Here is a 144,179-nt window from a genome sequence, read left to right on the forward strand (position 1 = left end):
CAAACATGACCTGTGGTGCACTTGCGGCATTCTGAAAAGTTGGGAATTTTTCATCACGCTGCGGCATAGATGCACAAAACAGTAGTGTGTCTACATTTAAAATGACAAATTTGAAAGTGCAAAAGATGCGACATGTCGACAGTCCCTTCACTGCAAAACATGCTTTTCTTACTTAGAGTTTTTGTCTTGTCTAGAAAATGCTTTTTAGATGTTTTAGATGTTTGGACTAAAAACAAGTAAAAAAAAAAATCTGAAAACAAGACATTAATAAGTCAAAATTAAGTGAGTTTTTGCGTAAAGCAAAATAATCTGCCAATGGCGTAAGCAAAATAATCTTATTTCAGACCGAAAAACAAGATTATTTTGCTTACCCCATTGACAGATTATTTATCTTGTTTTATGCAAAAACTCACTTCATTTTGACTTATTTTTTAAACAAGACAATTTTTACTTATCTAGAAAATGCTTCTTGATTTAAGATTTTTTAGATATTTGGACTGGAAACAAGACACAAAAAAATCTAAGTAAGAAAAGCATTTTTTGCAGTGTTAGACGGGATTTTTGGATGACACCTACCCAAAAGCATTACCTTACAGAGATCAAAATGAAAGAGAGAGAGTGAGAGAGAGTGACTGCAGTTTTGAAACAATGACATGTTTTTGTATGTGGCTTAACTGCCGGAAGAGATGTGGTAGTCTAAATCTAAAGCATTAAAAAAAGAAAGTCAGAAAGACAAAGCAATGAGCAAATGAGTAAATGGTAGCCTACAAGATACGTTGATATCCTGTTTCTACATAAAACACTTTGAGGTCAGAGGTTCACAAGGCATGACTGACACAAAGGTGTCAACAGAGTCCACAATTAACTGCAAACTGCACAGTTCATACAGTATAAAAAAGTGATTTGGATTCAAAACTAGAGATAACGACTGCATGGAAATGCAAGCAAAAAAGGGAGGGCCCAATGAAATCCAAATTTTAATTTTTTTTGCATTTTGTTTTCCAAAATCTGTTTCCATTGGAGATGTAGTTCACGTGTCCTCATATAGTGAGAGAGGCTTTTAGTTTATTCATCCAAAATTTCCCAAATTCCATGACATTCCACATTATACAGTAAATTTCATTTTATGACTGGCTTTCACGATTCCATCCATGTTTTCTGTATTGCAGAAATCATAGGGCCCTACCAGCATCTTATCGACTCATCGCAACAGCACCTGAGCAAAGCAAGCAGTCTCTGCCTGGTTTTCTCATCACGCACTCAATGAAAGCAATCAGACAATACACTCCATAATGGCTATTCTGACCACCCACAGTTCAGAGACAGACACACATTCTCTCTCAAGATTTCAGCTGTAAACTATTCACTTAACATCCTACTCAAGGGCTGGAAAGTAACTATCACATCTGCACCCAGGACCAAAATAGATTTACATCCACAAGAATGGCAGATCCTGATCCATAAACTCAGCTGGTCCCACACAGCCAGACTTTTGTCTACTGGTACAAGGTCTGGTCCACACGGCATCTTATTTTGTTCAACAACAACACACTTAAACCATCTGATCAATATATTGAAGGGTTAATTTCTGTCATTAATTACCCACCCTCATGTCATTCCAAACACGTAAGACTTTCATTTATCTTCGGAACACAAATGAAGATGTTTTTGATCAAATCTGAGAGCTTGCTGTCCCTCCATTCACAGCTACGCAACAAACTTTGACGGAAAAGCTCATAAAGAGATCGTAAAACTAATCCATATAAATTGAGTGGTTCAGTCCAAATTTTCTTTAAAGACTTTTTATGAGGAAACGATTTAATTTAGGCTTTTACTCACATATAAACAGTGATCACCGAACATACTTTAAACAGAAGCTCAACTGAACCGGAATGATGCACGAGAACAAACCTCTTGCGGAAGCTCAGATGTGTTGCGTAGCACACGAGAATGAACCTCATTGGTTCTCACACACATCAAGCAAACATTCTTGAGCTTCCACAGCTACCACAACTGAAGTGTGAGTTGATGAATGTTTATTTGTGAAAAAAATGCCTAAATTCAAACTGTTCATAATATAAAGTGGACTAAATTGGATTTGTTTTACAATCTCTTTATGAAAATTCAAAGTTTCAATTGCGTAGCTGTCTATGGAGGGACAGAAATCTCTCAGATTTCATCAAAAAGATCTTCATTTGCATTATGAAGATGAACAAAGATCTTACGGGTGTGGAACGACATGAGGGTGAGTAATTAATGACAGAATTTTCATTTTTGAGTGAACTAACCATTTAAACGTACCAAACACAATTTGCTTCTGTTACGTTTAAATCTGAACAATAACTTGTTTACTTGCCATTAAAGGGATAGTTCATCCAAAAATGAATCTGTCATCATTTATTTACCCTCATGCTGCTCCAAAAAATGTATGACTTCTTATTCTGTGGAACATAAAATTAGATATTATGAGAACACTTTTTTTTTTTGTCCATACAATGGAAGTCAATGGTCACAAAAACTTGGTTACCAACATTCTTCAAAATATTTTCTTTTGTATTCCGCAGAATTTAGTCATGCAGGTTTGGAACAACATGAGGATGAGTAAATTATGACAGAATTTTCATTTTTGGGTGAACTGAAATAAAACAGCCAAATATCATGAAGATTCTCACAAATTTGGCAGATTCAGCAATAAATTTACTTTAGTATGTTGTGGACACTTTTGAAGTAGAGAAAGAGAAAAAAAAAGAGCATTGTGGGACCACTCAATCCAGAGGCCTCATTTATAAAGACTAGAATGATTATAAATGTGAACGAACAACAGTTTCCTTAATAATAATATAAATGCTCTCTCTTTATGAACTGTAGTTCAACATGTGCATGTAGGCATATTATAATTTGTGCATATTGCGACTGCCATTCATTTTTACATTTTCATAGAAGTTTATTAACTGGTATATGAGTGCAAAACGTTTCTACAAATGCTCTTCAGTTGGTGTAGTATATCCTGACTTATTCCCTTTTGAGGTAAGATGAAATCCATTGAATTTAGGTTCAAATTCGATTTTATGTGCGTTTTATAAATAAGGCCTCAGTACTAACCATGGGAAAAATACACAGTCACATGTGAATGGACGGAACGATTCAATCAGTAGCCATGTGATCTAAACATGATGAGAATAAATAAAGAATGAATTCTTCTCACTGAACAAGAGCCCAACAGGGTCCTCACCACACCAGCAATCTCAAAAAAATCTAACTTACATATGATCATGCTGTGTGTTGCTATAAGACAAATTTATTCAAGTACAGAAGACTGAGGCTTCATACAAGATGTTACATTGCTTAGAAGTAAAGGTAAAAACCAGGTAATGTACATGCAACATCTTAAATATGAACTAGACAAGTGCAAGGGAGAATGTTTAGTGAATATGACCAACCTTCAGTACAGTAAACGTGAATCGAGGGTGGTTTGTGCCTGACACTCTACATTAATGGATCTTCTTAAAGTCTGCATGAAATCCAAATTGATTCCCATATTTACTAAGTTAGCACACAGTACTAGTCTTGTGATGAACAATAAATCCATCCAGGGTAATCCACATAAGAAAATGTGTTTGTCTTCATAATCTTTAGTCAACATCTGAAAATGTGCTTCCGCTGTGGAATTGCATTCCTTCTCAGATGACGTCAGTTTGATGGCTTGGGCAGAACGTCTTTAACCAAACATCTCCAACCGTCAGTCTGCTGCCAGCTAGAGATGGTGAGGAGGTGCCCAAAAATCAAGCCCTGCCCTCTGTTTTTACAATATGTCACACTACTGAAGTCAGTTGCAACTTCCGGTTCAAGCAAACTTATATTCATCACCAAACGACAATTTGGATAAATCAAGTTGTTCGAGCAATTGATATTCAAAATGAAACAACAAATAATTTTATGATTATTCAATGTGTATCTGTATAGTGAATTATTTGTATCTGCACATATCTATCTATGCATCCATCCACCCACCCATTTGTCAATCTATCCATCAGTTCATCCTTTTATTCATCTATACTTCCATTCATACAATAGCAAGTGATATATTCTCTACATCAGGGGTGTCAAATCCTGCTCCTGGAGGACCACTTTCAGGTGTTTAGTTCCAACACACCTGCCTGGAAGTTTCTAGTAAATCTGAAGACCTTGATTAGCTGGTTCATGTGTGTTAAACTCTGCTGGAAGGCAGCCTCCAGGAGCAGGAGCAGAAACCCCTGACCTACTGCAACATACTTATTTGAATTTTTTCTTCAAAGCTGAGAGTGACAGAAGCAAGAAGGTGTTTCTCCAGACGGAAACACTAAATGTCTAGCCATAGCACTGCATTCATTGCTTAAACCCATCCTAGCCAGTATTTTCATCGTTTTCTGGACAATATTATGCTAATGTGATGTTTTTTCATCGTGGTATTCTTTGAGGTACCTTAGAAACAATGAAAATACCATGGCAGATGAATATGCTTCTGATTCAGTTCCACTGCATTACAATATGATACTATCATTGTACCACCCACAGTACATATTCGTTAGTGAAACCTTTCAATTAAATGTCTTATTTGAGAAAAGAGACAGTAATTGTCATGATAATGACATAAAGAGTGAAGATTACACTGAAACGGAGAGCTTGAGCAGATCTGTTTGTCTATTAACACGCTCAGGAAAAGCATCTAGCGCGCGCAACAAAGCACGCGCCTTTAAAACACGCGGCACACATAAACATATAAACTTACTTAAAGAAGAGTTTGACAGTTTGAGTTTAATAAAGCGACAGGGACTAAATTCTCACCCATTCTGCTGACGCTCCCGGCCGCCTCTGTAACTGATCTCTCACCGATCGACATTCCCTTTCTCCAACTCACGGTCCAGCCCACAGGCATACGTCACATATCTTGCGTAGTCTCCCTTGACAACTACGGGGGCGAGGGTAGTTGCGTATCTTTGGTGAATAGCGTCCGCATAAATCTCGCGATATTTCATGTAAGCCACAAGGGGAAAAAGATTTTTATGATTCAAATGAGGGTTGGAGATAAGTTTGTCATTGCATTTTAGCGGAAGATGCCTCTTTGCAGACAAGTTTCGGAAGGTTTGATAGCTTTGTTGTTTTTAAGTTTACTGAATAATAATATTTGAGAAAGACAAATATTAAGTAAAATAAATAGCCATAAATTCCATAGTAAAGCAACAAACGTGTCACTGACAAAGCAGAATGTTCCAACGAATATCTAAATATTAGTAAATACAAGTGTATACAAATGTTTTTAAACGAAAAATTATACTGTAGATATCTAGGGGAGGCGGTTCAACAGTCGAAGGCCTCTTTTTCTTTTATGTCTTGTCATGAGAAGATGCGCAGATACACAGTAAATTCCATTTATTATGATGGTCTGGCTGGAGACCTACATCTGACTCTGATTCCGTAGATTTAATTACCTTGATAATTTACTAATTTACTGCTATGGAGAGAGCTGTGAGAAGAGAGAAACAATGCTGCCACATGCTGGCCAAAGAGTATAATAACAGCTATACACTTGAACTGTACGTTCACATAGGTTTTCCCCAATAGCAAAGACACTTTGTTAAAGGTGCAATATGTAAGATTTTTGCAGTAAAATATCCAAAAACCACTAGGCCAATGTTATATATTTTGTTCACTTGAGTACTTACAATATCCCAAATGTTTCCAGCTATTTGTAAATCATGAGAAAATTGCAATTTTCACCAAGGCTCTGGGACGTGTGAGAAGTTGCCTGTCAATTGCGTCATACCCTGCGTTACCATCGGTTTCTGGTTTTATTGTGTAGAAACCATGGAAACACCAAAGACGCTTTAATATATTACGTGTTTTAATAGACAAGGGAACAACTGTTTTGATATATTTATAGACAGAAAACTAATTGTTGTTATATTGCTCAACACTTTTAAGTCTCTTTTTTCGAGTACCATGCTTTGCCATGCCTCAGAGGAAAACACTATTTTGTCAAGTAGCTAACATAGCATAATCAGATGTATGGGGTCAGATTCCCGCCAATTGTATTGCAGTCACGGATCAAAAAATAATAAACGTGAATCACAAATTTAAAAACACATGTAAAAATATATAGCACAAACTTAAAAAAATAATGCAAAATGATCGGAATGGCAAAGAACATGGTCACGGATCAAAATATAATAAGCGTAAATCGAAAAATCAAAAGCATATTTAAAAAAATAACAAGCATGAATCAAAACTTTAAACACATTAAAAATGATATTGCACAAATCTTAAACATGTGTTTATGCGTTCTTAAAAGTTGTTTTCCTTGCTTTTATTACTCTTTTCTTTCTGCTCTCTTTACATTTTCTGCTTATATTTTACTCTTTTGTGCGCTTGTGCAGTTTTTCTCTTTGCTCTTCTTTCTACGTTCTGCTCTTGCTTTTCCAAATGTTGCAGTTCGAGTTTCATGTAAATTAGGCTGGGCTTAAGCGCCACCATTGGTCCACTAATTCTAGATTGACAGCTCCTCCTCTAGCCAATCAATCGAAGGGAGGGAGATGACATCACTTCAATGCGACTCATGGCTACTGATGCTCACACTCATACAGGAGAAGATAACCATCACAGCTGGCAATTTCCGAGCTGGGGTAAACTCTTTCTGTTGCAGGACACTGTTATAATGTATATATATACATTATAACATATGTACATATGTACCTTCATACATATGTACCTGCAACTCGACCTGTCACCGGTATATAGGCTACTTCTACCTGGACAATCTTTTATTGTTAAATTTACCATCCTAACGACAACTTGTCACAGTTGTGCCTGTCTGACGATCTATCATTGTTATATTAATCTTTAATGCACCTATCACTGGACTTGGCACCGTGAAACGCAGCGTCCACCATGCAGCAGCCTCACAACATCACTCTTATGTGTGCCTGGCTCGTCTATACCTGTTATGTTACTGTTAGATATTTTTAGTATTCATACAATAATATTAATAATAATATGCTTGCTTGTTGTCTCTTTTATTCCTGTCTTTTGCACAAGAGAATATAACATATGAAACCTACCTTACTAGGCTAATATATTTGCTCGTGAATTACATTTAAAGTAAGATATGCCATGGCAATTGTTTAGATCAGTAGTTCCCAAACGGGTACGTGAGGTGACAGAGGGGGTAACGTTACGCGAACAAAATGCAGAATTTTGCCATTCATTTAATTCTTCTCTACATTAAAATAACATTAAAACTGATCATGTATTTTCTAACAGGTACAATATGCCATATGACATCCAATCAAAATACCACATCTTTTGCGGTCAAATCTGACAAGAGTCCATTTCCACATGCAGCGCACATATGGGTGCATAGCCAGTATAGGTTGCGTGGGGAGTCTGCAGCCTGAGCAAAACGCGCAACATACTGCCATTCTGTACCTGCAGATTTAGCACTTACTAGCACGAAGAACAATAGCCTGGCACAAAAAGGGCTTAAATATCAATTTAAGATTCGAGCTCTTGATACAAAACATAGCCTACCTTTTGTGAGTTCTTGTTTTTAATGTTGATAATATTATATGAGCAAGAATGCGAATCCAAATATCCACACAACAGTTCAACAAACAAAGGGGTAATATTAAGTGTTATTCTTCACAGTATTGTCAGTATTTGCTCTATTTTGCAACGAAAACAACAGCATAATTACAACACAGCAGTGCTTCGAGAACGAATCTGCAACTTTGAATGAATTGTTCGTGAAAGTCATGATTCATTCATAAATACAGCCACTTGCTTCTTTGAATGAATGACTCGATGACTCAGGCATTAAGACAGTGACTTACCGCCATCTACTGGCGGTTTTAGTATTTAAAATAATCACTTTTCACGTTTTTAGCATTGCATATTTCTCTATTGAACATTTTTTAATTTAAAACATTATTATTGTTGTAAAGGTATTCATAAAGATCAAAAACTGCACTAGAAAGTCAATTTAGGGGGCAAATATTGTCCCTTAATGGAAAATTTACAATCTAAGTGGAAGAGAGGGGGTACGCAGAAGGATGGTAAGTGTCTCAGGGGGTACTCCACTCTGAAAAGTTTGGGAACCACTGGTTTAGATCATTGTATGTTGCTTGTAATAGTAAACTGTGCATATTTTGTCATGTATTGTTTTCCTGTAAACAGATTTATAGATTTTGTCTTCCATGTACAGTATGTCATTGACACGGGTGTTGGTTTATGAATTTGATCACATTTTAACACTGAAATTATAAAATTATAAAGTTAAGCAATAGCCTTCACATCAGTGTTTTCCCCAATATTAGAGCAATTGCAAATGTTGATTGAGCTGTTGTATAAATCAATATAGCTAAAAGTTAATTTTGAATGTGTTTTTGCACTATTTTAATGAAAGGAGTATCAAACAAAGTCACAGCAGAACAGCTTCGCTCGTCTCTGAGCAACACAGCAGTGTTTCATTGATGAATTCCTGATTTGAACGAGAAGTTTGAACTTTTCGCCACCTACATATCTGTATCTGTAATTTTGTTTTTATTTAAAACATTAATCTTATAGTATTGTGCAATTATGTAGTTATGTAATTAAACACAATAAATGTGTGAATAAATCACTGCATATCAAATCCACCTGGTTTATGTAACTATCTTCTCTGTAACACTATCGTAGTCAATGCAGAGATGATACATTCAGTCTTAGAATTAATTTACCTATGATCGTTTAACAACAATTAAGAAATATCTTAGCTACAGTAGCCTTAGCATATTAGCACCATGAGCCAAGTAATATTTTAACACCAAATACCATATATTATGAACATAAAGATTAACAATCATAAGTAGACTGCACAATAAAAAGAGTATCTCAAAAAGAGGAATTATTTGTCCATAGTTCAGATAACTTTACAGATTGAAAGTCCTTGTAAAGTTTCAGATTAAACTGTTATCTTCTCCTGTATGAGTGTGAGCATCAGTAGCCATGAGTCGCATTGAAGAGATGTCATCTCCCTCCCTTCGATTGATTGGCTAGAGGAGGAGCTGTCAATCTAGAATTAGTGGACCAATGGTGGCGCTTAAGCCCAGCCTAATTTACATGAAACTCGAACTGCAACATTTGGAAAAGCAAGAGCAGAACGTAGAAAGAAGAGCAAAGAGAAAAACTGCACAAGCGCACAAAAGAGTAAAATATAAGCAGAAAATGTAAAGAGAGCAGAAAGAAAAGAGTAATAAAAGCAAGGAAAACAACTTTTAAGAACGCATAAACACAACTTTAAGATTTGTGCAATATCATTTTTAATGTGTTTAAAGTTTTGATTCATGCTTGTTATGTTTTTTAAATGTGCTTTTAATTTTTCGATTTACGCTTATTATATTTTGATCCGTGACCATGTTCTTTGCCATTCCGATCATTTTGCATTATTTTTTTTTAAGTTTGTGCTATATATTTTTACATGTGTTATACATGTGGTATTATTTTTTGATCCGTGACCGCAATACTATTGGCGGGAATCTGATCCCATACAGATGCAGCTTTATTTTTAGTAACAGTAACACAGAATTTTCTCCATCATACGTTTTAAAATTAATTCCATGCTATTTATCAACACAAGCCATCCAGCATTTAATATGATATTCTAAAATCGATTTATCTTACTGCAGTGTGTCTCAAACAAGTGTCTCACAGCAGCTGCCGAGCGAACGCACCGAGTAACGTTATAACATAATTTTCAACACACTCAAATGTATCTAATATGATAAACAGAGATGCATACCAAAGCTCATACTCATGACCACAAAAGCGGAAGCGGCGCCGGTGACTGTGGCATAATAAAAGCTCCTCTGCTCGTGAGGCGTGTGTTGCGCAGTCGCTCAGCTCCTCGTTCAGCTCCCACAACACTCGGTCCTGCTCTGCTTCATACTACAATAACGTTAATAATCACATCCATGAACATGATTTCTTCCCGAGTTCTATCCCTATTTTTTTGCACTATCCGTTGATGTGAAGGCCACATGTCCAAAAATTCCGCGCTCAAACTTGGCGTCATCAAGCTACGCCTTTGTTTTGAATAGGGCTGTTTCTCAATATGCGTGCTTCAGCGTTCTTGCGTCCTTGTGTTCTCGCTTTACGTCATCATCAACCGTCGAAGTTCATTCCAATACTCAAGAACGCAAGAATGGAGGACGCATGAAAGTACCCGAATGTGTTCTTGATATCGAGGATGCATCGAATGCAAACTTGAGGGAATCGAACCGTTAAAAATCCCAGAAGACGCTGCGGCGGTCGACTTACAGAAGCCTGTAAGCCTTGAAGTTCTCGAGAGATTCCAGCTACAATCTCGCAAATACGTGACGGCTCGGGCTCGTGAAAGTAAACCGTTTGTTTTGCTTAATTTTAATAAAATGATAACCTGAAGAAAGCCTGCAGTATTTTTATTGACATATATAAAATAATCTTAACATTGACAAAGCATAACAGCCAACTCATTTTCATAAATACACGTGGTGAAATAAAAATAATTATATGAAAACAATGTCTATAATTATATGAAATATTTTTTTTTTAACAGTATGACATTTGTTTGTGATGTTATGTTGTATTTACTGTGCATTAGCCACTTATAATATGCTGGGACGGTCAGTTGAGCAACAAGATCGCAGCACATCTCAATTCTCAAATGATGCGTTCTCTGTCCTCGCGTCCTTCCGATATCGTTCTTTCAAGGTCGCCTGGCAAGACCGGACTCCACGAGAACGCAAGTCCGTTCTCTGCGTTCTTGGAATTGAGAAACAGCCTAGGCCTCTAGCAGAAACTATAGTCCTAGCAAATTAAATAAATAAAATGCTGAATTATAATCTAATGACAACAATGTACTTTTAATTGCCAGCCAATATAAGTTAATGTTGCACCATGGTGTAGTGTTGCATAATGGTTAATTCTGAACAAAACCTTTCTGAGTAATAAACACTATACAAAATATAAGCAAAATGAAACTAAAAATCAGTAAGTATTCCCTTAAGTTCAATTATATGTTGATATAATGTCCTTTGCAACTACTTCACATCATAAAGGGACCAGTTGTCTTTTTGGCCTAATGTCTCGCTAATGTTGAGAGGTCCTTTATATGAATATAACATGTTTCCATTTTTGTTTATATTGTACCCTGGAAAAGATTTTACACAAGAAGCTAAACAAGTTAGTTTATTGATAGGTACAAGATCCACATTACATGTATATAAACTTAATAAAAAATAAGGCACATGTGAACAATACATGCATAGTTAATACAAAAAAAAATCCTGTTGATCTCAAGCTTCTGCAACATTTCTGCTCAGTGCTTTGGCCAGCTTGTTCTCTTTTCAAAGTCACTGTGCAGAAAAACAGAAATATTAAGTTATATATATATTTTTAAATGCCTAGTTATTGAGCAAACTTTAATTTGGAGATGAAATAAATCCAAAGCACTTGCTTTGATTTATGATGATCTTCCATTCCTGCTTGTGTCATGAGATCAGCGACATTCTTCTCCAGGTCATCTATACGTGTTCCCATCTCATCCAGTTCAGGCATTAAGGAAAAAACCTCAGTTCTTTGTGTAGCATATCTAAGTCAAAACCAGCTAATGGTTTTACACATAATGGAGTGTGTACAATCAGAGAATCAAAAAAATCAGAAGAATGTAAAAATCACTTCCTGTTTTATAGATGTCCTGTATGAGACCTCAAATAGATGTTACATTCATCATTGAGGACATTTGTAACATTTTATCATTTCATGCATTTATAAAGAATAAACATGACACTCTAATGATAGATATGTTTTTAAAAGTATTATGTACACTACCATTTAAAAGTTTGGGGTTGGTAAGTTTTTTTGATCAAAAAGGAGAAATACTGTGAAATATTATTACAATTTTTGTAAAGACTTTTCTCATTTGAATACATTTTAAAACATAATTTATTCCTATGGTGGCAAAGCTGAATTTTCAGAAATCATTCTCTAATACGCTGATTTGCTGTTCAAGAAACATTTCTTCATATTATCAATGTTGAAAGTTGTGCTGCTTGATATTTTTGTGAAACCATTATAATGTGTTTGAATAGAAAGTTCAAAAAGAACAGCATTTATTTGAAATAAAAATCTTCTGTAACATTATAAATGTCTTTACTGTCACTTTTGATCAATTTAACGCATCCTTGGTTAATAAAAGTATTGATTTATTGTAAGTTTTATGGCAATACTATGGTATAAGTTATACTAAGTACAGAATTAGGCTATTTCCATATTTACATATTTAAGGTATAGGCCTACTTCATTGTCCAAAAATCTGTGATATTGTCATTGTATTGTGTCCAGAACATGATATTACTATGGGAACGATTCAAATACAAATACATATATAGTGCTATATAAGATTCATGCTAGTGCTATGACAGCAAAAAAAAAGCTAATCTAAACTACAAAGTGAGATTATATATCTAAAAAGATATTTTTGGAGATGATCTGGTCAGATACGTTCTGAAACCTGTTCTGAAGTTGTTGCATTGTCGTCTCCATCTGTTTGAAGAAATGAATTGAGCAGATTTGTGAAACTTTAAAACATACCCCCCGCAACTGCAATTTCCTCGTCTTGCATATAATTGTCAAATTAAAATGTATTAAAATGAACACTTGCCATTGCAGTCAAATCTTTGGCGGCTTTTGACTCGGATCCTGCCATGAGTTTGGTTGAATTTGTTGTGTTAGTTGTTGGTTTCAGCTCTAGGCAGCGTTATCTGGACTAAAACAGTACCACGGTGAAAATAATAGTTATGTTCTTTAATCTCAGAGATTTTTGATCATATATCAGTCAGAATAAACGCATTCTATAACTTTTCAACTTCTCACTCTCATTCATTGTTTGCATATAAAGACTTCCTCGTTCGTATGTGGGCATCCATTCACAACATTTAACCCTTTTAGTAGCAGAGAAGTATTTTTGTCATTTTCAGTCCACTGATGATCAATTATTTTGAATTACAGAGTGCTGATAATATTTCATTTTGTTTTCATGAATTATATAACGTCATTTTGGCACATGGCAACTTTTGAGGGGATTAATTAAAGAGATAAATCTTGTGTCTTAAGTAGCCAAGGCTATAAAGCAGATTGAGATCAGCCCATTTCAAGTGTGCGTCTAATATGTGATGGTAAATGTATTGCTTACATTTAGAATTGCTTAAATACCGACGTTAATCGTGTATTAATAATTTGCCGTATCATTGTTTTTGTCAAACGCATGTCAAAAAAACAAAAAAACAAAATCAACTGGCATTAGGACCCTGCATCTCATGAATATGTAATGAGCGTATCGTGACGTAGTGCAACACGGAAGTACTGTTATGAGCATTAGCCAGCTGTAGCAGAGAGGATCACTGCGGCATTAAAATGTTATACAGCACTCTATTCATCTTTGCACAGATCATAAAACAGATGATACCGATCGTCTGATATGGACCCATGCTGAGGAACCGTTCCCATCGATTTAGCAAGTATTTATTTCCTGGAAAAGGGAAGCACTTGAATGAATTAGATCTAATGAGTTAGTGAACGGTAACTGGGACAATGAAAGTACATTTACTGTCGTTGTTTAGAATATATATTCAGTAATTATCAAGAAATTACATTTTAATATGTGAACAAAATAGCAAAATAGTAATGATTTATGTATCATTAAATTAGCAGGCTACTAATTGCATTTAGTTGATTTAACCATAAAGGACAGATAGATACATCTCTCAAAGATGGATGAAGTGATTATGGATCAGATCATGTATGTTGTTCATCAAATGGTGTCTTGGATCGCATCTTTTGCCATCATATTTGGAGGAGTTGTGCCATACATCCCTCAGTACAGGGATATCCGCAGGACTCAGAATGCTGAAGGATTCTCCACATATGTTTGCCTGGTTCTGCTGATAGCCAACATATTAAGAATACTATTTAGGTGAGTTATACCTCAATCATCCTGTCTGGAGCCACAAAATCCATCTGCATGACCGATATATGAGGAAACAATGTAAATACATGACACATAATCCACTCATCTGCCATAATTCCTTTTATTGCGTATTTATCTGACATCATATCTTTATTTAATGTTTTTGAAAGAAGTCTCTCTTTTTTAAAACTTTTTATTCATCAAATAATTCTGAAGAAGTATCACAGATTATAAACATCAAATATTAAGCAGCACAACTGTTTCCAACATTGATTATTAATCAGCATATTAGAATGATTACTGAAGGATCATGTAGACTGAACACTGAAGACTGGAGTAACTGCTGATGAAAATTCAGCTTTTAATCACAGAAATAAATTATATTTGAAAGTATATTAAAACAGAAAACCATTATTTTAAATGGTAAATAATAATATTTCACAATATTACCATTTTTTTTTTGGTATTTTTGATCAAATAAATGCAGGCTTGATGAGCATAAGAGACTTCTTTCAAAAACATTAAAAATAGTAATGTGTCAACTTTTGACCGCTACTGTATAAAAATGATAATAATTATTATTATTGCTTTCCATTTTCCTGGCTTGGATATTTAAAAAATTATTAGGTTTTCTGTTATTGTGGAGATCTAAACATTTGTGATTGAAGAAAAAATAAAATAAAATACAAACAAAAATTGAAAAATAAAATGCAATATGACATTTTAATGTCCAAACTTTTGACCAGTACTATGTGTATATAAAAAATGGAAAAAATTAAGAGACCACTTAACATTGATTTCTGAACTTGGAGTGGTCTCTTAAATTTTTCCATAGCTGTATATATATATATATATATATATATATATATATATATATATATATATATATATATATAGATAGATATATATATATATCTAAATATAAAATCTGCCTTACCAAAATCTGTCAAATGATTTTTAAAAATCCTCATCCATTTATCAGTAACAACTTGAAAAAGCATGGAAAAAGCTCTGACCAATACAATGTATATATATGTGTGTGTGTTGTTTATTTTTTTTTTTCCAGGTTTGGACGTTACTTTGAGACTCCACTGCTTTGGCAGAGTATAATCATGATCATCACAATGTTAATCATGCTTAGCCTGTGCACCAACGTCCGCATGGCCACTGAACTCAACACCAAACGCCGCTCGTTCACAGGTGGGAATCTTTATGACTCTTTACAGCTTCCGATTGAGTTTGTGTGGAGCAACAGACCAAAGTTTTTTTTTTTCAGCATTATATTGGAGAGAATGTTTGTGTAACACTTTTTTTATTCCCAGGTAAATGAATCATTTACATCTTTTTTTTCCTGGTTTCTTTCTTTAATATTTTTTATATATGAAATTGAATTCTCTAATTCTTGGTTTTCCAGTCAGTCTGATTAGTTGAGATTGGTACTTGAGTTTACAGCCTATTGAATTACAGTAGATACAGTCACATGGTCAGGGTCTGTCTTTGAACATGTTTTACGAGATTATCATACAAGGAGGGCCTTTGAAAGGGTTAAACTTTGACCAGTTGGCTGTTTTGTGAACATCAGTCTCAGGTTTATTTATACATGAGGTGTGTTACAAAGTTAATAAAGATGAATTTGCTCACTCAAACTGAGCCTGAAAGCTGAACTTTGTTCAGAATGGAATATGCCTGTACTGTTTTAAAGAATAGTATGTAATACAGTATACAGCATGTAATGCTTTAAATGTTTCAAACTGGTGGTATGATGCTACATTGTTGTCACATGACATGACTTCATATATGTTTCATTGAGTGATTCCTGGTATTCCATGCATACAGAAAATGCATTATACATACTGTTGAAGTAATTTGAGTAGTATGATGGTATGCTGTTCTGAACATAACCAACAACTAAGAGAGAACAAAACACACAGTGCATAAAGGTACAGATATATTCTGACTTTAGAAACGCTCCTTGGACAAATTAGATGAAGCCTTAAACTAATAGTCTCTCACTCGTCTGTTTACATAAGACATCCTGTTTAAACAAGTTTTTATCTTTTGTTGTGAAGTTCTACTGCTGCCTTCTGTCTTTATGGGTTGACTATTGTCTTAAAACTGACACAACATCCAAGAGAGTTAAACAAACTTTTTTCAGAGTTAACTTCACAGCGGTGACACTTGCAAACTCTCCAACAGCTTCTCAACAGATGGAGAATGTTCAAAATAACTAGATGAATGACTGGAAACAGCTCCCATTGTTACTTCTGTATAATTAACCCAACATTGAAATTCAAGTCTTAAGGTTCTCACAATCGGATTTTGAACAAACCCATTTGGTACACATAAAAATTAATGATCGCATATGTAGTTAACAGTGGTTTTGAAATAAGTTTCTTATGCTCCCCAAGGCTGCATTTATTTGATCAAAAGTAAAGTAATATTGTGAAATATCATTACAATATAAATAACATGTTTCCATGTTAATATATTGTTAAAATGCAATTTATCCCTGTGATGGCAATGCTGAATATTCAGCAGTAATTATTCCAGTCACATGATCCTTCAGAAATCATTCTAATATGCTGATTTGCAGCTCAAGAAACATTTCTTATTATTATGTTAATCACATTATGTTACCCCAATGATACCCTAAACTTTTGAATGGTAGTGTAAGTAGCAGCAAAACTGTTTTCAACTATCATAATAATACAAAATGTTTCTTGAGCACCAAATCAGCATATTAAAGTATCGTGTGACAGTGAAGACTGGAGTAATGGTTGCTGAAAAAATAAGCATTTCCATCGCAAGAATAAATTCCATACACAATATATTAAAATAGAAAATTGTTATTTTAAATTGTAATAATATTTCACAATATTACAGTTTTTACTGTGTTTTTAATCAAATAAATGCAGCCTTCATGGGCATAAGACTTGACATAATTTTTTAATGATTCCAAACTTTATGACTCAAATACAAAATCAGGTGAAAAGTGACATCATATTTATTTTGCTAAAATTAATAGTAAAAAAGTATTGTTTTTGGCCATTATATTATTCTCACTTACTGTAATGTGAAAAAGTGCTATGATTTAAATCATGTTTGTTTATTTATTTAGTTGAGAATGTGTCAGGAAATTATAATAGTATAATAGTGATTCAAAAAATGTGCTTTGTTTTCTTAATGCAAAATATAGTATTTTATCATTTGATTTTAGGAAGGAATATAACTTGGTCATGTTTTCATGAGTTCAATCACTTCAGGGCTTTTGTGTCCCCAAGAAGATGGAGCGATGCAATCTATTTTTTCCTCTCGCTCTCCCTGTTCTTATTTTTTGTTTATTTGTCTTATTTGTCTGAAGCAACAGACAGTAAGGACGAAGAAATCAAAGTTCCTAAGAGGCTGTTTCTGGGTATGTACTGATGTATTTCCCCTCAAAACACCAATTTTTATTATATATAGTTTTTTTTTTTTCATCCACCCCACTCATTTTCTCCCAGTATGACCTGGACTGACCCATATACTCCTCTAATCCGTCATTAATTCACAGCTTTCTATTAACCCTAATATTTCACTTGCATGTACCTGAAACAGACATGTTACGTGTATAACAAAGAATCACAAATGCATGTTTAGTGGTAGAGGCAGTTTTGCATGTTTTTTTTTGTTGTTTTTAATGCGGAAATTGCAGCATTGCATGCAAATAGATGATCATGAATTGCTTTTTAATTGACATCAGATTTTGTATGGCTCGCATGAACTTCAGTCAAAGAAATCTTATAATAATTTAGTTGTATATGATTCTAACAGCTCATTGATCTGGTTGCCGAATCAGAAATTCAATAATATTGTATACACTATTGTATAATACTGCTGTATTCTACTTGGTGGAATTTTGACTTAACCCTGTACCACTCAGAGGAGTGTCGCATGGCTTTGGGTAACAACTGCAATCTCACATGACAGTTAACCAACAGGCATGTTTTCACTGAAAGCATCTTGGTGCATTCACAGCCCTACAGCACCCTTGGTTCCTGTTGCTCTACATGAACAGCAGGTGGCGTTAGTGGTTTACACCTGAGATCTGCTGTTGTACAGTCTGATTAATGGACTCTTGCATTAACTCCCACACCTGCTGACTTTTTGCACATATTTTTTTTCTACTTTAAGTATGGCCTTCATTTAAGAGTATTTGATGGTTTTGGAGAGAATTCAAAAAGATTGTAGAAGAAAGAATCTTCTTATTGACTGTAGAAGGTGCCAGATGTCAGGTGTTAGAAGCACAGATGCTTATTATTAAAGATGTGTTTGTCTCTAGTTCAGCTCCTGTGGTGGTCAGGCAGCTGTTGTCTCCTCTCTCTGAGCATCTGTGAGGGTCTTCAGTCCAGTTTTAGGTTCAGTCGTTTAACGTAGAGCTTCCATGCTTGAATAGAGTCTGAGCATCTCTGTTAGATTCGCAAATGCAGCACACATGAAATTTTAATATTTTTTCTGTTTACTCTGTTCTTTGCCATTCAAACTTGCTGTAGCCTGTAGTCTCAATTATGAGACATGTCATTAGGCACCACACTTTTACGAGAAAAGGTTCTATATAGAACCTTAAAGGGATCTTTCAGTTGCTTCGTATAGAACCTTTTAGGAGTTCTCATCATTTTATGGATTTAGTTTTAATTAATTTTGTTTAATTCACTATTAATTATAATTAAATATTATGAATTAAACAGTTGTAAACATACAAACAAACAAAAATTTAAAAAATAAACTGTTAAATATTTTGCAGTTATTAAAGACATTTCACCTTACATAGAACCTTTTTGGCACAAAGTGTTCTTTTAAAATGATTCAGTAACACTAGGGTTCTATATAAAACTCCATTGAACTTTTTTTTTTTCTAAAAGTTTAAAGGTACAGTAGAACATCTTTTCAAAAGATGTAATATAAGTCTAAGGTGTCCCCTGAATGTGTCTGTGAAGTTTCAGCTCAAAATACCCCTTTTTTTTTTTTTTTTACCTGCCTATTTTGCCCTTTAAATCTCTCGCTCCCTGCCTTCCCGAGATCTCGATTATAAGTGCAGTTATATAGTGCATAAACAAAGTTCACACAGCTAATATAACCCTCAAATGGATCTTTACAAGATGTTCGTCATGCATACTGCGTGTATGCGTCGGATCATGTGAGTATAGTATTTATTTGGATGTTTACATTTGATTCTGAATGAGTTTGATAGTACTCCGTGGCTAAAGCTAACATTACACACTGTTGGAGAGATTTATAAAGAATGAAGTTGTGTTTATGAATTATACAGACTGCAAGTGTTTAAAAATGAAAATAGTATACAAATACAGTAATAAACGATGGTAACTTTAACCACATTTAACAGTACATTAGCAACATGCTAACGAAACATTTAGAAAGACAGTTTACAAATATCACTAAAAATATCATGATATCATGGATCATGTCAGTTATTATCACTCCATCTGCCATTTTTCGCTATTCTTGCTTGCTTACCTAGTCTGATTCAGCTGTGCAGCTGTTTTTCGGAGGTCTTTTACACAAATTAGATTTATATAAGGAGGAAGCAATGGATTTTGAGACTCACTGTATGTCTTTTCCATGTACTGAACTCTTGTTATTCAACTATGCCAAGGAAAATTCAATTTTTGATTCTAGGGCACCTTTAACTATGCGTGAGCGCCGGGAACTTTTATCAGTTATATATAAAGTCAGTTTTGTATTATGACCCAGTGAAATAAATTACATTTTTGAAATATGACAGTATTTGTATGTTCAAAATTACTTTGGGATTTAAATCTGTTTTACAGCTGTTTAGACCAGTGCACAGTGGTTCTTTTATTTTTTTGGACTAATTAGCTATTCATTTTGTGATTCCAGAAATTTCAAGAACTGTATGTTCTTCAGTAAAAACAATAGTTATTGATGATTATATATGATTTCAGTTTATATCTTGATTTTATTTTATAATTTTTATAATTTAATCTAGATTACATTTGTAGAATCTAGATTTGAGAATCAATACCATTAAGACATTAGTCACTGCATTTTTTATTATTTCATAGTGCTTCCTGAGGTGAACTTTTTTTCATAAAAAATTGCCATAATTTACAAATAAAAGGCTATTTTTCTACCCCGATTTTAGCCCTCTGGTCCGAGCACTCTGTTTGAAGGGGCGTGTCTGCTGTGAGACTTCAGTGTACACACCCACTGCTGTGATTGGCTGACATGTTTGCATATGACACAAGTCTTATATGTGGAACTGGTGTTGCCAGGCAGTTACAGATTGAACCACCACTGCAAACACTTTTTTATTCTTGGGGCCTACAGCTGTCAAGATTAACTAATTGTGAAAAGTGTTGATTATAGCATTATATTTAGGTCTACTCCTGTCGCATGAAAGCTTGCAGCGATGAGCACTGTAGCCGTTGACAGACAGCCTGTTGATCGTGTGATGGCAGTGATCATGTCATTGAAACTTGGTTTCTGCACTCACACAAATGCTTCTATCATTACTAACAGTGCAAACGTGGTGTAAATACAGTTAGAGATTCATAATGGGAGTTTTGGCGAAAGTCCAGATAAACTCATGCTGTGTGATTGACAGCTTCAGCCATTATGAAGAGAGAGTTCTTTGATCGCTTTCTATATGTAATTTAATCACAATTTAAAAATGCATAAATACACAGTACATAGCAAGCGATCTGTAATAACAGACAAAGCATTTGTGACCATGTGATTAAAAAAGGTACTCATACTTGTGTGGTGCGACAATACTGTCGGATCCAATGTAGTCAGCAGAGCATTGTCTTTTAGTTTTAGTCTTGCTTAAAATCCTGTGTTTTTCCACAACTTGGGATTGCACAGTGTCATCATGTCTTCAAAGCCATCTTTATCGTTTGGTTTCTAAGTAGACCTGCGGTTGCCTCGCTCATTATTTACCTACTATGCATGAATCGGGGGGCGGGGCTAAACAGGCAGTGATGTAGAAATAGGCGTTGATCTTCTGCGGAGGCGGTCATAGCCACACTATTACGTTATAAAGTGGCACATTCCAGAACCTGACATTTTGGAAGACTGGCTTCAATATAAGCTGTTTTTAGAATAATGAGCAAGTCTTGAGTTCTGTAACTTACAGGATGTTTTTATAGTATAATGACCTATTGTATGTCAAAAGATTTTGATTTCTCAGTTCATGACCTCTTTAAGATTAGGTGGTGTGCTGGTTAAAGATCTGGGCTAGAATCCTGCAAGGGATGACCTCAGGTTACTCCAGGAGGGATTTTCCCTGTAATAATATACTTCAAATCAATACTAAATCTAATTACTAAATAAATTAGATTGTATACTGCATGCCCTGAAAAATAAAGTGTCTTTATATACAGTTATTCAAACCCATTCACCTTTATGATGCAGCTTTATGCTAAAATACTTTATAAAAACCTTTTTTCACATACAATTTATACATAATGACAAAACAAAAAACAAAGTTGTGATAACTAGGCTGCAACATAACAAAATAAAAAGACAATAAAAAGAATACTTTCTGAATGTACTGTACTAAGTATGTACTTCGAAGTATGTAACACTTTTAAGGTTGTTATTTTACTATTATTTATATACTATTATAGTGTTTTGAATTAGCTTTTATTTTTATATTTTCAGGTTTTTATTTTTATATTTTGTTATGTGCTTTTGTCATTTTTATTAGATTTTGTTGTAATTATTTATGCTTAGCTTTGATTTTATTTTAGTTTTAGTCATTTTAAAACAAAAATAGTTATGTTGCCTTGGAAACTAACTGAAATAAAATAAATTAGTTTTTCATCTAATATTTATATTTTATTTTAATTCAATTTACAACATTGTTTTAGCTTTAGGGGCTGTTTACATGACCGTTTTCAACTAAAAGCGGAAAACTTTTCATGTGTTTTGGCCATTCATATACATGACAATAGCGTTTTGAGGGCCTGAAAACGCAAACTTTTGAAAATGGGTTTCAAAGTTCAAATTTTTGAAAAAGAGACAGTTATCGTTTCAGAGTAAACTACAAAAACGTAAATTTGTGAAATGTCATGCGTATGCATATTACATGTTCAGTCTATCCACCTTATTCCCATGCCCCATGACGATTTGCATGAATTATTGGTGTAACTTCCTGTAACGAGGTCAGTAGTCGTGGGAAGAAGGAGGCGGGAACCGGCGAACATTCAACAAAAGTTTAATCTCAAAATAAACAAACAAAACGAAAGTAATGCCGGCAGACCCTCGCGGACGTCTGCCGGCCACACAAACATAATAAACCATAAAATAAAGTCCAGGCCTGGTCCTCTCTCGTCCTTCACGGTAGTCGCTCCTCCTTTTATGCTCCCGGAGCTCCTCCGTGAGGGACTCAAGGCCGGTGCGCCTCCCAGGTGAAGCTCATTAACACTCGCGTCACCGGCCTCGCGCCGTTCCCTCACGGCTCTCGCCCGCCCTGCTGGTCACACTTCCATTAAGCTGTAAACAGTCAATGAAAGGCTTGCTCTATGAACACAATAATACGTTTTATTTTTAAACTGTGTACAATGAGATGACATTATTCTATTCACCCTTCAACCAACGAACATTAGAAGGACATTTAAAAGTGTAAAAGCATCAACAAGGTACTTTCAACGGACCATGAAAAAGCGTGATTCTTTCCACAGCAAAAACGGACGGGTTAAACATAACTAGTGACAGAGGCCTATATCTGTATTATGTAATATAAGTTGCCTTAATAAAAAATGTTAATTAACTTCAACATTGCGTGATACTATTTCAAAGTGATTTCTATCATTTTTACAGATAATAAATTGTATTTACCTGTGAAAACAAACCTGGAAAGAGACGCAAGGCTTTGAGGAGAAAAACGAGAGATTCTTTGTGCATTCCAGTGAATTATTAATGGGATATATCGTAAATAATATCAGGAGAATGGACCAAAAATGTGCAGCATATGTTGTCCTTTTTCATACTATTACAGCGGTATGCAAAGGGACCAAAGAAAATAATCACGAGGATAGAAAGCAGCGACTGAAAAGAGCTCTTGCCATATATTTTTGTTATAACATTACGTTAAAATACCAAGTGTTACGTTATTCTCATGATGTCTGAAAATAAAACATAAAAACAAAATAGACAGCTCATTCAGTCAAACTGATGGATAAGCTTCATTTGTAGGGCAACATTATTATTTGAAATGATTCATTTCATTCTTTTTAAACGGAAGTTCACCAAACCGGAAGTGGAACCCATAATTTACCTGCAATAGAGTGTCCCAGGGATGACGCGTTTTTGTAGGCAAAACCCGGAAGCAAGTTAGCATTTTAGGACTTCCGGTTCCAACGCCGTAAAGTCTATGGGTTTTTTGAATGGGTTTTTGCTAAATCGCCTGAAATAAGGTCTGTGGTTAACAAAGCCTCTAAATACTTTCACGTTTTGATCTATGACATAAAACACACCAGTTATAACCCACTTGTGATTTTTTTTTTTAACTTTTACTGTGTCTTCAAATCGGCGGTTGCTAACAAATTGTTAAAAGGTACTACTTCCTTTGGCGGGGACTTCAGACGTCATCATTAAAAACGGGACATTTGGACAGCATTTCTCATGAAAAAGTGGATAAGTATTCATACACGGCGCAGATCATAATCAGCAAGCATGTTTTTAAATAGAGTTGTTTTCTAAATAAAGTTTGAGGACGCTTGGTGGTGACGACGTTGATCAACGACCATGGTGTGCTGTAGTCCGTTTATAGCCTACTGTTAGCCTTTTATATCTGACGACTTTAAGCTTCAAAATCTACAAATGTTGTGTTAACTCTTAAAGATTATCTTGATAGACAAAACGTGTAAGTGTCATAACACTTTGTTAAACACAGAGCTTATTTTCTGCGATTTTCCAAAAGTCTATGGGAAAAATGAATAGGCTTTCAGTCGAGGGAACCCGTGCGCCGCTAACTTCCAGGTTGGCCTACAAAAACACGTCATCCCTGGGGCACTCTATAGGCTAGTCAGGAATAAGGTGGATAAGCACGTAGTGTTTTTTTTTTTTTTACAAACTGACATCGCCAACTACTGGCCTGGCATGCATATTACAGCGTTTGTAGTAATTTTTTCGCAGATCTGTGTGAACAGGCATCATTTTGACAATGTTGACATTTGTTCGCAAAGGAAAAAATTTCAGTTTACATCGTCATTTAAACGTACCTTTAGTTAACAATAACACAATGCAGCTCACTTCATCTAGACTTACTATTTATACCTAGTCAGTTTAAATCAGCAAGAGGATTTATTCATTGTCTGTTAGAGGACTTTATCTAGCTGTAACTAGCAGTTGATGGAAAAGTAGATTTGCTGTTTTCTCTCTCACATGGCTCGCTCTATTGCTCATGTATGCCCAGCGGCCCCTCACACACCTCATTAGAAGAGTGTTTTCAGCAGAGAGGCTCAGAGGTGTTTGCTAATTGCTGTTTTGCTCCCAAGCTCATTGATCAAATGGATCTGAATAATGGAGGTGTGCTCTAATCCATCCAAAGTTCGGAGGTCAAGCTGGAATGGGCAGTTTGCTTGTTGAGGGCAGAACAAATAGTGCTTCTAAATGATATCCGAGCACTCAATAAGTCAGAGTTGTATGGCAGTGCTGCCCATACGTTCAGATCGCAATTTATCTGTCTTGTCATCCTGGTGATGTCCGTGGTTCAAGCCTGAAGCAGGTGGTAGTTGTTCACTGCTGATGGCTCTATTGCCTGTAATTCAGTCCAGGCGCTGGCAGAGATTTCTAAATGTATTTCATATATGGCAGACTGCTGGGGTCCTTGTGGTTGTGCAGTAATGGATGTAAATGGGCGGCCCTCCCACACAGTCTCGGCTCTGCTACATTATCCCTACAGGCGACCGCAACCGCCTCAATTAGCATCCAATCACTATTATCAGTGAATGGGGTGTTTCAAATAAATCTGTATCTCTTAAACTTCCCCAAAACTGCTCAGTCTGTTACTGACAGTTAATAGAAAATTTGCTGACTGGCTATTTTTTGTTTTTGTTTTTTTATACAATAATCCACTGTAGTCTCCCCTGAAAGCATTTATTATACATTTCTGTCTATCACATTGTACAGTAAAATGGTAAAAACTAATCTACACACATGGTAACAAAAACTGTGATTAATTAAGATTATGCAACAGACACTTAAGCTCCAGCTATTTTCCTATTAATTACACAAAATGTGTTTTCTTAAAGCTACAGTGCACAATTTCTGCATGTCATGTATGCTTATCAAAGCAAAATTATATATATCTAACCTAAATATTAAACAGAATATAGAATAATATATTAAATATAACATAAATTGTTATAGAAACATTAAAGGTGCCCTAGAACCAGTCTTTACAACATGTTATATAAGTGTAAGGTGTCCCCTGAATGTGTCTGTGAAGTTTCAGCTCAAAATACCCCATAGATTTTTTTTTATTAATTTTTTTAACTGCCTATTTTGGGGCATCATTAACTGTGCACCGAATCAGGCTGCGGCCCCTTTAAATCTCTCGCTCCCTGCCCCACAAGCTCTCGACTATAATACAGTGCATTTGCAAAGTTCACACAGCTAATATAACCCTCAAATGGATCTTTACAAGATGTTTGTCATGCATACTGCATGCATGCGTTGGATCATGTGAGTATAGTATTTATTTGGATGTTTACATTTGATTCTGAATGAGTTTGAGGCTGTGCTCTGTGGCTAAAGCCAACATTACACACTGTTGGAGAGATTTATAAAGAATGAAGTTGTGTTTATGAATTATACAGACTGCAAGTGTTTAAAAATGAAAATAGTGAAGGCTCTCTTGTCTCCGTGAATACAGTAAGAAATGGTGGTAACTTTAACCACATTTAACAGTACATTAGCAACATGCTACCGAAACATTAAGAAAGACAATTCACAAATATCACTAAAAATATCATGTAATCATGGATCATGTCAGTTATTATAGCTCCATCTGCCATTTTTCACTATTGTTCTTGCTTGCTTACCTAGTCTGATGATTCAGTTGTGCACAGATCCAGATGTTAATACTGGCTGCCCTTGTGTAATGCATTGAACATGGGCTGGCATATGCAAATATTGGGGGCGTACATATTAATGATCCCGACTGTTACGTAACAGTCTGTGTTATGTTGAGATTCGCCTGTTCTTCTGAGGTCTTTTAAACAAATGAGATTTATATAAGAAGGAGGAAACAATGGAGTTTGAGACTCACTGTATGTCTTTTCCATGTACTGAACTCTTGTTATTCAACTATGCCAAGGTAAATTCAATTTTTGATTCTAGGACACCTTTAAGATATGCGAATGACTTCTCATTTTCAATTCTGAATATTGTTTAATATGTTCTTTTATGTTGACTTAAGAAATATATTAAATACTGTAATAGGGAATTGTGTATATATAGCATAAGTATTAACATATACTAATGTATTATCAAAATGTATTAAGGTTACACTTTATTTTAAGGTGCAGTTACACTGTAATTACACAAGTACTAATAAGTAAGTACTTAATATTAATTACTATATTGTTCGAGTTTGGTTTAGAGTTAGTTGCTAATAATTATGCATAATTTATTTTTATTATTATATTAAGTACATATATGTAACAAGGGCACTGTAAAATAGTGTTACTGTATTAATATAATAATTAAAAAAAACAAAACAATATTAGTCCAAAATGTTAGAAATCAACAAATTAACAATGCAAACTTAAGAATATATGTAGTGTTGTTGTTGTTGGTAATAATAATGCTGAGAAATAAAAAAAAAAATATATAACTCAAACAATTATAAATGCAAAAAAAAAAAAATGTTAAAGAAGTTTAATTTACTTTATTAACATAGATTTTAACTAATATAATAAATCATAGTAAAAAAGCATGAGAGCCCGGACACAATCTTCGGATCTTTAAAATTTACAAAAGTCTTTATTCGTAGGCCTTAAAAATTAAAAATTGCACAGTGCAAAGACAAACATTGGTAATGCACTTTTACGTTGGCGTGGTTGTTTTTGGCGATTAGGACATCCGCAACATTTTGAAGCATCGAAAATACATTTTGGTCCAAAAACAATAAAAACTATGACTTTATTCAGCATTGTTTTCTCTTCTGGGTCTGTTGTCAATCCAGCTTATTGGTGCATTACTGCACGATTGTGGTTCACGATTCCGCAGTGACGCTGCTGATGTAAGACGCTGCTGGCGTGTTATCCGGTGCGCCCGAGCTTCGTTTACAGTCTGAGGGAGACGCACGCTGTATTCAAGCTATTCTACATTGTTTGTATTTTGGTATTGCTATATTTTTTAAAATGGTGCGTAAGTGTGCATGTCGCGGATGTCCTAATCGGCAAAAACAACCACAGCAACGTAAAAGTGCATTACCAATGCCGACAGATGAAAGGATTCAATGGAATCAGTTCAATGGAATCAGTTCAATGGAATCAGTTCAATGGAATCAGTTCAATGGAATCAGTTCAATGGAATCAGTTCAATGGAATCAGTTCAATGGAAAGGTTTCTGGAAGAGAAGACAATGCTTTAACAAATTCTAACTAAACCACTGATGTCACATGGACTACTTTGATGATGTTTTTATTACCTTGGACAGTCTACCGTGCAAACATTTTCAATGGAGGGACAGAAAGCTCTCGGACTAAATCTAAAATATCTTAAACTGTGTTCCGAAGATGAACGGAGGTCTTACGGGTTTGGAACGACATGAAGGTGAGTCATTAATGACATAATTTTCATTTTTGGGTGAACTAACCCTTTAATATACATCATCGTCATCTGTGTATGTATAGCCTATATAAAAACATTGGTAGATGTAAACATCTGTTACAATGGTACATGAAGCTCAGTAGCTCACAATGTCAGAATGCCAGTTTGTCAGTCAAGTCCGAAGCAAGACACAACGTTATGGCGACGTCTCATCAGCCAGTCTGACAGTAGATAAAAATAAACCATAATAACTTTCAAATGATTCATTACAAAAGTGCGCATTAAATATTCTAAACGCGAAAGCTCAAGAGTGCTTGTACGTTTGTGCATACACGGACATTTGAGCGTCTTCTCCTTTTAAGGACACTTGGCAAACCCACTTGAAGGTGCATACCGCCACCTACTTCACGACACCTGTGTGACTTCTGACAAAAAACGGATCGGGCTTATGATAGCCGATACATCCTGGACATCCTAAATTACATGTATTAATGCTGAAAAATCACCAAAACATATTCACAATAAAATCACAGTATCGAACTGCAAACGCTGTAACATCAGTGCTTGGCAAGTGAATTCAATCTGGTGTATACAAGCCTGATAACATCTTAATCCAGCTTTTGATGGTTACTGCCGTTAGCTACAGTCAGTCGACAGTTCTGGAGATTGAGCGGCAGTTCATACTGGATAGAGTGGTGATTGAACAGATTGTGTGGATCTGGATGAAGACCAGCGCACCCTTCAGAACCAGAACTGTCATTCATTTAAGCATCCAAAGGCCTCGTTGACACGTCTTTCCAATTCACTTAATTCGCTGTAATTAGAGCAGGGGACTGACAGATATCTCTTGGCATGTGGGTTGAAGCCGTGCTGAAAGAAGGAACGGACAACTAATAGTGCCACTCTGTTATACGTCAATCATTTTCAGCCCCTGGCCCGAATGTTGTTTTTCTCCATTTATAAATGGACACAGTGAAACTTCACAGAGTAGGCCTAGGGGAGGATGGCATGAAAAGAGGGACAGACCCTGAGGACAATGGAGGTTTTAGAGGAAAAGAGGTTATTTGTTCCATTTGGAAGCTCATGTAGAATGATTTTTGTGTGTGTGTAATGCTTATGAAAGAAAGGTCCTGTGCCATCATTCCTGGTGACCACTGCTGTCCTACATTCCCTTACATTACCATTCAAAAGTTTGTGTTTGGAAAGATTTTTTTATTGTTTTTGATAGAAATTTCTTATGCTCACTAAAGCTGCATTTATTTGATTAAAATGCATTAAAACAGTAATCTTGTGATATATTATTACATTTTAAAGGGTTAGTTCATCCAAAAATGAAAATTCTGTCATTAATTACTCACCCTCATGTTGTTCCACACCTGTAGACCTTCGTTCACAAATTCATACACAAATTAAAATATTTTTGATAAAATCCGATGGCTCAGTGAGGCCTGCATTGACAGCAAGTTACTTTACACTTTCAATGCCCAGAAAGGTACTAAAGTTATATTTAAAATCATTCATGTGACTACTGTCACGATCACCGTCTGTTACTGTCAGTTCCCGGACTACACTTCCCACAATCCTACCTACCAGTCACATGTTCACTCTACACCAATCACCTGTCGCCCCATACAGCCATGCACACACTCCTCACTAATCACCACACCCAGCTGCAGTACGTTAACAGGACTATAAAGGACTCACACTCACACCACCAGTTTGCGAAGTCTTGATTACCCAGTGTATCATTTCCGAGCGTTTCCCTGTGTTTATTGTCTGCCTGTTTACTGTTACTGATCCTGCCTGTTTCCTGTTTATCGACCCGTTGCTGCCTGTCCTGACCCTTGCTTTGCATACCTAACTGTGAGTGATATCTGCCTGTCCTGATCTTTGCTTGTTCCTTGACCACGATTCTGCCTGTCCCTTGCTGTTCCTGTTTGCTCCTGTTTGACCCTGCCTGTACGACCACTCTCACTTTAATAAAAGCTGCACATGGATCTCTGCCTCAGTCCCGCTTCGTTACAACTACAGTGGTTCAACCTTAATTTTATGAAGGGATGAGAATACTTTTTGTGCACCAAAAAAACGAAATAACGACTTTATTCAACAATATCTAGTGATGGCCATTTTCAAAACACTGCTTCATGAAGCTTTACGAATCTTTTGTTTCGGTTCGGAGCATGCATCAAACTGCCAGAGTCACGTGAACCATTGAAATTTCGAAATGCTTATTATGTAACAAAGCCTCATTTACTGAAATCATGTGATTTTTGGCACTCTGAACCACTGATTCGAAACAAGATTCATAAAGCTTCGCGATGCAGTGTTCTGAAGTCGGCCATCACTAGATATTGTTGAATAAAGTCGTTATTTTGTTTTTTTGGCACACAAAAAGTATTCTCGTCGCTTCATAACATTAAAGTTGAGCCACTGTAGTCACATGAACTGTTAACTGTTAAATATGTCTTTAGTATCTTTCTGGGCATTAAAAGTGTAAATGAACTTGCTGTCAATGCAGGCTTCACTGAGCCATTGGATTTTATCAAAAATTTGTGTTCTGAAGATGAATGAATGTCTTACGGGTGTGGAACGACATAAGGGGGAGTAATTAATGACAGAATTTTCATTTTTGGGTGAACTAACCCTTTAAACTTTATTCTAGAGTAATATATTTTATAATGTAATTTATTCTTGTGATGGCAAAGCTGAGTTTTCAGCAGCCAGTACTCCAGCCTTCAGTCTTCAGTCTCACATGATCCTTCATAAATCATTGTAATGTGCTTATTTGCTGATCAAGAAATTGTTTCTTATATTCTTATTGCTGCTTAATATTTTTGTGGAAACCATGATCATTTTTTTAGGATTCTTTGATTTAAAAATAGAAAGTTCTGAAGAACAAAATGTATTATTTTGTAACATTATAATATTACTATCATTTTTGATCAATTTGAATGTGTCCTTGCTGAATAAAATGATTGATTTCTTTAATAAAAAGGTTGAATTCAAACTTTTGAAAGGTACTCTGGTTTGCTTAGGAAAACATTAGTATTGCTCATACCTAAAGTTAGTCATTTGAACAAATATTAAACTTTGCTCACAATTCACCGCATTTGTGCTGTCAGGATGAATAATACTTCAAATCATGCGACTTGTTTGGAAGAGCTGTGCTATTACCATATATTCAATAAACTTGGCAAGAAATCTGTGTATAAACATTTAAAATCCCATAAACTTCTATTTGAAGAAAGAACCTGAGCTATATCTATAGAAATAGAGACTTGTAGGTGGGCAACTGCAGATAACAGCATAGCAACACTCTTATAACCACTCAGAACACCTTAAGCAACTACATTTCAGCATACTAACAACTATATAGCCATGTTTTGGCAACTACCCACAACATTTTTTTTGTTGAATTTTGTTTGTAAAAACACACTAAATTACTTGCGCGTAGTTGCGCTAAATCTTCGTTTATTTGGCCAGCTTGCCCAAGAATACATTAAAATCTACCTTTAACAGTGGCAGAAATTTCACGGCATATTTTCAGCACTCTCCTCTTTTTACCGTGTAGTATCTGTGTTTTGCAGTTGTCGTTGTTCGTGTAGGACTGTGGGTGTGAGCTGAAATAGAGGACAAGCTTGGTGGGGTTGCTGTTTAAAAACCGTGGCAGTCTATTCCCACACACTGCCCCGCTGGCAGAAGCGATACGCACATGCACAGCGGGGTAAAGCAGTGGCATAACGCTCAATAGACACGATGCAGTATGGCACGCACAACTGCCGCTTTGATCCGGCCCTCTCCACACTCGCAGCCTACAGTGTTACAGAGTCCTTTACCTGAGCACTCCGCGCACACACACACATAGAGGCTCTGTGTATATATGTGTGTGCGATTTTCATTGTATTCAGAGAATTTTGTTATATACAGTATTACAGCTACAACTGACAATTACAGATCAAAACAACAAAAATTACTGAAGACTTCAGAAGCAAAAACCTCTAAGTCCATCTGACATTTTTCTTTTAAATTAAAGGTGCCATTGAATTGAAAATTAAATTTACCTCAGCATAGTTGAATAACAAGAGTTCAGTACATGGAAATGACTTACAGTGAGTCTCAAACTCCATTGTTTCCTCCTTCTTATATAAATCTCATTTGTTTCAAAGATCTCCGAAGAACAGGTGAATCTCAACATAACATCGATTGTTACGTAACAGTCGGGATCATTAATATGTATGCCCCCAATATTTGCATATGCCGGCCCATAATCGAGGCATTAGTCAAGGGCAGCCAGTATTAACGTCTGGATGCACAACTGAATCATCAGACTAGGAAAGCAAACAAGAACAATAGCGAAAAATGGCAGATGGAGCGATAATAACTGACATGATCCATGATTACATGATATTTTTAGTGATATTTGTAAATTGTCTTTCTAAATGTTTCGTTAGCATGTTGCTAATGTACTGTTAAATGTGGTTAAAGTTACCATCGTTTATTACTGTATTCACGGAGACAAGAAAGCCGTCGCTATTTTCATTTTTAAACACTTGTAGTCTGTATAATTCATAAACACAACTACATTCTTTATAAATCTCTGTGTGTAACAGTGTGTAATGTTACCTTTAACCCGTTTGCCACGGAGCACTATCAAACTCATTCAGAATCAAATGTAAACATCCAAATAAATACCATACTTACGCGATTAGACATGCTGCATGATGAACACTTTGTAAAGATCCATTTTGAGGGTTATATTAGCTGTGTGAACTTTGTTTATGCAATGATAGAGTCGAGAGCTCGGGAGGGGGCAGAGAGCGCGAGCATTTAAAGGGGCCGCATCCTGAATCGGCGCATTTCTAATTATGCCTCAAAATAGGAAGTTAAAAAAATTAATTAAAAAAAATCTATGGGGTATTTTGAGCTGCAACTTCACAGACACATTCAGGGGACACCTTAGACTTATATTACATCTTGTAAAAAAAAACGTTCGATGGCACCTTTTAACATTTTTTTTATCAGGCTCCTATGTTCAGGTTCAGTAATTTCACTTTAATGGCAACAAAAAGGTTATTAGTTACTGAAATACCTTATTTTTAAAAATGTCACTTTAGTCAATTCATTGGAATTTAACAAATTTGATTGTTTTTTGCTAAAAAAAAAGGCGAAGTCCATGTGTGTTTTTTGCAAAAATCTCTAAGTCCACCTCTTTGGACAAGACATACTGTAGTAGACAGTTGCAAAATCACTTCTGCAAATGAACCAGTATTTCTGAATAGGGTGAGGCTGGGATTTAGCAGGTTTGAAGCAAAAGTATTTGATGAACACTGTATACTGTGTGCGGAGAGCATTCGCTCAATATCGTTATCTCTTTTTTGATGGATGTGGCGTTTAGCGGCTTTTGCGTCTGAAGTCTTCATCTGTTAGTTTACAAAAAAACATAATGCCGTTCATACATCCAGTCACTTGAATACACACTTTCTATGATGAAGAAAAAGAAACATAACACAAGAAATTTATATTGTAGAAAGGACTCCTGCCGACCCTCTTGACTGCGTGTCAATAAGTCTATTAATATATAGATAATTTGACCTTTTTATGACAAGGCAAAGTTAGTTCATGCTGTAAAATGTCATGTGGTTTAACTCCCCAAAAATTAGTAATGCATGATATTTGTAAAAGTAAAAAAAAAATAAATAAATAAATTTCACAGTTTGAAATGTTCAACGTAAAATGTCATGTGGTTCGACTCAAAAACATGATGATTCAGTATTTATAAAATAAATTCATATTTGTAAAAAAAATACTATTAGTTTAGAAATTAGTTCAAAGTTAGTTTGTTATAAAATGTCATGTGGTTCGATGACTCAAAAACATGACAATATTTATAAAATAAAAAATGCATAATGTTTGTAAAAAAAAAAATACTATTAGTTTAGAAAAAAAGATCTAATATTATAAAATGTAATGTTGTTCGGTTATAAAATGTTGTGTGGTTCAACTCCCCAAAAACTTAATGATATTTATAAATATATATGTTATTTGTAAAAAATTCTGAAACTATTTCAGGGAAAATTAGTTAAAATCATAAAATGTCACATGCTTTGGTTGTAAAATGTCATGTGATTCGATGACACATGACACGTCATATTTATGAAATAGTAATTCATGATACTTATAAAAAATCTAAAATTAGTTCCGGCAAAGTTAGTTCTGATTATAAAATGTCATGTGGTTTGACTACCTGAAATTTAATTATAATTATAAAATAGTAATTCAGGATATTTGTAATAATTCTGATGTTAGTTCTTGTTGTAAAATGTCATGTTTGATTTGTAAAATGTCATGTGGTTTGACTCCCTAAAAATGTAATTATAATCATAAAATGGTAATTCATATTTGTAAAAAAATAAATCAATTAAAAAATCTGTTATTCCCGTTGTAAAATGTCAGGTTGTTCTATGGTACGTCATGTGGTTTAACTCCCCAAAAATTTTAGAATATTTATGAAACAATAAGTCAGGATATGTGTTAAAACAGCAACACATCAAAAACTGTTTACAAATATGTTTTACTTTATGCCAATTTGCAGTAACAGACATTTCTGTTACCCACCCTAAAATGTTTAGCCTCTTTTAAAGTCAACATGAATTCAAAATAGTCCCCATTTATAATAATATTGCACCACTTTGATCTGGTCAGAATAGAATAGAATAAAGTTTCTATTCAACATCAACATTCTATTTTCTTGTTAAATCTCCTACTGAATTTCACTTGAAAATGTGTCACATCACAGAAGTTAAATGAGTTCAGCACTGGCCATCTCAGACCTGCTGATTGGCGTCTGGCATGTTGTGGTGTCGGTAGTATCATGGACGTCCTTTTGCGTCTAAGCCCAGCTGTAGGTGTTTTTCTTGGTTGCTCCTGTTATCTGTGTGTTTCAGACGATCCTGTTCCCTACAGTGATGCCCGCCACATGGAAAGTTATTTCCAGGCCCATAATTCCTTACATACACAAGTACTGTATGCCCAATGATGGGTGAGAGACAGTGATGTGTTGCGTGTTCTCTTTATATTAAGGCATGAGACTGAAGAAGGTATACCATGACAGACATGATACAGACACAGAGTGCTTGGCACATTTGAAGGAAGTCTATAAATATCCTGCCAAAGGCTTTTCTTTGAAAAGAGTAGCAGCTTCCTGTGAAAGGACAGTGTGAAATGGTCAGCGTGAGATTGTGTGATTCTTTCATCAGGTTTTTCTCCAGGGTGTCAATATTTCTTACAGAGACGAGATGTAGCACATCAATAAATAATAATGTTGATGCAAAGTATTGCAAAGACTGCAGCAACTAAGAGAGTTTTATTAAGTTATGTTTTGTCAAATGCATGATATATGTTTTCGTACAATCTGCTTACGCCCCAGTGATGGGTATGTTTAGGGGAAGGGTTAGGTTTGGATCTTCATGCTTAATTCTTTTTTTCTAATATTTGTACGTTTTTGTATGATTCACAATATACAGATTCATACAAAATCATAACATACTTAGGTTTTTCCATAAGATCAGGTTTTGCCAGATCTTATTGTGAAAAATTTCTCAATGCATGTTATTCCAAATACAAAATATGTTTGTCATCAAAAAGTTATAACTTGGAGACATAGAAACCTCTTTGTCCTATGCTTCAAGAAAAAAAATAAATAAATAACATTAATTTTTCTTTTATTTATTTATTTTTTTGTATAATACTGGTATTTATTTTATTTTATTGTTTAATTTAGAGTTTAATTGAACTATTTACATTTTATACTTTAATCTCCGCCATATCTTACATTGTTCAACAAACAGGTAGTTTGGCCTCAAACTTACACCGTTGGTTAAAACAGAAGTTGATTATTGATATATGGCTGTTCAAACAGAAAATCTGACAATGTGTTGGTTGGACAGTTATGTTGACACACTAGTTCCTGTTAACTTATGTCATGCACTGCATGAAACGCTGCATTGAAACATTGATTAAAGACTTGATCAGTCATTCAATTAAAATATCACACAAGTCACATTCTCGAGGTCTTTTTTCTGTTGGAAAATGTCTTCTGCTTTTTTATAATATTTCTGTCAAACTAAAAAATGTTCTCTCACACAGAGACACTCCCTGCACCTGTCTTTTCTGTCAAACCGCAGACAAAAGCACAGTAATTGATCTGATTTTAAAATGTCATCTCAAATGTCACTGTCGTTAATTATCAATACTTCAATAAATCTGTTTGAAATGTCATAAACTGGTTATCGTTCTCTTCCGATGGTGTGTTAGATAATGGTCTGCCAGGCCCAAATCAACATCTCTCATGTTGTCAAACTGAGTTTGCCAGTAAGATAACATTTTATGACTCTGATAAAAGCTGGTTTAATTGCAGTTCCATCTCAGACCTTTACAGGTGAATCTCATGAAACCTGTAAAAAAACAAATTTTCAAGACTTTTTTTTTTTTTAGTACAATTAGGACAAAATTCTCATGACAATTAATCACTAAAAAATTTGAAACAATATTTATGAAGATTCTTTACATTGTGGTAGTATTTGTTGTACTGCCATTTATTCTGAATTTAAAAGAAAATAATTGTAGTATAGTAATTAAAGGGTTAGTTCACCAAAAAATTCTGTCATTAATTACTCGCCTTCATTTCATTCCAAACCCTGACTTTCCTTTTGTTTTCGTTTCATTTGTGTTCCGAAGATGACTTTCGTTCATCTTTGAAACACAAATAAAGGTCTTTTTGATGAAATCCCTCCTTAGACAGCTACCACTTTGATGCTTCAAAAAGTTCATAAAGAGATCGTAAAAATAATCCATATGAATTGAGCGGTTTAGTCAATTTTCTGAAGATACTCGATCGCTTTATATGATGAACAAATTTGATTTAAAGGCCCACCGAAGAGTGTTGGAACGCGCAGCATTATTCAATGTTGATGTAATTTCAACTGACACAGGAAGACAGGGCGATTTATCGAACAGCCCCGCCCCTTTTTTTAAATAGCCAATAGCATTTCATTTGTTACAGCTCTGCCAGAGCCGTTAGACTCTGTAAAACCTCAGTTTCCTTCTAATCTCTAACCTTTTCTCCTCATAATTTCCTTTTTATCGCTTATATATAGCATTCCGTGCAGAATTCAAATGGGTCTGATAACTTTTATGGTCTGTGCCGACTCGCACATATGATCCGCTCCGTGCTCTCGTGTCTCTGGACCGGAGCAGACTGCTCACGTTGCGTCGATTCATGTGACACTAATGCGAAAACGGACTTCATTCACGTCAGAGGAAAGCATATTTACACTGTCTGAATCGTTCCCTATTCTCTATGTACTGCACTATGTGCCATTCACCATGTAGAAACTAGTAAATGTTTGAGCAAATGACCGATTTCAGCCGCAGCCTCAGTGTCTGTTGATAGTGTAGGAGGAGGCGGGACTTCAGATTCTAGACAGCATTTGATTGGACCGAAGATTTGACGAGAGACTGTATGTTTTGAATGCTTATAGTATCTCCTAAATGCAAATTTTGTCATTGTTTTGGAACACACCAGTTTATTCAAAACCTTAAGGCTAACATATTCATACTTAAATTTTGATTTCAGGGGGACTTTAAGGTTTTTTCACATATAAACATTGATAAACAAACATAAACAGAAGCTCAACTGAACCTGCTTCGTGCGTGAGAACAACCCTTTTGCGGAAGCTCAAATGTGCTGCGTAAGACACGAGAATAAACCTCACTGGTTCTCGCATGCGTCAAGCAAAAATTCTTGAGCTTCCATTTACCACAACTGATGTGTGAGTTGATGAATGTTTATATGTGAATAAAAGACGAAATTCAATCTGTTCATCATATAAAGCGATTGAGTCTCTTCAGAAAATTTGGAGTAAACCATTCAATTCATACGGATTTGTTTTACAGTCTCTTTATTATAGCATCACATCTTCATTTGCGTTCCGAAGATGAACAAAAGTCGTACGGGTTTGGAATGACATGAGGGTGAGTAATAAATGACAGGATTTTCTTTTTTATGTGAACTAACCCCTTAATGACAATTTAATCATCAATTAGTGTCATCATTGAGAATAATGGAAAATATACAAAAATACTTAAGTTAAATGTTTAGATTCATTATGAGTACTGTAATTCTCATTTAAAAATTCAAAATACAATAAAACTTTGCAATATATCTCTCTTGGGCAGGCGGAAACTTTCTCAGAGAATGAATAAATTCAGAATCATGAGAAGCTTTATAAATCCTTTTCAATAGTGAATGTCATTTCTTTCACTTTTTATGGAGATCAGATTTGATTTTTCTGTTTCCCATAATGCACATTTAGACGGGGAAAGCATTGACCTCACTTTCTCTCTCATTATCCATTTATCGCTGTCTCCACATCAAATATAAAAAATGTTTTCCTGTGTTGCATTATGGGAATTAATGCCGAGTTGATTTTCCAGAATTGGTTGTGAAGAGCGGTTAAGATAATAAGTCATGACAGAGAGTGGTAAAGTTACTCATTTGAAAATCTCTGGCAACACAATGTGCTGTCTGTGCTCGACAGTCACGCTGTTCTCTGTGTGGGTTGTGATGACATGACCGGCTCTCTGAGAGTCCCACATCGGCCACGTTCGTTAGTGTAATATGGTTGATCTCATACTCAGTGCAAAGCATAATTACTCATTCATGCCTTCTCTTATTACTTCCTACAGGTGTGTGCCGCCACCTTGTTCACTATTGCCATGCTGTCCTTTAGCTTGAAGCAACTGATTACAATCTATTCTAATAAAATTAGAATACAGCGTTCAATATTTATATTAAATAGAGTATTAGAATATAAATGTTCAAACTACATTGAGTTAGAGGAACTTAATTTTGTAACAAACATACATTGTCGATTACTCAAAGTTAAAAAAAAAAAAAAGAAAAGTTGTTCCAACTAATTTCAACACAATTGAAACAAATTAATCTGATCAGTTTCAGTTTAAAGGTGCCCTAGATTCAAAAATTGAATTTACCTTGGCATAGTTAAATAATAGGAGTTCAGTACATGGAAATTACATACAGTGAGTCTCAAACTCCATTGTTTCCTCCTCCTTATATAAATCTCATTTGTTTAAAAGACCTCCGAAGAACAGGCGAATCTCAACATAACACCGACTGTTACGTAACAGTCGGGGTGTACGCCCCCAATATTTGCATATGCCAGCCCATGTTCCCAACATTACAAAAGGTATTACACAAGGGCAGCCAGTATTAACGTCTGGATCTGCACAGCTGAATGAACAGACTAGGTAAGCAAGCAAGGACAATAGCAAAAAATGGCAGATGGAGCAATAATAACTGACATGATTCATGATAACATGATATTTTTAGTGATATTTGTGAATTTTCTTTCTAAATGTTTCGTTAGCATGTTGCTAATGTACTGTTAACACTAGCACTACCGGAATTCTATAACTACTAGAACTGCCAATAGCGGTCATTTTGACTGTTCATACCAGACAGCAGTGAATGTCATTTTTGTCATGTTATATTTACTTCAAAGCTTCTATGGTCATGTTTTATGAAAAATGTGGGGTAATTTAAGCATACATAATATAATATGTTCGTGATATTATTGTGTAAGAGCTACTAGACCTCCCACAAAAGTGCATACCGCAATTTGCTTTCCGCAATTTGCATTGGGCAAGCTGGAGATCAAAGTTTTTCACCGCAGTTAAAATGTTGTTTTTGAAAGTCAAAATGTCAACAAATATAAAATGAAGCAGAATATTTCGTTAGATAAAAAACATATTGTGAATTTTGGAAATGATTACATCTGTCTTTATTCAATACATTTTGACTTTTGGAGTTTACAATGCTTTAGCATTATCGGAAATGTTTGGACCACACGAATCGGAAACAATTTTATGCAGCCTCTAATGAAATCTAGAATGAATAAATAGTTCTGTTATATTAGGACAGATAATAAACATCATAACACAAAATTGAAATTTAAATAAGTGTCAGACGAACAAGAGACCAAGAGACATCGCTCTCTGCTCCTCCATCAGACTCTGCATCATCAATGTTCTCAAGCAAGGATAAAACCTCAGTGACAGTCATTTTCTTTATTGTTGCCATTTTGACGGTAAAGCTAAGTTTTAGCTTAGCAAAAGCATACAAAACTGCCAGAGAAAGGTTGCTAGGCAACAGCTACGCACATCTTTAACGGCGGGAAAAAGCGCTGAGGAGATACAACGCCTGTAATATGTGCGGTCAAATTGACCGCTATGGCCATTCAAGGTAGAAATACTCAGAACTCTTTTGTGTTTTGTAATTTTAATAAAATAACAATGTTAAAATAAAATTTACATTAATTTAAGAAAAGTCATGGAACTGTAGTTATATGGGTTTTATTTCAACAAAGTTATTACATTGCAAATCTTTAAAACGGTCAAAATGACTGCCTTGGTAGTTCTAGTGTTAAATGTGGTTAAAGTTACCATTGTGTCTTACTCTATTCACGGAGACAAGAGTCGTCGCTATTTTCATTTTTAAACACTTGCAGTCTGTATAATTCATAAACACAGCTTCATTCTTTATAAATCTCTCCAACAGTGTAGCATTAGCCGTTAGCCACGGAGCATAGCCTCAAACTCATTCAGAATCAATGTAAACATCAAAATAAACACTGTACTTACGCGATTAGACATGTTGCATGACGAACACTTTGTAAAGATCCATTTTGAGGGTCATATTAGCTGTTTGAACTTTTTTTTTTATGTTGTTTAAGGCAAGCGTGAGCTCTTGGGGCGTGGAGCACGAGATTTAAAGGGCCACACACCCTGAATCGGCTCATTTCTAATTATGCCCCAAAATAGGCAGTTAAAAAAATGAATTAAAAAAAAAGTCTATGGTGTATTTTGAGCTGAAACTTCACAGACACATTCAGGGGACACCTTAGACTTATAGTACATCTTTTAAAAAAAGTTCTAGGGCCCCTTTAAATTAACAGATGTTATATGTAACTTAATTATAATATAGATTCAATGAACAAGTTAGATTTGTGCTTGTCACTGGCATTAACGCAGTCCTTGCTCATATGGTCAATGTAATGTTGCCATAAGATTACTAATCATAATCCTTTAGGTGAGTGTACTTTGCATGATGAAATTCTGCGGGGCAGAAGTCATCTCGATAGTATTCTCTTGCTGGAGAATTTCTCCCTATGTGGATTTTCCATTCATCCTAGTTTATTGATCTTTGGCACATGAATTCGCCATGTTGATCAATACAGAAAGCAGCTTGGTTTGGCTGTGTTCCTCTGTGTGGGCGGTGCTTCGTACATCGCTATGCTGTGTGCTTGCGTTTTTAGGTGGTTAGTGGTTAGTTCAAACTTTAATCAAAAAAGTCTTTAGCAAACACCACTAAGTAATGGAGAAAACAAAGACCGCAGATACTGAGGCAGAGTTTTGGATGTAAAATGCTTTACCAAAACAAACAGTTTTCCCAAACACACTTCTATCTAAGCCGTGCCGCCCCCTCTTCATCGTGTTTTGTGAACACAGCTGGCATCAGAAGAGATTTGCACCAAGCAATGAATTGCTGGAATCATGATTTGCTAATCCAGCCCTACAGTTATTCCCTGAATGTGCTTTTTCCCCCCTGTATCAGTCCAGTCTAAACCCAGCAGTGCTTTTCTTTTGTCAATCTCTTCTCTTCTAGCTTTGTCCCACATGCCCTGACATTTTCATGACACCCTTGATGTCACTGTGGTCCTCATGCTTCAGTTTTGGCCTCCGCTTGCACTTTGTTGCTTCGACATTTCCATTGCCGCTTTATGAAAGTAACTGTTGTTGGAGCTCCCAGTGTGCTTTGATTAGATATGCTCTTCTCGTCCACCAGTGGATGGGCGGAGGGATGACTTACAGGCTTATGAGTTCAAGTTCAACCTCCATCGACAAGAGGCCAAAATAATTGCAGAAAGTGGATTATTTTGGTTCAGAATCCAGTCCGACTCATCCCTGCTGAGTTCCCTGTGTGCTGGGAACTGGATCATCATGAAAAAACTCTTCCATTACTTTTCTGAGGGGGTCTTAGAGTCTTAGAACTGGTTTTACTTCAGGACCCAGATTTTACTCTGGATATTACAAGGTCACCCAACACAGTGCCAAAATTGAATTCTTAAGGTTTCATGCTCTCGGGTTAATTCACTGCACAAAACCCATTGTGGGCAGGAAAAACCATATGTGCCCTATGTCTCTTAGCTTGTGTAGTTTTGTTAATGGTTTTTGAGGATGAGTAGATGTTGCTCAAGCTGTTTATGTTGGCATCTACCTACAATTCCATTAAAAAGTTTAAGGTCAGTAAGATTTACTAATAAATAAATTATATATATATATATATATATATATATATATATATATATATATATATATATATATATATATATATATATATATATATATATATATATATATATATATATATATGTGTCAATCCAAAATTTATTTTTCATTCATTATTACAGTTTATTCACTATAGTTTAAAAAATGGTAATAAAATATGACAAGATCTCAGAGTTAAACTGTGTCAGAAAAAAATAATCTTAATTATGTCAGATAACACTTAAGCAAAACATGGTCAGGTCAAAGTGTCTGAATAATTTTTGGTTCCAGATTTTTATCAGTTTTACTGGTAGTCCACTGTATGAAGAATTTTTGGGTATAATATGTCACAGTTTGCTTTATTTTGCTATCCTCACTTACATAAATGAACTATAGTGTCCTGCACCCACTAGTAAAAATATATCAAAAATATCAAAAACATTTGAATAATTTTTGGTTTGACTAATATATATATCTCAGGATGATTTCTGAAGGATCATGTGAGACTGAAGACTGACTTCAGCTTTGCCATTACAGGAATAAATTACATTTTAAAATATATTCAATTATAAAAGATTTCAAATTGTAATATTATTTCACAATATTAATGTTTTTACTGTTTTTTGATCAAATAAATGCATCCTTGGTGAGCATAAGAGACTTTTTTTCAAAAACATTAAAATTTACTGACCCCAAACTTTTGAGGGGAAGTGTATTTGTATATGTATGTATTTGTGTGTTTATTTATTTATTTGAATTGTTTTTTTCCTGCTAACCATGATCCGGTCAGAACACAACTTTAGACCACAGTATGGTCTGAACTTGATGATCTGACATTGATTTAACCCTCCATCCACACTAATATAATAATGCATACTGTATATGTGTCCAGTGTTTTCAATGTTGTATAAAACATATTGCTGAAAGGAGAAACTTGATAAATTTACCATTAGAATGATTTTGTTCATTGGTAAAATTTGAACGAATTCAATTTTTCATTAACTTTTGAAATAGAAGTTTAGAGCATTTTGAAAATGCTAACTTTCAGAACTCAAAATGATTTTCCAGAAATTTCCACTTAACCTCTACTATCGTTGTCAAGCTGACTCCTTTCAACCAAAAGGAATTGAAGTATTTCATGCACATATTACTTTTAATACTTGCTCTCTTTCTTTCTGAATTCTAGACTTTGACTGGAATTACTTCTGGTTTTGGAGTCGTTTTGTGGATTACCTGCAGTGTGTGCTGGCTTTCACAGTGTTGGCTGCCTACGTGACGTACCTGCTACTGGACTCTGTTCTGTTTGTAGAGAGCCTGGGTTTCCTTGCTGTATTCACGGAGGCCATGCTGGGAACACCACAACTTTATTGCAACTACCAGAACAAATCTACTGAAGGAATGAGGTTTGTACTGCTAATGTTTTTGGTCTAAAAAGAAGGGTTCATGAGAAGTTTTTCAGTGATATTAATAGTTTAACCTAGAAGTTTATCTTCCTGGAGATCACATTTATGAATTGGTGTCAGGGTTTAACATTCTTTACACCTTTTATTTATAGAAACTAATAAAGAACTGAATTAAAGAAACAAATAAAATGGTTTTCTGAACGTTATGCCCCAAACTCATGCCATTGGTTTAGTCAATTTTCCTGTGTTGGGCAAGTTGGGATGCTACAACAGAGCAATATTGTGCAACAGTTTTTTTAAACTTTGAGATGGAAATGAACTAGGGCTGTCAAACGATTAATCGCGATTAATCGTATACAAAATAAAAGTTTGGGTTTGCATAATATATGTGGGTGTACTGTGTATAATTATTATGTATATATAAATAAACACAAATTAATGTATATATTTAAGAAAAATGTTATGAACAAAATATTTTTATTTATATATAAAATATATTATATAAAAATATAAATAAATACATATATTTGTAAATATTTCTCAAATATATACATGAATGTGTTTGTATTTATATATACATAATAATTACACACAGTACACTCACATATATTAGGCATTTTATTTTTTAAGTTGCCAAAAGTTGTCAAAGACCTCGTCCAGAGCAAATGATCAAAAGAGTCGCATACTCATTTGTGGGTTTCAACATTTTTTATCTCTACTATAACATTAGGCAGTTTTGATTTATATGATCATGTTAGCTTACATGTGCAAAAGCAGTATTGCACCTTTTGGTTTATGCAGATCTTTTTCTTCACTTGTTTTTGGATCCGGAGATTATTTCAGAAGATCCGTAACAGCGCCCCCTACCATATTACAGTGAAAACATGGATAGCTGGAATAACTTGTCAATAGCGTTTTGTCAAAAATGACATGAAAATCTCGTCAGTGGCAGGTAAAGAGTCAAAGGGTTAGTTCTCCCAAAAACATAAAAATTCTGTCATTAATTACTAACCCTTTTGTTGTTCCAAAACTGTAAGACTTGCGTTCACGAGCACCACGACACATGCGCACAAAATTGGGGATTAATATTTTGTAAATAAAGTGGTAAATTCTGTTTGTTTTTTTTGTTTTTTTTACACAAACAAAGCACTCGTGTCGCTTCATAAAATTGTGGTTAAACCAGTGGAGTTACATGGTTTACTTTTAATGATGCCTTTCTGGGGCTTGAAAGTGGTAGTTGCGTAGGCTCTCAATAGAGGGACAGAAATCTTTGTTTTCCGAAGATGAACAAATGTTTTATGGGTTTGGAATGACATGAGGGTGAGTAAATTGACAGAATTTTCCTTTTTGGGTGAACTAACCCTGTAATGGCTTAATTATAGTGGCTATTGGTACAAACCAGTGTATATACAGCAAAGCATCGTTACTCGTTTCATATACAAATCGAATTTTTACATGCTCAGATTTTTTTTTTTTAAGTTTTTTTGGATAATACTTCACACTTAGATGTATGTCACAATACAAAATAAAATATCTGTCGCTACTTCCATTTTATTGTGATTTTTAAATCTAAGGCTCAAAGAGGGTGGAAATGAAACAAATAATTTAAAAAATAGTGACAACCTTGACTAACACTATTAGTGGACCTCAGAAGGAAAGAAATAAGTCAGTTAAAAAAAATTATGATATGACCACTTTAACATTTTAACTTTCACTCCATCTTTCTCCAGTGATTGAGTACAAAAGCCTCCACTGCTCTAGTGCTTGAACAGAGAAACATGGGAAGTGATATGTGGCGCACAGTCACTCCTTGATGTCTGCTAGTCAGACTTCCTGCTCAACTGGTTTATGAAACACTGTTGCTAAGCTACGGGAATCCGATATACAGTAGATACCTCATACATTAACTGGATTAGTGGATTTTTTATTTTATTTTTTATGTTTTATTTTGCCGTTTAAATTGTATGACCACAAATTAAACCAAGCAAATTAAGTAATAAAACAAGTCACAGTGACAGAAAGTGTACTCAAAATAAATGAATCAGACAAAAATAGTAATCAGGTAATTTTTCATTGTGACTGTTAGATTGTATAAGATGCATTGTATGTGCTTGAGAGGCGTATTATCTTGCATAACCTTTTGCGAGATTCAGTGTGTGTGCTGTAAAGACACGTCCTGTCAGTGTGACTTAGTGTGTTTGGTAGCGTCTCACACTGTGAGATGCCATCCTGTGCTCTGTTTTTCAGTGTGTGTGTGTGTGTGTGTGTGTGTGTGTCCATTCACCAGCACTGATTTGATGGCACAGGCGGGGAGCTGCCGCTGGCATCATGCCAGCCTGACAAGATAAGGGTTGCTGCCTTCTGTGTTGCTGTATATATGTGTGTGTGTGTGTCTATTTAAACATCTGCAAACCTGCCGATAGAGCCTGTATTGCTGTCTATGTATGTATCTGTGTGTATGCAAACAGTTATTTGTATATGCTTATGTTTATGTATTTTTAAATTGAAGTTTGCTGCTTTGTGCGTGAGTGTGTATGTAGGTTTGGCTGTGGGGTGTTTTAGAAAGAGGAATAAAAACATAGAAAGGAAAAGAAAACTGTATATAAATACACAATTGTTCAAAAGTTTGGAAAAGTCTTTGAAAGAAGTCAAAAATACAGTAATATTGTGAAATATTATTCCAATTTAAAATAAGTTTTGTATTTGAATATATATTTAAAATGCAATTTATTCCTTTGATGGCAAAGCTGAATTATCAACATTACTCCAGTCTTTAGTGTCACATGATCCTTTAGAAATCATTCTAAATCTGCTAAATTGCTGCTCAATAAACATTTTTTATTATTATAAAAGTTGAAAATGTTGTGGGGAAAAAATACACAAAAAATTCATGGAAACATGATACATTTTTCCAGGATTCTTTGATAAATAGAAAGTTCAAAAGAACAGCATTTTTAAAAAATAAAAATCTTTATAACATTTATAAATGTCTTTACTTTTGACACTTACTGTTTTGACACTTACTGTCACTTTTTTAAATCCTGTTAGGATTTATTAGGATCTACTTGTTGTATTGTCTTGTCAGTGTTTTTTTTTTTTTTTTGCTTATTATGGGACTACTAACCAAATAAATGTCTCACAGACGCAACAAAATGCGCACAATCAAATGAATAAAAATGAAGCAATTTTAATATTATTCAAAACGCATACTCAGTGACTGATGTCATGGAATAGGCTATTTTTCATATAGAGCTGTACATGTAGTACAGTTAGAACGTTCATGTTTACCTTCAAGTTATTTTCAAGATATTCATTGTCGCTGTCATTATATTAGTCTCACAAAAATGAGATTTAAACTCAAATGAAACAATTTTAATATTGTATAAAAATAAGTAGTACCTGAGATAATCATTGAGCTGTCAGCCACAACGTCCCAGAAACCATTGCAAAAATAGAATCCACTCTCTCAGTCGCTCATCACATATCGCCACTGCGGCTGGTTAGGATACAGAAAGAAAACTCATATCCTATCCACTTTGTGTAAGGATTAGTCTGAAAATTATATTTAAATATACATATTAGATTTATCTAAAGAGTAAAAACATATATTGAGAGATGTACATATATGGCAGTACATTTTAGAATGAAGCATGTATGCACAGTAATATGTGGTAATGAGTTACTGCAATGAACAGTTTTACAGATTTGCCTTTGCATCGTTGAGACCTTCAGAAACTTCCATCTGACTTAAGGACAACTTTTATTGCACTCTTGTGCTGCTTTATCTTGTTTACGTTCCCTGAATGTCACATTGATTGAAACTAGAGTAATTTATGTTACTTGCACTGTATGGGAAACGGTTATATCAGATTCAGATCTGTGCAGCGTTCTGTGCAGGCCCACCACAATCACAGACGATTCATCTCCTGAAGACAGCCCTGTATTACAAGACTAAAAATTTAATTAGTTTTTTTTTTTTTTTTTTTTTTTTTTTGCTGCACTGAACAAAACAAATGGTATAACTTTCCATCTTATTCCCAGTCTTGTTTTTTCCTTTTTTGCTATTCACTAATTGTTCAGCCATTTATTCATTCTTTTATTTATTTATTTATTTATTTATTTTGGTTTTGTTTTGTTTTGCTTTGCTTTGCTTTTGTTCAGTTTTGTATTGTTTTGTTTGAAAGACTGTGGAGGAAAACAATTGTTTTAGGAATTTAAAAAGTTTTATTTATTTGTTTGTTTTTAGCTATTCCACCATTGTTTTTTGTTTTTTGTTTTGTGTTTTGGTGTTTTTTTTGTTTTGTTTGGCTGTTTTTTGTTTTGTTTTTTGTTTTGTTTATCTGCCATTGTTAGTGTTTGTTTCTGTTTAGCTGTTCAGCCACTTTTGCTCGCTTCATAGTGAGTTGTTTGACTGGTAACTGTTGCTGTGAATGAACTTCTGGCCTCATGTGACTCTGTTTTGCTGTCCATCAGGCGAATGTTAATGAATCTCAATGGGAGGGAAATTGGTGACCCCCACAGCCAAGTTCATTGCCAAAGTCCTGTTAGTTGGAGTTTGAGAACCCTCAGTGCCTTATTTAGTCATCTGAACTATCTCGCGGCTGCCCTGCAATTGTACCCAACTCTTATTTTATAAATGTGTTTACTGAGCAGCAAGCTGGTTCGTATCCACGGGCTGCAAACAAACCATTCATTAATTTGCGCGTTCCTATAGATTTGAGCCTTTAGTCAGGTGCTGGGTGAATTGAACACTCCCACAAAAGGAAGTTGCCCTCTGTGCTTCTGTCAGGAGAAGCTGTGCAGGGCAGCAGTATTTCACAGCGGTGTGTTTGTGTTGACTGCTTTATGCCGAACACCCTGTTTTTCAGGCTGCTGGTGGCTTGTTCATTCCGACATCTAAGTCATCCTCTCAGCTAGAGACGCTCAGGCAGGACTTTTGATCACCTTCTGTTGTGTATACACATAACACAAAGTATATTAAAAAATGTATTGTTTTTACCGTTCTTATTTTACATAACTTCACTTTATATATTTATTCAACGTTTTAATAATTTTTTTAGACTGTGAAAACTGTGAAGAGGAAACAACTTTGTTTGCAAACTTTTTGTTGAAATATTGCCCATGAGTAAAACATTAGCAGAAGATGGAAGGCTAGCAGTCAAAACATCAGAAACATGTGATTACATTCATAAAATATGGGGATATTTGTTTTATCGCAGAATTATTTTAGAATTCAGTTACATTTCTTCAGTTTTGATGCAGTTTGAGAAATATAGAATTTGATTTGCTTGTGTGTGTGTGTGTGTGTGTGTGGTGTGTGTGTGTGTGTGTGTGTGTGTGTGTGAGTGAGTGTGTGATGAGTAAAGAGCACTGCAGAAATCCACCTCTGTCCAGTGCCTTTATATAGACATGCACACACATTCTGCTATGAGTGTCATCCACATAAATTGCTAAGCTCAATAATTACACAGGAACTGAATAAAAAAGATCTAATCAAAATTACAATTTAAATATATTTTAATATCCACAAAATCTTAGTTTCTCAAAATGGTTAACAGAAATAAGTAACAAAAACCATCCTATTCAGTTTACAGAATATTAATATTTATCTTTCATGTCCTCATCTCAGCTGTCTCTTGGATGTTAATGTGTGGGTGTTAGTGTGGCATTACCGGCCTCATGTTTCTCTAGAGTCGGTCTGTGAAAATAAGCTACCAATCGTTGTTTGTAGTGGCAACCAACATAATGTTGCAGTGCTGATTTACTTATTTGTTTTTGATTTTGTGTTAGTTCTTGCTCTCTGCTAACTGTTGCTGGAGACTGGCTTTGTGGCTCAAAGTGAAGATGAAAAGAGGAATTTGTTTATAGTCCATCATGGAACCCATGGCAACCGTCAGCCTTGTTGAGTCCTAATGGTTTCCATGGCAGCTGTTAAGATTGATCACTGGTCCCTTTTTTTATTTTACCACATTTATGGGGGTTAGCATGAGGGTTAGCTCACCCTCATGACGTTCCGTAAGACCTTTTTTTATCTTCGGAACACAAATTAAGATATTTTTGATAAAATCTGTGAGCTTTCTAACCTCTGATAGACTGCAATGTTAATACTACTTTCAAGGCCCAGAAAGGTGGTAAAGACATCATTAAAATAGTCCATGTGACTACAGTTGTTCAACCTTAATGTTATGAAGCGATGAAAAAACTTATTGTGTGCCAAAAACAAACAAAAATAACTTTATTCAACAATTTCTTCTCTTCCACGTCAGTCTCCTTACGCTGTTCACATAGAAAGAAGAAATTGTTGAATACAGTTTTTTGTTTGGGTTTTTTGCACAAAAAATGTATTCTCGTCCCTTCATAACATTAAAGTTTAACAACTGTTGTCATATGGACTATTTTAACGATTTGTGTTCCAAAGATGAATGAAGGTCTTACGGGTTTGGAGCAACTTGAGGGTGAGTAATTAATTACATAAATTTAATTTCTGAGTGAACTAACCCTTTAAAGGTAAGATTTTTACTTTAATAAAGCATAAAAATACCCCAATATGTTTGCAGATATTTAAGAAACATGCTAAGTTCACCTACTTGTTTCTCAGAAAAAACAATGTTACAGCCAGATATTCTATTTTGAAAATGTGCGTTCCGTGTCGGAATGTCTGTTTTGTTTTGGTCTGTGCGAAACCTCGTGCTGCAGTTTATCCAATAGTATATCAACATCACAGGTTGCCAGTTGGCGGAAAACACCGCGTATTGCAACCATGGAAACCAGCAAACAAACTGGGTCAGAGAATCAGGCAATAATGTCAGCTGCGCGTTCATGCTCTATTCTCTGTCACGGTGAAGTGACACACACCCGCGCGGGCGCCTCCTCTCTCTCACTCGTCTCATTCGCTCCGGTTAAGTAGTGCTTGTATTGCGCATTACTTTAGTCCGCAGGTTTTGCGGTACACCAAAAGCGCGCGCACTACTGATCTATATTTAGTGAAGCGAACAAGCCATGCTCAGTCTCAGAGACAGAAGTCAAACAGAGTCACAACAAGTACCAAAATAAGCGCCTTCCTGCGCTTAAACTGTCAAATACATAAAAAAATAGGTCGAAAACCAGCGGCACAGGCAATCTTGGCGAGTATTCAGATAAACACAGTCAGTTTTGAATCGTTAAATAGCTAAAGAAAGTGAACTCATGTTGTGTGTAGCAGTATTGGGTCCGTTGAACACCGTTCATAGACTCTTAAAGGGACAGCAGTCCAATATTCCTGCTGCTGTCTGTCATGTTAATCAAAGAACAAAAGACAAAGAAAATCACTTTCTGCTCTTGACTGAATACATTTTATAACTTTAATGGTAAGAATTATTTACAATAAAGACTACAGAAATTAAGGTAACCAATGCAAAATAACACAATGTGTTATTTTACATTTGATTACTTTAATTTCTGTAGTATTTCTTACCTGAATAAAAACCCAGTTAACTCGAAAAACTTAGTTTCATAGCTCTCTTTATTCTATTGCATTTATTTGAGCTGTTTATATTTAATTACTGACTTTTACTTGTTTTGTTGTTGTTGTTGTTGTTTTTTATGAAAATAAAACTGCATTGAAGAAAAGTAGATTTTTGTTTGTATATGTTGTCATTTATAGTTCTTAGAAAGAAAATCGGAATTGGCAAAAAATAGGTATCGGCCGATCACTAACAAAGAATCTGAAATCGGAATCGGCCAAGAAAATTGCAATCGTTGCATCTCTAGAAAAAAGCCTCTGAATCCATCTAAATATCTCTATGAACAACAGCATATCAAAACAGATAAATCAACTCATCAGCTTACAGTGTTTAAGTCTCCTCAGCTTTCATTGTGAATTGTGCTCCCTATTGTTGCTGGCAACCATATGCTGTAAAAGCTGGCAACCCGCGTCTTTGAACGAGGGGGCGGGCCAAACAATATTTTGAATTTAGACTGCAGTACCTATTTTGAACACTGGGTGTCATTATTACATAGAGCCCCTTTAAGTTGTTTTCATTATGATAATGACCAGCTGATTGTACATTTATTACACTTCCTTCCTAAATTAATTAATACATATACAGTGCATGAAATTGCTATTATTTGTAATTGCATTGCAATTAAATATTAAGTTTTTATTGCATAAAGCAATTTTCTTTTAGTATTTCCATCTTGATAGAGACTTTAGCTCTTTCCATGCCAGAGTTTTTGCTAATTTTCACAAAAAAAATCCTGGCCCCCAAAATATGAATATCTGAACATGCAATATATCAAAAGAAAGAACAGAACTTCTGCTTTTAAACAAAAAAATCGAATGCGGTTAAGTTTCATTAAAAAAGCAACATTTTGAGCAAAAAGCTGAAAGTTTTTTTTTTTTTTTTTCCCAAAGTCTACAATGTGCATAAGCAATGCGTTTATCAGTTGTTTCTGCTCCTTTTTTGTCTTTGTTTTGAACTGGAGATTAATAGCGCCCTCTACCGTGTAACAGTAAAAACATGGAAAGCCTGAAAATTCTGTCAGTTCACCCTTTGCCCCGAGTTTGATTGACAGGCGATCTGACCAATCATGGCGCTGAATCTGCCATTTTGTCTGACAAATGAACCAGACAGGAGAGTTAATAAATTAACTAATAAAAGCGCCGTGGCTTGTCGGACAAAGCAACAGTAACTAAGGAGGGGCGGGTCTTTGCGAAGAGTCAATTGTGAGGAAAGAGTTAATGGAAGTGGAAAAGCTTATTGCAGTGCATTATGGGATTGTTTACAGTTGTCTAGACTTTGAGGCCTGCGACTATGGTGCAGCAAAAGCGGTCTGAATAAGCAGCTCACAGGCAGTAGGCTTGTTTGGGAAACATGTTGGGAAACAATCTTTATTTTATGCCAGTGGTTTGTTCTCGCTAGTGGGGAAACTTCTATATTTTACCTTTCAGCTTTAATGTATCCGATCATGACCCTGTCCTCATCATAGCTCACACTCATTAAACTCTGCCGTTATGTGGAGTGTGGAGTGGTTTATTGCTCTGTCACAGGGGCTGATCGGTGTGGCCCTGCGGCACTGAGAGCGCTCTTTCATCTCTTTAGGACGTGCTGCTCTAATAAGCTTTCAGAGTGGCCCTTTTATCAGATGCCATGGATCAGGCCGCCTCTCAGCTTTGCTTTCAGTGTAACACTGAGCAAAACAAAGAACAGAAAACAGTGTTTACCTCAGCTTTCTTCCCGCACCCCCACCTGACTCCGTTTCTTATGGGCAAGAAAAGATTTGTCTGTCTTCGTATTCTATGTTTTCTTTTCTCTAGCTTTGTTTTGTTCTTTACACCCAGTTGTTTAGTCTACTCATGCTTTTGAGACGGTCACTCGAAAGATGCACCAGAATAATCTATATCAATGTGTTCCCATAACAACATGTCCAATGTCTACAACTCACTTTCCACAATCAATTCTCACTGAGTGTTTGCATTCGATTCGATTTCAATGTTAAAATCCACTAGGTTTCAGTGAGTTTAGGTGAAAGGTGAAGTTTTAAAATGTTTTTGAAAGAAGCCTCTTATGCTCACAAAGTAATATTGTGAAATATAATTCCAATTTAAAATAATTTTCTATTTGAATGTATTTTAAAATGTAATTTTTTATTCCTGTGATGGCAACGTGGACTTTTCAGCAGACTTTACTCATTATTCTTCAGTGTCACATGATCCTTCAGAAATCAATAATTGCATTGCAATTAAATATTAAGATTTAATATTAAAAATATTAAAAACCTCTGTCTCTAAACTCAACACCATCCCTAAGCTTGCATCTAATCTTGACCTGCATACTTTGACCCTGTACCTGAAAAAAATCTTATTATTTAATAGGAATATTTTTTCAGTAACACATCCAACTTGGCCAAATCAGTCACTCGTGTTAAAGTCAACACACACTATTATACTGATGCTGTTATGTTACTTTAATTCCTTTAAATCTGTTTTACTGCAGCATAACCTGATCATTTGTTTACGTCTATTTATGATTCACAATGTTAGGGAAAGTTACTTTTAAAAGTAATGCATTACAATATTGCGTTACTTTTTCTCACCTGGGCTTGTTTGTTTTTAATAACAGCAAAAAAGTTCTATGTTTGGCAAATGTACAGGCCCTTTCACACTAAAAGTGAAATGAATAATCTTCCGGCTTTCCACAAATGTGATGTTTTTCTAAAGTCATTTCTGCTTAGTATGGTTGAATTAGATCATTGAAGGTCAGCAGCAAAGACATTGGTTAATAAAGTGAGATTAAATACATAAAGTATATACAAAAACCGTCATGATTACACACTGTGCCTCTGCATTTTCTCTCGATTTCTCGCAGCATGGGAACAAAAGAGCTGTCAGGCAATACATGGGAAAACAAAGTATCTTGTATTACTTATTTGAAAAAGTAACTCAGATATTTTGCTGTAAATTTAAAAGTAATGTTACTTTACTAGTTACTTGAAAAAAGTAATCTGATTACATAACTCGGATTACTTGTAATGTGTTACCCCCAAAACTGATGATTCACAGCAAAAGTTCTTTTAGTACATCAAACAAGCCAAATCTACAATAAATAATTGGTGTAGTGTGGAATGCTGTATTTTGGGAAGTCTAAAGAAAAATGCACGTCTTGAATAATTTATTTGTTTATTATGAAACAGCGATGGTGGAACAGCTTTATGCAGGTGGAATTACAGCTCTGTAATGCACCAAATACGGCTGCACAAAGGAAGTTTGTTTATTCTCCTGCCTAAAATGTGAGCATTCTTTGTGCTAATACAAGGCTTTCTACACTTGAGACATCGTAAAAATCGTTCACCCAACACTGAAAATTATTTACTCTCCCTCATGAATTCCATATGACTTTTTTCTTCAGTGAAACGCAGAAGATGACGTTTTGAAGAATATCCTACTCACTCTTTTTGCTTTAATTAAAGTTTGTGAGGAGGACTGGGGGTGTCAAGCTCCAAAATGACAAATCACCATAAAAGTAAACCGCATAACTAATCTGCTATATACAGTACCAAGTCTTCTGATGCCATATGATAGCATTGATTTACAATATTTACAGTGATTTAGTTTTTCTTTGGTACAATCATGTGAGAAGTAGCAATGTCCAAATTTGGTTGGAGTTTTTCCAATGATTCACTCCTTAATGATTCTTTTCCCAAAACCAAATCAGACTGATCTGAATCTCAACCCACAAACTCAGTGATCAAATTTCAGGGAAGATTCCCTTGTGAAAAAGAAGTATAGTTTAAGGTCCCGTTTACACTAGTGCTAGTACTTTTTGTTTTAAAATGGTGTTTTAAAATGAAAACGAACTTTGTCTACACTGGCGTTTCCACAGCGTTTCAGAAACGATCTCCGTCTACACTACATGGCTGAAAACGCATGGCACATGACTGTTCATGCACACTGGGCATGCGTGTACAAGTGTAAACTGTTGCCTCTGGCGCATGTGGGCAGCTGCAGTATTATAAAAATGCTGAGTTTAACTGCACAATGGCTGCTAAAAATGAAAACAAAGCCGCAAAGATTGCAGTTCAATTTCCATGTTATTGTTTACATGGTCGTCAAGGATATGCAGAGCGAACGTGGGTAGCCATGCCATCATTTTTTAAAAGTCTCCGTTTTGGTCCGTTTCTATTGAAACGCAACCCCGGCGTTTTCAAACTAAAATGGGGTCTGCAGCGTTTTCTAAAGTCTCAGTTTTCGAGGTTCGAAAACACCAGCGTAGTGTAAACAATAGACGTAACCGTAGCGCAACTTTTGCGTTTTAAAGCGAAAACGCACTAGTTCACTAAAAGATCTCATTACGGAAATAATATACTTTAAAATAATATATTTAAGTGTGAACTGAATGTAGTGTTTTCTGACAATTAATTACAATTAAATTAAAAGTGTATAAAAGTTTAACTTTATATTAAATGCAATAAGTTGAACTTAGTGTTTTTTAACCATTGAAATATGGTTAACATGAACTGCCGAATGTACTGACAAGCATCTATGGTAAACTAAAATATACTTTAATGCCATTTCTTTAGAAACTTGTATAGTCATGTATTTAAATATATTTGCAATTACACATTTGTAATGATGTAGTTGCAATTTATTTAAATGTAATATTGAATAACACACTGCAGTTAAAATTACAATCAAGTATTTTACAAAGTGCGCTTTTTTAAAAATGTTTTTTACAGTATTTAATATGGATGCACTTTTATGACTTTTTAGCACACTTAAGTGGCCTTCTATTTCATTAATATTATCTTCAAGTACAATTTCCTAAATGTATACTTTTACAATTAAAATATACTTTACAACTAAGTGCACTTCTTTTTCACAAGTGTTATGAATTAATAATGACCAAAATTTCTGTCTGTTCTTCACGCAAAGCAATCGCATACCTTTAGGAGAATATGAATATAGTATACAAGTCAGTCTCCATTAATGGTAATTCGATGGAAAAGAGCGACCAGTACATTCTTCAAAATTTCTCCTTTTGTGCTCAATGAAAGGAAGGTGGTCCTTTAAATCTGGACATGTGATCTTATGCTTTTTTCCTCTAAAACAAGTGTGAGAAACAAAGCATTGGACCCACAGGTGGAGCAGATGGAGCCAGTCTGTGAGAACACTGTCCAGGCTGTATGTTACCGCTGGCCTTTCCCAACAAATGACATATTATTAAAAGCTTTATTCTCTTTTTAAGCTTTAAGAGAGGTGGTTATAAAGACCAAACCCATATCACTCCAGTGTTGATCTCATGTTCTCTCATTATTGGGACAGATTATGTATTTAGTAGATGAGGCAACCTTCACTATCATTATTGTTCATACTTAACAAACCTCAAACCATTAGCATTAACATTTGAGCGTAACGCATGCCAGTTCTCTCAATTTCAGTGATTTTGATCAATCTGCCTCTCTTTCTCACATCTCCAGACTTTAATAACACCCTCTGACTCTAACTCTCTCTCACTTCCTGTCCCTCCAGTATTAAGATGGTGTTGATGTGGACCAGTGGAGACACTTTCAAGACAGGCTACTTCCTGTTGACTCAGGCTCCCATGCAGTTCTGGATCTGCGGCCTCCTTCAGGTGTGCGTGGACTTCGCTATTCTCTTCCAAGTGTACTATTACAGCCTCTACCCACAAAAACCCATCTCACACACCACACATACCACCAGCGCCAAGGCCCTATGAAACACCCACATTTATAAAGGAATGTGCTCAAAATCTATATTACAATATATACGTATGCATAGATACAAGATCTTTGTACAGTCTCCCCAAAAAGTATTTGCATACTTAAGTCACACTTAAATGTGTTTGAATGTCATTGCATTAGAATACATAACATTAAACTATGATGCTAAAGCTTTTCTCACAATTAACTTCACTTTTTGTGCTTTATTTATTTTTTGTTCAAATCAATGCCCCTTTTTTATATTTTATGCAATGAAATGCATGACATTCATACAGTAAGTGTTGCTTAAGTGTTCAGATTATTTTTGGTCCCACTGTATAACTATACGTAGAACCAACCTTTTACATGCAGTATCATAAAGATAGGCAGTTATATTTACACGTTTACGCTTATGAAAACTTTTGCCTTACAGACTCTGATTAACCAGAAATGTATCTGACATCAGATGGATGAATGTACAAAGCTTTAGTTATAAGAGATTAATACAATTAGTGTAGTTTTATTTGGATATGTTTTTACCTCAGCAGCCTGCTGTAGGGTTTCACGCAGTGAAGGCCAAATGAAGATCACAGGAAGAGCCCTGTTTTGAACCAAAAAAAAAAAATACATTCTCTCCTTTTGGTAGTAGGAGACAATCCTCATACAAATCCATTCACAAATCCACAAGAATTATTTTTGGAGATATGTATAGCAATCCTATATCATTTGCATGCAGTCATTTTACAGTACTTAGCATGCCAAATAAGGAAATACCCAGATACATTTACTAACTTTTGACCCCTTAAAATAACTTTGATAATGTATTTGTGGCATTTTGGGGTCTGTCTTCAAGGCCAAGTGTTTCAAACAATTGGTCAATCTTCAGCCCTGAACATGACATTACACTGCAAAAAAGGGGGTATTTTTGTAATTTTCCAGTAAAAATACCTAAAGATCTTTAAAACAAATACTTTTTTTAAGACAATATATCTTGAATTTTTATTATTTATTTTTTTTAAACTCATTATGTTTTGGCTTATACTTTTATGCTTAAAAAAAAAGAAGAATAGAATTAATAATACATTTCATTTAAATTTTGTCTTACTGGAAAATTTGAAAAAATACTTTTTAAGAAAATGTTATTTTGCAGATTAGTACTGATCAGGGATGTCACATGCCAGTAAACATTTCTTGTGTTATGAGTGAGATGCTGCTTATAAATATGTTATATATGTAAATGGGTTGAATTGTTTAATGAGGAAGAGTTTAACACAATTGATGGCCTTTTGACATGATATTTCCACTCTTGCTTTGTACAAATGTCATGACATTATTTTTTATCAAGATTCCTGGGATCACATAACGATCCCATGAACGACTGTCTATGTTAAAAACTCTCCCAGTTTAGATAAAACTCCCTTTTATTACTATTTATTTCTATTTTCTATCTTATTCTGTCTTTTTTACCTTGTTGATTCTAAGATATCATGTATTTGACTTCAACTTCATTTAAAGTTAGTTCACCCAAAAATGAAAATTCTGTCATTTATCACTTACCCTCATGTCGTTCCACACCTGTAAGACCTTCGTTAATTTTCGGAATACAAATAAAGATATTTTAGTTGAAATCCGATGGCTCCGTGAGGCCTCCATAGGGAGCAATGACACTTCCTCTCTCAAGATCCATAAAGGTACTAAAAACATATTTCAATCAGTTCATGTGAGTACAGTGGTTCAATATTAATATTATAAAGGGGCGAGAATATTTTTGGAGCGCCAAAAAAAACAACAAAATAATGACTTATTTAGTGATTTCAAAACACTGCTTCAGGAAGATTCGGAGCACAAATGAGTCAGTGTATTGAATCTGCTGTTCTGAGCGCCAAAGTCACGTGATTTCAGCCGTTGGCAGTTTGACACGCGATCTGAATCATGATTCAATACACTAATTAATTTGTGCTCCGAATCTTCCTGAAGTAGTGTTTTGAAATCAGCCATTACTATACAAGTCGGTTTTTTTTTTTTTGTTTTTTTTTTATATGTTTTTAGTACCTTTATGGATCTTGAGAGAGGAAATGTCATTGCTCCCTATGGAGGCCTCACGGAGCTATCGGATTTCAACTAAAATATCTTAATTTGTGTTCCGAAGATTAACGAAGGTTTTACGGGTGTGAAACGGCATAAGGGTAAGTAATAAATGACAGAATTTTCATTTTTGGGTGAACTAACCCTTTAAATATATATTGTTTCTCTTTGTGCTGTATTTTGATACTATAGCTGGTTTATATTATTTTGTTTTTATCTATATTGCCATTATTTTAAACTGTCTTCTGTTTAAGGTTCTTGCCATTGAATGAAAGTAACTGATGTACACACCAGTTCCCACAGCGGTATATAGGTTTACTCTATCACTCTATACAGTATTGGTAGAATTATTGATTGCCTTTTGGGGGGGTGAGGTGTGGTGTGTGTGTGTGTGTGTGTGTGTGTTCAGTGTCTGTCTAGCCAAATGTTCTGTTAGTGTTAAGATGGATACTGTTGGTCACTCCACATATTTTCAATGCAATGCAACTTTTTTATAGCAATTTTTGTTAATAAACATTTTTAAAAAGTCTGTTTGGATATTGCTGTCATTTATATACATTTAAATTAAAGCCGCTGAAAAAAAAAACGCTTTGGTGGACACACAGCCTTAGAGTAAATAGCATCTAACGCTAAGAAAATATGCTATTTTCACTTAATAGTAAATAGCATCTACCTTTTTTGTGTTGTGACATTATCGACAGTTTAACACTTTTTTTTTCCCTAAACAAGTGGTTGTTGTAAATGATTTGAGCATTATTGCTCTGTAGTCTAGCTTAAAGTCTTACAGGCTGTGGACATTTGAGCCTGTTTTTTCATGGTGTAAAATACTGGCATTGAACCAGTTTCATTAAAATGGAAACCTGAGAGTGCATTCATTATGGCTGTGGTCATTATAGCAATGTTTGTCCTGGAAGCACATATGGTCAGTCAATGTCTTTATGAGCACAGGGCTCTCAGGGGAATCGATATGGATGTATCTACCACTGATCAATGTTATGAGTGGTTCACAACAATATGATCCTCTGTCACACATATTTAATTGGAATAGATGTGCTGGTCTCTCTGATCAGTTTTGACAGGACTCAATTCTGGACTCCTATATTAAACACACCTTATCTTCGATTCAAGGACACCCAACTTTGATAATCTGATGGTATCAGATGGTAATACCATGCTACTGAAGGATTACTATAACCATATACCATGGTACATGGCAGTCCAAAGTGCTATATATAAAATTCTTGACTTTATGTAATACCATCTGTCTTAATATGGAAAGAGGGAAAAAGTAACATCTTTTGAGTTCGAGACCACTTTTCTTTCTGATTAAAAATATGTATAGGCCTATATTCTACAAACCAGCTATCACTCAAGACAATTTGAAAATAAGAAACCTTTATTCTTTTAAAGGGTATTTAATTGTGTTTATTACAACTGACAGATCCTGAGACTATGGCATCTAAAAGCAGAATTATACAGAAATATGTTTAATTGTGTTTTCATAAACATAGTTATTGCAAATCAGCTATATAGGAGCATAAATTAAAGTTCAATAGCCTGTTTTGAACAGTGTGACACAATATATGCTCTTTCACCAGAGAAAAGCTCATTTTACCTTAAAGGATGATGCAAAATAAAATGTCAGTCTTCACAGTCATACAGTTTTCACAGGTAGGAGCATCCATCTACCAGGTACACGAGCTTAAATAAAATTCAGTCATCACTCTCATGCCATTCCAAACCCATATGATTTTGTTTCTTTGGTGGAACACAAAAGGAGATGTTTAAAATGATTGGGGACAAACGCAGTTGAGCTCTCAAATCTCAGAACTGCTTTATATATAAAAGAGGCCAGCTATTAAGAGCTGTGCAGGTAAACCTCACTTCCCTGACCTCAAGAGACACATTTAGGGGCTGCTGGTTTTAGAGTCCTTGTTAGCGGGCCCTTCTCCCATGCCGGTTAATGCTGGTTTGAATCGCACTCGGAGTGCAAGTAGGACCAGTTACATTGGTGTGCAGGTAAACCTCACTCCCTTGGCCTCAAGAGGCAAGCTATAGGGGCAGCAGCTATTAGCGCCTTGTTAGGACACCCCCCTGCCATGCCAGTTGATGCTGGTTTGAATCCCGCTCTGAAGACCAGTTACATTGGTGCCGTGACCCAAATTAGAGTGAGGTTTATACAGGTGAATGTAATGAATGCCAGCTGGTAGATAGCTGTGCAGGTTTACCTCACTCCATTGTCTTCAAGAGGCAAGCTAGGGGCAGCAGTTTTTAGTGCCTTTTTTTGGGCACCCCCCTCCCTTGCCGGTTGATGCTGGTTCGAATCCCACTCTGAAGCAGTGTAAGAACAGTTACGTTGGTGCCGTGACCCAAATGGGAGTGATATTTATATGGGTGAATGTAACCGAAGCCAGCTAGTAGATAGCTGTGCAGGTTTACCTCACCCTTTGTCCTCAAGAGGCAAGCTAGGGGCAGTAGCTTTTAGCAATTTTTTTGGAGCTCCACCTCCCATGTCAGTTTACGCTGGTTTAAATCATGCTCTGAAGTGGTGACCAATTACATTGGTGCCTTGAACCGAATTAGTGAGGTTTAGGTGGGTGAATGGAACGGAAAGTAAACCTCACTCCTCTGGCCTCAAAAGGCTGCAGTCTTTAGTGTCTTTGTTAGCAGACCTGCCACCTATGGCAATTGACGCTGGTTTGAATACCACTTAGAGTGGTGTGAGTAGGACCAGTTACACCTCTTCAAAGGGCTTGGCATTATGGCTTACTGATGTCAAACCTATGCGCGACACATTTTAATTCTGAGTCAAAAGTGAGATTTAAGAGTTATCAAGTAGGAAAAAAATAACTTAATTTTTGCTGCTTTTTTTCTCACACCACGTTATCATCTGGCTTCAGAAGGCTTTGAATAAGGTTACCATGAGTTGTATGGTGTTTTTTTTTAATTGTTTTTGGAGTTTATAGTCCCAGTCTCCATTCATTTTTTAACAGTTCCATTTGTGTTCTACGGAAGAAAGTCATGCATTTGGAACATGATGGTGAGTAAATGACAGAAAAATCATTTTAGGGTGAACTAACTCCTTAAAGGATTGTGCTTTGGACATACAAACCTGTCCATTTCAATGTTCCTTTCCCAGTGTCTATTATTGTCAAGTCACCTGATCAAACAGGTACTATATATGGCCGCTCACCTGTAAGATGTCTTTGTATGTGGGATTTTTCTTTAGTCTTAGTTAGCTGTCTGCATTATGACTTTAATGATCGTCTGACCTGTGGAACTCCTTGACTTGCCACAGCCACAGATCTGCGGTGGTGCGCACTGACTGCAGTGGTCTCTATGATTCCATGTATTGAACTGTCAGTGTCTTGTGAATCCTCACTGTTTTGGGACTTGGTGCTGTCTTGTGAATCGGGTTTGTGCCGTGAGGCCCGACTCTGCTCCTCTTTTAGTTCCAGGTAGGAGCGTGAAAAAGTGTGAAATATGGATGTGACTGGGAATGCCATGAGCAGGATTCCACTTAGGATGCTGCTGAGTGCTACCACCTGGCCAGGAATGCTGCGTGGAACCATGTCACCGTATCCAACTGTGGTCATGGAAATGACGGCCCACCAGTAGCTCCCAGGGATACTGGTGAACTCCTGCTTGGCGCCCAGCTCGCTCTCAGCCAGGAAGACCAGAGGAGAGAACAGTGCCATGGCAACGCACAGGAACAGCAGGAGCAGTCCGAACTCTCGAGTGCAGCGGCGTACGGTCAACCCTAATGTTTGTAACCCCAAAGAGTGACGTGCTAATCGCATCACGTAGAAGATCCGCAGCGCTCGAAGAACTCGCAGGACCAATCCCACTTTCTCCAGGTAGTTGTTTCCTGAGCCGGTGGGACGGTCGCTTACAGAGAGTGAGTCCACTATTAAAGTGATGTAATAGGGCAGGATGGCCACCACATCGATGATGTTGAGGGGTGTGCGCAAGAACATGCACTTGCTCTGTGTCTGGATGAAACGGAGCAGGAACTCCAGGGAGAACCAGCCCACACACACAGTTTCCAGCACAAAGATGTTGAAGCACCTCTGGGAGCACTCACCCTGATAGAGGAAAGACATGTTAGTTGAGGTTTAGGGTCTGGGTTTCACATTCTGTTGAATCTCTTTAGTCATTTAGAGTCTTTGTGTAAGGGTCATTATGCAGTATATGTCTCAATATTTTGGATAAAATATTATGCCCTATATTCTAAAAAAATAATTCCTATTAGTTTTAATTGGTGAATTAATTTCAATTTAAATTCAATTAATAGTTTTTGTCCCTGTATTCTCATTTTCCATTTCCATCATGTTAGTCTTTTATATCAACACTTTAAAGGGTGAGTTTACCTAAAAATGAAGATTCTCTCAATCAATACTCACCTTGTTATAAACCCACAAGACTATTGTCATTTTCATAACACAGATATTCTAATAAAAACTGAGATATTTATATGCATCCATTCAAAGTGTAAATAATCAAAACTTTCAAGCTCCAAAAGGTTCATAAAGGCATCCTAAAAGTAACCCATTTGACTACAGTGGTTTAATCAAAATTTAATGAAGCAATTTACTTTTTGATAAATTCGATTGTGTTCGGAAGACAAACAAGGTTTGGAACGTCATGAGGGTAAGTAAAAGAATTTTCATTTTTAGGGTGAACTATCCCTTTAACTAACAAAAGCCAATTTCATAATGACATTGTCTTTAACGAAGTGACATTATTTTTGTGAGTCAGCAACAGCACATACATCATTAAAGGGGGGATCACACACAGTTTCTGCCAATCTCATGTTAATACTCCATCATACGTCCAATTTGTGTTTTGAAACTTTGGCCATGTTTAGCTAGAGAATGCAACTCTTTAACAGTATAAATAAGTCAGAATGCATGAAATAGCATTACACCCCCCTTTAAGTATTAGCAATGGATTTGATGAATTATGTGATAAGACATTTGATTTGTCTTTATAAAACATTCACTCATGTTTGATATAATTACAGAAATTGGTTTGTTATTATGAACATTTACCAAATTTATCTTTGTGTAAGCCAACTGTCAATCACTTTCTGAACAAATACTAGCACTTTGTATAACTAATCAAATTAAAAGTAATAAAGTTTAAATGTCTGAGCTTGACCAAAGCATGTTTCTGAAAGTCTGCTCTACACTTTTATAGAGTTTCTTAAATTATAACACAAGCACATTCATTTTAAAAAGTTAGAGAATTTAAAAGCTATTGTATAACTTCAGTGACTTGTAATTACTTGACAAGAGTCCACTTGAAGTCTGCAACTGAGGTACTGCATTTAATTTCATAATAAGTACAATTTTGTCTACTTTTAGGGTTATTTGTAATCATAAAGACCAGAACTGGCCACCCACCAGTGTCAGGACAAAAAGAAATGTAACCCTGTGGTGTTGTTTGGTCATTTTAGATGAAATGAATGGGAACTATGAAAAATACAAAAAAACAAAAAACAGAGCAATTTTGGGGGGGTAAAATCTACAAATCAGCCATAATGCAGGAAAAAAGCACACATCAGTGGAGGGGTGAACCTCTAAAACAGGGGTCTCCAAACTCAGTTTAAAAAAAAAAAATCTCATTTTTGGCGAAAACTAGTCTTTGATAATCTCCAAATATTTAAATGTAAAATCTAATAAAAGTAAGTAATTATGTCTGAAAAACTGTAAAAAACTGTATTTATATATATATATATATATATATATATATATATATATATATATATATATATATATATATATATATATATATATATATATGGCTATACAGGCATCTAGTGGCTACATCATGGTATTACAGATGATTTTCTTTATTTTTTTTCCCCACCAGGTGGCACTAATCTGCCTCCATTCAATGGATTTTAAGTACTTTTGCTCCATTTTTAACTTAAATACTGCATCAATTGGAAAATAGCACGGTGCTTTTTTAATATAATTTTTAAAATATTTTATATAGAAATACATGGTCCATAATGGTTCATAATTTAGATATGAATATTGTTTAGTGACACAAAAAATCTCCTCAAAATAACAAATATTAAAGAAAAAACATTATTGAAATCAAATATATTGCATTCATTTTATAAAATAGAAATTATTATACAATTAATGTTTCAGGTCTATTGCGAACAACACGAGTGTGACTCAAATGGAAAAATACCAGAGGTTTAAGGCAACTCTTAAGGAGTTAAGGTTCTCAAACTGTGCATGAGGCAACACAGAAATTTGGCCTGAATAGAAGGCTGGAGAGAGGAAAGACTTTAAGCCTAAAATTTGCCCAAAGGCATCTTACTCCACATTTAGATTAGTCTGTCTTCAGTGCTACATGCTAAAGCACACAACACAATAGCCTGAGAACACCCCCTCAATGAAGAGCAGTGGTGGCACACATGCTTTTATGCAGCAGGACTGGAGAAAATGGGGAAAAAATTGTAAAGGAATCCTTAAAAGCATGAACGCCAATGATCTGGAATGGCCCAGAAAATGACCAGTTGAGCAACAATGGAATGACATTCTAACATTGTAACTTGCTCAAACCAGCTCAGCTGCAATTACTGCCAAGGGCTTTCAAGTACTAATATAAAGTGACCACAAAAAATGTGGAGACTTTTTAGATATTTAAAAGGTCTATGTCATTGCATCAAATACAAAATATTAACTCAAGTGGCATCTGCAAACAAATGCTCACAACTTGTCACATTCAGAGCAATTATATCATGACTTCTAATCAGCTGGTGTGTGTAGGTGATTTTAAGTGGATGCATTAGATCAGGTTACCTCAAACTGCTTGTAGTATTTTTTGCAAGTGGATTATATAATGTATTTATTTGTTATATAATGCACTTCATACCTTTTAAGGGATTATTCACCCAGAAATTAAAATTCTGTCATCATTTACTGACCCTCATGTCATTCCTGTTTGACTTTCCCTTTTCTGTTGAACACAAAATAAGATATTTTTCTTTTTATCTTTTTTTTTTTCTTTTCTTTTTTTGTCCACACAATGGAAGCCACGCCTGGCCCCTCTCTCTCTTGTTGTTATACAAACACACAAAAGTACATAACTACAGAAAAGTTAGTTCATGTGTCCATGACCTCAAGGCTATTATTGTAATGCTCTACTGGGTGGTTGCCCTGTATGCTTAATAAACAAACTTCAGCTGGACCAACATGCAGCCGCTAGATTTCTTACTAGAACCAGGAAGTATGACCATATTAGCTCAGTTCTATCAACACTGCATTGGCTCCCTATTAAACATCTTATAAATTTTAAATTCTTACTAATTACTTACAAAGCACTAAATGGTTTAGCTTCCTAGTACTTGAGTGAGCTCTTAACGCATTACAGCCCTTCACGTCTATTGCATTCTGGCTAGTTGAGTAGGTCAACCGGAACAGGGAACACGCCTAAAACACCCAATGTACTTGTTACGTCATAACAAGAATAGCATCTAGTAGGGCTGGGCGATATATCAAATGCTTTTGTCACACGCATTTCGTCAGTAAAGCCGGTTCCCTGATTGCCGTTAAATCACCATCACCTGCCTTCAAATGGAGCGGCATTTAATAGACAGAGCCGTAGATCACTTACAATCCACGCAATATCGCGTTCATATCGCAGATGAATCGCCGTCGATATTGAATGCGATATTGCGTGGCTTGTCAGTGAACTACAAGCCATTTGTCAAATGCGCGTGACAAAAGCATTCGATATATCGCCCAGCCCTAGCCTCTAGGTTACCCTAGTCAGCCGAATCCAGTTCATATCCAGATCAGATGGTGGACCTGCAGCTAGACACGACCACAACACAGTCATTTTATTAATTTAGTCATTTTAAAGTATTATATATGTTAAACATTGGTAAATATTTCTAAAACAAAATGTTGAAAATTCCACAAGGTGGAATCATTAAAGCCATCATAGATATAGTATCATCAGTCTAGATGTATATGTCTCAATTTTTTAAAATTCTGACTAAATAATTAATCATTAATAATATCTCAGTTACAAAGTTACAGACTATAATGAACTAATGCCTTTATTTATAATGCTAATTAACAGAGATGCAAATGCCACATGTGTAACAAACTTTGCAATTTAATAATTTATTAATATGTTATTATTACTGAGTCTGACACTGATACTGCAAACTGATTAGTAGATCAAATTGACTTTTCTGCTTAATGGTCATGTCAAGAATTACACAGCGGACCAGTAATATTTGAGCTGTTTGACGCATAATGCTGTTTCTGAGGGAACAGACTTGTACAATCCCGCAGGCCTTGTTTAATTACAAATTACTCTGGGGAAAAAATAATCAGTCTACTCTGAAGCCCTGATTGAAATGTATTAATGAGCTTCATCCAGACAAATATGCAATATCAGACAGGCAGTTAGAAAACTATTTCTAATTTATAAAAGGTTTAATTTTCCTTACGAGCCCTGCATGATCCCCAGCTTCCTCTGAAACAATCAGGTTTTTGCATGCAGTTAATGAACTGCATTAATATTTAAAGGTATAATTAAATGTGATTATTGCCTAATAATGAAAAGAGTTAATGAAGAGAATGTTTTAGTTGTTATTTTAGAGTTTTCTCAAGTTAAAGTGCATGCCTTAAAAGGGATAATTTAAATTTGCCATATTTATATTTATTCTGTGGAACACAAAATGAGATACATAGCAGAATGTCCATGTTACTTGATTCCATACAATGAGAGTGAATAACTGGATCATTCAAGTTCTAAAATGGACAAAGAAGCACAATAAAAGCATCATGAAAGTGGTCCATATGACTCGTGTGCAATATTTCAAGTCTTCTGAAGCCATTTTATGGCTTTGTGTGGTGATCAGACTGAAATTTGAGTCAAAAATCTTGGAAGCTTCAAAAGATGTGGTCACCATTCACTTTCATTGTGTGAAAAAGAGCAACAGAACTAATATTCTGGCTAACTTATTGTTCCATAAAAGAAAGTCATACAAGTTTGGAGAGGTGGTTAAATGATGACTATACTTATTTTGTGGGCAAACTATATCTACTATATAAACAGCCTTGGAAAGGCATGGATTAGATTTACATGTTACTGTACATAATATGTGTATGTATGTGGAGGAATGTTCTCATACAAACTTCAGTGCTTTTACTCTGAGCTTCCTCCAGGCACATTTGCCACGAGGCAATGTGGAAACAGTCATCTGTAATACATTGTGTTTGTGTGTTGTTTCTTATATTTTCCAATTGTATTCACAAATGGAAAATGTTATAGTTGTGAAGTTTAAATACACAGTAAAATCCCCAGAGTTAAATCAACTCTGCTCAGAGTACATATGGTGCCTCTAAATAGTGTTCAAGTAACACTGAAGCAGAGTTAAAGTTAATGAGATAATTAAGCAATTAATAAGGCTGTGACTGAAGTCAGTTGTAGTTCTTGTGTTTCTCTTTTCTTCAATGATTCTGCTTGTTAACAGCAGGTGTTCATCACTAATGCACAATCATTACTTAATTAATTGCTTAATTATCTCATTAACTTTAACTCTGCTTTAGTGTTATTTTAACACCATTTAGAGAGGGACCATATGTACTCTGATCAGAGTTGATTTAACTCTGGAGATTTTGATGTGTATTCTTTTTTAGAATAGAAATTTTAGTTTACAATTTTTGTTTATTTTAGTTTACAACCCAAATTCCGAAAAAGTTGGGACGTTTTTTAAATTGGAATAAAATGAAAACGAAAAGACTTTCAAATTACATGAGTCAATACTTTATTCACAATAGAACATAGATAAAAACAAATGTTTAAACTGAGAAATTTTACAATTTTATGCACAAAATGAGCTCATTTCAAATTTGATGCCTGCTACAGGTCTCAAAATAGTTGGGACGGGGGCATGTTTACCATGGTAAACCATTACCATGTGGTTTTCTTTGACATATTTTTTGTTTAATGTTGCTCTAAAACCTACATACCTTTCAGCATTCATAGTGCCGTCCAAAACATGCAAGCTGCCCATACTGTATGCACTTATGCACCCCCATACCAGCAGAGATGCTGGCTTTTGAACTGAATGCTGATAACACGTTGGAAGGTCTCCCTCGTCTTTAGCCCGGAGGATCCGTGTATTCCAACAAGAATGTCAAATTTGGACTCGTCTGTCCATAGAACACTTTTCCACTTTGAAACAGTCCATTTTAAATGATCCTTGGCCCACAGGACATGACGGCGCTTCTGAACCATGTTCACATATGGTTTGCTTTTTGCATAATACAGCTTTAGTTGGCATCTGCAGATGGCACGGCGGATTGTGTTTACCGACAGTGGTTTCTGGAAGTACTCCTGGGCCCATTTAGTAATGTCATTGACACAATCATGCCGATAGGTTATGCAGCCTTGTCCCTTACGCAGAGATTTCTCCAGTTTCTCTCAATCTTTTGATGATGTTATGAACTGTAGATGATGAGATTTGCAAAGCCTTTAAAGTTTTTAAGTTTTAAAGTTTTTATTGTTTTTAAAGTTTTTACACACTCTTTCACAGCTCTGCCCATATTTACTTCTGAGAGACTCTGCCTCTCTAAGACATCCCTTATAGCTAATCATGTTACAGACCTGACATCAATTAATTTAATTTGTAGCTAGATGTTCTCCCAGCTAAACCTTTACAAAATATCTTGCTTTTTCAACCATTTGTTGCTCCCGTCCCAACTTCTTTGAGACCTGTAGCAGGCATCAAATTTGAAATGAGCTCATTTAGTGGATAAAAGTGTAAAATTTCTCAGTTTAAACATTTGTTATGTTATCTATGTTCTATTGTGAATAAAATATTGGCTCATGTGGTTTGAAAGTTGTTTTCATTTTATTCAAATTTAAAAAACGTCCCAACTTTTCCGGAATTCGGGTTGTAGTTTTAGTTTGTGTATTTTGTTTCTGTATAGTCTGTACAATGTCCCCACAGAGATGGCAATATGCAAAATCCTTGTCCTTGTAGGGACATTTCTGGTCCCCATGAGGAAAACAGCTTATAAATAATAAAAATATGTTTTTTGAAAATCTAAAAATGCAGAAAGTTTTATGTGACAGGTAGGGGTAGGGAATAGAATATACCATTTGTACAGTATAAAAATCATTATGTCTATGGAAAGTCCCCATAAAACATAAAAAAACTCAACGTGTGTGTGTGTGTGTGTGTGACAGAGTAAATGCATTTAAAATCCATTAGGTCAATTCTTTGAAATGCTCTTATGTTATGATTTTATTGTTTTGCTTTGATGGGAAGCTTTTTGGATGAGGGCTAGGGCTTGTTTTTTCTTTTGTGCAGCAACACTGATCAAATTAAAACCAGACAATTACCCATTTGAGCGAACACAGAGCCTTGATCCACTCTGAGCTCAAGACATGGCTTAATCATGCTGCAGGATGAGCTGTGAGTGCACATGAGTGGCCATCATTCAACATGACTGATCGGATATACGCTGATCCAGCATTTTCCCCCAAACAAACAGAGGGAAAGAGGCCTCTAATGCATTTCATCAATATTATTTAGCATATTTTCAGTTAATTCACTTCACTGAGTATGAAATTTACTTCAGCCCACCTCTCTCGCACATACAGTTTAAAACAGTTCGTCAGGTGTGCATTACAATCACAGAAAGTTTGCCACAACAGGTACCAGAATAACTACATTTAATGATCATTTAACTTATTGAGAAATTCACTACAATGCCACTGTCAAGACACTGAATGAGAGTCTTGTGTAGGAAATTGCTATCTATATAAACAATACCGGGGCTAGTTGTCACATGGGGCAACATTTCAGTAAATTACAAAAGTTGGTTTTAATGACCTTGTTCAAAATGGTCTAAATTTATGTGAATTCTGTCCAAAATATAACTAAAAATATATTTTTTGCTATAGCGGTTGTGTAATGACACAACTGACATACACAGGACTTTTTGATATATCAGGTTGGGCTATGTTGTTTTATGTGTTGTATTTTAATATAATTTATTCATATTTTATATTAGATTATCATTTTTTCTGTTTCATAAAAATTAAAAATCTTTTAAAACATGCTAAATATTTTATATAATTAATAATTATGTATTTAATACAATTTAAATACAGATATGTATTGTAATTCTTTTCATATTAAAACAAAAGTATTCTTTTTAAATCTGTCTGTTTATTGTGACAATTTACCATTTAAAACATGCAGGCTTTCTTTGGTTATAGGTTGTTTTTTTTTTTAAAGGTATGTGTCTACAAAAAAAGAGAGAAATATTCACTGGAGTAAAAGCCCCAGTCCCACCTACACGTCAGTTAACGTGTGACATTGTAAAACAGTAACAATGAATGAAATGCAGTATTAGTAAAGGCTGTTATTTTTTAGCAGAAGTAAGAGCAGTGTTTTAATAACTGTTATTTGCCGTGAGATACAGCGGAAACAATCGCACGACCCTCTCACATTCCCCACGCTTTCTGAAGTCTGTCAACTTCAAAATTCAAGAGCTGCCTGCTAACAGCTTCTTTGAATTTCATTTCGAAATTTCAAGTGAATATGCACGCAGCCTTTGCTTTTAATTTGTTATGAATAAAGACTTTTTGCATAAATTGAACTCTGTCAACTAGCTTGTCAGTGTACCCTGAAAGTCTACATTCATGTGGATATGAAGTAGAGCTGCTTCCCTGTGCTGGCAGTCCGTTTGAATATATGTCTTTGCCAGAGAGAGTATGTGTATGATAGTAACCTGTAGGATAATCAGTTAATAAAAATGTAACTAAAGTCATTTTTTGTAATTAATGGGAATAAAATCATATGTTTAGCAGCCCTGCCCCTATTGAAGAACATAAACCTATGTCTTCTTTATCAAAGTTTGCTCCACTAAGTTTGTGGAGGTCTGACATCCATTGTAAAAAAAGTATACTATAGCATAAGAGTACCGGAATGATATACCTAAAAGAATTCACTTAAGTGTGAACTGAATGAAATTTATGTAATTTCATAATTAGGGCCAGAGCACCAATGGTGTGAAGACCCTATTGTAATTGCTTGGTCAAATTCTTCTTCTTCTACAAAATGAATCGCATTTTTGAGGGCTTAAACATGCTCGAAAACGTATGAAACTTTGCACATGCCTCAGAAGTGGTGAAAATTTACCTCTGATATGGGTTTCAGAATTAGGTGTGGCAAAATGGCTCGATAGCGCCACCTAAAAAATTCAATTAAGTGCCATTTGCAATACGTTTCATGTATAAGTATGAAATTCGGTAGACAGATGTAACAGCCCAATACCAACAAAAAAGTCAGTGAGAGCAAAATCTGAAAAGCAAGATACTTTGAATTTTCTCTACAAATTGTTTGCAGTTTTTGCCATTTCTAGACGTTGTACTCTAACAAACTCTTCCTAGAGATTTTATCAGATAAACACGATGTTAAATTGCGAAGATCTAGAGTTTTCACTGAAGGGCATGGCGGCCTGACAAAATTACATAGCAAGTTGTAACTCAGGCGTACAATGTTCCATCTGCCCCAAACTTGACATCCCAGACAGCAACGTAGTGTGGCCCAGATCCGGCCCACATCTGGTCCACATCTGGTATATGTGGATTACATGCGGACCAGATGTGGGCCGGATCTGGGCTGATGTTTTATTAGAGTCCTGCCCTGAAGACATCTACATGACAATATTCAATTATAATTTCCAAAGGGGAAATTTGAACTGCGTTCCATAGGTAAGATATCTCCGGAAGGGGGATTAGGGCTGTGTGGTGCAGTTTGAGGTGTCTTGGCAAAAGGGGAGATTGAAACTATGTTTATCAGTTTGAAGTGCCTTAACAGGTAGCTGATGAATGGATCTGTTTAGTTCCAACTCTGATGGACGACAACAACAACAACAACAAACTCCCTGAGACTTCCTAGCTCTTCCATCCAGATAGCAAAATTCTGTTTTTACTGTTATTTCGATTCCTTATGTTCTATTTTTATTATTCTTTTTTATGTAAAGCACTTTGAATTACCATTGTGTATGAAATGAGCTATACAAATAAAATTGCCTTGCCTTGCCTATAGTAATAGCGCCACCCACTGGCGACAGGAAGTGACGTGCTTAACACTGTGATGCACTACTAGCAACATGCTAAAATATGCAATTGAGTGCTAAACATGCAACAAACATTCTAAAACATGCTAGCAACACTTAGCTGCTAAAGCATGCTATTATCGTCATGAAACAGGAAGTTGTTGTAACTCAAGCATACAATGTTCAATCTGCCTCAAACTTCACATAACTGCCTCAAACTAACACAATTGATAATAGTCGAAGCCTGAAAACATCTACATGCCAAAATGTAGTCATATCGTCACCAGCTGGTAGCAGGAAGTGTGGTAAATACAAATGACTGATGCAGTAATATATAAATATAAGAGGATAAGAGGAGAGGTTTTCCTAAAGACACCGGGTGGTGGTGGCACGGGTGTGAGGGCCCTTTCATCACTGCTTGCAGCTTTAATTACACCTATTATCTTTGAAATATGGGTTAAGTGTACTGCCAAATGTACTGACAAGCATTTATGGTAAACTAAACTTTAATGTCATTTCTATTAAAACTTGCATGTATGTCATGTATTTAAAGGTCCCGTTTTTCATGGTTTTTTGAAGCTTTGATTGTGTTTATAGTGTGCAATATAACATGTGTTCATGTTTCGCGTGTAAAAAAAAAAAAAAAACAGTATTTTTCACATATTTTACTTATCTGTATACCGCTGTTTCCACGGTCATAAAAACGGGCTGATGACTTCCTTGTTCTATGAAGTCCCTCCTTCAGAAATACGTAACAAGTTCTGATTGTGCCAGCGGTTCCGGTGTTGTGATTCGACAGCAGCTTAGCGAACCTTGCCCGGAAAGATCACGCCTCTTACCATAACGTGGAGATGCACGCGCTCAGTGTTATTGTAAACATGTCTTTAATTTTACCCTATCAATCTGAGCCAGAATCAGACCCGGTGATTGGACTGCGGGATGAAAATAACAGCGTTTCGACGACATGGCGACAAACACACTCTTCAAACGCAACTCTTGTGTATTCCTGTGGGCGGAGGTTAGTCAAAAAACTGTTTTAGTGACGTCATTAAAGAAGGAAGTAGAGGGATGTCGTCCAAACTGGCCGTTCGATGTAGGCGACTTCTGTTAAATAAAATATCTCGCTTGGCATTGAACTTTGAAGCTTTAAAATTGTACAGATTTTATTTATACTCTAACAACAACATTACACACTAACTAAAGTTTGAAACATGGGATCACAAAGAACGGGACCTTTAAATTTGTAATTACACATCTTTAATAACTATGAAATTGCAATCTAGTACATTTAAAATATGAAATATTTAAATGTGTCACGGCCACTCGTTCTTGACCGTAACATAAAGAGGATCACACACACACAAATGAGTTCTTTGAATTGCCATGTCGTTTATTACAAAATTATCTGTTCCAAACAAAATAGCACAATGTCTAGGGAAATAAATAAACCAAAAGAAAATAAGAATCCAGTGGGTAGGAAAGGTTGGGAAGAACAAAAATGAAAACAGGTTGGAGCAAACGACTTCTCTGGAGAAACCCGTTCTACCAGAGGAAGTACTGTTGAGTAGATCAGCCGGCTATTTATACTCTCCACCCATGAATTATCCAATTGGACTTTACACCACAAACGCCACACTGCCACCACCAGGTGACGAAGGAAAAGACAGGGTCGTAACACCTCCCTCAAAAAGATTCTGCAAAGAATCAAAGAGAAAGAGGAAAAAACACAAAAGCAAAATGTGGAAAATTACAAAAATCAAAAATATGGTCCATCCATTTATAAAGCGCTTCTCAGTCCACCTCATCTTCCAGCACCTCTGGGCCCTAGAGACGCAGAAAGAAAGAAGAGAAAAAACGCAGAGACATCATGGAATTATGTTCTAGAAAGAGCGTCGGCGATTATGTTATCCTTCCCCGGCACGTGCTGAATTTCCAAGTGGAAAGGCTGTAAAATTAAACTCCACCGCATAAGTCGTTGGTTTCGATTTCTCATGCGATTTAAAAAAACCAGAGGGTTATGATCTGTATAAACAATAATTGGGGCAGCAATTGAACCCAAATATATTTCGAAATGTTGTATAGCCAACACAAGGGCAAGGGCTTCCTTTTCAATAGTTGAGTAGACCTGTTGATGATGAGTGAATTTCTTAGAATAATAACTAACAGGATGTTCAACTCCGCTTGAATCCTCTTGCAAGAGAACAGCGCCTGCACCACAAGCGCTGGCATCAATTGCAAGTCGGAAAGACTTCTCGAAGTTTGGAGCTTTCAAAATGGGAGCATTGGCCAATAAAGCCTTACAATTTTCAAAAGCATTTTGGCAGGTCTCAGACCATTGAAAGACAACTTTCGGACTCAATAGATCAGTCAAAGGCGAAACCACGCTGGCAAAATTCTGGCAGAAACTCAGATAGTAACCTAACATTCCGAGAAATCTACGCAATTCACGACGATTGGTAGGGATAGGAAAACTACATATGGCTTCGACTTTAGCACCGATTGGAGATACACAACCGTTTCCAACTATTTTACCCAAATAAGTAACAGTCGCTTTTCCAAACTCAGACTTAGCTAGATTGATGGTCAAATTAGCCTCAGTTAGACGTAAAAATAAGTCTTTTATTTGGTTATGTTCAGACCAGGAGGAACTATACAAGACAACATCGTCAAGATATGCCTCGCATCCAGACATTCCATACAGTATACGATTTACCAAACGTTGGAAAGTAGCTGGGGCGTTGCGGACCCCAAAAGGCATAACCGTATACTGCAGGAAAGCATCAGGGGTAACAAATGCAGATAACTCCTTCGCTCGGGCAGTTAGAGGCACCTGCCAATACCCCTTCAGGAGATCAAACTTACTTACATATTGGGCAGAGCCAACATGATCCACACAGTCGTCAACACGAGGTAATGGGAAACAGTCAGGTTTGGTTAAGGAATTAAGTTTCCGATAATCGGTGCAAAACCGATATGAGCCATCTGGTTTGTTCACTAGCACGCAAGGAGAGCTCCACGAACTAAAACTGGGTTCGGCCAATTTGTGAGTGAGTAAATAGTTCACTTCTCTTTGTAACAATTCTCGTTTTACTGGATTAACCCTATAAGCATTTTGCTTAACAGGAGAAGAAGTTCCAACATCAATGTCATGTTCAATGACGGAAGTACAACCAGGAACATCAAGGAAAAGTGAAGGAAAGGACATTACCAAATCAATGATGTCATTTCTCTCTTTCTCAGCCAAATAAGACAGATGACAAGACAAATTAACAAGAATTTGAGAGTTGTTAAGTCGTCCGTCTACTTTTTCTTGAGAAAGATTCCCGTCCTCATCTATATCCTTGGAAAACTCACCACTCCTACTACAAGAGAGAGAAGGAACCACAGACTGACCTAAATTAGATGGATCACATAATGTTACAATGCCGACAGAAGCAGAACTTACCGGAGCAACATAGGACTTTAACAAATTAATGTGACAGACCTGCACTTTTCTTCTACGATCAGGAGTATTCAACAGATAGTTATTATCCGAAAGGCGCTTAGCTACACTGTAAGGTCCAATAAACTTGGCTTGAAATGGATTTGTAGGAAGAGATAATAGAGCCAATACCTGATCACCTACCTGAAAACTCCTAAACTTAGCCTTCCTATCAAAAAGTCGTTGCATTTTTGTTTGAGACTTACCCAATTTCTTTTGAGCTATCGCCCGTGCCTCAAAGTCTACAACGAAATCCACTAACATAGTCTGCAATACTGTCTGGGGGCTTAGTAGTACGCCATTCATCAGCTAAGACTGCCGTAGGTCCTCGTACTGGATGACCAAACACCAATTCATTTGGACTAAAACCCAAACTTTCTTGAATTACTTCACGTATAGCCAATAACATCCATGGCAGCCCCTCTTCCAAGTCTGCATCGAGTTCCACACAGTATGACCTCAAGAGAGACTTTAAAGTTTGATGAAACCTTTCAAGAATCCCCTGACTTTGTGGATGGTAGGCACTGGAAACATTGTGTGTAACTCGAAGTTGACACAAAGCTTTTGAGAACTGCGTCGACATGAAATTTGAACCTTGATCTGATTGAATAATCTTGGGAATACCAAAGATAGACATAAAATTAGTGAGGGCTTTCAAAATAGATTTAGTGGTGATAGATCTCAATGGGTAAGCTGCAGGATAACAGGTAGTCTGGCACATGATGGTAAAAAGATAATGGTGACCAGCCCTAGACCGTGGCAGAGGACCGACACAGTCAATAACTAGATGTTCAAAAGGGTTGGAAACCACAGGAATGGGCTGTAGCGGAGCAACTGGCACTTTTTGATTGGGTTTACCGGTAATCTGACATGTGTGACAAGATCGTATATATTTGGCCACATCTCGTTTTACTTTAGGCCAATAAAACTGCTGCATAATACGACTATAAGTTTTCCGGACTCCAGTATGACCAGCGAGTCTTTCATGAGCCAATTTCAAAACAGGTTCTCTAAATGGCAGAGGAACTACAATCTGAATTTTTGGTTCCACCATATCCTTATGCATGGTCCCCTTCCTACAAAGAAGGCCGTCTTCAAAGAAATACAATGAAGGAAGATCAGACCACTTATTTGACCTTGCTGCAAAGAATAAAAACTTAAGTGTATCATCAGTCTGTTGTGCTCTAATTAGCTCCTCTCGAGAGATCTGTAAAAGAGAAGTCAAAGAACAATCAACATTAGAAAGTTCAGTACCAATGCTTTCAGAAGTGGATAGGACCTCAGATGTATCAGATTCGTTTTGCAGTTCTGTAAACTCTTCCTGATCAGAAGATGGCAAAAAGCAAACTTTCAAGTCACTTTGTTCAGAACATTTAGAGACATCAGATTCACCTGTATTAACAGTAGAAAAGAAGGTGTCATTCAGTAAAACCTCATCATCCTGGTTTTCAGATGGACGGTTAGCCATCGATCGAGTGACTGCACAAGCTGGGAACAAATCAGAAAATTCTTTATGGATTTCAACATCAGTTTTTCTGGGTACAGATACTACTATGGGTGAAGCTGCCACATTACCCTCACCCCAAACATTCCCCCCAGCTAGATCATTTCCCAGAATAAATGTAATCCCAGGAACTGGAAGTGCAGCACGGACACCAACTACAACATCACCAGATACTATGGCAGAGGAAAGATGGATTCGATGCAAAGGCACTTTAACAAACCCCATCTCAAAACCCCGTACCAACACATGAGTTCCAGTAGATGTTTCAGAAGTCAAAGGCAAAATTCCTTCCAGAAGAAATGACTGTGCAGTTCCTGTATCTCTAAGAATGCACACTGACACAGTCTCCTTTGAACCAGATAAAGAAACAGTTCCTTCAGTGATGAAAGGTGTATAATCAACAGAGCCAGTAACACTCTGCTCAGCAGGTTTACCACAGTGAGACAAAGGGCTCTCTCTTTCCTCAAAAGTATCATTTATGAATGGGGATGTAGCAACCAAAGCAACAGGTTTTGAGAGTCTTTTTTCTTAAGAACAAGACAATCAGAGATCTTATGGCCAGGTTTTTTACAATAAAAGCAAATCATGTCTTTTGAAAATACAGGCTTTGACTTCTCAACTACTGTCGCTTTAATATTTGGCCCCATTGAAACAGACTTTGTCTTGGCTTGAGTACAAAACTTAGACTTACCCGTTTCGTTCTTAAAACTGACTGAGCCAAACGACCCACGATGGGTTAACAAACTCATCAGCCATAATAGCAGCTTCTGAAAGTTTACTCACCTTATGCTCGGTAAGATATGTAGCTACAGCATGAGGAACACAGTGTTTAAACTCCTCCAAGAGCACCAATTCTCTTAACTGCTCTTTAGTGGTGATTTTCATTGAAGTACACCATCGGTCAAATAATGTCTCTTTCTCTCTTGCAAATTCAACAAAAGTGCATTCATCATTTTTGTTAAAATTCCTAAATTTGTCGATATGCCTCAGGCACAAGTTCATATGCATGTAACACGGCAGTTTTCACTATATCATACTCACCACTCTGTTCCAGACTGAGAGCTGAATAAACTTCCCGAGCTTTACCTGTGAAAACACACTGTAACATTAAAGTCCAAAACTTCCTTGGCCATTTCAAAGACAAAGCAACTCGTTCAAAGTGATAGAAATATTTCTCCATTTCCTTTTCAGAAAACGGAGGAACTAATCTCACATTCTTGTGAACGTCAAACACAGGATCATAATCAGCCGACGAATACGATTCAACAAAAGGCATATCAATTTGCGGGGCTTCCGCTTTTTTGCTGCTAACTCCAACTCCAACTTCTTTATCTGAAACGCTCTATCTTTCCGTTCTCTCTCCAACTCAAGTTCGAGTTTACGTACGGATTGCTCTAATTTCCTTGCTGCAAACTCTCTTTCTACCTCCCTCTCTCTCATAGCGCGATCCTCACGCTCAGCACGGACTTTCGCCGCATCTAAATACAGCTGCTTCTCTTGCAGTGACATATTTCGAAATTTCAATTCACTTTCAACCTCAACGTCACAAGGAGAAAACACAGAAGAATCACTGGGAGCAATAGACTCAGTTCTTACCTCGAAAACTCCTCTATCAACGAGTGATCGTTTTAATGTCGTCACAAGCGTTTCCTTCAGTTTCTTATCTTGAGTAGTAAGATCGATACTAAAGCGTTCGGCAATTTGTAATAATTGCTCCTTTGTACACCTCTCAAGTAAAGATTCTGAGGGACACGCAAAGAAATCTTCGAGCACCGAAGACATCTTCGTTCTCACACACCTATGCGACAATACAAACAAACGGTTCACGCACGTGGAACACTCGTGATTACTAGAACTACAACTCCCATAAGCCACTGCTTCATTTACGTCATTCCGTTACGTAACGCACTCATTCACAAAAACTTCAAAGACTTACCACAAGTCGAAAACACGTTGCAGGTTCGCGGGAAAGAAGAGAGCGCACTAAAAAACAAATTATTATTATTTCACAGATTTTGCTGTATAGGTTCACCTCCATGAACTGAGAAACTCCAGCTCCTACCTGAAAATAATCACTAACTAATCACTATCTAATCTTCGAGGATGTACCGGGCTCGGGGCGGCATTAAACGCTAAACTCAGTGACGATCAGTCAAACTGAAAGTCCGAAAGCGTACCCCCAACAGAGATTTATATCTCCACCCAGGATAATCCTCAAAAATAAAAAAGGCAAAATAATAAACAAAAACAACAACCAGTGTTCCGTCGGAAGGATTGTATACACAACCCAGCTGGATACACTTCTTCCTAACCAGAGTTCTCATTCAAAAAGGTGACCATTCACAAAAATAGTTATACTCACCAACATTTCCCACTCCAAAGGATCACGGACGAGCCACCCAATTTATGTCACGGCCAGCTCGTTCTTGACCGTAACATAAAGAGGATCACACACACAAATGAGTTCTTTGAATTGCCATGTCGTTTATTACAAAATTATCTGTTCCAAACAAAATAGCACAATGTCTAGGGAAATAAATAAACCAAAAGAAAATAAGAATCCAGTGGGTAGGAAAGGTTGGGAAGAACAAAAATGAAAACAGGTTGGAGCAAACGACTTCTCTGGAGAAACCCGTTCTACCAGAGGAAGTACTGTTGACTTTGAGTAGATCAGCCGGCTATTTATACTCTCCACCCATGAATTATCCAATTGGACTTTACACCACAAACGCCACACTGCCACCACCAGGTGACGAAGGAAAAGACAGGGTCGTAACAAATGTAATATCAAATAACAGTCAAATAACAGAATGTGATCAATATATTAGTCAACACTTCAAAATAAGTGTACTTCTTTAAAGCATGAAAGAATATTATCAAAACATGGTGATTTAATATGTACACTGTAAAAATTGCTGGGTTGAAAATGGACAAACCCAGCGCATGGGTTAAATGTTTGCCCAACCTGCTGGGTGGTTTTATTTAACTCAACTATTGTTTAACAATTACTGTATTTCTTGCTAAAAATGAACCCAAAATATGTTGGAAATTAACATTTATTAATAATTTTTTTGAAAATTTTGAAAATCTTCGTTTGCACATTTCTATGTAAACTGAGACAAACGGGTGTTTAGGCAGCCAACGTCACAGTATGCACCAGAGCTCGCACCTACGTCAAAAGTGCGACTTATGTTTACATGTGATCATGGAAGCATTCAGAGTAGCAGTTGCATTTATGTTGGTGCAAACTCTTCTCGTGTGTTATTTGTTGCTATTTATGTTGTTATTCGTTGCTATTTATGCATTTATGTTGGTGCAAACCCTTCTCATGTATTATTCTTGCTATTTTCGGGATTCTGATTGGCTTATGTTGGCTAGAGCTTCTCGTTACACCGCCACCTACAGGTTTGGCATGCTCTTGACGGCATATATACATGGGTACGTGTAAATGAACACTTTTCTGAAAACTGACATGTGTGCACGATGTTATTTTTGAAACTAGAGAGGTTGAAATGTCCATTTATGAAAATAGCCGCCCACTTGTAAACGTAGCCTGAGACTGTGAAAGGTTGTTTTTAACCCAGAATTTTTTACTGTACTTAAGTAAAACTTTTAATTTGACATTAATACAAAGTGCACTTTTTAAAAGTATACCTAAGTGTGTTAAGAAACAGTTGTGCACATAAGTGGCGTCCTTAATATTATATTATGGGCAAGGTCCGTTTTTTTAAAGATATTCTTTTAATATTTGAAGTGCACTATACAATACACTATACACTACACAATACAATTAAGCTCTCTTTTTCTCAAGGGATGCCTCGGTCAAAGGAGATTTCTGGAAATGTCCACAAAATTTTGGAGTCTACAATAGTGTGAAAATGTGAGAAATCTAAAAGTGGTCATCTGACCAAAATCTAGAAGTTTAATATTCACAAAAAACACCAGGGTAACATCTAAGCATAGGCTCTATGACTCTCTTGCATTGGCTAAGGTTAGTGTTTATGAGTCCACTATCAGACAAACATTGGATGTGAATGAAGTGCATAGCAGGATATCAAGGAGGAAGCCAATGCTCTCCAAAAACAACATGGCTGGCATCTAAAGTTTGCCAAAGACTATGTTGACGAACCAGAAATCTGTTGGAAGAATGTTTTGTACACAAATGAGTCCAAAATAACACTTTCCTAGTTTAAACAAGACATTTACATTTAGTGAAAACCAAACTCTACTTTTAAGGATACTAGAAACAGCAACATAAAAGTGTCATTAAAAAAAGACAAATATTGTTATTATAACTTTATAATCTGAAATGCTTGTACAATACAATGATAATCAGCTTTCCAAGATTCTCACCAGACAATGCTATTGTATATTGAAATATAACTAATCACATGTCCTGGGAATGCCATGTAAATATGATGACCTAATGTTCAAATAAAGCTACAAATAATAACAATAAATCTAGTTACAAAGCTATGAATAATAGCAAATCTAGTTTTTAACTGCTTTTTCTAAATTGACCACTAGGAGTGATAAACCAAACAAATATGCTCACTCTCAGTTTGGCTTTATAATTGCTCCATTTAAAGGGGCTCTATGTAGGAATGACACCCAGTGTTCAAAATAGGTGCTGCAGTCCAAATTCAAAATATTGTTTGCCCCGCCCCCTCGTTCAAAGATGTGGGTTGCCAGCAACAAGAGGGAGCGCAATTCACAATGAAAGCTGAGGAGACTTACACACTGTAAGCTGATGAGTTGATTTATCTGTTTTAATATGCTGTTGTTCATAGAGATATTTAGATGGATTCAGAGGCTTTTTAGGTCAGGTAGAATCTACGATTCTCTGACACAGTTTGTTTGTTGGTTTCCATGGTTGCAATACGCAATGTTTTCCGCCAACTGGCAACCTACTATTGGATAAACTGGCAGCACATGGTTTCGCACAGACCAAAACAAAGACAGACATTCCGACACGGAACGCACATTTTCAAAGTAGAATATCTGGCTGTAGCATTGTTTTTTTTTTTTTTTTTGAGAAACAAGTAGGTGAACTTAGCATGTTTCTTAAATATCTGCAAACATATCAGGGAATTTTTATGCTTTATTAAAGTAAAAATCTTACATAGAGCCCCTTTAAATGTATTACATTCACAATTATAAAAATAGCACAGTTTCACAATAAATATATTGTCTGTCCTGATCTCCTCAGGTACAGGCTGTTTATTGCGGTTGCGTAACGGTTCTCAGGATGAAATACCTTCTGTCCATCATCACCTTTTTATTTCCTTCTAAATCGGGCAGCAATTCGGCAATCATCTTTGACAGCCCTCTCATATGTCTCTTGCTTTATCTCATTCTCTCAGTCAGGGTCAAATGTTTCCAGTGCTCTCCTGTCTGAGTGTGTGGGCACGTCTGAGTGCTTCAGCTGGATTTTGGTGCTCCAGAATCCATCAGTACAATTGGCCTGTCCTATAGTTGCAGACAGCTTTGATATATTAACTGTAAAACCCTATACAGATGAGTGAGAGGAGTAATTATGTCTTCCAGCTTTAATGATATTATCAATATTTTTAATTTTCACTATACATAACTGCTTCACTTGCGTCATTCTGTCAATATTCATTTAGAATCACATCACAGAGCAAAATGTTTTGTGAGACCGTCTGTCCTCCTTTCTCTCACTGGACCCTCTCGCTCAGTCCCAGCGGCTGCTAGACACCATAACTCAGGGTCAAGTGCTCAGTTAGACGCTAAATAGATTGACAACTATGATATTGCTCTCTTCTCTTTGTCGGAGCCTGTTCGGGATCTCAGAGGGGCATTTGAGCTCTGATGGATGGGACCAGTTGCCTGTGGTATAAAGGTGTGTGTGAGTGCAAAAATCATTATTTTTGTCAATAACTGTTTCAGTCTCAACACTAGGTTGCACTTAGAGATCACTACAAACTGCATAATGAATGTTTATGACAATCCTGACCAGTGATTGGAGTAAATGGTATATACATGTAGTGGGGTCCAAAAGCCTTTGCAAAGACATCTCCTAAAGCAATATTCTGAAATACTTCTACAATAAAAGCACATACATAAAAAAACATTCACATTACGAATGTTGATAACAATTCTGAACTGTGATTGATTTATATGCAGTTGAGTCCAAAAACCTGAGACAATGCTGAAAATCTGGAATTTATTTCATTTAAACCCATTTATTTAATAGCAAAAGGGGAGAAAATCAAACATTAAGAAAGGGGGGGTTAATATTTAATCTGCAATTAAATTGTATGTATATATTTAATTAATATTTATTAATTACTTCTATTGAAAGCATTGAAATAAGTGTACTGCTGAATCTACTGACAAACATGTATGGTAAACTAAAATACACTGAAATGTCATTTCTAATGAAACTTGTATTGAAAAATGGTATATGTATTTCGATACATGTGTAATTTGTATATTTTTAATAATATTTAAACATTCATCATTAAATTATAATCTTTATGCGTACTTTAGTATAGCGAACACACTGAAATAAGTGCACTTCTTAAAGCATGACAAAAGATTAATAAAACATAATGATTTAAAATGTACTTTAAAGTAAAACTGCTAATTTGACATCACAAAATGCATTATTTTAAAGTGTACTTAAAGGGTTAGGTCACCCAAAAATGAAATTTCTGTCATTAAAGCTGCAGTCTGTAACTTTTGGCGCTCTAGTGGTTAATAAACAAAACTGCATGCGTCTTGTGGAAGAATATTGTAGCCGGAGCTACTCCTCTGTGTTTGTCTATGGCGAGTCGCGCAGGTACTGGGCTACTCTGCAGTGGTGCCGACCCGAGCGGTCTAAAATAGTCCGAATATAAGCACTTATTATACATGTACTGTAATAATTCAGGATAAGACAAAAACAGAGTTTGGAAAATGTATTCATGATGTACTCACTCAGTATATAAATTTTGTAAATTTTGAACACAAAAAAGTTAAGGACAGCAGCTTTAATTACTCACCCTCATGTTGTTCCACACCCGTAAGACCTTTGTTCATCTTCAAAACACAAATTAAGATATTTTGATGAAATTGGAGAGGCTTTGTATCTCCCATAGAAAGCGAAAAAATTACCACATTCATGGTCCAGAAAAGTAGTAAGGACGTTGTTAAAATAGTCAACGTGACTACAGTGGTTTAACCTTAATATTATGAAGTGACAAGAATATTTTTTGTGTGCAAAAACAAAACAAAAATAACGACTTTATTCAAAGATTTATTTTCTAACCTGTCAGTCTGCTATAAGTACCCTTTTATTTCATTACTATTATATTATGTGCAAATAGAGGGTTTTTTAAATTATTTTTAAGATGTGAAGTACACCACAAGTGTACATTCAATACAATTAAGTGCACTTCTGTTTCACAAAGGCCACTGAATCTGTGGAATAATCAGGTGTGCTCAGAAAACATGCCATTTATCATTGTCTTTTGTGTGAGAAAAGCTATTCACAGGACTCATCAAGTGTTTTCTCTTTTCAGACTGTCTCTGAGTCGCTCAACTAATTCTCTAATTGAGGCACTTTAGTGCATCACAAACTCATTATAGATAACAGCGTGTTTCCTCAGAGGCCACCGATAATGTGTCTAGTGTGATAATGTAATTGTTTGCTGTTGTATAATGAATGAATTGAGAGTTAGGTCAGGTTTTGAGTTCAGTTTGTACACTTATTGTGACATTAGCGTAGGGTAATGTTGCATGTGAGGTTATCTCAGATGGCACGCAAACGGACTGCCTACCAAGTTGTTTTTAAGTTATTAGGATGCTACAATAAGCACTTATGAAAAAGGACCAGTGGCTGGATTTGCCAAGGGTTTGTAAGGTTCATTGCATCAAATTTTTCTCAGACATTTTGACCCCAAGTACTAATATACTAACGGGAAGTACACTTTACAATACTTTTAATAAAGTTCTTATTACATACAAATAACATACTTTAAAATAATATTCTTAAGTGTGAACTGAATGTAATGTTTTTGGACACTTAATTGCATGTTAACTGCAATTAAATGAGAATGTATTACAGTTTAAATTTATATTCTATTCAATTAGCTAACTTTAGGGTGTTTTTTTGACCCACTTATACAGAACTTAAAGGTAAATTTTAGCAACATTTAGCGGTGTGGTTGCGAATTGCAATATAGAGAAACTACGGTGGCCAACACAGGATACAGATGTTGTCGTCTGAGACAGAAGAGAGTAGCCAGTCAAGCAAACGCCTTCTGTAGAGCAGTTTGTCCATTTAGCTACTGTAGAAACATGCCGGCACAAAATGGCGACTTAACATGTAAGGGGACCCGCGGTGTATGTAGATAGCAATGGCTCATTCTAAGGTAATAAAAATATGGTACACTATAGGGACTTTCACACCGAATAGTTATGAGAACTAGCCATTAAGATAACTAATTTCTCCCCCCAGGCCATGTTCCTGGTTGCATTCACACTGGGAATAGGAACCCAGAAGCCGCCGACAGCGGCGCCTTTAAGCGCTGCATTTATAAACGCTAAAAAATGGTGGATGGAGGAAGTCGTGATTGGAGCTGTGTTTGTTGGGTGTCGTGGGTTTCATGATAACGGAGATGGAATGTAAACCAATAATTAACGTGACTGAAATTTGATGCGGGGTACAGGTCTCAAAATAGTTGGGACAGGGGCATGTTTACTATGGTGTAGCATCTCCTCTTCTTTTCAAAACAGCGTCTGGGAATCGAGGTAATGAGTTTCTGGAGTTTTGGTGTTTGGTCCCATTCTTGCTTGATATAGGTTGCCAGCTGCTGAAGAGTTTGTGATCGTGTTTGACGTATTTTTCATAGGTGAAAGATCTGGACTGCACACAGGCATGGGAGGTCTCCCTCGTCTTTAGCCCTGAGGACACGGTGTCTGTGATTTCCAACAAAAATGTCAAATTTGGACTCGTCTGACCATAGATCACTTTTCCACTTTGAAACAGTCTTAAATGAGCCTTGGTCCACAGGACATGACGGCGCTTCTAAACCATGTTCACATATGGCTTCCTTTTTGCATGATAGAGCTTTAGTTGGCATCTGCAGATGGCACGGCGGATTGTGTTTACCGACAGTGGTTTCTGGAAGTATTCCTGGGCCCATTTAGTAATGTCATTGACACAATCATGCTGATGAGTGATGCAGTGTCATCTAGGGGGCCCAACGACCACGGGCATCCAATAAAGGTCTTCGGCCTTGTCCCTTACACACAGAGATTTCTCCAGTTTCTCTGAATCTTTTGATGATGTTATGCACTGTAGATGATGAGATTTGTAAAGCCTTTGTAATTTGACGTTGAGAAACATTGTTTTTAAAGTATTCCACAATCTTTTTATGCACTCTTTCACAGCTCTGCCCATCTTTACTTCTGAGAGACTCTGCCTCTCTAAGACATCCTTTTTATAGCTAATCATGTTACAGACCTGATATCAATTAACTTAATTAGTTGTTAGATGTTCTCCCAGCAAAATCTTTTTAAAATGTCTTGCTTTTTCAGCCATATGCTGCCCCCATGCCAACTTTTTTGAGACCTGTAGCAGGCATCAAATTTGAAATGAGCTCATTTAGTGGATAAAAGTATCAAATTTCTCCATTTAAACATTTGTTATCTATGTTCTACAGTAAATAAAATATGGGCTCATGTGATTTGAAAATCTTTTAGTTTTCATTTTATCATCCCAACATTTCCGGAATTTGGGTTGTATTAACTTTAAAGTAATTTTTAAATTCTTATGTTTTTCAATATTATATTTAAAGTAAAACTTTAATTTGACATTATTTCAAAGTGCACTTTTATCCAAAAGTACAGTTTTTTAAAAAATATACTTTTAAGATTTGAATTACACTACAAGTGCAAATTCAGTACAATTAAGTCATTAAAGGGTCATGAACCCCCCCTGTTTTACCCTGGTCATTCATACCTCAAAGCTCAAAAAACTTTGTTAAAATGGGCGTGTAAATCTCTGGAAAAGTGGGAGTGTAGAGGGGGAGAAGAGGGGAGAGAACAACCAATGAAGCACAGACATGCAACACACTCATTATATAGAATAATAAATATGAATATATGAGCACGGAGAAAATGACAACAAACTCCAAAGCACAAGGGAGAAATGCAACAGAATATTTAATAGGGCTAATAATAGGCTACTTTGATTACGTTTACAAGCACTGCAGTCTCAAAATCAGTCTTTTGTCTATTAGAATAATCGTGTCGTCGCGTTCAGATTTGCTACACCACTGTATCAGTGTCCAGTTTGCACATATAATTCATTTGAAGAAGACTTGGTGAAATATGTGTGCATACACCATGCTGGTTAATGTTTGGTGCAGGAGAATTTAAACACGGATACTTTATTCTGTATATGAGCTATAAGCCACATGGCTAGTGTTGAACACAATGCGAAGCTCTGCACTGAAACCGATCATATGCAACATAACAATAGTATTTTTCATGTGTTCGTATTCAAACTCCAGTTCTGACCGCATCGTGGGCAAAAAACAACACAAGACTCAGGTGCTGTTGTGCTGAGGGAAACATACAGCGTGTTTGAACGCAGCTAGAGCAGGCAGAGGTGACTGAGCAGCACTTTTTTGACATTTGAATTCTCCGCTGTAATGCGATCTCATGCAAACATATTTTCCATATGTTCTAGTAGATTACAGCAAAACAATCCACATGCAACCAAACTTCTGCTCTGGTCACGTCGCAGAAAAACGCATTTTTGTGTTGTAGCACTGAGGAAACAAGCACCAACAATATGTCTCTGAATGACAAGAGACCGAGGCAAGAGAAGTGATACTCCTCATGCATAATATTGCAATTATAATCTTACACATACTACAGCGCAGTGATTGGATTGAATGAGCTTTAAGTCATGAATAAATGTAGAAACCGTTGACGTCAGCATGTTCGACCAGCCCTACTCGGAGCCAACCAGCACTCCGGATCTTGCCGGTAGTACACGATGACTTCAGATTTTGTGACGTTGCTCCAACTTTGCTTTTCAAACAGGAAGATAGAAATTGCTCTGAAAAATGCAAAAATAACTAATTTTAACTTTTAAATAAAATTATTGAGTACCTTTAGTGTTTTCAATAATGTGCAGCCTATACATATCTGTTCACAGCTCAAAAAATATGTTCTGGGGTTTCATGACCCTTTAAGTAAGATGCTTTTTAAACTTACTAAAGTGTTGTTAGGTGATTATTAATAGTGGCCTTATGGCAGTACAGTGGTTATACATTAGCCATTTTCACCAAAGACACAATCCCACAGCACAGAGATGCAGTGCTTTAAAAAAAAAACAGCCCTGTACAATATGCCTCTCAGAAACTGTAGGTTCATAAGAGACAAGTGTTTGTGTGTGTGTCCACGCATGAGTGTTTAGTGTTGGTGACTGTATATGCATGTGTTCACATGGATATTCATATTTCTGTTTCAGTGTGTATGTGAGGGGGTTCTGGAGCAGAATTCATTGCTGGCAGTGATTGATTGTCTCTTTGAAGATAAAGAGCTCCCTGGATTCCTCCTGCTGTTCTTCAGTGTGGCCCTTTGATTGTGGAAGACACCTCTCTCTCTCTCTTTCTCTTTAATCTCTGCCGTCTTTATTGATGTCATGCGGAGGGCTGCGCTCCAGTACACAAACACTTCTTAGTCACAACTCGGAATGGTTGAGAAATGCAACGACAAGCCCTGGGCACAGGATTATCATTGTGGATGTTGAGTTTTCCCTTAAACTCTAATCACATCTGATGTCAATATTATCACTAGTCAAGGCATTTCAGATATAGGCTCGTATTACTAGTATTATTACGTGTCTTTGGCGCTGATTAGCACATTATAAATAGTGTATCTGAAGTTCACTGCAGCAATTATGACTAAAGTTTCTTCTACTGTTACAATTTTAATGTGTAAAATATTAAACTGCTTTGTATGTTACCAACCAAAAAGCAAAGATAAAAATTGTGATGTTTAGGTCTTAGGATATAGCAAATATATTAGCATAGTATATTAGCATAATATATATAAAACAACAGAAGTCTCCTTCATGATAAGCTCTGAAGTTCTAAAGCGGCATTACATGATTCATAGGAAAGGCAATCCCAAAATGCAGAAAGAACTACCAAAAGCTGATTGAAAAATAAATCCAAGATGATGGATAAAGCGGGAGAATTATACTGTAAATGTATACGCTTATACTAATTCCAGTACTATTGATACAAAGTTTGCTTTATTTTAAGGTGTCATTGTTACAGTGTAATTATATAAATAAGTACTCAGTAATATTATTTAAAGGTCCTCTAAGTGGTGTCACACGTTTTTAGGCCAAAACATTTTTTGTCACATACAGCAAACATCAACTCACTATCAGCTAGCTGCCTGTCCTCTGAACACACTGTAAAAAACGCGGCCTCTGTAGTCGCCACAAGCTCCGAAAGCAGCAATAAAAACAAACTGGTGCAGCCTGGACCACGAATCATAATAAACATGCTCCAGCCAATAACCGACAAGAATGACTTTAAATGCGCGTTCATGACTGTTTCAGGAAGCACGGATGGGAGGGGAGGAGTCAAGTCAAAGTCAAGTCAAAGTTTATTTATAAAGCACTTTTTTAAAACAACAAGTGTTTATCAAAGTGCTGTACATACAAAAAGAAAACATATTCAATAATACAAACAGTCAGCACCATAAAGAAAAAACACTTAAGACACAATAAAACAGTAAAGAAAGCAGCTCTCACATGGCATTGAAAGCCAGACTATAAAAATAAGTTTTAAGGCCAGATTTGAAGACCTCAAGTGTTTGAGCCTTTCTGATATAGAGAGGCAAGCTGTTCCAGAGCTTCGGGGCCGCCCCTGCAAAGGCTCTGTCCCCCCTGCTCTTCAGTTTTGCCCTAGGAACAGCTAAAAGCAAATGGTCAGCAGACCTTAGTGCTCGTGACGGAGAATACAGATTAATCAAATCTGATAAATAACTTGGCACCGAACCATTAAGAGATTTAAAAACGAGCACCAAAATTTTAAAATTAATCCTATAATGGACAGGTAGCCAGTGAAGAGACGCAAGAACGGGAGTGATATGTTCCCGCTTTCGTGTGCCCGTCAATAGGCGAGCTGCCGCATTCTGGACCACTTGCAGTCTGGAGAGAGAGGCCTGACTAATGCCTAAATAAAGGCTGTTACAATAATCAAGGCGGCTTGAAATGAAAATATGCACAACTCTTTGAAAGTCTTTAGATGACAGGAAACGTTTCACCTTGGTGAGTTGTCTCAATTGGAAAAAACATGATTTAACTACTAAATTAATCTGTTTATCCAATTTAAAATCACAATCCATAACAACACCTAAATTTTTTACATGGGGCTTCACATATGGATTCAGCTCTCCGAGGTTTAGGTCTACTGTCTCACAGGTTCCCCCTGGCGTAAACAACACCACTTCGGTTTTCTTTTCATTAAAATTAAGGAAATTTAGTGCCATCCAGGTCTTAATTTCTTCAAAACACTGCAAAAGAGGTGCTAAAGAACAGGTATCTTTACGTTTCAAGGGCAGATAAATTTGCAGATCATGTGCATAGCAATGAAAAGAAATACCAAATTTCCTAAAAATATAACCCAATGGGAGTATGTACAGGGAGAACAGAATAGGCCCCAAAATGGAGCCCTGGGGGACCCCACATGTGAGTGCAGCAGTTGAGGAGGTATAGTCTCCAAGATGAACCGAAAAAGATCTTTCAGCCAAATAGGATTTAAACCATTCCAATGCAGTACCCTTAATACCAACACATTGTTCTAGCCTCGAAATCAGGATATTATGGTCAACTGTATCAAATGCAGCTGAAAGGTCCATTAAAATTAAGATAGCGCAGTCACCAGAGTCAGTGATAAGTAGTAAGTCATATAAAAAAAGGAGGAGGCGGAGGGAGGGTCTAGCTAGCCTCTGTTTTGTTTGACAACACTTCGAACGTCAACAGGAAGTTACTCCGCTCAGGATCACTTAGAGAACCTTTAAGTATATGTAGGTTTAAGGTTAGATGTTGTAATTATGCCTGATTTACTCTTATTATTGTAGTAGTACATGTAACATGTATAAATATAAAAACAAAGTGTTGCTATGGCGAATTCTAATCACAAAGATTCCACTTGGCCTAGTATTTGTGTGTGCTATGTATGTTTTGTGTAATTCCAGAAACGGCAGCTTTGATATGTTTATTATTAGCTTAGCATGACGCTAACATGATGTGTGCATAAAAGTTTTGTGTGTTAGTGTGTACTATATATCTATAGTTTGAGGACAAACTATACAAACTGGGTTTTGTCCCAGAAACAGAGCTTACGAAATCTGACCAAACCTCCCTTTGGGGGCATTTTGGGACATACTAAATTATTAAATATTTTCTAAATAAAGAAATACTGTTGTTTAACAGTTTAAAAGTTCAGTTTTCTTTTAGGGTTTGGGATAGTCCCTGAAAGTGACAAAAACGCTCACTGGAGATGTCCTTAATTGCTAAACTGATTCATAAGTAAAGAAAATACTATCGTTTGAAAGACTAAAGTGTTAGTGTTTTAGGGGTTGATTTGGTCTATAGTAATTATAATCAGCTTTAAACAATAGAAGTCACTGGGATGTCCTCAGGTCAGGAATACAATGAAACAAAGCGGTGGTAGTGAGTGTTGGCATGCATGTGTTTGTATGTGCGTGTACGCGAGTGAGTGAATGAGTAAGCACATGTGTGTTGGTGATAGAGGAACAGCTGCCAGGCTTTTACAATAGTTCTGTGGAATATGGCTAATTTGGTATTCATGAGACTGGGCCCTGGACTTGAGATGCTGTCCCCCAGGCTGTCATGCCTGTTTCTGTCAGAAAAATATCCCTCCACAGTACACAGTCTAGCTACTGAAACTCTCTCTCTCTCTCTCTCTCTCTCTCTCTCTCTCACACACACACACACACACGCACACACACACACATACATCTAGTGTAACTGAATTGTTTACAGAGAAAATGATTCACTTGATCAATTGTACGCAGAGGTCTTTTATACGCAGAGGTCTTTTAAGTAGCTATACTTTAACTGAAATATCATTAACTTTACATTTTATTAGTTTAAAAATGTTTGCTGTAGTTTTGCTTAGCATAAATTCTTAAGTGAAAAGTTCACGCAAGTTCACTGTAGTCTGAATCAAATTTGATTTCCAGTATAAACGTCTTCTGTTTAACATTTAAAGGGATAGTTCACCCAAAAATGAACGTCCAGTTGTCATGTCAGTCCAAATCCATTTGATTTTCCTTCTTGCATTGAACACCAAGTTGGAAATTTTGAAGAATGTACTGGTTGTTTGTTTTCCAAGCAATGAATCAGTACTAGAGCTTTCAACCTTCAAATAGGATGCAAAAGCACCATAAAAGCAGCCCAGACACTATACTGATATATCATCCATATTCATAGCTTCCTAACTTCTGTTTGACCTGTTCAAAGTCCAAAAACAGTCAAAACTCATTCAAACTGCTCGGAAGACTCCTGAAAATAACCATGTGTGACTCTGAGGTTGACAGAAACTATAAGTGAGTGGGACATATCTGTTTTGCACCATCTATGTCGATGCAACCCACATCTTTAGAGATATGCAATAATTCATTCCTTAGCCACACATAAACTCTCCAGCTTACTGTCAGACCGCTGATGCTGCCTGGTGTGATATTTACATTAATAATTACACAGCAGAACAAGGTTTTTCATAATCCATATTTTAGTCTTGTTTCACAGTAAAGAAACATCCTTACAATGAGATATGTTATTTAAGAAGCAAAATTGCATAAGTCCCCACACTGACCGTAGTAAATATTTAGACATTTAAAGAGATAGTCAACCCAAAAATTAATCTTCGGATGAAGATTTTTAGAAAAATAATCCACCTCTGTGAGTCCATATTGCAGGTGTACGGGACAACTGTCATACGCTGACATCAGCATGTTAAGAAGGGTAATGTACTGTAAGTGTGTTTCACAACATGCTTGCATTCATTACAAGTGAATGCACACATGATGGTTGGCCATACATAATAGTTTATAGTTAAAGTACCTATCATTTAGCTTCAGAAGACATTAGGGCTTATCATTGGGTATTCATAAACTACTGTTTCACACTGCACATTCCTAAACCCCAGTTAAAGTCGTTTTATGCATATTTGCGGTGTCAGTGTCACGGACTGGACAAAAGCAGCACGTGACGTATTTATATAAAGGCATAGTATTGTGCGTTCTCATATTACACATTGTTGACTGTAATATCAAGTTTTTTTCTGAGTGAACTTTTCGAACTATAAAGGTAAGAATCACAGTCTCTTCACTCCAATTGTTGCGTTTTCAATCGCCATTTGACATTTTTCCTATCATACGCAGAAACGACTTTTTATACATTGTGCGGTGTTTCCATGACAGCCCAAAGCGTGAGAATATAAGGCACGCTATAGATGGTTGTTAACCATCTAGTTGTAACATTCTAACACCGCATCGTTTCACATTGTACAAGTTTGGCACCGCAATGCGGGGTTAACACCACAAAAAAAAAAAAATAATAATAATAACGACTTTTCAACAATGTCTAGTGATGGCCGATTTCAAAACACTGCTTCATGAAATTTCGAAGCTTTTGTTTCGAATCAGTGATTCGGATCACGTATCAAACTGCCAAACTGCTGAAATCACGTGACTGGTTCTTCAAACCACTGATTCGAATGAAAAGATTTGTAAAGCGCCAAAGCAGTATTTTGAAATCGGCCATCACTTTATATTGTTGAAAAGTCAATGGCGCACAAAAAGTATTCTCGTTGCTTTATAATATTAAGATAGAACCACTGTAGTCACATTAATTGTTTTAAAAATGTCTTTAGTAGCTTTCTGGATCCTGAGAGGTTCAGTGTCATTCCTGTAGAGGTCTCACTGAGCCATCGGATTTCATCAAAAATATCTTAATTTGTATTCTGAAGATGAACAAAGGTCTTAGGGGTGTAGTCGTGTTAGAATGACAATAATCTGAAGTTAAGCGCAGTGTGAAAAGCCCTATTGATTCACATACAGGGGTCGTATCGTATGGATTGTTCATCTTTACTTTGTGTTTTTTGAAGCCTTAACTTTGAGGTATCTATTCACTTGCATTACACTGCATTCCATATTATTATGCAGTTGACATATCAGTAAGATTTAAGTACAATAAACATTCAGATTTTAGTTTTTCTAAGAAAATGTTTGTTTGTTTATTTATCCATGTCTTTTTAGATAACTGGTATCAATCTCAGACAAAATAATTTGCCAGATCTATGGAAACCCTTCTTAGAGGTTGTTCCACATTATTAAGCAAGTCACAGTTCTCATGCAATATGGGGAGGAAGAAAGATCTTTCTGAAGATGAAAAGCCTGAAATGGTGCAATGTTGTGCAAAAGGCATGAAAACAACTAATATTGTGTGAAACTGAATGGAGATTATCGAATTATCATAAGATTTGTGAGTGATTTAGAGCACAGCTGAACTTGTTCATATAAAGGCTTATTAATTAAAGTTCCTGGCTTATTAAAAAGGCCAGTGTTGAGCAGCAAACAGGTATTTGAAGCTGCTGGTGTCTCTGGAGTCTCAAGAAGCTCTCCATGCAGGCTGGCAGTTGTGCGTAAAAATGCATTTTAGACACCACTAACCAAACCTAACAAAGAGAAACATTTACAGTGGGTGTAGAAATACATTTTCGAACAGTTTTATTGCTGTGGTGTTTTTTTGCAGCATGGGATAGTGCATAGTGCATTGTACAATAGTGCGTTGTACTGTGCACTATCCTCCTTTTTATAGTTGAAAATGGCCAGTTATGAACTCCACATATCTTGCAAAAGTCATTTTAATACCCTCCATCTCACTTCCCAGTATTTCAGCCCAAATCATCACCCACCAGCTCCTTGCTGACGTCACAGTCTTGTTGGAACGTGGTGGCCATTCACCAACCATCCAGAAATCCATCCATTTAGGCCATCCATTGTAGTACGGCATTAGTCAGTGAATAAAACTATTTAAAAATGAGTCTTCATGTATTTCTAAACCCACTGTAAATGTTTCTCTTTGTGAGGTTTGGTTTGGAGTGGCTGAAATGCATTTTTACGCACAACTGCCAGCCTGCATGGAGAGCTCCTCGAGACTCCAGAGGCACCAGCAGCTTCAAATACCTGTTTGCTGCTCAACACTGGCTTTTTCTTATAGCTGCCCTTTTAATACAATTAATTTTTTTGACAGGAACTTTCCTCAATAAGCCTTTATCTGACCGAGTTCAGCTGTGCTCTAAATCACGCAAAAATCTTATGATAATTCTATAATCTCCATTCAGTTTCACACAATATTAGTTTTTTTCATGCCTTTTGCACAACATTGCACCATTTCATGCTTTTCATCTTCAGAAAGATCTTTCTTCCTCCCCATATTGCATGAGAACTGTGACTTGCTTAATAATGTGGAACAACCTCTAAGTAGGGTTTCCATAGATCTGGCAAATTATTTTGTCTGAGGTTGATACCAGTTATCTAAAAAGACATGGATAAATAAACGAACAAACATTTTGTTAGAAAAACTAAAATCTGAATGTTTATTGTACAGAAATCTTACTGATTTGTCTCTTGCATAATAATTTGGAACGCCGTGTATATGGACTCATTATATTATTTTTCTAAAAATCTTTGTTTGAGCTCTTCTGGAGAAAGAAAGTCATATACATGTGGGACAACATTAGGGACATTCAACATTAAGCAAATGATGAAAGAGTTTTTAGGTGGAGTATCCTTTAAAAAATTCTATATTGCCTGAAAGGATGTTTAGATATTTTCAGCTGGAAAACTAGCTTAAAATACTGATGAAGAAAGTATTTTTCTGTCACACAAGCCCTAGTCTGGAGCATTTAAGTGTACACTCACCCTCTCCTCCTCCTCCCTCAGGTCAGGCATGGTGCTGACACACAGTGTAACTGCCGTGATGGCCACAAACACCACCGAGAGGCAGGCAAAGATCTTCCCAGGAATCCCAGAGTGAGGGTTCTCAACCATGTCTCTGAGGCTGTGCATGCACCCAGCCAGACGACCCTCCTCTGGGCTTCCGACAGCTGGCGCCTCCTCACACGACTGGGGCGTGGTCAGCTCGACCTCCTCCTCCTCCTGCCGGAGTCTCTCCCGCTGCTCCTCTTGCCGAAGACGGAGTTTTCTCAAGCAGCACCACTCCAGGCTGGCCTCCTCCACACCCCAATACAACAGCTCCTCCTGAAAGGACAGCGCGCACATCTCCCGCAGAAGACGGAGCTTCCCGGCCGCCAGGAAAGTGACAATGGAGCGGAAGGCGCTGGGGCTTCGGTCGAAGAAGAACTCATTGCAGTGCGCGTCATAGTCATCACATAAGTCGAGGATTTCCTCAGCATTGCTGCAGCTACGTAACTTTCCCAGGCGTGTCAGTGGGAACTCCTCAAGAGTGGACCATGGTATGCGATAACGAATGCCGCCCACATTGATGATGGCTGTGCGGTCAACTAAAGCACCCTCGTCCACTCCAGCCCCTCGTTTCCGGTGAACCTCGTCCTCCTGTACGCCGGGCTTGCACTGCAGTTGCGCGCGTTTGTAGAACACACCCTTTTTGCTGCTGATTTCATGGGGGTTCTCCAAAGGGTTAAAGTGGAAGGAGGTAAACTGATGATCAGTGCTGCCTGCTAGGAAAGCCACCTCTTGGTACATCTCTGCCACGTGGCTGTGCAGGCCGTACACTCCACAAAATCACAGTCTACCAGGTCACGGTGGTCATCATGGTGGAGCTTTGTGAGATAAAAGAGGCAGATATTAATAAAGACTTATGCTATGCAGTAGTTTCTTTTCCAAGTTGCAAGCACAAGGGTCACAACACAACAAAATTAGTACAGAAAACAACAGATTAATTAGTCTTGATATATCCAAAAAACACTGGATATACTCTACAACACAAAGGGAAAACTCCCTTGTACACTGCACATAATTAAAGGGTTTTTATGTTTTTTTGTATTGTTGCAATGTTGGTAGTATATGTGAATGAACAATGTACACTTTTTCTTCATGTTATCTGCACCCAGATATCCCTATTTATTGTCAGCAAATGTCCAACAGATGACACAAAATGTGTCATTTTGACAGCTACAGTGCTTTTATTAAAGCTACAGATCGGATGTCAGCATTTTTGTATTCCCACCCATGGACAGTCAGAGTGACAGAAGGGCAGAAGTGTTTTTGGCAAAAGGAGATGCCACAGCTCTATTTATCTGTTTTCTCTAGTCAGCACAGATTTAAAATAAATAAATAAATAAATAAATAAATGTGTTTCTACTGCATAGACAGCCAAGTTAACTCTTTCAGTCTTTCAGTTATTTAATCTTTTTCCCTGAAAGTCTGACTTAGAATAGTTTACAAGAATGTGAACACAAAAAGCCTATCAAATGGACTCCATTTCTGTCACCTGATGGAGTTTGAGTTCCTTGCCACTGTCGCCACTGGCTTGCTTAGTTGGGGACACTTAATATTCAGTAATATTATTGTTTTGACTGCACTGACCCTATTGGATGAGAACAAAACTTGAACTGAATTGAGCTGGATGATGACTACACTGTTTTGTGCATAGTAGCTGATTCGACTTTGTTTCATAATTTACAAATTTTGCAACATCAACACTGTTATTGAACTGAACTGAATCAACATTGAACTGACTCGCAGTGAATAAAACACTATTGTCTTCTGTAGAGCAGCTTTATAGTGGAATTAGACTCATTTCAAAATTGATTAACTTTACACAGTCATTGAAGTGAACTGAATCAACACAGAACTGGCTTCAGCTGAATAATGACACTATTGTCTTTACAGCAGAACTGAATTCTGTTGGCATCATTGATCATCATTTTCCTCTTTATCACTGTATTATTTGATCAGATGTTCAAAGGGGACCTAATGCCCCTTTTACAAGATGTGATATAAGTCTCTAGTGTCCCCAGAATGTGTCTGTGAAGTTTCAAAATACCCCACAGATCATTTATTATATTATAGCTTGTCAAATTTGTCCCTATTTGGGTGTGAGCAAAAACATGCCATTTTTGTGTGTGTTCCTTTAAATGCAAATGAGCTGCTGCTCCCATGCCACTTTCCAGTCAAGGGCGGAGCTTCAACAGCTTGTGCTTCAGTTGCTCAACAAGAAAGCTAGAGAATCTCACGCAGCCAAAATGACGACTGTCAGTAACGGTGTTCAGCCTTACATTGTTCAAACCGGAGTCGGGCGCTGATGAAGAGACTCAGGAAGAAGTTACAATTAATAGAATACATCTAGATGTTTCTGAATGGTTAGTGGATAAATTTATGTAGTTGTTGTGGTGTTGATTCAACTCATCGACTAGCATGTGCCGTCATGTTAATCTTTGGTGCAAATCCAGCATTGAATTGACCCTTGTTTGTGAAGCAGTCTGGCGTAAAATGACGGCATGGCAACAACACTCTAATACAACAACTCCTTCTCTTCTCTAAAGCAGCCCATGGCCACGCCCCCTTTGTTGTGTGTTCTTGGGGGTTTATGTAAATTTTAGGGTTAGTGATGTCACTAACTGAGGAAGAAGCTTGTCGTAGTTCCTGCCAGCCGATTGTTGTAGTTCTTTAAAAGTGATTTCTGTAAAAAAAGTATCTCCCTTTGCTTTGAACTTTGAGCATCGTTCTTTAACTTTGCAGATGTTGTTTATGCTCTAACAGCAACATTATACACTAACTAAAGTTAAAAAGTGAAATCATAATCAACCACCCCTTTAATGTTCCCTTTAATGTTTAAAACATCCCTGCAGCACTCTATAGACCCTTTAAGCCACAAAAATAACAAAAGACATAACAGAAGGGAATTGTGCACAACTTCCATTGTGTTGTGTCTTAAAGGAATTGTTCTGGTTGTTATTTTTCCCCATGCAATTACAAATAATATGGACTGAACCTTTCAAGCTTCAAAAATGGACACAAAAGAACCGGGTGCTTGAGGTATATTCCATGTCTTCTGAAGCCATATAAAAGCTTTGTTTGAGGATCCCTAGTGTTCATGGGAGTTTGTGAGACAAGTAAGTTTGACAACATTTTGGTGATTTGGATCATTTAAATGAATCCGGTTCACAGAACCATTGTGAATGATTTTTTCATGGATCAGTTTAACAAACTTAATGATTTAGTTTCACCATTTAACAAGTATATATTTCTTTTTTTTTTTTAAACTGGACTTGCATATATATCATATTAATGAAATTAAAGGCCACTTAAGTGTACTTGAAAAAAGTACTTTTTAAGTTTTACTTTAATGTACATTTTATATTACTAGGTTTTAATAATCCTTTGTCATGCTTTAAAGACTATTGTGTGTTATTCAACATTATATTTAAAGTTAATAATTTGAAAATGTACTAAATTGCTTCATCATTTACAAATATTGTATGACATGACATACAGATTTCAATATAAAATACATTAAAGTATATTTTAGATTACTATAAATTCTTGTCAGTTCATTCAGCTTAACCATGTTTCATAGACATAGAAGTAATTACATATAATATTAAAATGACATACAGTGAGGAAAATAAGTATTTGAACACCCTGCTATTTTGCAAGTTCTCCCACTTAGAAATCATGGAGGGGTCTGAAATTGTCATCGTAGGTGCATGTCCACTGTGAGAGACATAATCTAAAAAAAAAAATCCAGAAATCACAATGTATGATTTTTTAACTATTTATTTGTATGATACAGCTGCAAATAAGTATTTGAACACCTGTCTATCAGCTAGAATTCTGACCCTCAAAGACCTGTTAGTCTGCCTTTAAAATGTCCACCTCCACTCCATTTATTATCCTAAATTAGATGCACCTGTTTGAGGTCTTTAGCTGCATAAAGACACCTGTCCACCCCATACAATCAGTAAGAATCCAACTACTAACATGGCCAAGACCAAAGAGCTGTCCAAAGACACTAGAGACAAAATTGTACACCTCCACAAGGCTGGAAAGGGCTACGGGGAAATTGCCAAGCAGCTTGGTGAAAAAAGGTCCACTGTTGGAGCAATCATTAGAAAATGGAAGAAGCTAAACATGACTGTCAATCTCCCTCGGACTGGGGCTCCACGTAAGATCTCACCTCGTGGGGTCTCAATGATCCTAAGAAAGGTGAGAAATCAGCCCAGAACTACACGGGAGGAGCTGGTCAATGACCTGAAAAGAGCTGGGACCACCGTTTCCAAGGTTACTGTTGGTAATACACTAAGACGTCATGGTTTGAAATCATGCATGGCACGGAAGGTTCCCCTGCTTAAACCAGCACATGTCCAGGCCCGTCTTAAGTTTGCCAATGACCATTTGGATGATCCAGAGGAGTCATGGGAGAAAGTCATGTGGTCAGATGAGACCAAAATAGAACTTTTTGGTCATAATTCCACTAAACGTGTTTGGAGGAAGAAGAATGATGAGTACCATCCCAAGAACACCATCCCTACTGTGAAGCATGGGGGTGGTAGCATCATGCTTTGGGGGTGTTTTTCTGCACATGGGACAGGGCGACTGCACTGTATTAAGGAGAGGATGACCGGGGCCATGTATTGCGAGATTTTGGGGAACAACCTCCTTCCCTCAGTTAGAGCATTGAAGATGGGTCGAGGCTGGGTCTTCCAACATGACAATGACCCGAAGCACACAGCCAGGATAACCAAGGAGTGGCTCTGTAAGAAGCATATCAAGGTTCTGGCATGGCCTAGCCAGTCTCCAGACCTAAACCCAATAGAGAATCTTTGGAGGGAGCTCAAACTCCGTGTTTCTCAGCGACAAGCCAGAAATCTGACTGATCTAGAGAAGATCTGTGTGGAGGAGTGGGCCAAAATCCCTCCTGCAGTGTGTGCAAACCTGGTGAAAAACTACAGGAAACGTTTGACCTCTGTAATTGCAAACAAAGGCTACTGTACCAAATATTAACATTGATTTTCTCAGGTGTTCAAATACTTATTTGCAGCTGTATCATACAAATAAATAGTTAAAAAATCATACATTGTGATTTCTGGATTTTTTTCTTTAGATTATGTCTCTCACAGTGGACATGCACCTACGATGACAATTTCAGACCCCTCCATGATTTCTAAGTGGGAGAACTTGCAAAATAGCAGGGTGTTCAAATACTTATTTTCCTCACTGTATATATAAAAATATTAATAAAGAGAATGCGCTGTCTGTGAATGTCCGGTCACACACACAAAGCACAGAAAGCACGCCGAATGGAGTTCTCTGTCACGCTTGAACAAACAGTAACACACACAATAATGCCAAAAATAACCGTTTTGTTGAGTATCCTCATAAGAGCAGCCTTGAATGAGTTAAATAAAGTCTTAAAACAAAAGTAAAGAGCTGTGAGAAAGTGGGACACGTGTGAGATGTGTGTCATGTGCAGCAGCTGCAACTCTTAAAGTGACAGCAACCACTAATGCCGTCTGTCATTGAAGATAATGAAAGAACAAAGGTAACAGAGAAAATTACTTACTGCTCTTGACTAAAGAACTTTTGTAGCTTTAATAATGATTATCTATATTTAATTTAGGCTATAAATTATGCAGTGCAGACTGTCAGGAAAAATACAGAAACTGAATAAAGTTACCAATCTGTTAGACAGGTAGGAAAGGCATAGGTACATATGACATTTATTATGGGTTCATGTGAGGATTGTTCTAAGTTCACTTAAATTAAAAGTTGTTATATTTTTGAAGCCTAATAAATGTAAAAAATGATATAGCTTTCAATTACACTGTAATGTTGAATGGCTATAATTCATGTTTAAAATTGGGGAAAAAAATCAATTTCATCAGTGATACTGGCCTTCATTCATAAAGGTGCCATTAAACAAGTATATACTTTCTTCTTGTTGTTTCTTTATGTTGTTTTAATTTGGAGATTAACTGTGAAATTATTACATTATAAAATATATTAAAAATATACGTTGACTGTATCGAAGGCAAAAATACTCATCAAAAATATGTAACGAAAGCATAAAAGTAATAAAGTAAAGTAATATATTCATTGCCTTAGTCTCTACATTCTCCTTACTCCATATTTGCTTTTTTTTTTTTCAAACAGTAGTGAAAATAGGTTCTCCCATGGCTTTGGAAGTTGTAATTGCTCATGAGTCTCGGGATGCAGTAAATTCATGTCAGCACAACACAAGTTGAATCCCAAAGCAGAGGAATTAATTATGATGTTTTCTTTTCTATTCATGGGTAAGTTCCTAAATGAGCCATGTTCTCTACGCAATAACAGAGTAAGGTCCAATGCTCTCAAACGAACATAGGTATAATTAGTGTGACTGCAATAAGAGATTTATGAACCTTCTTACGGCAAAGGATTCAATCTGTAATCCTGAGAAACGGCGATCGGTCTCACATAGGCTAGTCAACCTTTTGTGAAATTAAAGCATGATGTATTAAAAAAAAAAAGGAATCTAAGACTGTCATTTCCCTCATTATGCATATTTACTAAGACATCAGAAATGACTAATGAAAGGTGGTGCTATCATAGTGAATATTACTGAACATTAAAAAGCAGTAGGCAGAATTTTAAAGCTCAATTAAATCAAGTTTGTATTTCTATCCTAATTTTAATACAATTTATGAAATCTCTTTTAGATTGACTCCTCTAAAGTTATGATATGAGAAGCAATTAAAGAAACTTTCGAACGTCATACAAGATGCAGCTTCTGTCTCGCCTGGGCTTTAATTTTATTTCTTAACATGTTGCCTGAGCCCAGAGGCTTCTGACAATCCAAATGAATCACTGTCTAACTGAAAGATGCCATGTGTTACCGCTCAATCCATGAGTCAATATATGACCCAGCATTTCTGCGTATGAGCTCAAACTGCACATAATGTGCCAGTTGAAGTAGGTGCCAAGGCGTTTTGAAAAATGCAAATGAGGCAGACTTTCTCTTGTCCAAAGATGACTCTAGGAAGAAACATCTAACAATGATAACTGATTTTTAAACATGTTTGAGTATGGTTGCGCAATGTAGATGAATGAGAGATCTTACCAACATGAGGTGACTTTCAAGTGAATGCAGTACCAAACAAAGCAAAATGACTGATCCAAAATTTTTGAACGGTATTATATATATATATATATATATATATATATATATATATATATATATATATATATATATATAAATAGCCTATATAATGACTCGTTCTGGCAAAATGAGTCACAATGAGCAAATTTTCAAAAATGAGTTATTGTTATTTTTAATGATTTGTTGGAATCAGAGAACAATTTACTGAGCTACACCTGTTTGAAGTCGATAGAGTCAGCAAAGTCAATCTTGAGAAAAATCGTCTTTTTTCAATATTTTACTTAAATATTTTATTGTAATGTAATTCTAATTATGTGTAGGCCTACTGTATATCGGGATCGCACGCTGTCTGTGGCGTCTTCTCAGAAAACATGCATATAAAGATACTTTTATGATGTTTAATTGCTATAAGAAGTATTTGGTTCACTAGAAGAGGGCTTAATAAACTAATTTTTTTTTCAAATTTGACAAAAATCGACATGTTTGACATGTTTTAGCTCGGCCCGTGCGCATTTTTGACTCATTTTGCCAGCACGGTTCACAAATATTATTGTTATGTTATACATTATTGTATCTATTATTTTACAGTAACTTGTAAATATTAATACCGAGTCCATAAAAATGGTACAACTTCACAAAAGTGGTGTTTTTTTTCTGGTCCTGATGGAAGTGCTGAGGACACTGCTTTATTAAAGTGAGGTCTGTGGATTTTGGGGGGTAAGAGAGAGGTCAAAAACAAAGAGAATGTCTGAAGGAGTATTCACTTTTATGGCAGCTATAGTGCTCAAGGGAAAACGCTAACTGCGGTGGCCTTTGTGGATCATTCTGTGATCAGACAGTTATGTCTCAATGCTCTTCTGAATGTAATGCAAGTCTCTCTCCCCAGACATCTAACAAAGATTTCTATTTCAAATAAATGCTGTTCTTTTGAACTTTCTATTCATCAAAGAATACTGAAGAAACATGGATCAGGGTTTCCACAAAAATATTCATCAGCACAACCATTTTCAGCATTGATAATAATAAAAAATGTTTCTTGAGCAGCAAATCACATATGTGACCCTGGACCACAAGACCAGTCATAAGGGTCAAGTTTTTTAGATTTATACATCATCTGAAAGCTGAATAAATGTAACCCTGGACCACAAAACCAGTCATAAGCCGCACATGTATATTTGTAGCAATAGCCAGCAATACATTGTATATAGTAGGTCAAAATTATCGATTTTTCTTTTATGCCAAAAATCGTTAGGATATTAAAGGTGCCATCGAACGTTTTTTTACCACATGTAATATAAGTCTAAAGTGTCCCCTGAATGTGTCTGTGAAGTTTCAGCTCAAAATACCCCATAGATTTTTTTAAATTAATTTTTTTAACTGCCTATTTTGGGGAATCATTAACTATGCACCGATTCAGGGCTGCTGGCCCTTTAAATCTCATGCTCCCTGCCCATCGAGCCCGCGACTCTATAATACAGTGCATTTACAAAGTTCACACAGCTAATATAACCCTCAAATGGATCTTTACAAGATGTTCGTCATGTATGCTGCATGCATGCTTCGGGTCATGTGAGTATAGTATTTATTTGGGTGTTTATATTTGATTCTGAATGAGTTTCATAGTGCTCCGTGGCTAAAGCTAACATTACACACTGTTGGAGAGATTTATAAAGAATGAAGTTGTGTTTATGAATTATACAGACTGCAAGTGTTTAAAAATGAAAATAGCAACGGCTCTTGTCTCCGTGAATAAAGTAATAAACGATGGTAACTTTAACCAACAGTAGCCTATATTAGCAACATGCTAATGAAACATTTAGAAAGACAATTCACAAATATCACTAAAAATATCATGATATCATGGATCATGTCAGTTATTATTGCTCCATCTGCCATTTTTCACTATTGTCCTTGTTTGTTTACCTAGTCTGATGATTCAGCTGTGTACATCCAGACGTTAACAAAACCATAACAAAAAATATATTTATGTGAGTGGATATGCATTGATAAGGACTTGATAACCATTTTTTTGCACCCTCAGATTCCAGATTTTCACATAGTTGTATCTTGGCCAAATATTTATTCAGCATTCAGATGATGTATAAATCTCAATTTCAAAAAATTAACCCTTGTGATTGGTTTTGTGCTCCAGGGTCACAAATAAGCTTTCCATTGACATATGGTTTGTAAGGGTAGGACAATATTTGGTCAAGATACAACTATTTGAAAATCTGGAATCTGAGGGTGCAAAAAAAATCAAAATATTGAGAAAATCGCCTTTAAAGTTGTCCAAATGAAGTCCTTAGCAATGCATATCCACTCACAAAAATACATTTTTTATATATTTACGGTAGGAAATTTACAAAATATCTTCATGGAACATGATCTTTACTTAATATCCTAATGATTTTTGGCATAAAAGAAAAATCAATAATTTTTCAATGTATTAATGTGACTTATGACTAGTTTTGTGGTCCAGGGTCCAGGGTCCAGGGTCACATATTAGAATGATTTCTAAAGGATCATGTGACACTGAAGACTGTTGAAAATTCAGCATTGCCATCACAGGAATAAATGTCATTTTTTTCAATATTACTGTTTCACTGGATTTTTAATCACCCTAATGTAGCCTTGGTGAGCATATAAGAGACTTTGAAAAACATTTAAAAAATCTTATCAACCCTGAACTTTTATACAGATCTGTTCTTTTGTATAATATGAAAGCATTCACACACATACATGCACAAGAGGAGTGAAAACACAAAACATTGAGAAGAAATTCCCTAAAGGCAAAGAGTGTAAGAGTGTGTTCAGACTGAGACAGTGTGGGCAGTGTCTGCTTTCTTTCTTTTTCTTTCTCTTTCTTTCTTTCTTTCTTTCTTTCTTTCTTTCTTTCTTTCTTTCTTTCTTTCTTTCTGTTTACTCTATTAATTAAGCTCACAATCACTTTGGATCCAGTCTATTCCTTTAGTCCTGTGGGTCTATACTGAAGCGAGAATTCGGTTTTGAAGCTGGTCTGTGAGATCTATAGAACGATGGTTAAAGACCTCGGAGACAGTCATCACTATTAGCAATCAGCACAGATCCATACTACGATGCCCGTAACATTGATTTCCTTTTATGTGAACTTCATAACAGCACACAGGTTCCTGGAGGTCTCCGTATAGACATATTAAAGCACAGCCACACAAACTCTCCAGCACAACCAGACAGCTGAGGTGAGAGATGAAAAGGAACATGTACGGCTGCCGTACAGGAGCCTGAATGAGTGATGGTGCTGATGATGAGTGCTGCGGTGCTGTGCTGTGTGTCTCCCGCGGAAGATGAAATTCAATAGTGCTGATGGGGAGATTTCTGCAATGGCGCTTTGAGTTAGAGACTGATAAAGGCACTCATGAATCAATATGAGGTATTTGTGCTTGTTCTTAATAGATGTTGATGTTATTCACGCCACTGCGCTGTAAAACGAATGGGAAGACAATATGTGGATTGTTTTTCTGTCACTCAGTTTTATGTCTCTAGTGATGGGTTACGCTGCTAGGCAACCCTTAAAGTTTATGATACAACTGTCCTCTCATTCAACAAAACATACAGATTAACTGTGCATTGTTTCAAACCAAAAACATGTTAATTTTTTATTTATATTAATATTAAGAAATGAAATTAATTCTATTGTAATATATTAACTTTAACATTAAGATTTTATTGTTTTACATACAAAAAGCTTTGATTAAAATGAATTCATTCATATTAATGTGCATATTTGGCATTTGCCAGATGCTTTTATCAGGTCACGCATTCCCTGGGAGTGGAACCTATGACCTTTGCTAGCAGGACCAGGATATATACCTCCATAACTTAAAAAAAAAAGGATGTGCACATCACACTCAGATTAAAATGTCAATTCAGACACTACAAATTGAGTAATTGAAATAAATCTCTGCTGGATAACTGTGACAGGTTTGGAATCTGTTTCATTTCTAATTAAGGGGTCATTTCTCTCTGCCGCAGTAACACAGACAAAACTGTCAGATCCTCAGGATTAAAAACACATTTATGAATGAATTTAATAAATGAAGCTGGACGAAATAACCGAGAGAGTGTCAAGAAGTTTCAAGAGGCAAGAAAAAGTGAGTATAGCCCTCTTATTATTTTTTTACACAGCATACATAGGGATCACATTTATGCATGTCAGTCCCAGGTTAACAGTCAAAACCAAACAAGGACCTTTCAATAAGATCTAATATGGTTTGAAAGCAGTTTTTTGATCCTTAAGAGACATTGTGTTAATAGCCATTGTACCAAATGTAGGCTGCTTTAACTCATGAGTTAGAGTGTGTCACCTGTTGTGTCACCAACTCACCCAAATGCTAAATGTACTATTAAAACTGACCTAGATGGCATTTAATATCCAAAGGACTTGTACTATCCATTCCACCTAAATAAACATGTTAGTTATGTCACTTCAATAATAGGAGGTCAGGCTGTCAGATCACCTCACTCTCTCCTTTAACAAACACACATACTTAGACATAAATTGCTGTTGTCCACTTAGTACATTCTTCCACATTTAACCATCAAATTAAGTTTTCGGTCCCAACTACTACCTTAACTACTATGTACTTATATAAAAAAATAAGTACAATGTACTTATTGTGTTCATATTGTATTGCGAAACACTTTTGCTACTATTGAGGTGGGATACGGGTAAGGTTAGGGACAGGTTTGGTGTTAAGGGTAAGTTAAAGGGTGGGTCAAGGTGTAAGGGATGGGTCAACAGTGTAATTATAAATGTAATACAGAAATGAATTCCAGGTGCAATTAGGTATTTTAAAACGTAAGTACAATGTAAAAACATGTATGTACACAATAATTGCATTGTATCAAATGATTAATTGAAATGTAAGTACATACTGTAGCAGTTAAGGCCACCTATAAAATGGGACCAAGTTCTTTTTGTAACACTTTTAACTTGTAATTGCTTAGCCATTTATAATATAACAGTGTACACGCATATATGAATATTTATGAAAATATATGATTTCAGAGTCTCATGACAATCTAGTTGTCTCTAGTTACTTTAATGTACACATAATAATCTGGAAAGCATTATAATACAATCTTATTAAAATATTGTAGAGTGGCCATTAAAACTCAAATTGCTTTTATCATTCTGGTTTTAGTTTGCAGCTTTAAAAATGATCAGGTTATAATCATTTTGTTTTGTCATTGCTGATATGAAAAGTATGTATTAATGTGCTGGTAAAATAAAGCCACGTTTTTATTAAATACAGCTTTTAAATTAATATTAATTCTCAGTTATGTAACTTAATAGTTTGCCATCTTGATTAACATCTTGATTTGCCTGAAGTCCTCTATTCCGTGTTATAATATCATATACAGATAAACATATTAATGAAACGCAGTAGATATGAAATTAAGGCTTTGTATTTAAAACTAACAATGCGTTTTGGAACTCAGAAAAACAGCGCACTCGGTTTGGAAACGCTCTGCTTTATTTACCTACGGTTTGCGATAACGCAGACAGAAACAAACATACAAGAGCCGCAGATATGAACAGACTTATTGCAAGCGAATGCAAACTCATAAAAATACATAATGAGTAGTCAACTTACCCGTTTTAAGCCCATTGATTCAGCGCTGCCCTGCACATTTTCAGCTTGGACGTGCAAGTTGTGTTGCGATGCATTTGCACATTTACTTTTATTCCTTTATTCGCATTGCTGGATGACTTGATTCCAGAATCAGACTGACTCCAGCTCACAGCTCCTCCACAACTGCTAAAGTTCCTCAGTCTTCGTGTCAGATCCGGATCTGTTAATGGGTGTTACTGTTCCTCTCACGCGCACACTCGAGTCCCCATCTCACCCTGAGCCTGCTTGCTTAGTAATAACAGAGCATTACCATGCAGAAATACGTTAAAACACTTCTCTCTCTAATTTTATGTGTTTACTAATTAAGTTATCCACATTATGTGTAACCCATCCTGTTTAACAGCCCATTTACGCGCGGATGCATGTGGACGGAATGCAGCGGAGCCCATTTCCATCGAGTTTCAAAACAATAAATCAGTTAGACTATTTAACTTTTTGTTTCGCTCGTTTTGCATTACACACATAAAACCTGTGTAAGCAATTCATTAATAAAAATAGTCAAATTATATAATTGTACATAATAATAATTACATTAATTTTATAAATAATAACAAAAATGTCATATTCATATTGAGATAAAGGGTAATTTTATTCATTGTCTGTGAATGATGTAAACAAATACCGGCAGCTCAGCTAGACCGGAAATTGGTTTAGAAGCAAACATATAGCCTACATTAGAAACATGAATATAATAACATAAAATCAATGTCACTCTCTCACTTTTACTGTGATTTAGATCTTCTATAGTGGACACAGTCTGACCACTGAGGGGAGACAGAGAAGTCGATTCTTCTATCACTTATAGACTGTCAATGGCCTGTAATGTCAGTTTGTCCCCTTAGGTTCACATCTTTCTTTTTTGTGTCCAACATTTTGGTAATGAGACCTCAAAAACAATGCCTGATTAAGGTTTCATAACCAAAACGTTGTGTTAGATTTAGAATTGAAAGCTATAGCAGGGTTTTTGTTAGATTATTTGCTTCTATTTATTCCTAAACACACCTTTTTTAAGGAGTTGCTGCTGCATTTCATTTATGTTTTGTCTGTCCATTAACTAAAATCTTGGGAAATATCTTGGGAAAATCTGTCAGGTAACAGGGACATTTTTAAAAAATATCGCTTACAGCACTTTTGATTACAGACACAAATGCACAGTTAAAGGATTAGTTAACTTTCAAATTAAAATTTCCTGATAATTTACTCTCCCCCATGTCATCCAAGATGTCCATGTCCTTCTTTCTTCAGTCAAAAAGAAATGAAGGTTTTTGATGAAAACATTCTAAGATTTTTCTCCATATAGTGGACTTCAATGGCCTCCAAATAGTTGAAGGTCAAAAAAATGATGGGTTAAAAACGTCTCGGTTACATAGGTAACCCTCGTTCCCTGAAGGAGGGAACGGAGACGTACGTCGGACAGACCGACGAATAGGAATCTCGCTAGAGAGGCCAATCTACTTCGAGTGTAACTAAACGAGCCAATGCACATTGGCATGCAATCATATGCATCAGCTGCTCGCCTCGCAGCGCGGGTATATAATGAGCAGCAGGTGCGTTGCATCTTCAGGTTTTCGCTGAGGAGCCGAACCCAGCAGGCGGCAGCATCAGCAGGACAACGCCTGTGGCGACGGGACGTACGTCTCCGTTCCCTCCTTCAGGGAACGAGGGTTACCTATGTAACCGAGGACGTTCCCATTCAGTCGGTCACGTTCGACGTACGTCGGACAGACCGACGAATAGGAATCCCTACCAAAGCGCCACAGGGGCTGCCCTCTTCCAGCGCTCTGTCGTGAGCCACCTGAACCCCCTTGCCTAAGGACGGTGGGACCAGGCTCACGCAGAGAGGGTCGATCACTGTTGTTCCCAAAACCCACTCAGTGCGACAATTGGATAACGCTGGGAAAGCGTAGCCTTACATGCGATAAGGAACGCTGCGGAAGCCATATCCTTCCCCGAAGGAGTTATATGGATAAGTACATATGGACTAACCTTGTAGGTTGTACAACATATGGAAGAACTGGGGTGACTCCACTCGGTGAGAGATGGGTTCTCCCAGAGGGAAAGACACGGGCTTCGTTTAGGAGCAGCCGTGGAAAAGCCATATGGGATCCCCGTAGGGTCACACATATGGAACCCAGCCTAAATCCGGTTCTCAAGGATACAACGGAGTATAGGCCTGGCGCCAGACGCTCCGCCACGTCGGCTGCCGAAGGGTAACCGGAGGACTCACCAGGGTCTGCCCGTAGGGACTCTCTGGAGAATAGAATGCGCATGTAGCGCAGCAAGCCGACACTAAGCCGGGGCCTCTCCGTGCCTCTGACCTGAGGCGAGAACACGGGAGGAGACCGGCTCGACACGAAGGCTATAGTATCTAGCGAACGTGTTAGGTGTCGCCCAGCCCGCAGCTCTACAAATGTCTGTTAGCGAGCGCCACGAGCCAGCGCCCAGGAGGATGCCACACCTCTCGTGGAGTGGGCATGCAACCTGAGCGGGCAGGGCACGCCCTGAGCTTGGTAAGCCAGGGCGATGGCATCCACTATCCAGTGGGCCATCCTCTGCTTGGAGACAGCCTTTCCCTTCTGCTGGCCTCCGTAACAGACGAAGAGCTGGTCTGAGGTCCTGAAGCTTCGAGTTCTGTCTATGTACAGTCGCAAGGCGCGAACTGGACAGAGCAAAGCCAGGGCTGGGTCTGCCTCCTCCGAGGGCAGCGCTTGCAGGCTCACCACCTGATCCCTGAAGGGAGTGGTAGGAACCTTGGGCACATAGCCAGGCCGGGGTCTCAGTACCACGTGGCTGTCACCCGGCCCGAACTCTAGGCACGATTCGTCGACCGAAAATGACTGCAGGTCCCCTACCCTCTTGATGGAGGCCAATGCCACCAGCAGCAAAGTTTTCATAGAGAGAATCTTTAAGTCTGCTGACAGCAAAGGCTCAAAGGGAGCAATCTGGAGTGCTCTGAGCACCAGAGTAAGGTCCCAAGAGGGTATGGAGGGGGGACGAGGAGGATTTAACCGTCTCGCCCCCCTAAGGAACCTGACGACCAGGTCGTGCTGACCAACAGATTTGCCATTTATGTGGTCGTGGTAAGCGGAGATAGCAGCAGAATGGACTTTGAGGGTGGAGGGGGACAGCCTACGCTCCAACCCTTGCTGCAAGAAGGAAAGCACGACACTGATCGAGCATCTTCGGGGGTCTTCTCGGCGAGAAGAGCACCACTCGACGAACAGGTTCCACTTCGAGGCGTAAGCACGTCTCGTAGACAGTGCACGTGCCGAAGTGATGGTGTTAAGTACCTCGGGGGTAAGTCACCTAGAACCTCCGCGTCCCGTCCAGGGACCAGACATGGAGTTTCCAGAGGTCTGGACGCGGGTGCCAAAGAGTGCCCCGTCTCTGAGAGAGGAGGTCCTTCCTCAGAGGGATGGGCCAGGGAGGGGCTGTCGCGAGGAGTGAGAGTTCTGGGAACCAGGTCCGGTTGGGCCAGTAAGGCGCAACTAACAAGACCTGCTCCTCGTCCTCCCTGACTTTGCACAGGGTCTGTGCAAGTAGGCTCACTGGGGGAAACGCATATTTGCGCAGGCCCCGGGGCCAGCTGTGAGCCAGTGCGTCTGTCCCGAGTGTTCCCTCGGTCAGAGAGTAAAACAACTGGCAGTGGGAGGTTTCTGGTGAGGCAAACAGGTCTACCTGAGCCTCTCCGAACTCTCTCCAGATCAGCTGAACCACCTGGGGGTGGAGTCGCCACTCTCCGGGCAGCGCAGCTCGTGATAGCTCGTCGGCCACACGGTTGAGCACACCGGGGACATGAATGGCGCGAAGCGACCTCAGATGCTTCCGACTCCACAGGAGGAGATGGCGGGCGAGTTGCGACATGCGACGGGAGCGTAGACCACCTTGGCGGTTGATGTACGCAACGGTCGCAGTGTTGTCCGTACGGACCAGTACATGCTTGTCGCGAAGCAGGCCTTTGAGGCGGCTCAGCGCAAGGCGTACTGCCAGCAACTCGAGGCAATTGATGTGCCAATGCAGATGGGGTCCCGTCCAAACCCCTGAGACTGCATGCCCGTTGTACGTGGCACCCCAGCCGGTGGCAGAAGCATCTGTGAAAACCACAGCATGCCGGGACACTTGTTCTAGGGGCACTCCTGCCCGGAGAAACAAAGGGTCCGACCACGGACTGAAGGTTCGGCGGCACTCCTGAGTGATTGGCACCCGGAACGTGCTGCGTTGCCACGCCCATCTCGGGACTCGGCCGTGAAGCCAGTGCTGAAGCGGTCTCATATGAAGCAGCCCGAGCGGTGTTACAGCCGCTGCAGCCGCCATATGCCCCAGGAGCCTCTGAAAAACTTCAGTGGGACCGCTGTCCTGCCATTGAACGTATTCAGGCAGTTCAACACCGACCGAGCACGTTCCTCTGTGAGGCGTGCTACCCGTTCGACCGAATCCAACTCCATACCGAGAAAAGAGATCCTCTGCACTGGGGCGAGTTTGCTCTTCTCCCAGTTGACCTGAAGCCCCAACTGGCTGAGGTGCCTGAGCACTAAGTCCCTGTGTTCGCACAACTGATCCCGAGACTGTGCTAGAATGAGCCAGTCGTCCAGGTAGTTGAGAATGCGAACACCCTGTTCTCTCATGGGAACAAGGGGCTCCCTCCACGACTTTCGTGAAGACGCGGGGAGACAGGGCCAGCCCGAAGGGTAAGACTCTGTACTGATATGCTCGACCTTCGAACGCGAATCTCAGGAATGGCCTGTGTCGCGGAAGAATCGAAACATGAAAGTACGCGTCCTTCAGGTCGATCGCTGCAAACCAATCTCGGGGACGGATGCACTCGAAAATGCGTTTCTGCGTAAGCATTTTGAACGGTAGCTTGTGAAGGCTCCGATTCAAAACTCGCAGGTCCAAGATCGGTCGTAACCCGCCGCTTTTCTTGGGTACAATGAAGTAGGGGCTGTAGAACCCTGACCTCAAATCGGCTGGAGGGACCGGCTCTATCGCGTCCTTCGCCAGTAGGACTGCAATCTCCGCACGCAGAACAGGGGCATCGACATCTTTCACTGAAGTGAAGAGGACGCCCCTGAACTTGGGGGGACGCCGGGCGAACTGAATCGCATAGCCGAGCCTGATGGTCCGGAGGAGCCAGCGAGACGGACTGGGGAGCACTAGCCAGGCTCCCAGAGACCGCACCAGCGGCACCAAGGGGACCACCGGCGTACCCGCCGCGGGGCAGCGAGGTGGAACGCAGGGACGCGGCCCGGGAGGCTCTCTGTGCGAGGCGGCCCGAAGCGGGGTCACAGTGTGCTGTGCAACACTTACCTGCCTCCACGGGTGGACAGAGGGAGCAGTCGAGGATTTGCTTACCTGCTGCTCGCTGCTGTCCGCTGGCGACAGAAGAGGGGGATGAGAGTGGTGAGGTTCTAGCCCTCCCACTGCTCTCCGAGCCCTCTTCGGACCCGGAGATAAAGGAAACTGCTCTTTTCTTGAAAATTTGGGTACTGCTGGCCGTTGAGCCAGCGGCGGAACAAAAGGAAACAACAAAAGATTCTCCACCCGGCCCTCCTCCGGGGGAAGGAGTGGTGCATTCACCACCTCCTGAAGAGCAGTCCCCTCCATCTCCGGGTCGCCCGTCCTAGGGCCGCTTGGACTTGGCCTTGCCACCCTTCTTCTTGGGGGGTGGCTGGACGGGCTGGGCGCCCCGCCCGCGACCGGCTCCACGGCGCCGCTTGGATGGAGGCTGCTGCTGCTGGGGCGCGGGAGCGGGGCGGCTGCAGGGGGCGCCCTCGGCGACGGGTAGTCTGAGGTGCCGCCGGCGGTGGAGGGTGCAGCAGCTGACCGCCTCGGCAGGATGTGACTGATGGCCTCAGACTGCCTTTGTACAGCCGAGAACTGTTGGGCAAAGTTCTCGACCGCGTCGCCGAAAAGGCCGGTCTGGGACACGGGGAATTAAGAAACCTGACCTTGTCGGTATCCCTCATGTCCGCAAGACACAGCCAGAGATGGCGTTCCTGGACCACCATAGTGGACATCGCACGACCCACTGACCGCGCCGTAACCTTCGTCGCTCGAAGCGCGAGGTCCGTCGCGGCACGAAGTTCCTGGAGAACTTGTGGATCATGACCACCCTCGTGCAGGTCCCTCAGTGCCTTGGCCTGATGGACCTGCAACAACGCCATAGCGTGTAAGGCAGAGGCAGCTTCCCCACAGGCCTGATAAGCCTTGCCGGTAAGATCCGACGAGTACTTACAGGCCCGGGAAGGGAGAGACGGCTCCCCCCGCCAGGTGGAGTTAGGGGCACAGTTGCATAGCAACGGCCCGTTCCACAGGGGGTATGCGCGTGTAACCCTTCGCTGCCCCGCCATCAAGGGTGGTGAGGGAGGAGGACCCACCGACACGGTTTCGGGCAGTAAAAGGTGCCGTCCACGTGCCCGTGAGCTCTTCATGCACCTCCGGGAAGAAGGGCACTGGGGTGGGGGGCTGAGAACCAGCCCTGGCCACCCCGAGATACCAGTCATCCAACCTCGAGGGTTCGGGACACGGTGGAGGATTCCACACGAGCCCGACCCTGTTGGCGGCCCGGGAAAGCATAGCCATCATTTCCGGGTCCGTGTCGGGCACAGTTGTCACCCCCGAAGGAGGCAACTGCGCCGACTCATCCTCCCCAGAAGTATCAGGCTCACCCTCCGATGCAGCGATCGACATCCGGTCGTCTGGGGGAGCTCCGAAGGAAACGGATGGTACACACGTCTGGGGTGGTCCACCACGTTCCGAGGGCAGCTCTACTGGCTGCGGAGCGCACGAGGGGGAGGGTTCCTAGGGGGTTGGTTCCCCGAAGGAAGCGCGCTCACCGTTATCCTCAAGTCACCAGCCCCGCCGCTCGCAGCAACCCTCTGAGGAGGATTGGAGCGAGGCGTCGGGACCGGGACTCCACCCCTTTGCAGAAAGTGGAGTCTCGACCGCAACTCCGCGATGGTCATCTTCCCACAATGGGTACATGACTCATCCACAAACGCTGCCTCAGCGTGCCTTAAGCCCAAGCACGCGATACAGCGCTGGTGACCATCCCGAGGCGCCAGGTAACGACCGCATCCAGAAACACACAAGTAGAACGACATCTTTAAAAAGACGCGAACTACTCGTGTTAGCTCTTTCAAGGACTGACTCTTTTAGGTGCTGAAGCACGCAGGGGAATAGCCGCTGCAGCACAGACAGGGAATGTGCAGCCTGTCGTGTGCACTCTCCTTGAAGGCGCTCCTCTTACCAGCTGTAACAACAGCTTTTTAGCGCTCTAGGCGCACCGTTTCACCAGCCGTGAGAACGGCCTTCACGCTGATTACAGCTTTGCTCAATCAAATTAAAGGCAAAAACAAAAACAAAAGGAGAATCGGCCCCGCTGCTGCGCTGTCCGCCTGCACCTCGCAACAAAGAGACGTCTTGAAGAGAGACTCGTTCACCACACTCGCTTTCAGTAGCTGTCTTCATAGAAGGTTTGGCTCCGAAGCGAAAAGCTGAAGATGCAACGCACCTGCTGCTCATTATATACCCGCGCTGCGAGGCGAGCAGCTGATGCATATGATTGCATGCCAATGTGCATTGGCTCGTTTAGTTACACTCGAAGTAGATTGGCCTCTCTAGCGAGATTCCTATTCGTCGGTCTGTCCGACGTACGTCGAACGTGACCGACTGAATGGGAACAACCCAAGTTGGGTTGAAAATGGACAAACCCAGCGATTGGGTTGTTTTAACCTAACTGTTGGGTTAAATGTTTGCCCAACCTGCTGGGTAGTTTTATTTAACCCAACTATTGTTTGAAAATGACTATTTAGCTGACTTAAAATGAATCTAAAATGAAATTAAAATGTTAATTTATTAAACATATTAATAAATGTTAATTTTCAAGATATTTTGGGTTCATTTTAAGTAAGCAATACTGTAATTTTGGGTTCATTTTAAGTAAGCAATACTGTAATTTTTAAACAATAGTTGAGTTAAGTAAAACTACCCAGCAGGTTGGGCAAACATTTAATCCAACTGCTGGGTTAAAACAACCCAATCGCTGGGTTTGTCCATTTTCAACCCAACTTGGGTTGTTTTTAACCCAGTATTTTTTAGAGTATACAGTGAGTGTACAGTTTCATTGCAGCTTCAAAGCGTTCTACACGATCCCAGACAAGGATCTTTTCTAGAAAAACAATCACTCATTTTCTAAAATAAAAAAAAAAAACTTTTTTATACATTTTAACCATAAATGCTCATCTTGAACTTGCTCTCTTCTTCTTCTTCTCTATTAGAATTCCAGCAGTGTAGACACTGCTAAGTGTTTTACTGCCCTCCACAGGTCAAAGTTTGAACTAATTGTTATATACTTGCACTAGCATATTGTATATGAGAATTTAGTTTAAACTTTGACCTGAGGAGGGCAGTGTCTACACTGCTGGAATTCTAATAGAGAAGAAGAAGAAGAAGAGAGCTAGTTCAAGATAAGCATTTATGGTTAAAATGTATAAAATTTGAATTTTTCTTAGAAAATGAGCAATGGTTTCTCTAGATAAGACCCTTATTCCTCGTCTGGGATCGAGTAGTATGCTTTGAAGCTGCGCTGAAACTGTAATTTTGACCTTCAATCATTTGGGCTCCATTGAAGTCCACTATATGGAGAAAAATCCTGGAATGTTTTCATCAAAAACCTTAATTTCTTTTCGACTGAAGAAAGAAAGACACAAACATCTTGGATGACATGGGGGTGAGTAAATTATGAGGAAATTTTAATTTGAAATTGAACTAATCCTTTAATAAACATATGGCCTATGCAATGCACTTAAAGAATGAAATAATGATTCCCAAGACCAGCTCAGAATAAACTGTATTTCTTGTTTACAAAAATGTTTCTTTGCTCTGAGAGAAATCAAAATTAACAATGTATCAAGAGAGCTTTGTGATTAAAGGCTGAGAGCTGATGTGTAGAAAAACTTCTGTGTGTCAGATCTCAGCGTCATACTGCTTATTATTGTTTTCTGCACACCAAACAAACATTGAACATTATGTAAATCATCTGAGTTTAATGAGAGCGAACTGGTTGTGTATTCCAATTGTGAAGTTGAAAGTTGTCTGTTTTTTCCTTGTATCCTCAAAGAGGATGTTATGTGACTATACAAATTTTTGATGAGATTTGGATGGCCTGTAAATTTTTCATTGTTTTTGTGTATGCAAGTTTAAAGTCTTCAAAATGACTCAACAGTCATTCTGGTATTGGGCAGAAAAATCAAGTCCCTCATCTAACCATCATCCTCATGCATTTACAGTGGGGGTGCAATGGTTCAAATTACTCACTGTTCGGTTTTTATCATAGTTTTAGGGTCACGGTTTCGGTACGGTTCGGTATGTGCTATGTTTAGGGAAAAATGGACTACTGTTAAATAAAACTAAGGAAAATAAGAACAAATAATCAAACTACAAGCAACAGCACATATACAGTGGGTATGGAAAGTATTCAGACCCCCTTAAAATTTTAACTCTTTGTTATATTGCAGCCATTTGCTAAAATCATTTAAGTTCATTTTTTTCCTCATTAATGTACACACAGCACCCCATATTGACAGAAAAACACAGAATTGTTGACATTTTTGCAGATTTATTAAAAAAGAAAAACTGAAATATCACATGGTCCTAAGTATTCAGACCCTTTGCTCAGTATTTAGTAGAAGCACCCTTTTGATCTAATACAGCCATGAGTCTTTTTGGGAAAGATGCAACAAGTTTTTCACACCTGGATTTGGGGATCCTCTGCCATTCCTCCTTGCAGTCATGGAGTTGCTGTGAAGCCATTCCTTTATTTTAGCTGTGTGCTTAGGGTCATTGTTTTGTTGGAAGGTAAACCTTCGGCCCAGTCTGACGTCCTGAGCACTCTGGAGAAGGTTTTCGTCCAGGATATCCCTGTACTTGGCATTCATCTTTCCCTCAATTGCAACCAGTTTTCCTGTCCCTGAAGCTGAAAAACACCCCCACAGCAAGATGCTGCCGCCACCATGCTTCACTGTTGGGACTGTATTGGACAGGTGATGAGCAGTGCCTGGTTTTCTCCACACATACCGCTTAGAATTAAGGCCAAAAAGTTCTATCTTGGTCTCATCAGACCAGAGAATCTTATTTCTCACCATCTTGGCAAACTCCATGCGGGCTTTCATGTGTCTTGCACTGAGGAGAGGCTTCCGTCGGGACACTCTGCCATAAAGCCCCGACTGGTGGAGGGCTGCAGTGATGGTCGACTTTCTACAACTTTCTCCCATCTCCCGACTGCATCTCTGGAGCTCAGCCACAGTGATCTTTGGGTTCTTCTTTACCTCTCTCACCAAGGCTCTTCTCCCCTGATAGCTCAGTTTGGCTGGACGGCCAGCTCTAGGAAGGGTTCTGGTCATCCCAAACGTCTTCCATTTAAGGATTATGGAGGCCACTGTGCTCTTAGGAACCTTAAGTGCAGCAGAAATTTTTTTGTAACCTTGGCCAGATCTGTGCCTTGCCACAATTCTGTCTCTGAGCTCTTCAGGCAGTTGCTTTGACCTCATGATTCTCATTTGCTCTGACATGCACTGTGAGCTGTAAGGTCTTATATAGACAGGTGTGTGGCTTTCCTAATCAAGTCCAATCAGTATAATCAAACACAGCTGGACTCAAATGAAGGTGTAGAATCATCTCAAGGATGATCAGAAGAAATGCACAGCACCTGAGATAAATATATGAATGTGCAGACTCTCTTTCGCATCTTGCATTCGAATGTTTAAATTGGCAAGGCTTAAATGAGTTTAGTTTAAACCAGGGGTGGGGAACGTTGATCCTGGAGGGCCAGTGTCCTGCAGAGTTTAGCTCCAACACTAATTAAACACACCTGAAGCTAATCAAGGTGCTCAGGATTACTAAAGTTACAGGCTGGTGAGTGTTTTTTTCAGGGTTGGAGCTAAACTCTGCAGGACACTGGCCCTCCAGGATCAATGTTCCCCACCCCTGGTTTAAACAGATAGCAACGCCTGCTGTTCAGGTCTCACCTGTGCTCGCTCGCTTCCAACACCCTGATAATGGCGTAAATGACTGGTCATATAGAGCAAACAGCACTTTCATTGAAGCCAGAAAGTGTATCCATCGATAGAAACATACATTAGCCTAACTCTGTCTGTCTGTTTTATTTATTTTCAACAAACCATGTTATAGATGCGTCGTTAGATATGAGATGAACCACGTGTGCTATCGAAAAGTGTGTGGGGAACGGTACGTTTTGATTATGTTTAACGAGAACCGTTACACCCCTAGTTTGCAGTGATGTTGATAAACTAACATCCTGTAAAGTGGCCCTATTATGCTTTTTGGATGTTACATTTCATGTAGTGTGTATTATAGCTGTTTACAGAGATGGAAAAACTCAAGTCGCACTTAAGTCACAAAAATAAATGACTTGCGACTTGACTTGGACTCGTGAACTACTAACTCGAGACTTGACTTGGACTCATGAACAAATACCCGAGACTTGACTCGAGACTTGTGTACTGTAACGCTTGTCTATACATAGGTTTTGTTACCGCCGGCGCTCACTGAAAGACTACATTTTCCAGCATTGCTTGAAATCTACAGCAAACTACGGCAACTCATATAGCTTAAAATACACAGCACTTTTTTCCTTGCAGTGGTTCTAAATGGTATAATTTTGTATAAAGTTAGAAAGTAATAAAAATGATTTAAGTAGTATTTTGTGTGCTGTATTAGACAATTTTAAGTAATCTGTTTTGATATTTAAATACACTGTTAATTACAATAACAACTAGCTGAAAAAAATAAAATAGAACAAAGACTTGACATGAGACTTGACTTGGACCCCTAAAGACTTGAGACATGACTTGGACTTGGACCTCAAAGACTTGAGACTTGACTTGGAATTGACTTGACCTGGTCCTCAAAGACTTGAGACTTGACTTGGACCTCAAAGACTTGAGACTTGACTTGGACTTGACCGCAGGGAACATTTATGAATGTAAAATATCTGCAGTTTCAATTATCAAAGTGCACAACGAGGTGAAATGAGGTGTCAGTAATTTCAGTCTTACATCCTGCAAGAACCCACATAGGTTTGTAACAAATACCTGCCTATGGTCTTCACTGGTTGCCCACAAACAAAGTCTACTTTGACCGGCCCTCAAACACTGTAGCTGGAAGAGTTTGGATTGTGTTGTCAACATCGAGAAGACACTTTGCGTGCGCTTCCAATGGACGAGGACTCGGCCTCGAATTGATACGGTAAAACCAACGCCACTGTTACTGTTTGTATCACTGTGTATACAAGTGCTAAGGAAGCCTCCAGAGCTGAAATTCAGATGGACGTTTTGTATCACAATCACAACAGACTGGGTCATCTGACCAATCAGAGCAGAGTAGGCTCTGATAGGAATGGAGGGGTTTAGAGAGACTGGATCCTTGATCGAATTGTTTTAGTGACTGTGAGAAAAGAGGTGACGCTGCAGTGTATATTATGAGAAAATTAAAAGTTTTGCATGTAAACCTATTGCAGGAGACCTCCAAAACATAATAACGAACATTTAAAATAGCATTTACAAGGTACACTTTAATATACATTGACAGCATTTCTATGAGCTTTGCAATGGAAAATGGATTAAGCAGAAGCTGTCTTGTAAGTTCTGCAGTGACACATATACAGTACAAGACCAGCTGAAGTGTTGTTTGGAAGCTGTACTGCACTAGCCCACACAAACACAAGTGACGCAAATGCAGTATTTTCTCCCGAGTGTTGCTCCTGAAGTCCCGATGGCGATGGATCCAGCTGACAGTGTCATAATGAGCAGCAATGCTGTGGGTAGGAGGGCTTCACTCATGTCAGATACACAAGCTAATGACACACGGAGAAAGCAAGATTATGTCCAAACATATAACTTCAATCAAGTGAGTCCTGCAGGCGGACCATTCTGTGGATGGCACAGCCGTCTTACGATAATGGCAAATGTTCATGCATGTGAAACAGAAAAACACAGTACAACATGGGTTGTTTAGACTGCTATGCATTCAAGTAAATGTGATTACACACATGATTACATACAGTAGCGGTTCTGCAGAGACTGTTTGATCATCAACTTCAACACTAGCTGCCGGATGGTGTTCGTGTAAGCGTCGTGTCTCTTCAGTGTCTGCTACCTGTAAGCACAGCACCGTGGCAATTTTGAGGACTTGTAAAAATGTACCACAGCTGAATGAAAAAGGCTTTAAAGCCCCACAGCCGAACTCATTTCTCATTCCCCAGCTCTTGCAGGGATGCTTTGCGGGTTTCATGGCTGAACCATTACATTTCCATAGACTACAGCAGCCTGGATTTAGCACAGTGGTATTACAGTGGGTACATTAGTAGAAAAGGATTTTTGGCTGCTTAGCATGGCCTCATTACCACAAATTTTACTTAAAAGTCAAAAACATACTGAAACAAAAAGAAAAGTAAAAAGATTTTCACATTTAAATGTATTTTATTCAAAAGTAAATAGTATTTTAAAATAATGTTACTATTTTAAAGTAAAGCTACAATTTTCTCAGTGAAGTCATGAAAAAAAATTTGACGTGTACGATATATTTTCTCTTCCACTAACTCAAAATGTTCACTCTGGCTGGATATACTTAAAGTTGCCATTAAAGGTGCTGTAGAACGTCTTTTCAAAAGATGTAATATAAGTCTAAGGTGTCCCCTGAATTGTCTGTGAAGTTTCAGCTCAAAATACCCCATAGATTTTTTTTAATTCATTTTTTATAACTGCCTATTTTGGGGCATCGTTAAATATGTGTCGATTCAGGCTGCGCAGCCCCTTTAAATCTCGTGCTCCCCACCCCTCCAGCTCGCGTAAGTGTTTGTTACATAGTGTTTGTCATGCAGCATGTCTAATCGCGTAAGTATGGTATTTATTTGGATGTTTACATTTGATTCTGAATGAGTTTGATAGTGCTCCGTGGTTAAAGCTAATATTACACACTGTTGGAGAGATTTATAAAGAATGAAGTTGTGTTTATGAATTATACAGACTGCAAGTGTTTAAAAATGAAAATAGCAACAGCTCTTGTCTCTGTGAATACAGTAATAAACGATGGTAACTTTAACCACATTTAACAGTACATTAGCAACATGCTAACGTAACATTTAGAAAGACAATTTACAAATATCACTAAAAATATCATGATATCATGGATCATGTCAGTTATTATTGCTCCATCTGCCATTTTACGCTATTGTTCTTGCTTGCTTACCTATTCTGATGATTAAGCTGTGCACATCCAGACGTTAATACTGGCTGCCCTTGTGTAATGCGTTGAACATGAGCTGCTATATGCAAATATTGGGGGCGTACATATTAATGATCCCGACTGTTACATCACAGTTGGTGTTATGTTGAGATTTGCCTGTTCTTCGGAGGTCTTTTAAACAAATGAGATTTATATAAGAAGGAGGAAACAATGGTGTTTGAGACTCACTGTATGTCATTTCCATGTACTGAACTCTTGTTATTTAACTATGCTGAGGTAAATTCAATTTTTAATTCTAGGGCACCTTTAAATAAAAATTATATTTTCTAATTGTATGTTAAAGGGTTAGTTCACCCAAAAATGTCATTTATTACTCACCCTCATGTCTTTTTCCACCTATAAGACAAATTAAGATATTGTTGATGAAATCCAATGGCTCAGCGAGGCCTCTATTGAGAGCAAAGCCATTGAAACTCTCAAGGTCCATAAAGGTACTAAAAACATATTTGAAACGGTTAATGTGAGTTCAGTGGTTCAATATTAATATTATAAAGCGACAAGAATATTATTTGTGTGCCAAAAAACAAAATACAGACTTTTCAACAATATAGTAATGGGCCAATTTCAAAACACTGCTTCAGAGCTTTACGAATCGAATCAGTGAATCGGAGCGCCAAAGTCACGTGATTTCAGCAGTTTAGCGGTTTGATTGGAGATCCGAATCACTAATTCGAAACAAAAATTCATAAAGCTCAGAAGCTTCATGAAGCAGTGTTTTGAAATCGGCCCATATTGATATTGTTGAAAATTTGTTTTGTTTGGCTCACAAAAAGTATTCTTGTCGCTCATATTTTCGAGTCCTTAAATGTTTACTTTTTCAAATTGATCTCATGTTTACTTTTTTAGACATCCCAAAATCCAAACAGACCACCATATTTTTTACTTTGTCAATAACTCACTCTGATGTACGTCACAGCACAAAAGAAGTGTTTCATTGCTATTTTAAATCACAGTAAGAACAATTTCCTATCACATCTGACCACTTCAATAAGCTGAAAGAACGAGGGTTAAGGTGTTTACCGTAGCCTACTTGCTGGGTGAAATCAGAGTAATAGTCAAAAATCTAGCTGTGTCATGTCAAAGCTGTTTATGACTGATACACAGATAAAGGAAAACATGATCACATGCATCATTGGCTTATTAAGCATAATCAGTTTAAAGTCCCCCTGTGGTGAAAATCAAGTTTTTAATGTTGTTTATATGTCTATGTGGTGTTTTTAATATGCTTTAAGACAAACCATGTACAAATTCATAAGTCAACACAATTGTTAAACCGTGTAGATTGAACAATATGGCAGATGTATGAATGTATATTACGATGTTATGATAAACTATGCCTTTCTCCACTGACTTGCACTGAGATACTGATTGTTAGAAGGCAGCAGTCTGACTCTGAGATGGCGAACGGGAACATGGTTTGTAACATTACACCAACACATTAGCTGTTTGATAACATAGTCAAGTAAAAGGCTTATCATATTAATTACCGTTATGTACCGATGTTGTAAAGAGCGATACCATTGTGCTGCGTTTACCTCAGTAAGTTCACTGAGTGGATCTCTGAGCTGCGTGAGTGAGTGGAGGCGGGGCTAATTTGCATATTCATTGACCCATGTATATTAAATGAGGCAAGGGTGTAAAGTTACATTCAAGCTATTTTATGGCATTAAGAATTTTTTTTCACAGGAAAAAAACAGTTAAGTATGTCATTTTGGTGATCAAATATTAGTTTTAAGGGACAAAATTATTGACTACAGGAAGACTTTAAGAATGTGCATCTAAAAGTGCTCAATGTTCTGGCAATAGGGGCTTTCATATTGTGTAAGAAATCTGTCTTGGCCAATCATGAAGTGATGATGGTGATGAAATGATTACTTTTTGCTGTTTACACCTGTCACTCCAAAAAATAATTTGTCAAATTGGACAGACAGTGACACTAAATCATTTCTCCTTATCTTGGTGGATGAAGAAAGCGGCGTTGTGTTTAAAAGTTTTTTTTTTTTTATTTGCGCTTAATCTTAATGGTCATTGCTAAAAGTCATTGCTTGTGTCAACAGTAGATATAATTTTACAGCCTGAAATTTGTTGACTAAAACCCAGGTGAAAAAAATTTCTATAATATACTTAAAGTGCTCTATTTTCGTGCACTAATTTTGTACTTAATATACTAAAAATTCTTCTTTAGTACTTCTTAAGATCATCTTAAGATATCTATGTGTGCTCAACTGTGCTATTTTGAGACAGCATTAAATATGAACTAAAATGTGCTTATATTATCTCTGTATTTAAAAAATGTATTTAGATACATTTGAACCCATAGTGTACTACAAGTGGTAGCTAAATATATTTTTTAAATACAGAGATAGTATATTAAAAGCATGTTTTAGTTCATATTTCATGCCATCTCAAAATAGCACAGTTGAGCACACTTAGATGTTCTTGATGATCTTAAGAAGTACTAAAGAAGAATTTTTAGTATATTAAGTACAAAATTAGTGCACAAAAATAGAGCACTTTAAGTATATTATAGAAATGTACTTTTTTTCACCTGGGAATAGTTTCTGCCGCTGATTTTATAGTTGTTCGACATTTTACAGTCAAATTCATCTCTCTTTTCAATGTTTATGTTCAAAATCTGGACTATTGCTTCGTCAAAGACTGTTCTGTCTTGACTGAATGAATGAATATTGCAAATGCTACAAAAATATTGTGAAAATAATTTAAAATCTATTCACAAATAGCAACAGTTGGGAGAGTCTCTACTGTACTTTTTTGTAAGGAACAGGACAGTATGGTACAGAACTTGCGGCTGGGATTAGCGATAGATCTGGTTTCTCTTTTTCCCATTAGTGATGGCTTGTAAAGGTGAATGAGTTCTGAGTGGGGCTGAACAGTGATGGATGAGTGTTAGTTCTGACTGTCATAGTACAATATAAATGTTTGATTGATTCTGCTGCTTTTCTTCAGGGCTGTAATCTTGTTGAATTAAAGTGAACTCAGAATACATCAAGCGTCACAGTGATGATTATGTGAAGTGATATGTGCCGTGTGTGACAGGAACCCAGGGTTTGATTATCATTTGAAACATTTGAATTGTTTTCAAACACAATATAAAATAGTTATACATCTGTGCATGTAAAGAACTGTAAACAATTCTTCAGCCACAGAATTAGAAGAAAATATGTGCCTTTTGTTGTAAGTCGTGGATGTAAGCAGTGGCTGACACATTGTGTTTCCATAAACCTTTGTGTGTGAGTGAACAAATTAATAATGTGTCGTGTTTGACAGAAACATTGCCAAGGATATTGACTGCACTGAACAATTCACAGCCAGAGCTTTGTGAGCTGTTTCATGCTCCAATCCAGTTTTTAATCAAATTTACATGTTGACTCAAATGTTTTGTTTTTCTAGTTATAAACCTATTTAATCTTTTTTTGTATCCGTGCCATTGTTCCTGCCAACTTGTCTTAAACCTTTTGCTTGATCATTTCTTCTGAAAACTTTTGACAGTGTGTTAAACTTCTGATGTCTTGAGTAGATCAAAGGTGGTTTGTGGTTCTCTGTTTAACAATATTAGTCGTGCACTCTTAAAAATAAATATTGGCATCAATGTTTCCATGAAGAATCTTTAATATTCATGGAATTTTTCCATTCCACAAAAAGTTCTTTATAGTGGAAAAGGGATTAAAATGTTCTACGCATTCAGAAAAAAATGGCTCATTTAAGAAAGGTTTACTGAAAGGAACTTTAGCGGTTTAGTGGTTCTTCTTTTGCTGCAAAGAGGGTTAGCTGATATTTAATAGTTGGCTTTGTAATATATTATGATGCACTTTTAAAAGAAATTGGTACAAAAGCTGTCACTGTCACATATTAGTACCATTTAGGTACTAATATGTACACTTTTGGTAACAATACTAATATGCACTCTTTAGGTACAAAGGTGTACCTTTTGAAAGGGTACCGTCCCAGTGACAGCTTTTGCACCTTTTTATTTCGGAGAAGATTGCTTTAGCTCTTCCCTGGAGCTTGTACTTTAAATTTCTCATTTGCATCCACATAATGAAAAATCAAGTTCTGCCACTGGACAAGTCATACAGTTAGTTTAATGTAGTGCTGTCCTGTAAGTGGGCGAGAAGCTGTGGAGAAGCTGATGAAGTGTTTTGTCATAATGCTGTCATGTGCTTCATGGTCTGATCACAATGTCCTACCATTGGTTATGTGATGTTGTGCAGTTTTAATGTATTGTACAGCGTCTCCTGTGTTGCTCTCGGCTTGTCAAATGTATTCTCGTGGCGTGGCATATTAGCATCCTCTGAACAGTCACTGTGAGCATGACTACACGGACCACTATTTTCACTGGACAAACAGAAGCAACACAAAGGCTTTGAAACAACTGGCTGTCCTTAATAAAAAATAAATAAATTGCTGACTGATTTGACTAATGCAAATGAAGATTATATTATTATATCATATATTTTTATTAAAATTAAAACTTAAAACACTTTCTGTTATGTTCCGCATCTACATAAGTAGCCTACTTATAATAACTAACTGGGTAATAACAAAGACTAGAGAATAAAACAAGATGCATCACTTGTATTATTATGAATGGGAGAAAGTGCAACAGGCAATATGGCGGCATATGTCCCACCTTCTAAATAAGAGCCAATCACCGAGTGCTAAAGTCATCATGTCACTGCAGCAGCCTTTAGAAGCTCCAACAGTCAGACGCGCGCCTCCGAAATGAGACACAAGAGACGCGCATTTAGGACTGCGCATGCTCATTAGCTTGATCCAGCCTGGAAAATACCGTTTTTTGTCATGAATCGAGTGTTTAGTTACAAAATGTATGAGACAGTTTGTGGCGACCAGGGCGGGCGAGAGCCGTGAGGGAACGGCGCGAGAGTTAAGCCGAGTTCAGACTGCACGATTTTCAAAGCAGTCGGGTCACTGTTCTTTTCACACTGCATGACTATCTTGGCCAGCATTCAGTCGCTGCTGTGTTCAAACTGCACGATGGATCGGCGACAGAAGGTTACACACTGCATGACTTTACAATAGGAAGAATCGCCAACAACTCTGTCTGGCATGCAAACTACGTTTCACAACCAAACACACGCGAGATGTGACAAGGAAACAACGCGATATCACGCAAGACCGGAGTTATTATTATTATTATTAATAAAAACGGTAGCCGGCAAAAGCTTGCAATATGAATTGTCGGTGCGCTGATTTGCAGCGAAAACAAGAAAAAGAAAAAAAGAATATGGGGGAGGAAATGGTTGGGGAGACTGTGGATTGCGTGTTCTGCAATGAGAGTTGGAGGTAAATACATAACTTTTCAATGTGCTTCTGTTGCGGATGGTCAAGCAAATGTTTGTGCTTTGTTTCTGTTTGATAGAATTGTAATGTGTACGAAGCCATGCTTGCTGATATTGTGGTCTATAACTCCCCGCTGCACTGTATCTTGCTCTCTCATTGGCTGTCGGTCATCGCCGATGTAGTTTTCAGTCAGAACACTTTTCACACAGCAGGATTTTGAATCGCCGACAGGTCCAGATATTTAGCATGCCAAATATCTCACGGGTGTCGGCGACTCGTCGGCGATTCTCTCAGATCGCGTCTTTGCTCATTCACACTGCGTGATTGTCACTCGCGTGAACGAGCTCCGATTTGCCTGTGATTTCGGGCATTTGTCGGCGATTACTCAAAACCTGTCGGCGAGCCAAAATCGGGGCTAAAATCGTGCAGTCTGAACTCGGCTTTAACGAGCTACACCTGGGAGGCGCACCGGCCTTGAGTCTCTCACGGAGAAGCTCTGGGAACATAAAAGGAGGAGCGACGACAGTGAAGGATGAGACAGGACCAGGCCTGGATATTATGCCGCGTTCCAGGCAACCCGTATCCCGTGTTTTTCCAACCTTACCCGTGAAAGTGCACTGGAACAGCAGTCAAAGCCGTGACTTCCCACCCGTGAACTCGTCGATGTACTCCCAGTTACGAGTTCTGACGTCACATAGCCTGTGAAACAACAATGGCAGCCCCTACGGATGCCATGTTTATGCATGTGCACGGTAAAATAAAAGGTATAACAGCTTCTCTTTCTATAACAGCTTCTTCACCTGCTTGAAAGTTTCTAGTAAGCCTAGTGAGACCTTGATTAGCTGGCTCAGATGTGTTTAATTGGGGTTGGAGCTAAACTTTGCAGGACAGCGGCTCTCCAGGACTGAGTTTGGAGACCTCTGGTTTAAATAATAAAATTAAATTCTTAAACAGAACAGTTGGTCCATATTTGACCCAAATATGAGTTGAAACATACCAGCATTTTTAGGGTAGCCTACATTTACATGACAACGATATGTTTAAAACAGAGAAGTTTTTCCTTAGAGTTTTCCGCGTGCAGACGACACCATTGTCAAAACAATCCCCATTCATACGAATCAGTGACAACAACTAGAAACGCTGTAATTTGCTGGCAGGCCATTAGATGGTGATAAAACACTATTAACTGAACATGTACTACGCATGTGCATGACATAATCGTTTTTCACAGATTTGCGTTTTTGTTGTTTACACGGAGACCGTTGCACAAAAACTTGCACTTTGAAACCAGTTTTAAAAAGTTTGCATTTTCAGGCCACCAAAACACCGTTGTCCTGTAAATTAACAGACAAAACGCATAAAAAGTCTTCCGTTTTTAGTTGAAAATGGTGTCGTGTAATCGGCCCTTAGGTTGTTACCAGTAAGTTTAATAACCAAATAATAAAAACTACTATCAAAAAGTCAATAAATGTGTATTTCACATCAAAAGGTGAATGTGAATGAATTGTGATTTTTCAGCTTTTTTGATTTTTGTTGCATAAGAGCAATCATTTTAAGTGTAAACATTTGCTTTGTAAATCTACAATTGTATACTGCTGTGCATCACAATAAGTATATATTTGCAAAACATTATCATACATACTATATATTTTTGTATTTAAAAAAATCTTTTATGTCTTGCTTGTCTGTTGAACTGTGAATGCGTAGCTGTTTAATTGGCTTTCTAGGAAAGCACAAAAATACTGTCATACCATTTCACTGATTATGAAGTTGAAGTCCAGTGCCTAAGGGAACTTCAGCTATAACAAGCTTATCTCATTTGTGTGTCGACCCCAGAGAAACTTGCAGTGAGTACATGTCAAAGTGGAGAAATAGCATGCCAAAAATCAGAAGTTCATGTGCTTATGTGCAGGACACATTCTGAACTGAGAGAGCAAACTGACCTCCACTCACCAAATAGCATTCCATGTGCATTCATATATTAAATGATGTTTACTTCAGTGGTATGAGTCCATGCAGATAACCTCAGATTTATTTGAAGAAATGGGTACAAACATACAAGTACTCTGATGCTATTACATTATAATTAAAGTCAATTACTTTGCCTCCCATCAAGAGGACTGACAAATGAGAGCCAGTGATGTAGGCGACCTTTATAGTTTCCGGTCACAGGGCAGTTCCTCCACGAAACCATCAATCCAGCACACATACAGGTTCACATATGTGGGTGGGTTGCAAATTAAAGGTTATAAACTTGTCTGTTTTGTATCTTGCCAATTATAACATTGGATTCATCAGGACAGTCAAAACAAAATCTCTTCTGCTTTTCATTTGGGGTCATTTTCACTTCAAAATCCTTGCTTGTGTGCTCATAAAAAAAGCAGTCATTAAAGGGTTAGTTCATTAAAGGGTAAATTCTGTCATCAATTACTCACCCTCATGTTGTTTCAAACCTGTATGACTTTTTTCTTCTTTTGAGGAACATATAAGAAGAAATTTTGAGAAATTACTGTTTCCTTTGTACCAAGCGTGCCATAAGAGTCCTGAAAGGTGAAGCCAAAGCGTCTCGATCCCCCACAGGTGGCTGGAAGCAGTATAGGTCATTAACCCCGACCTCTCCGTGAAATGTAGTGGGACGCGAGACAAACTAAACAATCAAATTACACTTTAAACATATTTTTCGAAATAAATTTTCTGTCATTTTAGGCAGTTTTTATCACGCTGGTGTTAGTTCAAGTGTTCGTTCTTTAAATAAGTTTGTTTTTAGTTAGTTATTTGATGCTATAGAGTAGTGCAGGTTTGACGTCACCTTGTAGGTCAACCGGCAGTTAGCAAATTTTATGAAATTTGAAGCATAAATGCCGTCGCCAGAAGTGAAAAGCTAAAGGTAGGCTAAAACGAACTTCATCACGGTCGCTCAACTTCAATGTCACCATCACTAAGCTTCCAACAGCTCTTTCAGTTTTTATCTAAAAACATTTTCCCAGAACATTTGAGTTAGACTAGATTATGAGAGCACAATTATGAGCATAATGAGGCTGTAAAAGCGGATTGAGCTCACCTGTTTGTTGTGATGATGTTTAATATTGCCGACAGCCTCTGTAGTCCCATTTAGCCACTTGTTAGCAACCACCTTTCCACGAGTGGGGTAATACTTATGTAGTAGAATAAAAATTAACACTTTAGAATAATGGTCCGTCATCATAAGTGTCATGAATCCTGTCAATTCCCGGACTACATTTTCCATCATCCTCCTTGCCAGTCACATGCTCATACTCCACACCAATCACCCATTGCCACATACACCTGTAGCACAGTATCTGGACTATAAAGGACTCACTCACACATCACCTGAGCGCGAAGTCTTGTTAACAGTCCCGTTGCATTACTGAGCGTTTATTATCCTGTCTGCCTGTTTGTTGCCATTACTGCCTGTTACCTGTTATTGACCCGTTGCTGCCTGTCCTGACCTCTGCCTTGTCTAACGTCCTGTGAGTGATATCTGCCTGCCTTTTGATCTACTGCCTGTTCCCTGACTATGACCCTGCCTGCCCCTTGCTGTTCCTGTTTGCTCCTGTTCGACCCAGCCTGTATGACCATGCTCACTGTAAATAAAAGCTTGCACATGGATCTCTGTCTGAGTCCCCCTTCGTTACAGAAGACTTCGCACCACGATCCAGCAGCTTTCCCGGAGAGCATCTACACGGTATGGACATTACGCAATTGCTATTGTGGAGTTCGCAGGGCACGCGACCGTTAGTGGAATATGTGCAGGAATATCTAGACATTGCTTACCTCTCTGATCTTCATGACTGTGCTCTGATTGATTTCTTCTGTGATGGCGTCAACCAACCTCTCCAGAATCAACTAAGACGAGAGGGACCGTGTTCGTCACTCAGCAGCTTTATGGACTATGCATTGTTGTCTGTTGGGTCTCTGTTTACTGTGGGGATCGCGGAGGAATGCGGCACCATGGTAGATCATGTAATGGCCGCCGCGCCATGGGACACGCACCAGATGGCGGCTACCATCACAACAGCAACACGTCATGTCTCCGCTGATTGCCCAGAGTCACGTCATGTCTCCGCTGATTGCCCAGAGCAATGTCACGTCTCTGGATCAGTCAGAAAGCGGCAAGGATTGCGTTCCAGTGTGGCTGATCCACCACTGATTTCAGCGCGAGCAGCTGGCATTCCCAAGCATCAACCGGTCGCTTCACACTCGTGCCCGCCGGTCACTTCGCTCTCAAACCCGGTGGCCGCTTCGCTCTCAAGCCTGCCAGATGCTTCGCACGCGAGCTCGCTGGTTGCATCGCTCGCTGGTTGCATCGCTTGCAAATTCGTCTGTTGCAACGTTCTCAAAGTCGTTTGTTGCAACGCTCTCAAATTCGCCTGTTGCAACGCGCTCAAGTTCTCCGGTGGCAACGTACTCAAGTTCGAGTCTGCCGGTTAATACGCACTCAAGTTTGAGTCCGCCGGTTGCTATGCACTCAAGCTCTCGGGATGCGATGGATGAGATGGCCGCTTCGCCAGTGCCCACGGGCAAGATGGCTGCCCCTTCTGTGTCTGGGATAAAAGGGGTCGTTCCAGCCATTGAGTCCACTCCAGAGCCCAAAATGCTTGCCCTGCCAGCGACTCCCAAGCGTCCAGCCCTGCCTGCGCCGCCCAGGCGTCTTGCCCTGCCGGCGCCACCTGAACTCCTTGCTCTACCAGCACCGCCCAAGCGCCTCGCTCTGCCAGCGCCACCCGAGCTCCTTACCTTGCCAGCGCCACCCAAGCACCTTGCTCTGCCGGCGCCACCCGAGCTTCTTGCCCTGCCAGCACCATCTAAACACCTTGCTCTGCCGGCACCACCCGAGCTCCTTTGCCCATGAACCCGCCAAGGCTCCGTTGATTTCCCCAAGAACTTTTTTGGGGGGGGGCAGTATACCTAGAGGTGGGGAGCTGGTGGGTGGGGACCCTGCCCGGCCACTGCCGTTATCGGCCTTTGAACTACTATGGCCGTTTATGGACCCTGACCTGCCGTGGTTACCCAAGCCACCTGACCTGCCGCGGTTACCCAAGCCACCTGACCTGCCGTGGTTACTCAAGCCACCTGACCTGCTGTGGTTACCCAAGCCACCTGATCTGCCGTGGCAGCCCAAGCCACCTGACCTGCCGTGGTTACCTGGATCACCTGACCTGCCGTGGTTGCCCGAGCCACCTGACCCGCTGTGGCCGCCTGTGGCACCTGACCCGCCATGGCTACCTGTGGCACCTGACCCACCGTGGTTGCCTAAGTCCCTGGAGCTGCATTGGAGACCCCGTTCCCAGCTGCCGACAGATCCAATGCACCCACCCACATTCTGTCACGAATCCTGTCAATTCCAGGACTACTTTTCCCATCATCTTCCCTGCCAGTCACATGCTCATACTCCACACCAATCACCCATTGCCACATACACCTGTAGCACAGTATCTGGACTATAAAGGACTCACTCACACATCACCTGAGCGCGAAGTCTTGTTAACAGTCCCGTTGCATTACTGAGCGTTTATTATCCTGTCTGCCTGTTTGTTGCCGTTACTGCCTGTTACCTGTTATTGACCCGTTGCTGCCTGTCCTGACCTCTGCCTTGTCTAACGTCCTTTGAGTGATATCTGCCTGCCTTTTGATCTACTGCCTGTTCCCTGACTACGACCCTGCCTGCCCCTTGCTGTTCCTGTTTGCTCCTGTTCGACCCAGCCTGTACGACCATGCTCACTGTAAATAAAGGCTTGCACATGGATCTCTGTCTGAGTCCCCCTTTGTTACAATAAGTGACTATGCAGGAAGTAATGCAGGATAAATGAGTAGTACTACATTAACACTTCAGCTACTACTATTAACTAATATATAAACAAGCTTAAATAATCAGTAAGTAATATCGAATAATAAAGAATTACTAATTAATTACTAATCACATTAAAGTGTCTGAGATGTGAGCATTTGTCTTTTTTTCCCTTCTCAATGTGATCATGAAATGCATAATTACCCAAGTGTTACCTATACTATTGTAGCGTCTGGAGCGATCAAACACAATTATTCAATATATTTAATGAATTACCCATAACTCTCTCTATCAAAGTTCTGTGAACCCATCCCCCTAAAACTGCAACCAGCATCCCAAATGTAGCTAACACACTGGCAGAACTAGGTGTCCTGTTACAGATACATGGTACTTTTACGATCAGAAAGAATGTTGTAGAGACTAGTGACTCATTCTTTCTGAGAAAGACAAATAAACTCTCTTAATCCTATGCATTCTCTATATAACCACTTTGGAAATGTATATCCAAGTTTCCCATCTCATGACTTTCCTTTTATAGGCTTTATTATATGTATTCATTTTCCCTTTTGAACTATTTTGGTATTAATATTCCAGAGCTGCAATTTATAGTTAACTGAAATTACGTTGGTAACATGTTTGGTATCTAGGGACTCCAACCTTCATTTCCTATTTGGTAATTTATGTTACATGTTACTAACTCTGTGACACGTCAGTATTATAAGAATCTAGAAGGTTCTTCTCCCATTCATCCAATCCAGTGTCTTATGTTAATATCCTGCTAAAGTCACAAAGACTTGTAAAGTTCCCTCTGAGGGGGCAACTCCTTATTGGCTCAGACACCTCAAGAGGGTGTGACACCTTCACCCCTTATATTCACTAATCACAAGATCAAACTCCTTTTCCTCTTCTCTTTTACTGACAAATGCTGATTTTAAGATGATGCTAAGAAGCTAGAAGCTTCTAAGGAACCCCAAGCTTGTGCCAGGCTTAGGCCTAGACCTTCCATTCATCAAGACAACATCAGCAAAGATTCAACGGGAGCCTCTGCAAATTGCATCAGGACAGTTTTAATTCAACTTGGAGAGACATGCAAGTATCAAACTTAGTCTCATTACCTGATACATTACGTATCCTTACCCCTTTTAAAGAAGGGCCTGTTAAAACAAAACTGATGGTTTGCTCAAGGCTGTTGAGCTTCTGAATGTCAAACAGTGCTGTAACGTCTTGCTTCCTGTACTCTGTTTTAGCTCTCTTTCCCTTGGTAAACTGTGTGCATGTATGTGTGTGAATGTTAGAGTAGTTTAAGTGTTTAGTCTAGTTAATAAAGTCTTGTTCATGTCACACGTAAAGTTGTCTGTGTTTCACGCTCATATACTGGAGTCCCTATTCATGCAGATCTTGACTACATGCTCTGATTAGTACTGTACAATAAGATTGTTATTTCCCATAACCTGGAAATGAACATTTCTTAGAATTAATAAACAATTAACACTGTGTGTTCATTGGACAACAGGTTAATTGATTGTAATATTAATTTTATTACATTAAGTTAATTTTATTAACTGATCCAAATATTTACAATTAATTATAACTAGTTATGATTAATTATTCATATTTATTTTGAGCTAATTTGCTATACTATGCAGGAACTACTAGTGATCTGGGTGGCATTTCCCAAAAGCATAGTAAGCCTAAGTTGATCTTAACTCCATTGCCACCAATGGAGATACGATCAATTTAGGCTTACAATGCTTTTGGGAAACGCTACCCTGGACCATTATTTTAAAGTGAAAAAGATGTTTTTCACTTTAAAATAATGGTCCAGATCACTAGTAGTTCCTGCATAGTGACTAGTTAACACTTGAGTAATTAGTGATGCAATTAGTGACTGATTACTTCTCAGACACACGATAAAGTTATTTACAATTTGTCAGTTAGTTAATCGTTATTAATGATGCTAATCTCATTTAGTAATTATTGATTAGCTAATAAGGTAATCTCCCAAATTCGATATTACTTACTGATTAATTAAAGGTGCCATCGAACGTTTTTTTTACAAGATGTAATATAAGTCTAAGGTGTACCCTGAATGTGTCTGTGAAGTTTCAGCTCAAAATACCCCATAGATCTTTTTTAATTAATTTTTTTAACGGCCTATTTTGGGGCATCATTAAATATGAGCCGATTTATGCTGTGCGGCCCCTTTAATTCTCGTGCTCTCCGCCCACGGAGCTCGCGCTTGTCTTAAACAGTGAATAAACAAAATTTACACAGCTAATATAACCCTCAAATGGATCTTTTCAAGATGTTCGTCATGCATACTGCATGCATGCGTTGGATCATGTGAGTATAGTATTTATTTGGATGTTTACATTTGATTCTGAATGAGTTTGAGGCTATGCTCCGTGGCTAACGGCTAATGCTACACTGTTGGAGAGATTTGTAAAGAATGAAGTTGTGTTTTTGAATTATACAGACTGCGAGTGTTTAAAAATGAAAATAGCGACGGCTCTTGTCTCCGTGAATACAGTAAGAAACGATGGTAACTTTAACCACATTTAACAGTACATTAGCAACATGCTAACAAAACATTTAGAAAGACAATTTACAAATATCACTAAAAATATCATGATATCATGGATCATGTCAGTTATTATCGCTCCATCGCCATTTTTCGCTATTGTTCTTGCCTGCTTACCTAGTCTGATGATTCGGCTGTGCTGCTCCAGACGTTAATACTGGCTGCCCTTGTCTAATGCCTTTATAATGGTGGGAACATGGGCTGGCATATGCAAATATTGGGGGCGTACACCCCGATTGTTGCGTAACAGTCTGTGTTATGTTGAGATTCGCCTGTTCTTCGGAGGTCTTTTAAACAAATGAGATTTATATAAGAAGGAGGAAACAATGGAGTTTGAAATTCACTGTATGTCATTTCCATGTACTGAACTCTTATTATTTAACTATGCCAAGATAAATTAAATTTTTAATTCTAGGGCACCTTTAAGCTTGTTTCTATATTAGTTAATAGTAGTAGCTGAAGTGTTAATGTTGTACTACTCATTAGTCCTGCATTACTTACTGCATAGTTACTTATTATTGACAGACCATTATTCTAAAGTGTTACCGAAAAAAATGCGAGAGTGTCTTGAACTTGTGTTCACCACAGACCTTATTTCAGCCATTTAACCAAAATCCCGTTCCAAAAACCTATGGATTTGGCCTACAGAGTGATGTCATACCTGCACCACTCTATAAAAACGGAAGTGAGACATCATGATTGACAGCTAAGATTGACAGCTTCTCTGAGCGAAGTAGTCACTGAGGCACCAACTGACTTTTTTCTGGATTTTCGTGAGGGGATTGGAGCTTTAACTTTAATTTCTACATTTCCAAAACTGTTTATTTCACACCGACATCTGAGTGTGGGCAGGACCTTGATATCGCGGCTCGACTTTGTGCTCACTACTGCACAGACTCGGGTTTCAAGTTCACTATGCGCAGACTCGAGACTCAAGATGTCAGCGCCATATTGGCACACTGGCGGCTTTAGTTACTACAATGGAAAAGAGTGAAGGTGCATCGTACATCTTTTTTTTTTACAGTCTGTGGTACATAGAATAGAAGTAAATGGCAACCAAAATTGTTTAGTTACCAACATTATTCAAAATACATTTTTTATGTTCCACAGAAGAAAGAAAGTCATAAGGTCGTAAACGACATGAGGGAGAGTAAATGATGACATTTTCATTTTCATTCTGCCTATTTTCATTTTGGGCAGTCTATACAGCAAGACTTCATTTTATTTTTATAGTGCTAGGTGAATGCTGTGTTGAACTACATTTTGACATTTTCTGGAGCATTTAAGTGGTGTTTTCCCATGCAGAAGTCTCTGCAACAATGCTGTGGGTGGTTTTTAGGGTGTTTTTATGTATTTTCTGGGTGGTTTCTAGGTGGTCAACAGAGGCCACCCCCACGTCTCTATGATATTCTCTTCTCTATATGACTCAGGTCCCTCCTTACCTTGTCCTGAACATCTCTGATTCAGCGTCTGCTCTAAAAATGATCAAATTAGTCCATAATTAGGGTGTACTTTACCTAAATGAGCACTAATGAGTAATTAGCTCTTATGTAACTTCATCACATTGGTTAGTTTCCTGTTGGACTGAGCTGCTGGGTCAGCGGTCTCAGGCATTTTTGCCTGTTAATTTTCCCATGGATTGGCTTATGCCTGTCTGTAGCTCAAACAGTGGAGCATGGCACTACTGTAGCAACTCCAATGTCATGGGTTTGATTATAAGGGAATGCATGAACTGATAAAATATGTACCTTGATTTCAATGTAAGCAAATTTGGATAAAAGTGTCTGCCAAATGCATAAATGTAAATAAATTATATACAGTAAATGCATTTTTATATGCAAGAGTGCACACATATAAATATGCAAAAGCAAACATATGCATACATGCTGTTTGTTTGACCATGATGATGAAGATATGTTCTGGTGTGGTGACAAACACAAATACTAGGAACAAATATTATCATTCTTGCTTCATTTCCATCTTCAGTTGCATACAATGGCACAGCGTGAGATTTCCAAAACTATTAGATAAAGATGTTTTAACGTGCAATTTATCAGCATAATGCAGTAATGCAACACAATGGCCATTTAGACCTCGCCATGTGATAGCGTTTCACTCCTTTTCATTCCACTCTTGGGAAATGTCATATTCATAATGACTCGGCGCTTGAGTGCTTTCATGAGGCTGTTTTTTAGTCTTCTGTCGGAGGTCTTGAGGGTGACGACTGATTTCCGCTCTTTAACAGACGTCTTGATGGAGCTAAATTGAGCAGTGGATGGAAATGTGGAGTGATTGACACTGCAAGTGAATGCGTCAGTTTGACTCTTTGCTCACCATATGCATTAAAATAGTATTATGGGAGACAAATCAAACTGTTATACGATTATAGTGTACTACACCATTAATATGTTGTTACGACATTGTAATAAATGTGATAATGCTAAATAACTGTTAGATAATGTTTTAATTTCAGATTGTTCTCATTTTTTTTCTCATTTTAAGACACCGATATTGTGCAAAATCAGAAACACTTCAAGATTAAATCCCAGGATCTGTTCCTGTGGCATTTGTCTTGAACATGACAGAACTATTATTCCATCACATTAGGCACAGAAAATGAAACATGTGCTCATTATACAAGCGTGACTGAACAGGTTAACACTGCTGAGGGTCTTTGCTCTCTTTCTTTTGGTCTGACAGTGTGGATGGTAATCTTTCTTCAGTAAAACTCTTAATTCTGAGAATGAATTTGGGCACCAAAAAAACAGGCACCAAACTGATGGCATTGTTTGGGCAAGTGTTGATGTGTTTTGATAGCATCACATTATTTACACTTTAGGGGAAATTAAACTATATGTCTCATTTACTGTTCACTTTACCATGGGATAGGTTAAAGTAATTTAACATGACTTTACTTTATGAAATAGCACACATGTTAGAGAGAGTCCAATTAAATTCTATTAGTGACAAACGCACAGTTGAGATTAACTTACAGAATTTAAGCATATTACTTAAATTAAACAAGATGCTGTTGCTGGATCTCAAGGTTGATCGTTTAACATTAACACATTATACATGCATGGATAATAAAGGTTTATTTCCAGGAACTGCTAATGGAGGTGGAAATGTAATAGTGAGCAGAGTGAATAGTGAAAATCTCTCATTTTTAAGAGGAAGTACTAAAAAAAAAAAAAAATCACAATGTACTAATAGTAACAGTAATATATATGCAGTCATATATGTAGTCATATACAGTAAGTATGTAATACAAACGGTACTCGACTAGAAGTATTTTGCCATTGCAGATACTGTCGTTGCAGATGCATTTGCAGCTTTTCTACAAGTTATCAGGCGAACACATCAAAGCGCATTTTCGTGAATAGCAGTCAATGTAATATGTAAGTATAGTATACACTACTGTTTAAAAGTACATTTATAATACTTTTATTCAGCAAAGGTGCATTAAATGCTGTTAATTTGAAATTTCTATTCATCAAAGAATCCTGGAAAAATGTATCACAGTTCACACAAAACTATTAAGCAGCACAACTAATAAAAAATGTTTCTTGAGCGGCAAATCATTGGTTATGACAATGATATATTAAAAACATGAGTAGTCTATCATATAATTGAAGTAAAACAGCCATTCTGGATTGCATTTCCCAAAAACATCATTAGCCAACTATGGTCGCAACATCCGTCTTTACCAGTATAGTTCAATGATTTGGTGTTTTCTGAAAGTTGTGTGGTTGGATTTAATCTTCTCGACCGGTTAGAAGCATAGTTTCTTGTTATAATGGCACGTGGACTTAAATTCTTCATTCTTTGAGAAAATAAACATGCAGTATATTCTATGTCCTCCATTCAAAATACAAATTCTATTCTACATCTTAGTTTGTTAAATGCTCCATGTGGTGAAAATCAAGTTTTTAATGTTGTCTATATGTCTATGTGGTGTTTTTAATATGCATTAAGATAAAGCATGTGCAAATTCATAAGTCAACACCATTGCTGAGTATTTTCTCTTTAAAACTGCAGTGATCTAAAGACAGTTTCAAAAATGCGTTTTGAAATCATTGGTGAAATCTTACGTCACAAACTACCTTTTAACCAATCACGTCAACACGCCGGTAGGCTTCAGCATATCATTAACTATGACTGCTCTGAAGCAAGGGAGTCGTGTAATATTAGCAAAACATTATTAGTTGTTTGATAATACAGTCAAGCAAAAGGCTAATCATATTATTTATCGTTATGTGTCCGATGTTGTAAAAAGCGATACCATTGTGCAGCGTTTACCTCAGTAAGTTGACCGAGTGGATCTCTGAGCTTGTGCTAGTGAGTGGAGGCGGGGCTAATTAGCATTTTTATAGATCCGCGTAAATGAGGCAAGGGTGTAGAGTTACATTCAAGCTACACTATAGACCCCTTAATCGCCTACGTCACAGTGACGTCACCGCTCTAGCTGGAGGCAAAACATAAATAAGAACTCATAGCAGGCACGCTAAAAGTTTGAGGTTTTGACTTAAAAATGTCGTCTTGCTGTGTTTTTGGCTGCCAGAATAGAAGGAACAGGACTTTTTGTTCAAAACTAAAGTTTTACCAGATCCTGGCAGACATTCCTTCACAGAAATCAAAAAGATAATTGTGGTTGAAAGCAATACGGCGTACAGACTGGCCGGAGACGATCATAAATAATACTCGTGTTTGCAGTGGACACTTCATATCAGGTAAAATAACCGATGCATATGTAATGGTGTGTTGGTTTTATCTAGTACAAATCAGCAAGTTTCAGTTTTATAGGTGAAAAGTCGCCAACTTTCAGTGCACTAGCTAGCTTAAATGTTAAACAAACATACAGCGATAGATAAGTGTGCCATCCTTTGAATGGTCTCTTAAAATAATCCACATTGCTAGCCATAATCATAGTTAGCCCAGCGTTAGGTTACATTAGACAATAAGCCTTGACAAAATTCCCCGAACCATCCGAAAGTGCTTCATATGTTGTCTAGGAAATATTTACAAAAATAGCTGTCGCGGTCCCGCAGAGTCAGTGACTGTATATATTCGGACATTGTCAACATTGAGTCCAGCGTCTCTTTTTGCCTCCAGCTAAGCCCTGCCCACCAGGAAATGTGCAATGTTTACAAACTTTTAAGGGGTCTATATTGCCAAAAATTTTGGGACGTCTGCCTTTACATGCACATGAACTTTAATGACATCCCATTCTTAATCCGTAGGGTTTAATATGGTGTTGGCCCACCCTTTGCAGCTATAACAGCTTCAACTTTTCTGGGAATGCTTTCCACAAGGTTTAGGAGTGTGTTTATGGGAATTTTTGACCCTTCTTCTAGAAGCGCATTTGTGAGGTCAGGCACTGATGTTGGACGAGAAGACCCCGGAGTGACTTAATAGGGAACCTGCGATTGAATTAAATATCTGGGGAAAAAAGCAAAACAAAGGAGAACAAAAACAGTGAAATATTCCTCAGTAGTACTGATTTACAGCAATAATCTGACATTAATTAGATCTCGAAAAGAGTCATTACTATATACGTTATTCTACCTTCATGATGTCATTGAACTACATTGTTAGACCAATGTGTTTTGAATGTCGGATGTGCAACAAAATGGCTACGGTTTGGGGAAACAGTCGTGACTAGCTAGTTCATTTCTTGAATGATACATCATACCACACTGGTTAAGCAGAGGTTATGTTGCTCTACAGGAAAAAAACCTGTGGTGAGTCCTGCTGTCATATGCCCATGGAGCTTTAAAAGTTTAAGAAAGTTATAAAACTGAAAAGTTTGAACTATCTTGTTAGAGGCACTGTGAAGTCAATGGTAAAAAAAAAAAAAAAAAAATGAACACATGGTAGAAGTCAGACACTATAAGGTTAAGGCTGCCTGACTAAATTGAGCACAAAGGATAATTGACAGACAAGTGACTGAGAGAGCTGCACATATGACGCCTTTATGGTCAAGTGGCTAGATGAAAGACAGGACATGTGTAGAGTTCTTTGAGTTAGTTACATTTAGAGTTTGCTGAAAGCCATGTGACGAAAACCTGAAAGCCTTTTGGAAGGTCTAATGATACTAAAAGTGAGCTATAATTGATGGAAACCATGTACATACAGTACACCTTGTCAACAACTTTCCCATTACCGCCACACTCTTGACTTGCATCTAAATGTCTAGTTCTCATGACAGCTTATTGTGGCCTAAAAGGCTGCCAAATTAGACAGCAAGAGACCGTTAGA

At 37.7% G+C, this 144,179-nt stretch overlaps 3 protein-coding genes across 5 annotated transcripts; 1 reads left to right on the forward strand and 2 right to left on the reverse strand.

Annotated features, from left to right (window-relative positions):
- Nucleotides 1-11,223: 11,223 nt before the first annotated feature.
- LOC137001951 (heat shock factor-binding protein 1-like protein 1) lies at nt 11,224-13,087 on the reverse strand. Its single transcript, XM_067361322.1, has 5 exons — nt 12,925-13,087; nt 12,713-12,817; nt 12,528-12,594; nt 11,507-11,597; nt 11,224-11,405 (listed from the first exon to the last, which is right to left on the reverse strand). The coding sequence occupies exons 2-5, from the start codon at nt 12,755-12,757 to the stop codon at nt 11,369-11,371; spliced, it is 240 nt and encodes a 79-aa protein (XP_067217423.1). The 5' UTR covers nt 12,758-12,817; nt 12,925-13,087; the 3' UTR covers nt 11,224-11,368.
- A 325-nt stretch (nt 13,088-13,412) lies between these two features.
- On the forward strand, nt 13,413-58,397 carry LOC137037794 (solute carrier family 66 member 2). 3 transcript variants are annotated; one of them, XM_067412087.1, is made up of 5 exons: nt 13,413-14,023; nt 15,084-15,217; nt 17,379-17,429; nt 43,412-43,628; nt 56,635-58,397. In XM_067412087.1, exons 1-5 carry the CDS (start codon nt 13,821-13,823, stop codon nt 56,840-56,842), a joined length of 813 nt encoding a protein of 270 aa, XP_067268188.1. In that variant the 5' UTR covers nt 13,413-13,820; the 3' UTR covers nt 56,843-58,397. The 3 variants fall into 3 exon arrangements, with proteins under 3 accessions (XP_067268188.1, XP_067268191.1, XP_067268189.1); XM_067412090.1 differs by lacking the exon at nt 56,635-58,397 and adding an exon at nt 45,916-46,191; XM_067412088.1 differs by lacking the exon at nt 17,379-17,429.
- A 3,761-nt stretch (nt 58,398-62,158) lies between these two features.
- On the reverse strand, nt 62,159-97,812 carry kcng2 (potassium voltage-gated channel, subfamily G, member 2). The gene is made up of 2 exons (XM_067412171.1): nt 97,009-97,812; nt 62,159-62,995 (listed from the first exon to the last, which is right to left on the reverse strand). The coding sequence occupies exons 1-2, from the start codon at nt 97,810-97,812 to the stop codon at nt 62,159-62,161; spliced, it is 1,641 nt and encodes a 546-aa protein (XP_067268272.1).
- Nucleotides 97,813-144,179: the final 46,367 nt, after the last annotated feature.

The sequence above is a fragment of the Chanodichthys erythropterus genome, chromosome 15, assembly GCF_024489055.1.
Source record: "Chanodichthys erythropterus isolate Z2021 chromosome 15, ASM2448905v1, whole genome shotgun sequence".
Lineage (NCBI taxonomy): Eukaryota > Metazoa > Chordata > Actinopteri > Cypriniformes > Xenocyprididae > Chanodichthys > Chanodichthys erythropterus.

What these genes read in the sequence shown, in the direction of transcription:
- LOC137001951 (XM_067361322.1), bottom strand. Translation starts at nt 12,757, where the DNA reads ATGGCAGGATCCGAGTCAAAAGCCGCCAAAGATTTGACTGCAATG. An exon ending in CCAAAGATTTGACTGCAATG is followed by an intron (nt 12,595 to 12,712) that starts GCAAGTGTTCAT and finishes TTCTTCAAACAG; the next exon opens with ATGGAGACGACAATGCAACA. An exon ending in TGACCAGATCATCTCCAAAA is followed by an intron (nt 11,598 to 12,527) that starts ATATCTTTTTAG and finishes TAATGCCTGAAC; the next exon opens with TGGATGAGATGGGAACACGT.
- LOC137037794 (XM_067412087.1), top strand. Translation starts at nt 13,821, where the DNA reads ATGGATGAAGTGATTATGGATCAGATCATGTATGTTGTTCATCAAATG. An exon ending in ATATTAAGAATACTATTTAG is followed by an intron (nt 14,024 to 15,083) that starts GTGAGTTATACC and finishes TTTTTTTTCCAG; the next exon opens with GTTTGGACGTTACTTTGAGA. An exon ending in CAAACGCCGCTCGTTCACAG is followed by an intron (nt 15,218 to 17,378) that starts GTGGGAATCTTT and finishes ATTTGTCTGAAG; the next exon opens with CAACAGACAGTAAGGACGAA.
- kcng2 (XM_067412171.1), bottom strand. Translation starts at nt 97,812, where the DNA reads ATGTACCAAGAGGTGGCTTTCCTAGCAGGCAGCACTGATCATCAGTTT. An exon ending in TGAGGGAGGAGGAGGAGAGG is followed by an intron (nt 62,996 to 97,008) that starts GTGAGTGTACAC and finishes TTCCTCTATCAG; the next exon opens with GGTGAGTGCTCCCAGAGGTG.